Consider the following 144,179-nt stretch of genomic DNA (forward strand, 5'->3'; position numbering starts at 1 on the left):
TCCCTAATTCCCAAACCCTATACCCATACATCCCAAACCCTACAACACTCCCAAACCCTACTTACTCCCTACATCCATTTCCCATTCTTGTTCACCCTCACCTGCTTTCCTATTTAAAATCTCTTCATACTCATCTTACCGTCATTCACCAATCCACCACTCTTCAGTCACCACAAAGAGAAACAACAGTACAACAATGGAGATGGACAGTGACTATGAAATGGAGGAAGAAACCCATAGTGACAGTTCGAGGGAGAGAGACACTCAGGGCAGAAGGCCTCATAAGGGAGGAAAACATATCACAGAGGATCCCACCAGTTTGAGGGAGCTGCAAGCCTACCCATTTTCCCTTTCCTGTTTTAGACATTAGTCATGTTTCAGTTTTTGTGAAATGGTGGAAAGGGTAAAATCTCATCATGAATTAGCAAGGTTGTTTGTGACACACTTGGACAACAATGAGGTAAATCTTGCTGGGGTTACATTCACTTTGTCACCAGCTGTCATTTCAGAGGCTACAGGTATTCCAAACGTGGGTGAAAAGTGGAACAAAGATTAGTACAATGACAGGGAGTACTATGAGCCTTACATTAAGGATAAATATCATAACAAACTCAGCAGAGTATTCCCCTTTAAATTCTTGGAGGACAGGTTTGCTCCATTGATGAAGATCATCATCAAGTACTTTACTTATGAAGGTAGGTTCTCCAGACTGTATACCTACCACATTAGATTTTTGATGCATTTCACTAGGGTGAGAATGATGAATATCCCCTACTTCATATTCAGAAACATTGAGAAGATGGAATTCATTGTAAAGAAGAAATCATACCCCCAGTAGCTAACTAGCATCTACCACTTCTTTGTGATTAAAATCATTGTTTTACATTAGCTAAACCTACATAACATACCATGGGAGACCTTCATTTCTCATGAAATTTTCAAGAGCCCTCAAGTCTTATCATCAGTGCCTCAAGAAGAAGGTGGACCTTTAGGACAGCAAAGGGTCCAAGAGACTGAAACTGTGGTAGTGCCAGTGTTTGTGACATATGAGAGGGGCACTAGGAAACTTTTTTCAACTTCCAGGCGAGTATTATCTCCACAAGGTGTGGAAGGGGTCTCGCCTTCATCTTCAGGCCAAAGGAAAATGCTATCTCCATAAAGAGTGGAAGGGGCTTTGCCTTCTTCTTCAGCTAAACAGGTACAGGTTGGGCAAAAATAGCAAGGGCAAAGGTAAAGGCAAGAAAATGATGCATGAGAAGGATCTTAGTGATGGGAAAGAGAGAGATTTTCACCTTGTTGATCATGAGGAGACACCAGGAGTTGATGTCATTGATTTGGAAACTCAAGGTACAAAGATTACTAAAGACGTGATCATCAAGGAGAAAGAGGGTCAGATACAAGCCTTGTCAGTCAATTTAGAGTGGGCAAAGTAGATAGTCAATTATCTAGAGCAAGAAAACAAATGATTGATCGATAAGCAAGTCCTCATGGAGTTACAAATGATAAAGGAAGGTAGGCAAAAGATCGAGGAGGCCAATGTTCCATTAACCCCTATTGAACAAGAAATTAAGAATGATAGGGAAACATGGCTTGAGAGGGTCAATATACACCTTGAGGGGCTGCTTGAGAAGGCCAATGGAGACAAGAAGATGCTTCGCCACATGGCCTATCACTATATGACCCGGAACAAAATATGCAATATAAGGATAAGGAAACTTAAGGCAAGGTTGAGGAAGGCCTTGAGGAGAAAAAAGGAGCATGACAAGCTAAAAATCTTGGCTGAGGCCTCACTAGCCCATCAAAGCAGTTAATGGGAGTGCCTTGTGTCAAATCTGGGTAAGTTTTGGTGAGTTTTTGTCATTTTGAAAATTTGAAATTTTCCAACACAAAAAATTGCATTAGGTGTGTAGCGCCATCGACACTACGCTTTTGACTGGAGGAATTTTTGGAGAAATGGTTTGCATATTTGGATTTATCATGATGAGAATATCAATCCCTAGAAGTTTCAGCAATTTTGAAGCAAATATTGGTCACCTAAAGGTCAAAAAACCATAAAAAAAATGCCCTCTCTGCCTCTTTTTGGACACACAGGAAACAACCTTGGGAGATTCCACTTTTGAGGGGGGAAATGACCTCCAAATGCAAAAATTCAAGATGTTCTAGAAACTAGATAGGAATACCTTTCCAATGAGCTATCTTGGGCTCAATTTGGCTAAGGGGAAGGCCTCCACAATCAGTTGAGAAGTGGCGCTACGCATAGAACGAGTTTGCTAAAAAATCCAAATTTCACCTAGTTTTTCTAAAAGTCGACTTTTTCTCTCGTCTTGGATGAATTTATGATTGTAAATGATGCTATTCTATGTAAATGTAATTTTAAAATTACCTTAAAGGGTAGATTCATCATTTTGATGTGGTTTGGGGGTGAATGAATCAGTTTCCATGGTGTTAGAGGCAAGTTGTTCCACTGCCTATATTCCTGTTCCTAGTTTAGATATGGTTGAAACAGTCCCTTATCTCTTGGATTCGATCCCTAATGGCTAGCATAGGTGGTTTTCATGTCTATATTATGTATTTTATTCCTCATTTGTAAAGGTTGGACTCTTGTGGATGCTTTGAGCTACATTGTACATCTCTACAGCTGTTTGGCAAGGAAATAAACTAGGATTTGCAGCTATTTTTGTGGGATTCTTGTGGTAATGTGTTTTTGCAATTGTTTCTCCTTCTACCATTAGTTTTTATCATGTGTTATATGTGCCAAAATCTATTTCATTCTTCTTAACTAAATGAAATCAAGATAGATAGGTAGAATACATTGGTAACAATGCTCTGCCTTGGGAATACATTTAGTTTTTGATGTTTTCAGCTGTCTGAAGAGGACTCATGACCCTTGCATGCCCTCCTCAGCTCCTCACCGGTCTTAGACCTACCATCTCACTCAATTCCAAGTGCCAAAACACCTACTTACCTCACCCCACAGAACACCCCGCAATTCTGACTTGATTTCTCAGACCCAAAGCTGCCTGCTCCATTTGATCCACATCAAAACCTTCAAAATCAACCAAAAGCCCTAGAGCTACTATACCTAGCCTAAAATCCATATTTGATTCAGTCATCGCAACTTAGATTGGCAAAGAGAGAGCCCTCTTCCAACCTATAGGGCTAGCTACTAGGTTAAGCTTGGTTTGTGGTTATCCTAAGATTTCCTCCCTTTAGCTTGAGGTCGATCTAGGCTCTAACATAGTGGAGACCATACTAGGGAAGAAAGACAAATCACCTTAGTACAATTGAGAAGTTCTGAAATTTTGGATGATAAAGTTTAGAATTTAGTAGGCTGAAAAGTGGAAAGTTGTAAAGAAATATCAAACTTTTGAGAACTTTGAACACACTAGCTTCAAGAAGATACACCAGGTCCAATCCTGATCCTGATCCTCCTCCCGTATTTGAAAATCCTAATCTTATCCCTCGGATACTCAGACAAGAAAGTGTATCAAGTCCTAGACCAGTTTTCAGATCTCATTCATGCCCGATAGAGTGGTTGTTCCTTGAAGATATTCCTTTTGACGAATACTTTGGTCTCTCCCTGTTTAGAACCACATCTGATAGTGAATTGCTGGACATAGTCACAGACCTAGAATTCACCAGAGAGATTGAAATCCAACGAGCCAACTTGATAAGTAACTGAAATCTTCAAAACTCTCCTCAGTCATCCATCACCATTGATTGAATTCCTAAGCTTTCTGATTCGGCTTCAACATCTTTTGCTTCATCATCAATTCCCCATATTCTGGTGAATCATTCGACATCTTCATTTATACCTTCCCTCCCTCATCAGCCTATCATTGCCCCTCAAATTCCCATTACTTCTGCTACATCAACAACTCTTGTTGTCATAAATCCTCCTCTTTGTCCAAGACCAATTTCAAAGCCGCCTTGATTGATGGCTACCAGATATGAACCTCTCGTTCTGCCTCAAAATTTGGATGATATGCCCACTGATTACCAAATTAAAATACCTTTGTTTGATGCCACTCAAAGTATCACAGCGCAACAGCATGGTGATAGGATGAATGACTTCTTTGATCTTCATGAGGTAGATTCCGAAAATGTGTCCATGAGGTTATTTGTGCAGAGTTTTGGAGGTGAGGTCTAAAAGTGGTTCAGAGAATTACCAGCGGGATCTATCAATACTTTGCCAATTCTTCATAGACAATTCCTGGACCGATGGGAGGTAAAGAAAAATCCTCTCCAAATTCTATGTGAGTATGAAAACATTAAAATAAATGTAGGTGAAAGTGTCCAAGATTACTGCGTAAGGTTCAATACAGTTTATAATGTTATTCTAGCTGACATTAAGCCACTGATGCTGTTAGCATTGATCAAATTTCTCCACGGATTCGATGTTGATATGGCATATCAGTTGAGAGAATGAGATCCTACCACACTTGAGGATATGCAGAAGAACGCAGTGAGTGTAGAGGAAAATTTACTAGCCAAAAGAGCAAGGATGGAAACTAAAAAGAAAGTGACTATAAAGGAAGAAGCATCTTCCTCCGATGTTAAGGCAGATCATATACTCCAGAAAATTGAGAAGATGTTCGATCGGTTAACAATTGCAGACAAGCCTGAAACCACAATCATAAATCCAAACTTTAGAGGATAGCAACAACCTCAACTCAGGATTAAACAAAGGGAGCAGAAGGCACAAGATCAATCATCACAGCAGCAAGTCAAAACTCCTTTGCAACAAAACTGTGTACATGGAATGGAGAGTAAAGATGATGATGATCTGGTGGTTGAGGCAAACCATTTCTTTATTGCTGATTGTTTTCCTATCTATCTCACAGAGGATGAAGAATATTCAGATATCCCTGATGTGCAAAAGGATGAAGATTATATATTGGAAAATGAAGCAGTTTTGGAGGATGAGTCAGATGATTATCAGCGTGGATATATGAATGCATTGACAGCATAGAAGAAAAAATATTCATTGAGAAGCAGAGATGTACCAATCAGCCTGGTTCAAAAGAGAAAGGAAGCGCAACCTAAGAATGACTCCTTGAACATCCAGAAGAAGGGGAAGGAGCCTGCTGATCCAACTTCTAACAAAGTATCATTTTCAAATGAGAAGACCAATCAGCAAAGTGTAGCAAAGGAAAAGCTCGAAAAGAAGGACCCTCCTGTCAAAGAGGTAGATAAAGTTTTAGCTTTTAGTTTAGAGAATGAGATTGCTAAGTTAAAAGTTTCAATTCCTTTGACCGAATTGATGAAGAACAACAGTTATAAACATCAAGTGTCCAAAATTTTGAACTTAGATCCTTTACCTGATATGGTCAATGTAGAAGATGATCACCCTGAGCTCATATTTGACCCTGATTTAGAAGGTCAGTCCGAGGATAGTGAAGTTCCTCCATTCTATATAAGCCTTAGATTGCATGAGTATGTCCTCCACAATGCCATGTTCGATTCCGGAGCTTCCCATAATTTGATGCCAAAAGCCATTATGGAGAAACTGGGCCTTAACATTACTCGAAAGTATCATGACCTGTATTCTTTTGATTCTGGTAGAGTTCGTTGTATTGGTCTTATCAAAGACTTGGTGGTGTCTCTAGATCAAATTCTGGCAAAGAATGTTCTCATGGATGTGGTTGTTACAGACATTCCGCCACGGTTTGGTATGCTTTTGTCCAGATTGTGGGGTGCAAAGCTTAAAGGGACTTTACAACTAGATTTCTCCTATGCTACTATTCTCGTGTTTGGCCAATTGAGAAAATTTTATAGGGAGAAGAATATGAAGTACATGATCACAAGCAAGGAGAAACCACTTAATCATCCAATTAATGTTGTACATACAGATTTAGAGTCATTTGTATTATATTATGATAGTGGTTTGAATGATATTGATAGTTAGTTAGTTGAAGTAGAAGATGTGCCAGAGATTTCAGAAAATTTCAGAGCAGTCCTTGATCAAGAAAGACAAAAAATTGCAAGTACCTCTAAGCAGTCCACATTCCGTCAGCAACAGAAAGGTAATGAACAACAGCAAAGTGAAGAGATCAGTCAAAGTAAGAAAGAGGATGAAATAGAATTTTAGCTCTTAGAAGAAGAAGCAGGCCTATGAAGCATGGATTTTGACAGAGCCGTGGGTAACGATGGTGCCGGCATAGGGATTTGGATTCGCAACCCTGTTTTCCAACCAAATAAATTCCCTAGTAATGTTAGAATTTGTTCGTATAAATTGGCCTTTGAATGTTCTAACAATGAAGCTGAATATGAAGCGCTGATTGTAGGTTTGAAAATTCTCAAAAGTTGAATGCAAAAAGGATATCAGTCTATGGAGATTCGGGGCTGATAATCAAGAAAGTTAAGGGTGAATATCAAGCCAAACATTCGCAAATGAGGGCTTAGCGTAATGAAGTTTTAGATATCTTAAGGATGTTTCCAGATTATACTTTGACAGTCGTACCTCGTGCTCAAAATGTTATTGTAGATTCACTTGCTACTGCTGCAAGTAATTTGAAATCCCGATGAATTCCAATAACAAATTTGAGATCCATGTCAAGCACCGCCAAACTGTTCTGGACAATTTAAGGTATTAGAAAGTGTTTTGGGATGATAAGGAGATTAATGATTTCTTATAGAATGAAGGGAATTACAAGGATGCTTCCATAGATTGTGATCATGATGATGATGAACTAGAAATTGAGGTGAATTAGATGGAAATATTGCAGCTGAAGGACAATATCATTCCTAAAGGTCTCATACCTTTAGAAGAACTTTTTGATCAAGATGATGTGGCTAGGAAGCTGAGGTTGGTGCCTACAGACAAAGGTGTTGAGGATGTGAATCTTGGAACAGCCGAGAAGCCCAATTTTGTGAAATTATCAAAGACATTGTCTCTTGAGGTAAAGTCTAAATATGTTAGATTGTTATTTGAATTCGCTGATGTGTTTGCTTGGGATTATTCAGATCTAAAGGTGTATAACAAAGATATAATTCAGCACACTATTCCCATCAATCCAAATCAGAAGCCGTTCCGACAGAAGCTGAGAAGAATCAATCCCAAGTTGCTACCGTCCATTGAAAAAGAGGTAAATAGATTATAGAAGGCTGGTATAATTGTCCCAATCAGATTTTCTAATTGGATTTCTAATCTTGTTCCTATGAGAAGGAAGACCAGAGAGATCAAATTGTGTATTGATTTCCAGAATTTGAATAAAGTGTCATTGAAGGATAATTACCCGCTGCTGAAGAGGGATCATATCCTCCAGAGAGTGGTTTGAGCATTGCGCATGTCACTGCTCGATGGATATTCCAGGTATAATAAAATTTTAGTGCATGAAGATGACAGAGATAAGACTACATTCACCACCCCTTGGGGAACATTTCATTATGCTAAAATGCCATTTGGTTTGAAAAATGTTGGAGCCACATTTCAGCATGCAATGGATATCGCTTTTGCCAATGAAATGGATGTATTTTTGGTTGTGTATTTAGATGATTTGACAATGTTTTCAAATTCAAATGATGACCATCTTCACCATTTGAGAATTGTGTTTCAGCGATGTAAGAAATTTGGGATATCTATCAATCCAAAGAAAAGTCTCTTTTCCATGGATGAGGGGAAGCTTCTTGGCCATATAATCTCAAAGGAAGGAATATGCATTGATCCTTCAAGGGTAGAATCAATTCAGCAGATAGATTTTCCCAGGAACAAGAAAGAGATAAAAGCTTTTAACGGTAAGATGAATTTCCTACGAAGATTTGTACCCAATCTAGTAGAGCATTTGAGAGAAATTACTAATATGTTAAAGAAGGAAAACGTGGTAAAATGGATGGAGGATGCTATGAAATCATTTAATTTGGTAAATTATGCTTTATCTACAGCCCCGGTTTTGAGTGGTCCCGATTATACACAAGATTTCATTTTATTCTCCTTTGCATCTGAGCATACCATGGCAGCAATTTTAATGCAAAAGAGAGATCAGCTAGAAAATCCCATTGCATTCTTCAGCAGAACCATTAGAGATGCAGCTTTGAGGTACAACATAATTGAGAAACAAGCTCTTGCTCTTGTCAAAGCTTTGAAGGATTTTCGAGTGTATATTCTGCACTCCCACATCATAGCATACGTTCCTAACGCAGTAGTTAAAGATGTGCTGGTACAAACTGATCTGGAAGGAAGGTGGGGAAAATGGATTGCAGCAATGTTAGAGTACGATTTGGAGATCAAGCCTACAAAGCTAATCAAAGGACAAGGCTTGGCGAGGTTGATGGCGGAATCAAATTTGCATGCTTTAGATATAAATCTAATTGCAGTTATGTCTGAAGATGAAGAAGAAAGCTCCCTGATTCAAGTGTCTGAAATGTTCCTTTAGTCACCGTGGTATTCAAATATTGTGTATGTACTTCAGCACCTCTCACCACCTCCGGAAATGTCAAAAAATAAAGGTATAACTCTCAAACTTAAAGCTGCTAAATTATGCATTTTGAATAATGCCCTTTATTGGAAGGATCCAGGAGGTGTTTTGCTGAACTGTTTAATTGAAGATGAAGCCCAACAGGTGATGAGTGACTTTCACAAGGGTGATTGTGGTGGTCACTTGTTCTGGAAGACAAAAACAAACAAAATATTGAGAGCAGGTTATTACTAGCCAACCTTATTTTCAGATGTCTATAAAATAGTCATGAGCTGTCATAAATGTCAGGTCTTTTAGGGGAAAAGAAATTTGTTGCCTCTTCCTCTAAAACCGGTTGAAGTCAATGCAACATTTCAGCAGTGGGGACTCAATTTTATTGGGGAGATCCATCCAACATCATCGGCTTAGCACAAATGGATCCTAACAGCAACCGACTATTTTACCAAGTGGATTGAAGCAATCCTGACCAGACATGCAACAAATGCAGTAATCATTCAATTTTTGGAATCAAACATTTTATCTCATTTTGGTTGTCCTAGTAAAATCATCACAGATAACGCAGTTGCATTCAAATCCAAGAAGATGATCAACTTTTGCAGCAAGTATAAGATTACCTTGGGTCACTCCACAACATATTATCCGCAAGGTAATGGTTTGGCCGAATCCTCCAATAAGTCATTGGTGAACATCATCAAGAAACTGCTGGAAACAAATAAGAAAGGTTGGCATAAAAAGTTAGTTAATGCTTTGTGGGCAGACAGGGTGAGCCAAAAGAAGTCTATAGGTATATCTCCATTTGAAATAGTATATGGCATTGTGTTGTTCTATACAACAACCCCACATTTCATAAAATTTTCTTTTAAAATCATAATATGAAATGGGTCCCTTTTAAACATAGATGTGTGAATAAATTGGTATTAAATTATTATTAGAAAAAAACCCTCATCAAAAGGTCCGACTAGAATATGACATCCCTTTTAAACAATGATAAAATAGGTCTTTTAAACAAATCATAAAGCTTTTTATTATTACGATAAAGCGATCGCAAGACCGCATATCGCAATAATAAGAGAAACATAAATAAAGGCCCATTGAATTACTTCGATCCGAAAAGGGAAATCGCTATTGGATATTGGGAAAAGGCAAAGCGCATCGTATATAAGGCACCCCCCCATTCCTCCGATGCGATAAAAGGTATCGCTATCGGCAATCAGCTGTGGCAATCAATTCATTAATTGTGACACCTTCAAATCCCCCGATGCGATAAGGTGTATCGCCATCAGCGATCGGCGATTTCGCAATAGCGTAAGTAAAGTGACCCGAGCCTTGTCCCGATTGCGATACATTAAATCAAGGTGCATGTTTCTAAGCATATCAAAGGTTGGCATGCATTATACCACCTTTGGTGATTGAACGATATTTTGGACTATCATTAAAACCCTCCCTTTCATGTCACCAATCATCGAATGTGATTAGCCGCCAAAAATCTAAGCCACGCTTGAATCAATTATTCACCATATAGACATTATGATGGATATTTAAAAGCTCCCTTATCATGATTGACAGGTGAAGCGGCTAATTAATGAAGCGGTTATGCCGAGATTTGCACTTAGATTCTATTTGCGGCAATTTCACTATGATCTTTGTTTACTCGCTAATAGATATAACTCTTTCATATTGGCTCATGTTATCTATTTCTCTGTACCACGCTGGTTTTCTTCCTTGTGCAGAATTCCGTCGAAGTATCAAGTTTTAAACAAATGGGAAAGAAATCCAAGAGATCCGCTGCAGCAACGGCCCCTGCAGTAACAATCCAGCCCACCAGTGACCTAGGACCAAGCAAAAAGGGACTAATTTCAGACACTACATGTCTCAGCCTTGGAAATACAAGCTGGAAAAGCATCTATAATTTAATTGAGGCAGAAGAACCGGAGGAAGTGTCGAAAGAAGCTACTACAGGCTCAACCAATAAATCAGACGCCTCCCTGAAAGATTTGGCCGACTCATTTTTACACAGGATAACAGCTCGGGAGAAAATTCTTCCTTACACTGATGTGGTCAGATGGGTGGTCGAACAAATTCCTATTTCTAATAGGACGTTTTGCACAGTTGATGGAAGAGTTTTCGATTCATTTCAGCCTGACGACTTGAAGAAAATGTATCATTTGCCCGAACCTAAAAAGAAATATAACAAAGCCTTTCTGGAGAAATTCGCAGAGGAGAATGAGACGGAATCAACCCCGATTAGACAATGGAGATAGAATCCTGCAAAGCACAAACATGAATCATCGGGTAAGTACTCCATGGATTCCTTAGCATCTCCTTACTATTACGCTGGGGCAATGATGTGTAGGATATGGGGAATGCATGATTCAGAAAAATTTACTATCGAAATGGTTCCTTTAATGGAAGCAATTGTTAGTAGTTATGTCATGGATTTGGCGAATATATTGTCTGATAAATTAGCCTCTGCAATTCTTGATTTTAGATTCAATTCATGCAAAACCACCAGGACTATTCCCCCCTTCTATTACAGTGCTTATGTTATGGATATGCTTTACTTTAATTCTGAATACCCAATCCTTGGGTTGAGGTGGACACCACAGGACCCTAAGCCAATCCACATCTATCCTCAGATGTTAAGGAAGTCACATTATAAAGACCACTTGTATGAAATCTGTAATGGTTTCATGTTGCCTATCTATTATGCCATTTTTGATAAGCCTGCTCCAAGGATTTCCGAGGAGGTAGAAGTTGACTTGACTGCTGTGGGAAATTGGTTTGGGGAAGATAATTTCACATATATAAGGGTGTTTGGTAGCGCCACAAGACCCCATGTCCTCCCATTTGTATGTACCTGATAAACTATTGGCACGAGAGTTAGCTTACCAAATCACAACCGCTGGAACATCCAAAACTCTTAGGACTATTCCCCCCTTCTATTGCAGCAGCGGCCACTGCAGTAATAGTCCAGCCCACCAGTGACCCAGGACCAAGCAAAAAGGACCTAATTTCAGGCACTACATGTCTCGGCCTTGGAAATACAAGCTGGCAAAGCATCTATAATTTAATTGAGGCAGAAGAACCGGAGGAAGTTTCGGAAGAAGCTATTGCAGGCTCAACCAATAAATCAGATGCCTCCCTGAAAGATTTGGCCAACTCATTTTTACACAAGATAGCAGCTCGGGAGAAAATTCTTCCTTACACCGATGTGGTCAGATGGGTGGTAGAACAAATTCCTATTTCTAATAGGATGTTTTGCACAGTTGATGGAAGATTTTTCGGTTCATTTCAGCCTGACGACTTGAGGAAAATGTATCATTTGCCTGAACCTGAAAAGAAATATAACAAAGCCTTTCTGGAGAAATTCGCAGAGGAGAATGAGACGGAATCAGCCCCGATTAGACAATGGAGATAGAATCCCGCAAAGCACAAACATGAATCATCGGGTAAGTACTCCATGGATTCCTTAGCATCTCCTTACTGTTAAGCTGGGGCAACGATGTGTAGGATATGGGGAATGCATGATTCAGCAAAATTTACTATCGAAATGGTTCCTTTAATGGAAGAAACTGTTAGTAGTTATGTCATGGATTGGGCGAATATATTGTTTGATAAATTAGCCTCTGAAATTCTTGATTTTAGATTCAATTCATGCAAAACCACCAGGACTATTCCCCCCTTCTATTACAGTGCTTATGTTATGGATATGCTTTACTTTAATTCTGAATACCCAATCCTTGGGTTGAGGTGGACACCACAGGACCCTAAGCCAATCCACATCTATCCTCAGATGTTATGGAAGTCACATTATAAAGACCACTTGTATGAAATCTGTAATGGTTTCATGTTGCCTATCTATTATGCCATTTTTGATAAGCCTGCTCCAAGGATTTCCGAGGAGGTAGAAGTTGACTTGACTGCTGTGGGAAATTGGTTTGGGGAAGATAATTTCACATATATAAGGGTGTTTGGTAGCGCCACAAGACCCCATGTCCTCCCATTTGTATGTACCTGATAAACTATTGGCACGAGAGTTAGCTTACCAAATCACAACCGCTGGAACATCCAAAACTCTTAGGACTTCCAAAAAGCAGTTATGGCCCATATTCCCTTTGAGATGTGGTGTTTATACCATACTTGATTACAAACATACTGAGAAGGAGACAGGAAAAATAAATATGCTCAATCTTGCGACCATCCCTAACAGGCAATTCGATCCCCGGAAGGTTGCATATAATGTGCTTGAACAGGCCAAACTTACTAAGTTCGATCATGAAAAAGATGAATCTGATGATCTATTTTCTTCAGCAGAAACATTGTCTCAGGTTAAAACATTGGCCAAGAAGAAATATAATGATGAAGGACTGGTAGAATTCAATAGGCTCAGAGAACAGAGGTTGCAAACTCTGCCTCTGGATTTATTGGCTACTACACCAAAAACTAAGTCAAGCAAGCCTGAACAGAAGAGTATTGATGAGCCTCCTGCTACAGAGAAAATTCCCGAAAAGGGAAAAGAATCAGAAAAAGGAAAAGAGAAGGAAATAGAGCAGGAGAAAGAAAAGAAGTAGGACAGTGAAGTTATTGATTTAGAGACTCAAATTGATCCCCAACTCATCAAAGAGTGGCAGCAATTTGACTCTATTATAAACAATCCCGAGACTTCACAAGGATTCGGCACACCCCAAGTGACAGTCAGTCAAGAAACAACCACGACTACGGTTCCAAGTGAAGGGACCAGCGGCCTACCCAGTAGCAGAGATGCGGAAATAATTTCCAAAGATCCATCCGATCAAATTGTTTTACAGATAGAAGACATACCACCATTATATGTCTTTTACAGTCCTAAACATAGGGATGTAGTGAAAAGACAGAGGAAAAGGAGGAGATTTGATCAATCTTCCCTTTTGCCAGATCAAACAGAGATGGCTAATGTGGTGTGGAAGGAGGAATTGAACCCTTCCAATGACCTTACGAAACTCTCCCAGTATGCCGAAGCATATTTGTCAGCCACCATGGATAAAGCCTCAGAAGTAAGCAGTCTCCTTAAGGAAAAAGATCAAATGATTGGTTCATTGCAGTCGCAAGTGTCTGAAGCACAGCGGAAAATAGAACAATTGGAACAACAACTATCAACACAGCGGCAGACAAACAACCAATTAAATGAGCAATTTCTCAAAGAGAAACAGAGGATAGATTCGAGTGCAGTACAGAAACAGAAAGAATTGTCCAAAGCATTGGCCAGATTAAAGGCAATGAATGAACAAATGAGCAAGACTAAGGATGAGCAAATCGCTCAACTGTCACAAGAAGTAGAAAAGTTCAGGAGCCTTCCTCAAGTAGCAGAGTTCAGAACAGAAGCTCTACAAATCAATAAGGCATTGATTACACAGCGAAAACTGTTATGCCATAACATTTCTCTGGCTGAACCTCTTTGTGAGATTACTACATCAATAGTTGATAAATCAGTTGAAGCTAGGCAGGATTTAGAACAGGCCGATGAGACCTTAACCAGCTTTCTTGCTTGGCAAGACTCCAGTGAAGGACAGGCTTCGGATCTGCCCAAAATTCTAGAGTCACACAAAGACATCCTGTTCCTAGAATGGCAGTCGCAACTAATGAAGGCAGAAAGAGAAACCTCAAGATGTCGGTTATCTACTAGCAATTTAATTGAATTTGTCAATGACACTCTTTATCTGTCTAATATGATTTCACAGTGTAATCCAGGTAAATTGACATCGGCCAAAGCCTTGGAACAAACATGCAAGTAGGAATTGGAAAAGAATGGAAGACTAATCGCTGGCGTCCAAAGTTTAACTTGGGATGCCTTTTGGTTTTTCTTAATCAAGCCATACAGTCATAGGTCCGCACTCAAATGTTTAACTGATGCCATCAGTTGCATGATCCTCGAGATCCAAGATGCCACATATTCAGCTTAACTGAATTCTCTCCTAAGTCGCCCTCCAGAGTTGCAACCGATGCTAGATATGTGCCAGCTCAAGCCGAAGGGAAATCATCTGAAACAATGAATCATGCTGTCGACTGAGGACAAGCCGATTTTGAGGAGATATTCATAACATAGTTGTACCAATTAAATAGCACTTTTATTTTGTAATTAGTTAGCTTAATTAGTATTTATAGGCCCTTTCATGCATTTGGAAAGGGTCCTCAGTTTTTGTATAAACTCAAATCAGTAAGTCACACTATTGTGCTTCTGATCTATTTTTTTATGAAGACTGGGCCAATATTCTGAATTTTGATGAAGAAAACTTTGATGACATGTGCACTATTGCCTTTTGTGGAAGTGTTTCTAAGTTAAAAGAAGGAATTTGAATGCGGTTGATATCGGGAGTGACTCAAATAACATATGGTACTATTATCTATGCTCTTTTGTCATTTTTATGTGAATCGACATTCGTTTAAATTTTGGTATCGTTGAATATATGTATGTTTTTTAACAGCAATCATTGTACTTTTCACTATTGAATGTCTAAGGACTATTATTCTTTCAATCATATCTATGTCTATGATATATATGAGGAATAGTGTAATAATGTTTGCTTGATTGCTTTGGTCAACTATTTGGGCTTAGTAATTATCATATGAATAAATATCTTTGTTTACCAACAAGAGTCATCTATATGCCTGTTTGTGGATGAAGACCATCAAAAGTTACGCTAAAAGCAGCAATTTCCCGGGATAGGATAGTTGTTTATAATTTTATTTTTAGATTAAATCATTCATCCATTATCATTAGATGTTAGAGAATCAATCATTTATCTATCTTATTTACCAATCATTGGGAAACTGGTCCCATTATATCCAGTCGGAGCCACCACAGCAAACGGAAAAGGAGTTGCCTTTAAGGTCCGGACCGGGTGGTTATCCCCGATGTCGATGCAGCGATTTTCAAGACATCAACATTTTTGGTGCTAGAAGGAGGGCATGAACTGTGAATGGCGAGCAAACCTGAACCTATAACCCATTATGAGAGTAAATCTCCCTCCACCTCACCTCGTACCTCCCGTTTTCATGCTGGAACTCCAGTATTCAAGCGAGAAGAAGAGGAATCAACTACCACTGCTCAAACCCACCATACTTTAGAACGATTAAGTCTTGAGTCCCCTGAAGTTCAGTCTCTCATCCATAAACTTCAAGGCTTTTCAATATCACCACAGAAATCTGAGGTATCTCAAGGCAGTGAGGCTTCGTAATTCAATCTACCTCACCCTCTCACTAGACTTCACAGCGGAAAGCTCGGTATCAAACCTACTGAGTTGCCTTTACCTAAAAGTAAAAGGGAAAAAAAGAATACTGAAGGATCTGATAGTGAAACTTTCTCATCATCATCTTCCATCTCATCTTCCCCAACGCGAAGTCAGCCATCCACTCCTCCATTACATATTGTTGTTCAACAAGGATCAGGAACTTCAACATCCCAACCTATTCAATCCTCAATATCAACTCCTTCCCAAACATCTGGAATATCATCGGCAATATCATCCACTATTGGTTTTTCAATGGCTCAGAATCCATGGAATAGTCCTGGTGCGGTCACCATGCCTGCACCATTACACCCATTGCCTGATTTTCCTGAAAAATGGTTACCCAAGTTTAATCCAGATGCTGGAACACAAGCCGAAGAACATATTAATAATTTCATGTTATTAGTTAACTTGAAAGGAGTGACAGAGGAAGATGTTGTTGTTAGGATTTTCCCTTATACTTTGCAAGGATCAGCTGGGTCTTGGTATTTTTCCCAGCCCTCTGGATCCATTACTAGTTGGAACATTTTCCAAGAACAATTTCTTACTAAGTATGGCGATGATTGATATTTAGCCACATTAATCAATGATCTCTCCAATCTTAGGATAGAGCCCAAAGAACCTATTAAGGAATTCAACTCACGATTTAATAAACTCTTGAATAAGATTCCAACCGCCTCTAAACCAAGTGAGCAAATGAGAAGCGAATGGTATATAACTGCCCTACCCTCAAATATAGCTATTTTTGTAGACAGGGCTGCAAAACCAACTTTAGCTGAAAATATGAAAGAGGCGCTTGTGGTAGAGAAAAGTATTATTGCTTTAGAAAAGAAAGTTTCTCTTGAAGATAGAAAATCCAAAAAAGTTTCTCTCAAGGATGATTCAAAGAAGAAAACCCCTAAATATCCATATGATATAGAAGGTTTACAAAAAGTCCTCAAGACTATGTCAAATGAAATGGTCGAAATCAAGAAGCAAGTAGCTGAAACCTCAACAAAAAGGCCATTTAGAAATTTTAAGAAACCTGAATCAAAACCACCAAATGTTATATCCAACGCAGATTCAGATCCTGAAGAAGAAGAAGAAGATGAAACAGTCTTTCCATCCAAGGAACCCGAAGAAGAGGAGACTGTCGAATGTCATGAGATGTGGGATTTTATTTTACCCACCTCCGATACAGAAAATGAACAAAAAGCTTTCCTTGTGACTACCAGGAGTAAAGGTACTCCTGAACCTGTCCAGACAACTTCGAAGAAAAGGAATGCAAGTTCCACTACTACCAAAGAAAAGATTCCTACAAAGAAAGCTTCAACGATACCATCCCAAAATCAACCATCATCTTCAAATCTACCTTCAACATCCAAGACATTGGTAGTATCAGATTCTATGGACTACAATATTATCGAAGATATGAAGAAGACTAAGGCGAATATTACTATGTTTGAACTTAGCAAACTCAAACATCAGCAGAAATTACTCCTTAAAGAGTTAAATGTTGTTCCTTCTTCACCTCTTCCTAATGCTGTATTGTCCAAAACTGCTAATGATTCAGGCCAACCACCTTCTGGTAGAGTGGAAGCTACTAATGCGGTCTTAATTGGGGATATATCAAATTCTCAGACTCCTCCTTTCCTATTAACCTATGAGATCTATAATAGAAATCTACACAACTGTTTGATTGACTCAGGGGCTTCCTCTAACATAATGCCAGCTTTAGTTTGTTCGAAAATGAACATCGAACCCCAAAAATCTGCAATTCATATTGTACAGTTGGATATAACTAAGGTCCAGGTTTTAGGGGAAATCAACTCAGTAACTATCAGGTTATCAGCTGATCCGAGAGTGGTTCAAAGAATTGATATTTTGATCGCCGATATACCTGAATTCTATGGGTTGATTTTAAGTAGAGATTGGTCTGAAAAACTCCATGGTTATATTTCCACCGATTGGTCTCATATGTGGTTACCTTATAAAGGAAAACCAAATCATATCAAGATTGATTGGGAGAAACACATGACCCATACAGTTACCGAGTTTGAACAAGAAAACCAACCAATAGAATTCAATAACAATATTTTGGGGAATTATTCATCTGAATCATTCTTTGGAAATTTCACTGCCCAACCATCTCCTTTCCCAGTTAATAATTTCACATCTCAGATCGAAAACTTTTCACAAATGGATAGCTCAAGATGTGTTAATGTTGCTGAGGAAACTGTAAATAAAATTGTTGATAATTTTTTATTTTGGTCACTATATTTTGACGGGTCTAAGTCTAGTGAAGGTTCAGGAGCAGGATGTATTTTAGTTAGTCCTCAGGGAGAAAAAACTATGTTATCATGCAGATTGGAATTTGAATGCACAAACAACACAGCTGAATATGAGGCCTTAGTTCAAGGACTCTACAAAGCAATTGGCCTCAAGGTTCAATATCTGAAAGTGTTTGGTGATTCAAAAATTGTTATTAAACAGGTTAGAAATTCAATTCATTTCCTTTCTGGTCATCTCAAACACTATCAGTCTCTGGTACAGGAACTCATCTCTCAATTTTTAGCATTCAATATTTCTCCCATCCCTAGGTCCCAGAATGCAACATCAGACCTGCTAGCTAATGTTGCTTCCAGACTCCTACCATCTGAAGATTACAGCCCGGATAGATTTTCAGTAGAGTTAATTGTTAGACCATTAATTCCCGATAATGCCACCAATTGGAGAGTGTTCAATCATGATGAAGACATTTTAAACTTCTTGACTTCTGACAAGTCCTACGATGACCAAATCATTGATGAAAGTGATCATGACCTTCAGATGAAAGAAAAGCAAGAAGAAAACTCAATACCAAAACCAGTGGTCAAGCTTGAAGATCTTTATGATATTAAAGATAGGTTTAAACGGGTGACCAATTCAAAACTCCAGAGTTCCACTTTAAGATTTGAATTGATAAACCTAGGTACTGAGGAGAACCCTCAAAAAATCAATTTGGGACTAGGACTTTCTTTAGAAGAAAGAACAACATTCATTAGGCTGTTAACAAAAAACAAATATGTCTTCACTTGGAAATATGATGATTTGAAAACATACGATGCATCAGTCATTCAACATACTATTCCAATGCTTTTTGAACAAAAACCAGCGCAATAGAAGTTAATAAAGATTCATCCTAACCTAGAGAGTCAAATTAAGGCTGAATTAAATAAACTCTTGAAGGCTAAGATAATTTTTCCTGTGAGACATTCAAACTGGGTTTCCAACATGGTGCATGTTAGAAAGAAAAATGGCAATATCAGGATTTGCATTGATTTCAGAAATCTTAATAAGGCAAGCCAAAAGGATAACTTCCCTTTACCTACTATGGAGTAGACATTACATTCGGTAGCTGGTTCAGAACTAATGTCCTTTTTAGACAGTTTTTCAGGATATAACCAAATTCTGGTTCATCCTGATGACAGGCTTAAAACTACCTTCAGAACTAAGTGGGGAACTTATGCCTACCAAAAAATGCCTTTTGGACTCTGTTAGCCTCCTGCTGCAGCAGGTTAATCATCTTTCATGATCAACATTTTTACATGCCAAATATGTCATACTTTGCTTGCTGAAATGCTCCATATTTGCTACAGATGGCCAGAGAAGTATCCATGAGAGTGTGCTAGTCTAAATGCCACTGTTGTGTATCATTTTTGATGAGTTGATCCATTTTGATGAGTTTTCAGCTAAGGGAGGTCCAAACAGCTTAATCTTGGTCTCCCTAGGTTTCAATTTCCTGTTGTAGAATATAGAGAATGAACATCTGTCCAAACAGCTTAATCTTGGCAGATCTATAAATAGGTAGAGAAACAAGGGTGCTCAACAGCCTAATCTGAGCCCCTGGATGCAATAGGTGTAGATTTAGATAGGAGGACAACAAGAAGAAAAGAACAAAAAGCTGGGTATGCTAGTTCAAGTGCACCCAAACCAAAAAGAAGAGAAAATGCTAGGTGAATAGGCCGGGTAGGTAGCTTTGTGGTTGCCGAATCATGTCTTGTGATCCATTTCATATTGTCAAGTGTTATGTCTATCATATCACAAGTTGAAGGTGATTTTTCAGTTGGAGGACTTCAAGAAATGCATGTCTAACTTCCCCCTTCTCCCTCTTTCCCAAATCACTCACTAACTTCCCCTAAAGAGGTCAAGATCTGCTTGATACCTCTTAGATTCATCATTCTCCATATCATCTGCCTTGGTGAAGATATGCTTCACTAAAGGAATGTTCACACTTCTTCTATTAGTCATTTTCCCCCATTGATAGCCTAAGACTTCATTCTTAGCGCTTTTTCTCATCATTATCATATTAACTACTAACTTTATTATGTAACTCCCTATCTCTTTTCCCTTCCCCTACTAAAACTATCTCTATAACTCCCCTATATACTTATCCCCTCCCCTTGGTTGAAAAATAACCATATACATCCTTGGGAATTGCTAAGTTTATCTGAAACTCAACAAGAACCCTCATTGACCCCTCTGATCATCTTCCAAATGCATAAGGACTCATTCCTTTGCATAGTTTCCCTTCATATGTATAAAAATCATCTCTTTGGCCTTGGTTTGCCTTTATAAGGCATGAAATCCTCTTTGGTCACTAAACCCCTCTCAAAACCATATCACTTTCCCCCTAAATGCCTTTGGACTCCTTCCGAGGCATAAGAATACAAAAACCATGCAAAAACCATGAAAAACCTTCAAAAAAGGATAAAATCCTCCTTTTTTTGGCTATCGGACCCCTTCCGATGCCTTAGAATCCATGCCAAACTATAAAGGAACCCTTCCGATTTCCCAAAAGGCTTGGCAGTTCACAAAAACATGGGTTCGATATAATAAAGTTTCATTTGGACCCCCTCCGATGCGATATCGCTATCGGGAGGGGGCAGTGGAATATATAAGCGAAAATGGCTAAGTCTCAAGGCATGGGGCATAGCGCCGATGGGCCGGACCTGAAAACATATAAAGTGGACCGGTAATAGTATATCGGGTCCGCGCAGTTCGATGATCACATATATGTCAACCCTCTGCCCCGCCGATTGCCGAAGTCCCGATATAATCGCAGCCATCCATTTTTGGGCCCCAGATCTGACGGTCCAGATCTTGTCGCGCGGCCCCCCACTTCGCATCGCCCCATATACTGCTCCGATTTGGCAGAGCTGATGAGTTATCAAATGCAGTGTTAAGGGTTTTCGGGTCTGCGGACCCATTCCACTGTTAAAACCGTTGATTTGGGTCCCGCCGATGGGTCGGACCCGAAATAAAATAAAGAGGGCCTGTATAACATATCGGGTCCGATGGGTTTCGGCGTTTTTATGTGGCAACCCTCTACCCCGCCGATAGCGAATTTCCGAGTTAATCTCAGCCGCCCATTCAGGCCCAGAGATCAACGGCCCATATTTAATCGCATCACTCCTATATGGCTCCGATCAGCGGAGTCGAAAAGTAATAAAGCGCGGCATAAAGGCATATTGGGTCCGAAAGGGTCCGCACTGTGTGCTCCTATATCCCAGAGCCGAAAAATATTAAAGGGCAGTTTTAAAGGATTTCGGGTCCGCATATTGATTTTGTTAAAAACCACCGATATGAAATCGCCGATGGGCCGGACCCGATCTCCATAAAGAAAGGGCATATAAGCATTTCGGGTCCGCGGCATTTCGGAGGTTTTATGTGTTGGGGCCAATGGTCCGCCCCGATGCGAGTTAGCGCCAGCCGTTGGATCTGCCTTCGCGCGATCCCACGGCCAGGATTTAATCTCTGCTACAGTGCCGCTCCCGCCTATGTTTTTCATGAATTTTACATAGAAATTGGTCTTTTTCTGTGTAAAAGAAAAGGCGGCATTTGTTCATATTTTCACATATATGCCCACGCCCGACTCCCGATAAAGGAATTCATGCATCCCTAAGCTTTCTGAGATTGCTCCAAGGCCCATTTTTTCTTCAGATAACCAGTTTCGGCCTCGGCACAGTCAGCAACACTTTTTCCTCCTGTTTGCACCATTTTTCAAAGTTTAAAGCTAGTTTTGATCGGCCAGAGCGCCGATAGCATTCCAATGGCCACGGAGGACATTAGCAGCAGTTATTTTTGCATTAAAAGGCAGAAGGGGGTGATGGGACAGTTTAAAGAGTATTAGCGGTGAGAAAAGGCCCAGATTCAGTGCCAAAATGTATCAGGATGCGGCAAAGAGTATCAGTCCAGTTTTTCAAAGCAGATGAAAGCAAAGCAAGCCCAGCAAAGTCAACAAAGCATCATTCAGCCATTAAGGCTCACCAACACTTCTTTTGTTGCCTTAAAACCACCTAAAGGCATAGATGAAGGCTTTCAAGGCAGAGTTATTGCAGAGACATTGTTCCCAGTCATATTTTTGGAGCAGCGCTGCTTCCTTAATTGCGCAGTTATCACACAGAGGACAGCACGTGGCTCAAGGAACTCTTTTCAGTCCATTTTTGAAGCTGCAAGACCCTGTGCAGCCCTAAAGAGCCATTTTGATGAGGCTGCTCCCTCATGTACAATTGTTTTAGATATTTTATTGCATTTATTTCCAGCACAACTTAGCATTAGAAGCAATTATTGCACAGATCTCTTTTGAATCTGTTTTGATAGATATTTTGAGATATTTTCTCCCTTGACACCTGTTCAAGGGATGTTTGTAAATATTTTCTATTTAAACCACCCTCTGCACTGTTTTAAGGGTTGGTTGGTCGATAACTTCCTCTCTAGACTTGCACTGTATTTTCTGAGAGTCTCTATAATCAAATATCGCTGGAATGTTTGGGAGATGAACTGGCTGTTGTGTTTTAATGACTAAAGAGTGACTATGGAATCCTAACGCTTCTACATAGCCCAGTAAGTGTTTCTTATCTCTGTTTACAGTTTTTATGTTTTATGCCATCATTGTTTCACTATCTAAATAGCAGAAAGAAAGAATAGTTCAGAGCTCACTTAGTTGTATTCTATTCTCAATTTCTGTGATTTATCTATGTTTTCCTCTGAATTAGTCCTGAATATGAATACTGATTGGCTCATATTTACACTAGTTCCTTCATATATGAATGTTGTTTAGGAATCCTTGATTGCTCCTATATAAATGTTCATTCACCTTCCCTCTGTTAGCATAATGAGAGCTACTTAGTTGCCTTTCATTCACTGACCTTCATTCCATCCTTATTCCAGCTTGATATTGTTTTATGTGTAGCTATCCTGCTCTGTATTCCTCTTGTGACCAAGAAAACGCAACAACAAGCCTAATCCATGACTCCATGCCCAATGGTTTGAACTTCTCACACTATGCATCCCAACTCTGTTTGAAAGAATCCCCCATCCCACCAAACATAAACAAAACCCCCTTGAACTCATTAGCTAGCCTAATATCATCTTCAACAAAGCTAAATTATAAAGAGAGAGCCCTCTCTGATTGCAGGTAGGCTAGGACCTGCAGTCCAAAGATTGGTTTGTGGTTACCTCGGTCGTATCCTTTAAGGAGCTTTAAGGACAACCTGAGTGATAACATAATGGCGACTCCACTAGGGAACATCCTCAGATAATTTCACAAATCAAGGTTGAAAGCTCCACTGGGAAGGAACCAGACCTTCAAAAGTTTCTTTCTAACCCTTATATTCTTAGAAAAATCCCCAAAAAACAAGCTAGAAGCTGGCTCCCAAAAAGAATTCACGTTATACAAGGTCAAATCCAGACCCAAATCCCCCAGCAGCTTTTGAAAATCCCAATATAATCCCAAGGAACCTCGGGAAGCTAGAGCGAAGAGAGGATTTTGCTGATAATAGTCCTGAAGCAGTTCACCCACGCTGTGGCCCAACCCCTGTCAAAGTTTTATTTCTTTCAACCCCTAGTTCCCCTTGTTCTTCATCCACCTCTCAAAGCACTCCTTCCACACCTCCATTCACTGCACATACTACCACTACTACTCCTATTATCCCAGTTGTTCCTATTGTCCCTCTTATCCCTGCGAATATGGCTAACAGATATGCACCTTTGAAATTGCCTGCAAATCTCGGGGCTATGCCTCAGGATTACCAGACCAAAATAACTTATTTTGATGGCACAAGTGCTTGCACAGCCCTTCAGCATACAAAGAAAATGCAGGATTACTTTGAAAGCTATGAGATTGACGATGATGGTGTGAGAATGAAGATTTTTGTCCAAAGCTTGTCAGGTGATGTCAGGACTTGGTTTAGAGCACTTCCAGCCAATTCCATAGCAGACCCAGAAGCCTTATACCAGTCATTTATCAACAGATGGGAGAAAAAGAAAGACCCTTTGCACATACTAGCTGAATATGATACAATCAAAAGAGGTCCACAAGAAACAGTCTTGGACTATTGTGCAAGGTTCAATAGCGTTTATAATGCTATCCCACAAAACTTAAGGCCCCCACCTGACCTTGCCTTATATAAATTCCCTGATGGATTCGACCCAGATATGGCCTACCAATTAAAAGAAAGAGCCCCTAACAGCCTTGCAGACATGCAAAATGTGGCTGTCACTGTGGAGGCAAATTTAAGTACCAAAAGGAATAGAGCTTGAACTGAGAGAAGAACCACCTTCAAGGAAGAGCCCTCAGCCTTGGATCAAAAGCTAGATGCTATTATCAATGGCATGCACAGGCTGGGAGACAGAGTAGAGAGTGTTGAGAGGAAATCATCATGGGAAGGACAACAACCCAATACCATAAGGAACCCAAATTTCAGGAACACTCAGAACTCAAACGCTGGTAGATCTAGCCCAGACCGTGATATAAGGCCTCCTTTCCAAGAAAATTATACAGAAGCATCCACATCTAGTGATGCCATAGAGGACACTCACATGAACTTGGTGGATTTGAAGGGTGAGCAACAAATTTTCCTAACCCAAGAAGACCAAGATGAGCATGAGCTAAATCAATTTCAAACTAAGTCTGGTGAGTCTTTTGACTTTAAACAAGGTTATGATTCAGCTGTTTATGAAGTCCACAAACAGTATAAGCTGAGGACTAGAACAATTGATGTAACTGAGCCCATTAAACAGAAGGAAACAAAACAGCCCAACCAGATTAAAGGCAAGGCCATTATAACAAAAACAGCTGATATAACTGTCCCAAACCCGCACCAAGTAACTGTAGAGGATATAATAGACATACAACCTTCTGTTGATCAGCCTCTGCCACCTTCTCCCTCGAAAGAGAACTTGAACAACACTCCTAAAAGCCTTCCCAAAATAGAAATACCGCAAGGTATCACTCACCATAACACTGATAATCAAGAGGAAAACGCAGAAAATACACTTAAAAAGGGGAAATCTGTTATTGCCAACACAAAGACTCCATTGGAGAAACCATTCAACTTAGAAGCAGAAATAAGCAAACTTAAGATTTCCATCCCCTTATCTGAACTTGCAAAGCATGATGTGTATAGGCAACAAATCCAAAGATCACTGCAAATGCCAGAGAATAGGGATGATGTGAATGTTTTAGATGATACACCTGAATTGCTTTTTGGTCCAGAAGTTGATGGCAAATCAGCACATGGAGTTGTTCTCCCCTTTTATGTCAGTCTGCACATACATGATAAAGTTTTACATAATGCAATGTTTGACTCAGGTGCCTCACACAATCTTATGCCCAAAGCTGTAATGGAGAAACTAAACCTTGATGTCACAAGAACCTACAAAGATCTATTCTCCTTTGACTCAAGTCAAGTCAAATGTTTAGGCCTCATCAAAGACTTGTGTGTCTCCTTAGTCCAATACCCAAACAAGACAATCCTCATGGATGTGGTGGTTGCTGACATACCACCAAAGTATGGCATGTTGTTGTCAAGATCTTGGGGGGCAAAACTCCAAGGGTCTCTCCAATTAGACCTCTCCTATGCCACTATTTCAGTCTTTGGGCAACCAAAGAGACTGTATAGAGAAACACTGATGAAGTATGTGGTAAGTAGTGAGGAAAAGCCCCAGAATTTCCCTATCTATTCAATCCATTCCGATATGGATTCTTTTATTTTGTTTAATGATGAAACAAGTCCTTCAACTGATGATAAGCCTATGGATTTAGTACAACAACCACACATCGATGAAGAATCGGTTGCACATACCCATGAGACTGTCACAACAGCCAATGTAACCAGTACACAAGAAAAACCTCCCAAAACACAAGACTCGGGTCTGCCCAATCCTAAAATGACTGAAACTCTTAATACTAACCACAAGCAAGAAATCACATGGTATTTAGAGTTTGATGGCTCTGTTAACAAGTTAGGAGCAGGGGCAGGAATATGGATTCACAATACACATAACAACCATGCAGAGGGTCATGCTTATAGACTGAATTTCAGATGCACCAACAACATGGCAGAGTATGAAGCTCTCCTTTTAGGCCTTAAGCTGCTCAAAGCTTTAGGAGCTGCCAAAGTTTCCATTCTAGGTGACTCAGACCTAGTAATCCAACAAATGAAAGGCAACTTTGTTACCAATGATAGAAGGCTAAGAGCTTATAGGACTACTGCCACTGCAATACTTGATACCTTCAATGAATCCAAGCTTGCCAAGATTTCAAGAAATCATAACATTCATGCTCACAGCCTAGCCACTTTCGCTAGTACATGCAAGCTTCCTTTTGAGCCCAATCACCACTTTACTGCTGAGATAAAGCATAGGCTTGCTGTCCCTAACAATGTTAAAGATTGGCAAGTGTTTGAGGATGATGCTCAAATCAACAATTTTCTTACCTTACAGCATGAGTTTTCAGGCCTAAACATTGATATGGATGCCATGGATGATCCACTGCAAGCAATAAACCAAATCCAGCAAACTGTAACAGCTGAAACAGCTAGAAAATTGCTACAACCAACCATCTTTGATGAAGAAAACATAGAAGAGCTGAAACAGATGCATTTGGAGGAAATAGCCAAAACAGAGGCCGAAATCATTGATTTAAAGGATAACTTTCTGCCTGCTGGCCTCACTCCACTAGAAGACATGTTTGATGCAAATGATGTGCCCAAAAAGCCAAAAATGCAGCCTATAAACACTGCCATAGAAGAATACAACATTGGAACAGCAGAGAAGCCCAAAATGATCAAACTGTCTAAATCTTTTCCTCCTGATCAAAAGCCCAAATATGTTGATTTGTTCAAAGAATTCCAAGATGTATTTGCTTGGAGTTATGAGGACTTGAAGTCCTATGACACCTCAATTATTCAACATACCATTCCCTTAAAGCCAAATCAAAAGCCCTTCAAAAGGAAACTGAGGAGAATCAATCTTGTGCTTCTCCCTTTGATTGAGACAGAAGTGCAAAGAATGTTTGAAGCAGGTATCATAGCACCCATTAGATTTTCTGAATGGGTATCCAATCTTGTTCCCACAAGAAAGAAAACAGGTGAGATTAGGCTTTGTGTAGATTTGAGAAACCTAAACCAAGTCTCCCTTAAAGACCACTACCCATTGCCCAAAATGGACCACATCCTACAAAGAGTAGTAGGGTCATCTAGAATCTCTTTGCTAGATGGCTTTTCAGGTTTTAATCAAATACTGGTTCACCCAGATGATCAAGATAAGACAACCTTTACAACACCGTGGGGAACATTTAAATATGTGAAAATGCCTTTCTTCCTAAAGAACGCAGGTGCCACCTTTCAAAGGGCCATGGACATTGCATTTGCCAAGGAAATCCATGATTTCTTGGTTGTCTATCTTGATGATCTTACCCCTTTCTCTAAATCTGATCAAGAGCACCTAAGACATTTGAGACAAGTGTTCCTGACATGTAGGAAATATGGCATTTCCTTGAACCCCAAGAAGTCTTTATTTGGCCTTGAAGAAGGCAAATTACTTGGACATATCATTTCAAAAGACGGGATTAGAATTGATCCGGAAAGGATCCAAGCCATATTGCAAATCCCATATCCAAGAAACATAAAAGAGCTGCAAGCATTCCTAGGAAAGATCAATTTCCTAAGGAGATTTATCCCAAATCTAGCTGAGCTGATAAGACTGTTGAGCAACATGTTAAAGAAGGATGCCAAGGTAAAATGGTCTCTTGAAACCAAGCAAGCATTTGAGAGTATCAAAGTTTCCTTAACTCAAGCCCCAGTCCTCACAAGTCCTCAATTTGATAGGGACTTTATCATATTTTCATTTGCATCTGATAATACCATAGCTGCTGTCCTATTGCAAAAGGATGACCAAGGAAATGAAAAGCCAATTGCTTTTTTTAGCCGAGCCTTAAGAGATGCACCCCTGAAGTACCAAATCATGGAGAAGCAGGCCTATGCCCTTGTTAAAGCAATCAAAGACTTCAGAATTTAGATTTTATATTCACACGTGATTGCCTATGTCCCAAATGCTGTTGTAAAAGACATATTAACTCAAGAAGGGTTAGAAGGCAAAAGAGGCAAGTGGATTGCTAACATTCTTGAGTATGACATAGAAATAAAACCAACCAAGCTAATAAAGGGACAAGGTTTAGCCAAACTGATGTCCGAAACAAACTTCCAAGCCTTAGACATCAACCAACTGGACAATGAACAGGAGCTGGCGACTCCACAGATCAGTGACACCTTTCTGCAATCCCCATGGTATGCTGATATGTGCTTTATATTGTTAAACCTGTTTGCTCCCCCAGGATTGTCCAGGACCAAGAAGAGATTTTTAAGAATGAAGGCTTTGAAATTTTGTGTCTTAGATGGTGCTTTATTTTGGAAGAATCATGAAGGCATATTGCTTAATTGTTTGACCATGAATGAAACTAATAATGTCATGAAAGAATTCCATGCAGGGGACTGTGGAGGACATCTATATTGGAAGTCCACTGCTGATAAAATTTTAAGGGCTGGTTTCTATTGGCCCTCTTTGTTTGCAGATGTAAAGAAGTTTGCTATTTCATGTCACAAATGCCAAATCTTTGAGGGCAAAAGAAAGCTGTTGCCCTTGCCTCTTAAGCCCATCTCAACCGAAAAGCCTTTTCAACAATGGGGTCTTGACTTCATTGGAGAAATCCATCCCTCTTCCTCAGGCCAGCATAAGTGGATTCTAGCTGCCACTGACTATTTCACCAAGTGGATTGAAGCCATTCCATGCAGGCAAGCTAATGACACCACCATTATCCAATTCCTTGAGTGCAATATCCTGTCTAGATTTGGCTGCCCTGAGAAGATCATCACTGACAATGCCGCTGCTTTCAAATCCAAAAAGATGATCAATTTTTGCCATAAATTCCATATCACTTTAGGCCATTCCACAGCCTATTACCCTCAAGGTAATGGCTTAGCCGAGTCATCTAATAAGAGCCTGATCAGTATCATTAAGAAGACCTTGGAAGAAAGCAAGAAGAACTGGCATAGAAAGCTCACAAATGCCCTATGGGCAGACAGATTATCAACCAAGAAATCCATTGGGATGAGCCCTTATGAGCTAGTATATGGCATGGAGGCCAGATTTCCTTCATCATTGGGCATTTCCATTATCAAGCTGCTGCAAGAGATTCAAGCTGAGCCAAATGATATACAAAGGAGGATAAACCAAACAATTCATTTGCAGCAGACAAGAGAGCAGGTCTATGACAGAGCTCAAATTATGCAAGAGAAGCTCAAAAGGATATTTGATAAGAGGACTAAGGCTGAGAATTTCTGTGTTGGCAACAAAGTTCTAAGGTGGGACTCACGAAGAGAAGACAAGGGAAAACATGCAAAATTTGATTTCCTTTGGAGAGGGCCATTTGTTATTTCTGCTGTTCAGGGAAATAAGACATATTTCCTCAAATCTGTAGAGGGAAGCATTGCTGAAGAAGGCCCTATAAATGGCCGTATGCTGAAGCATTATCATGATCCCTTTTGTTGAACATAACCCAGCTTTGTATATATCTCTTTGTACATTGATATTTGTATATATCAGCACTTTTGTTTTTATTTTTATAAACAGTCTGATTGTTAGGGGAGCAGCAACAAAGTTTGTGAAGACACAACCAATGCAAGTCCTCTATTTTTAAGCTCTGTCTCTGCAGCAATCTCAGCAAAACAACAAGAGCAGCGCTGTCATATCACAGTGATTTATGTTAAAGAGAAACCGTTTGCAGCTTGTAGTCTTCAAGTCAACAATATCAAAAAGAAAGGAGGATTTTCAGTCTACTTCAGCACCCTTTCAAAGACAAGAAAAGAAGAGCTCCAGTTTTATTCCCTTTTTGTGTTTATTTCACAAGGCAGTGCTCAAGCAAAAGTGTATGCAATATCAAGCATGCAGAAGAAAGCAGGCGATGCTTTATTTTTCACAGTGTTTCAGTTAAGGAGGAGTGCTGCATTCAGAAGTTAAAGTTCTAGTCATTCAGCAATTAGCACAGAAGAAATTTTCAATTAACAGCAACTACAGAGGATCAAGGCATTCTGACCTGCTTTTCTTGGCTTGTCACAAGGAAAAGCCATCCCCAAGTGGAGCCACTGTTAACCTCCTGCTGCAGCAGGTTAATCATCTTTCATGATCGACATTTTTACATGCCAAATATGTCATACTTTGCTTGCTGCAATGCTCCATATTTGCTACAGATGGCCAGAGAAGTATCCATGAGAGTGTGCTAGTCTAAATACCACTGTTGTGTATCATTTTTGATGAGTTGATCCATTTTGATGAGTTTTCAGCTAAGGGAGGTCCAAACAGCTTAATCTTGGTCTCCCTAGGTTTCAATTTCCTGTTGTAGAATATAGAGAATGAACATCTGTCCAAACAGCTTAATCTTGGCAGATCTGTAAATAGGTAGAGAAACAAGGGTGCTCAACAACTTAATCTGAGCCCCTGGATGCAATAGGTGTAGATTTAGATACGAGGACAGCAAGAAGAAAAGAACAAAAAGCTGGGTATGCTAGTTCAAGTGCACCCAAACCAAAAAGAAGAGAAAATGCTAGGTGAATAGGCCGGGTAGGTAGCTTTGTGGTTGCAGAATCATGTCTTGTGATCCATTTCATATTGTCAAGTGTTATATCTATCATATCACAAGTTGAAGGTGATTTTTCAGTTGGAGGACTTCAAGAAATGCATGTCTAACTTCCCCCTTCTCCCTCTTTCCCAAATCACTCACTAACTTCCCCTAAAGAGGTCAAGATCTGCTTGATACCTCTTAGATTCATCATTCTCCATATCATCTGCCTTGGTGAAGATCTGCTTCACTAAAGGAATGTTCACACTTCTTCTATCAGTCATTTTCCCCCATTGATAGCCTAAGACTTCATTCTTAGCGCTTTTTCTCATCATTATCATATTAACTACTAACTTTATTATGTAACTCCCTATCTCTTTTCCCTTCCCCTACTAAAACTATCTCTATAACTCCCCTATATACTTATCCCCTCCCCTTGGTTGAAAAATAACCATATACATCCTTGGGAATTGCTAAGTTTATCTGAAACTCAGCAAGAACCCTCATTGACCCCTCTGACCATCTTCCAAATGCATAAGGACTCATTCCTTTGCATAGTTTCCCTTCATATGTATAAAAATCTTCTCTTTGGCCTTGGTTTGCCTTTATAAGGCATGAAACCCTCTTTGGTCACTAAACCCCTCTCAAAACCATATCACTTTCCACCTAAATGCCTTTGGACTCCTTCCAAGGCATAAGAATACAAAAACCATGCAAAAACCATGAAAAACCTTCAAAAAAGGATAAAATCCTCCTTTTTTTGGCTATCGGACCCCTTCCGATGCCTTAGAATCCATGCCAAACTATAAAGGAACCCTTCCGATTTCCCAAAAGGCTTGGCAGTTCACAAAAACATGGGTCCGATATAATAAAGTTTCATTTGGACCCCCTCCGATGCGATATCGCTATCGGGAGGGGGCAGTGGCATATATAAGCGAAAATGGCTAAGTCTCAAGGCATGGGGCATAGCGCCGATGGGCCGGACCTGAAAACATATAAAGTGGACCGGTAATAGTATATCGGGTCCGCGCAGTTCGGCGATCACATATATGTCAACCCTCTGCCTCGCCGATTGCCGAAGTCCCGATATAATCGCAGCCATCCATTTTTGGGCCCCAGATCTGACGGTCCAGATCTTGTCGCGCGACCCCCCACTTCGCATTGCCCCATATACTGCTCCGATTTGGCGGAGCCGATGAGTTATCAAATGCAGTGTTAAGGGTTTTCGGGTCCGCGGACCCATTCCATTGTTAAAACCGCCGATTTGGGTCTCGCCGATGGGTCGGACCCAAAATAAAATAAAGAGGGCCTGTATAACTTATCGAGTTCGATGGGTTTCGGCATTTTTATGTGGCAACCCTCTGCCCCACCGATAGCGAATTTCCGAGTTAATCTCAGCCGCCCATTCAGGCCCAGAGATCAACAACCCATATTTAATGGCATCACTCCTATATGGCTCCGACCAGCGGAGCCGAAAAGTAATAAAGCGCGGCATAAAGGCATATCGGGTCTGAAAGGGTCTGCTCTGTGTGCTCCTATATCCCAGAGCCGAAAAATATTAAAGGGCAGTTTTAAAGGATTTCGGGTCCGCATATTGATTTTGTTAAAAACCACCGATATGAAATCGCCGATGGGCCGGACCCGATCTCCATAAAGAAAGGGCATATAAGCATTTCGGGTCTGCGACATTTCGGAGGTTTTATGTGTTGGGGCCAATGGTCCGCCTTGATGCGAGTTAGCGCCAGCCGTTGGATCTGCCTTCGCGCGATCCCACAACCAGGATTTAATCTCTGCTACAGTGCCGCTCCCGCCTATGTTTTTCACGAATTTTACATAGAAATTGGTCTTTTTCTGTGTAAAAGAAAAGGTGGCATTTGTTCATATTTTCACATATATGCCCGCGCCCGGCTCCCGATAAGGGAATTCATGCATCCGTAAGCTTTCTGAGATCGCTCCAAGGCCCAGTTTTGCTTCAGATAGCCAGTTTCGGCCTCGGCACAGTCGGCAACACTTTTTCCTCCTGTTTGCACCATTTTTTAAAGTTTAAAGCTAGTTTTGATCGGCTAGAGCGCCGATAGCATTCCAATGGCCACGGAGGACATTAGAAACAATTATTTTTGCATTAAAAGGCAGAAGGGGGTGATGGGACAGTTTAAAGAGTATCAGCGGTGAGAAAAGGCCCAGATTCAGTGCCAAAATGTATCAGGATGCTGCAAAGAGTATCAATCCAGTTTTTCAAAGCAGATGAAAGCAAAGCAAGCCCAGCAAAGTCAACAAAGCATCATTCAGCCATTAAGGCTCACCAACACTTCTTTTGTTGCCTTAAAGCCACCTAAAGGCATAGATGAAGGCTTTCAAGGCAGAGTTATTGCAGAGACATTGTTCCCAGTCATATTTTTGGAGCAGCGCTGCTTCCTTAATTGCGCAGTTATCACACAGAGGACAGCGCGTGGCTCAAGGAACTCTTTTCAGTCCATTTTTGAAACTGCAGGACCCTGTGTAGCCCTAAAGAGCCATTTTGATGAGGTTGCTCCCTCATGTACAATGTTTTAGATATTTTATTGCATTTATTTCCAGCACAACTTAGCATTAGAAGCAATTATTGCACAGATCTCTTTTGAATCTATTTTGATAGATATTTTGAGATGTTTTCTCCCTTGACACCTGTTCAAGGGATGTTTGTAAATATTTTCTATTTAAACCACCCTCTGCACTGTTTTAAGGGTTGGTTGGTTGATAACTTCCTCTCTAGACTTGCACTGTATTTTCTGAGAGTCTCTATAATCAAAGATCACTGGAATGTTTGGGAGATGAACTGGCTGTTGTGTTTTAATGACTAAAGAGTGACTATGGAATCCTAACGCTTCTACATAGCCCAATAAGTGTTTCTTATCTCTGTTTACAGTTTATATGTTTTATGCCATCATTTTTTCACTATCTAAATAGCAGAAAGAAAGAATAGTTCAGAGCTCACTTAGTTGTATTCTGTTCTCAATTTCTGTGATTTATCTATGTTTTCCTCTGAATTAGTCCTGAATATGAATACTGATTGGCTCATATTTACACTAGTTCCTTCATATATGAATGTTGTTTAGGAATCCTTGATTGCTCCTATATAAATGTTCATTCCCTTCCCTCTGTTAGCATAATGAGAGCTACTTAGTTGCCTTTCATTCACTGACCTTCATTCCATCCTTATTCCAACTTGATATTGTTTTATGTGTAGCTATCCTGCTCTGTATTCCTCTTGTGACCAAGAAAACGCAACAACAAGCCTAATCCACGACTCCATGCCCAATGGTTTGAACTTCTCACACTATGCATCCAAACTCTGTTTGAAAGAATCCCCCATCCCACCAAACATAAACAAAACCCCCTTGAACTCATTAGCTAGCCTAATATCATCTTCAACAAAGCTAAATTATAAAGAGAGAGCCCTCTCTGATTGCAGGTAGGCTAGGAGCTGCAGTCCAAAGATTGGTTTGTGGTTACCTCGGCCGTATCCTTTAAGGAGCTTTAAGGACAACCTGAGTGATAAGAGACTCATCAATGCAGGAGCTACATTTCAGAGAGCCATGGACATAGCGTTCAAAGGATTGCTCAATAAATCAGTAGTTGTCTATCTAGATGATATTACTATATTTTTCAAGAAAAGGTCTAATCATTTACATGATTTAAAACAAATCTTTGAACGTTGTAGAAAGTATGGTATCTCTCTTAATCCAAAGAAGTCATGTTTTTCCCTTAACCAAGGAAAAATTTTATACTTCATTTTTTCAAAAGATGGTATCTATATTGATCCAGACAGAATTAAAGAGATTTTTGAAATTCCATTCCCTCATAATGAAAAATCCATGCAGTCATTTTTGGGTCAAATTAACTTTTTTAAAAGGTTCGTTCCAGATTTTTCCCAGATTATTTTACCATTGCAAATGTTGATTAAGAAAAATTCGGTGTTTAAATGGGGATCTGCAGAAAAGGAGGCATTTGATTCCATTAAATAATCAATAATTAATGCCCTTGCTTTAAGCACTCCCAAATTTTCTAATCATTTCGTACTATATACCCTCACATCCGCTTCGTCATATGCAGCAGTATTGACTCAAATTAATGATCAAAACTTGGAAGCACCAATTTCGTTTTACAGCTCAAATCTTCAAGGTGTTGAACTAAATTATTCAGAAGTTGAAAAACAAGCCTTTGCTGTGTACAAAGCCATAAAACACTACAAGCCCTTCCTCTTAAAATCTCACACAAAAGTTATAGTTCCTTTTTCAGCAGTAAGACAATTACTAGTTCAAAGAGAATTAGGAGAAAAGAGAGCGAATTGGGTCACAGCATTACAAGAATATGACTTGGAAATAAAGCCAGCAAAGATTGTCAAAGGCCAAGGTTTTTGCAGGTTGTTAGCAGGAGCATCCAACATTCAAGAACCTGAAAGTACAGAGGATACTCAAGAAATCAATCAGATAAGTACCACAGGTCCTGATTCACAATATACAGATCTGATTTTCTATTTAAAAAAATGGGTACGCTCCTTCCAATCTCTCCTATAAAAACAAGCGTGCCATTAGATTGAAAGCAAAAAACTTCACAATTATAGATGATGTATTGTTTAGGCAAAATTATGATTCAATTTTATTAAGATGCTTAGAAAAACCTGAAGCACAAAAAGTTTTGCAAGAACTTTATGATGGACTAGCAGTAGGACATTTTGGAGCTGACACCACAGCTCACAAAATCATTCATGCTAGATATTATTGGCCCACCTTGTTCAGAGATACTCATGAATATGTAAGGAAATGTGAAAGTTGTCAAACATCCAGTGGAAGACAAAGAAAGCTAGCTTTCCCTTTGCAACCAGTCAACATTGAGCAACCGTTTGAGCAATGGGGGTTGGACATCATTGGAGAAATCACTCCACATTCACCCAAACAACATAAGTATATCCTTACTACCACTGATTACTTTACTAAGTGGGTTGAAGCAATTCCTTTAAAGACAACAAACTTTGAGGCAATTACGGAATTCATAGACCAATTCATTATTACCAGGTTTGGTGTCCCAAACACTCTTGTTTTCGATAATGCATCTTATTTCTCTGGAAATTCTATGTTTGAGTTTGCTATCAAAAGGGGATTTAAATTGAGGTATTCTACAAATTACTACCCTCAGGGCAATGGTTTGGCAGAATCCACCAATAAAAACCTTATTAGAATTTTAAGCGAACTATTGAACAGAATCACAAAAACTGGCATAAATCTTTGATATTTGCACTATGGGCTGATAGAATAACTCAAAAAGCCTCTATAGGCACTTCTCCATTCAATCTAGTGTATGGAAAGGAAGCTGTAGTGCTTCCATCCTTAGCTTTCGTGCAGTTTATTGAAGAAAGTCCCTCATCTTTTATTCAGTTAAGACACGATCAAATTTTGAAACTAGAAGAAGAAAGGGAAAAAGCCAGAATTATACATGCAAAACATCATCAAATTATCAAGTCATCTTTTGATACAACTTCAACCAGTTCAAAACAATTACAAGTTGGTGATCTAGTTTTGAAATGGGACAAAGCCCATGAGGATAAAGGAAAACATACAATGTTCCAGAAAATGTGGCTCGGACCAATTCAAATCAATGAGAACATAGGCCCTTCTACTTTCATACTGCAAGATCTATCAGGAAAGAGAGACTCTCTTCCTGTTAACGGCCTTATCTTGAAAAAATTCTTCAATTGAGGAGGTAACCCCTTCTCCCTTTGTAAATATTCAATTTTCAGCTAAATTTTTGTACATAGTTTAGATTTTTAGGATTGTAGAAAAATAAAGTTAGCCTTCCATTGGTCTTTACTATATTGAAAAAGTTCCTCAAAAGAAACAGTTATGATATTTGCTTTTAAAATGGAAGCCTTAATTGAAAGGAATATTTCTAGGAAATTAGGTATATTTAGATTCTGAAACCCCATTTTATTTTTGTGAACTCTTCTCAAGGATTAGAAGTACTGTAAACCATTTTAATGTTTTTAAGAAGCCTAAAAACGGTTATCAATACAAAACAGATACTGATTCAATCTTAGCATCTTCAACTCTTATCCTGTCATCCATCTTCTCTTAAGGAGAAAATTGTTCATCCCATTCATCAAGGGTTATAATTACTCAGAGTGTAATTCTAAAATATATTTGAGGTAAAAGATAAGAGGTCTTATTACAAGCCTGCTTACCATGATCATAGGGAAATAGTTCAACTGACATTACCAATACTGCATATCAAAACAGGGTAATGGCTTATAATTATAAGACAAGGGGTCTCATCACGAGCCAGCTTGTTCAGTTAAATTATCACCAGTGAATGGCATTGTCAAATAGCTGGCTACCAAACCAGGACAATGGCTTTTTATCTTACAAAATAAAGAAAAAAAATGATACAAAAATATGAAAACATATTTCTGGATTCATTCTTTTTAATTATACTCTGAAATGGATGGGATAATGAATGATCAAATGGTTAAAAGGTATCCCTGTCGAGACTATAGACGTTTGCTGGCAGCAGAGGCTCTACCTATGACAAAGGAGTCATTATAAAGCTAAGTTGGAAATGTTTTTGTTTTATCATTAGCAACCAAGTAAGGCTAATTTGAAACAGAGAATATATTTAATTGTAACATGAGAAGAGGATAGCAGAAATAATTATCATTACATTCATAATTTATGCTTGCCTAGTTATATTAGAATTTTATGCTCGGATAAGATTTTCAGATTAAAAAGTTTAATTATTTTAACTTTTCCCAGAGATAACTGTTTCTCCCAGTGAATCGCCAATTGTTGTGCTATATAACAACCCCCCATTTCATAAAATTTTTCTTTTAAAATCATAATATGAAATGGGTCCCTTTTAAACATAGATGTGTGAATAAATTGGTATTAACTTATTATTAGAAAAAACCCTCATCAAAAGGTCCGAATGAAATATGACATCCCTTTTAAACAATGATAAAATAGGTCTTTTAAACAAATCATAAAGCTTTTTATTATTACGATAAAGCGATCGCAAGATCGCATATCGCAATAATAAGAGAAACATAAATAAAGGCCCATTGAATTACTCTGATCCGAAAAGGGAAATCGCTATCGGATATTGGGAAAAGGCAAAGCGCATCGTATATAAGGCACCCTCCCATTCCTCTGATGCGATAAAAGGTATCGCTATCGGCAATCGGCTGTGGCAATCAATTCATTAACTGTGACACCTTCAAATCCCCGATGTGATAAGGCGTATCACCATCGACGATCTGTGATTTCACAATAGCATAAGTAAAGTGACCCGAGCCCTGTCCCGATTGCGATACATTAAATCAAGGCGCGTGTTTCTAAGCATATCAAATATCAGCATGCATTATACCACCTTTGGTGATTGAACAATATTTTTGACTATCATTAAAACCCTCCCTTTCACGTCACCAATCATCAAATGCGATTAACTGCCAAAAATTTAAGCCACACTTGAATCAATTATTCACCATATAGACGTTATGATGGATATTTAAAAGCTCCCTTATCATTATTGACAGGTGAAGCAACCAATTAATGAAGTAGTTATGCCGAGATTTTCACTTAGATTCTATCTGCGGCAATTTCACTATGATCTTTGTTTACTCGCTAATAGATATAACTCTTTCATATTGGCTCATGTTATCTATTTCTTTGTATCACGCTGGTTTCCTTCCTTGTGAATAAATCCGTCGAAGTATCAAGTTTTAAACAAATGGGAAAGAAATCCAAGAGATCCGCTGCAGCAACGGCCCCTGCAGTAACAATCCAGCCCACCAATGACCTAGGACCAAGCAAAAAGGGACTAATTTCAGACACTACATGTCTCAGCCTTGGAAATACAAGCTGGAAAAGCATCTATAATTTAATTGAGGCAGAAGAACCGGAGGAAGTGTCGAAAGAAGCTACTACAAGCTCAACCAATAAATCAGACGCCTCCCTGAAAGATTTGGCCGACTCATTTTTACACAGGATAACAACTCGGGAGAAAATTCTTCCTTACACTGATGTGGTCAGATGGGTGGTCGAACAAATTCCTATTTCTAATAGGACGTTTTGCATAGTTGATGGAAGAGTTTTCGATTCATTTCAGCCCGACGACTTGAAGAAAATGTATCATTTGCCCGAACCTGAAAAGAAATATAACAAAGCCTTTCTGGAGAAATTCGCAGAGGAGAATGAGACAGAATCAGCCCCGATTAGACAATGGAGATAGAATCCTGCAAAGCACAAACATGAATCATCGGGTAAGTACTCCGTGGATTCCTTAGCATCTCCTTACTGTTACGCTGGGGCAATGATGTGTAGGATATGGGGAATGCATGATTCAGAAAAATTTACTATCGAAATGGTTCCTTTAATGGAAGCAACTGTTAGTAGTTATGTCATGGATTTGGCGAATATATTGTCTGATAAATTAGCCTCTGCAATTCTTGATTTTAGATTCAATTCATGCAAAACCACCAGGACTATTCCCCCCTTCTATTACAGTGCTTATGTTATGGATATGCTTTGCTTTAATTCCGAATACCCAATACTTGGGTGGAGGTGGACACCACAAGACCCTAAGCCAATCCACATCTATCATCAGATGTTATGGAAGGCACATTATAAACACCACTTGTATCAAATCTGTAATGGTTTCATGTTGCCTATCTATTATGCCATTTTTGATAAGCATGCTCCAAGGATTTCCGAGGAGGCAGAAGTTGACTTGACTGCTGTGGGAAATTGGTTCGGGGAAGATAAGTTCACATATATAAGGGTGTTTGGTAGCGCCACAAGACTCCATGTCCTCCCATTGTATGTACCTGATAAACTGTTGGCACGAGAGTTAGCTTACCAAATCACAACCGCTGGAACATCCAAAACTCTTAGGACTTCCAAAAAGCAGTTATGGCCCATATTCCCTTTGAGATACGGTGTTTATACCATACTTGATTACAAACATGCTGAGAAGGAGACAGGAAAAATAAATATGCTCAATCTTGCGACCATCCCTAACAGGCAATTCGATCCCCGGAAGGTTGCATATAATGTGCTTGAACAGGCCAAACTTACTAAGTTCGACCATGCAAAAGATGAGTTTGATGATCTATTTTCTTCAGAAGAATCATTGTCTCAGGTTAAAACATTGGCCAAGATGAAATATAATGATGAAGGACTGCTAGAATTCAATAGGCTCAGAGAACAAAGGTTGCAAACTCTGCCTCTGGATTTATTGGCTACTACACCAACAACTAAGTCAAGCGAGCCTGAACAGAAGAGTATTGAAGAGCCTCCTGCTACAGAGAAAATTCCTGAAAAGGGAAAAGAATTAGCAAAAGGAAGAGAGAAAGAAATAGAGCAGGAGAAAGAAAAGAAGCAGGACATTGAAGTTATTGATTTAGAGACTCAAATTGATCCCAAACTCCTAAAGAGTGGCAACAATTTGACTCTATTATAAACAATCCCGAGACTTCACAAGGATTCGGCACACCCCAAGTGACAGTCAGTTAAGAAACAACCACGACTACGGTTCCAAGTGAAGGGACCAGCGGCCTACCCAGTAGCAGAGATGCGGAAATAATTCCCAAATATCCATCCGATCAAATTGTTTTACAGATAGAATACATACCACCATTATATGTCTTTTACAGTCCTAAACATAGGAATGTGGTGAAAAGACAGAGGAAAAGGAGGAGACTTGATCAATCTTCCCTTTTGCCAGATCAAACAGAGATGGCTAATGTGGTGTGGAAGGAGGAATTGAACCCTTCCGATGACCTTACGAAACTCTCCTAGTATGCTGGAGCATATTCGGTAGCCACCATGGAAAAAGCCTCGGAAGTAAGCAGTCTCCTTAAGGAAAAAGATCAAATGATTGGTTCATTGCAGTTGCAAGTGTCTGAAGCACAGCGGAAAATAGAACAATTGGAACAACAACTATCAACACTGCGGTAGACAAACATCCAATTAAATGGGCAATTGCTCAAAGAGAAACATAGGATAGATTCGAGTGCAGTACATAAACAAAAGGAATTGTCCGAAGCATTGGCCAGATTAAAGTCAATGAATGAACAAATGAGCAAGACTAAGGATGAGCAAATCGCTCAACTGTCACAAGAAGTAGAAAAGTTCAGGAGCCTTCCTCAAGTAGCAGAGTTCAAAACAGAAGCTCTACAAATCAATAAGGCATTGATTACACAGCTAAAACTGCTATGCCATAACATTTCTCTGGCTGAACCTCTTTGTGAGATTACTACATCAATAGTTGATAAATCAGTTGAAGCTAGGAAGGATTTAGAACAGGTCGATGAGACCTTAACAAGCTTTCTTGATTGGCAAGACTGCAGTGAAGGACAGGCTTCGGATCTGCCCAAAATTCTAGAGTCACACAAAGACATCCTGTTCCTAGAATGGCAGTCGCAACTAATGAAGGCAGAAAGAGAAACCTCAAGATGTCAGTTATCTACTAGCAATTTAATTAAATTTGTCAATGACACTCTTTATCTGTCTAATATTATTTCACAGTGTAATCCAGGTAAATGGACATCGGCCAAAGCCTTGGAACAAACATGCAAGCAGGAATTGGAAAAGAATGGAAGACTAATCGCTAGCGTCCAAAGTTTAACTTGGGATGCCTTTTGGTTTTTCTTAATCAAGCCATATAGTCAGAGGGTCAAACTCAAATGTTTAACTGATGCCATCAGTTGCATGATCCTCGAGATCCAAGATGCCACATATTCAGCTCAACTGAATTCTTGCCTAAGTCGCCCTCCAGAGTTGCAACCGATGCTAGATATCTGCCAGCTCAAGCCGAAGGGAGATCATCCGAAACAATGAATCACGCTGCCGACTGAGGACAAGCTGATTTTGAGGAGATATTCATAACATAGCTTTACCAATTAAATAACACTTTTATTTTGTAATTAGTTAGCTTAATTAGTATTTATAGGCCCTTTCATGCATTTGGAAAGGGTCCTCAGTTTTTGTATAAACTCAAATCCGTAAGTCACACTATTGTGCTTCTGATCTATATTTTTATGAACACTGGGCCAGTATTCTAAATTTTGATGAAGAAAGCTTTGATGACATGTGCACTAGTGCCTTTTGTGGAAGTGTTTCTAAGTTAAAAGAAGGAATTTGAATGCGGTTGATATCGGGAGTGACTCAAATAACATATGGTACTATTATATATGCTCTTGTGTCATTTTTATGTGAATCGACATTTGTTTAAATTTTGCTATCATTGAATATATGTATGTGTTTTAACATCAATCCTTGTACTTTTCACTATTGAATGTCTAAGGATTGTTATTCTTTCAATCATATATATGTCTATGATATATATGAGGAATAGTGTAATAATGTTTGCTTGATTGCTTTGTTCAACTATTTGGGCTTAGTAATTATCATATGAATAAATATCTTTGTTTACCAACAAGTGTCATCTATATGCTTGTTTGTGGATGAAGACCATCAAAAGTTACGCTAAAAGCAGCAATTTCCCGGGATAGGATAGTTGTTTATAATTTTATTTTTAGATTAAATCATTCATCCATTATCATTAGATGTTAGAGAATCAATCATTTATCCATCTTATTTACCAATCATTGGGAAACTGGTCCTATTATATCCAGTCGGAGCCACCACACCAAACGGAAAAGGAGCTTCCTTTAAGGTCCGGATCAGGTGGTTATCCCCGATGTCGATGCAGCAATTTTCGAGGCATCAACACATTGACACAGTCTTTCTGACATTCCTTGCAGTTTTGGTTGTTAAACTTTTACAGGAGGCTGGCAGTGAGGAAGATGATTTTCAATGAAGAATCAATCAGATGATCCATTTACAACAGACAAGGGAGGAAGTCTTCCAAAATACTTTCAGATTGTAGGAGAAGATAAAAAATATCTATGATAAAAAAACTAAAGCAGATAAATTCTAGCTTGAAGATGTGGTGTTACGGTGGGATGCTAGGAATGAAGATAAAGGCAAGCATGGAAAGTTTGAAAACTTATGGAAGGGACCTTATAAGATTGCTGCATACAAAGGACAAAATGCATTCCTGCTCAAAGAGATGGATGGACAAGATTGTTCAGGAGGACTAGTCAATGGTAGGCTCCTGAAGCGCTACTTCTTCTAAGGTGATTTATGAAATCATGAAGTGATCATTGTATATACCGTTTTCCTTTCATTGCAAGTGTTCAAAAGTTATAATTCATTTCAGCTTGGGGCCCGAGGTGAAGGCTATAAAGTTGAGTGATTTGTATCAGTCTTTGAGTCTTGAGTCAGTCTTTGAGTCTTGAGTCAGTTTGAGTCTTGAGTCCATTTTCATAGTGTCAGTTTCAGTCTTTGAAGTAAATTGACCGTATTGCCCAAAGGATGAGGCACTAGTCTACTTATCCCAGAGATCTATGGTTCTTGGCACCTTCAAGGAGCTATCATCCCCATTGGACCCAATGTTAGTGTCAGTGCCTTCACACTGCCATCAGTGATCAAAATTCCCTCTTTTGCATTCATATTAGTAGTCCAATTCTCAATGAGTTGCATTCCTTTAGGTCATGGATCAGTTGATGGTAAGATACATTCCAGTTTTTTCCCTCATGACACATATCTGTTGACTTCTTTTCATGTGTGATTCAATCAATGGTTCAGGTTCAGGTTCATTTTTAGTTTATTTCATTAAATAGGTCTTCGGTCTTAGGGTTATAGTCTCATTAGGTATTAGGGTTTCACCATGTCAAATTTTCAGTAACCATTGATTAATAATGGTCAACAGACACATGAGGAAGACAATAATCATCAGGAAACTTTTAATTTCATAATTTGTAAATTTAATAAGTTTTTCACCTCAAAACCAGTTTGAGGTGAAAACAAAGCATTGGTTTTTTATTTGTAATTTCATGTAATTTTATCATTTCTCATATGTAATTAATGGTCTCATGCTGCTCCTGGTCACCTGCTGATATTTCCAAATACATGCCACTGCAAAAGCAAAAGATCATCAAGCATCAATTTACCTATTTCCAACAAAAAGTCAAGCATCCAAAAAACAGAGTATTTGAAAAAGCCAAGAGACATTATAAAGTGGGTTTTGAAAAATGAAAAATCAAAAGTGCCCAAGCCATATAAAGGTCATTTCTTTCTCAAGTTAATTCATTATTTGAGTTGAAGTTTATGAGAAAAATCGTGATTTTAAGGGGTTATTGAGCAAAGGGAGGAAATTGTTGTGTTTTTGGAGGAAACTGCCCGGCGCTACGCACCAAAACTTGGCGTTACGCATAGGATCAGCGCTACACACCTTGGCTTTTTCTCCTGTGTTATTTTGAACTGGCGCTACGCACAGGAGTTGTGATACACACCTAACATTTGAGCTACAAATTGCTACAAATTACATCAAATCGCATCAAAACTCCCAAATTTCTCCATTTGCAAGTAAGTAACATCACTTTTCTTGCAGACAAGAATTGTTGCATAAGTTTTTGGGTTGTGTTGTCTCTCAAAACATCAAACCCTAATTGTCACTAAATTATCTCATATGTTGTAAAATACACTCATTGCTGCTGTCCCATATCATTTTTACTGTTTCCCTAGATCCCATCCTCCCATCCATAATTCCGTAGACATCATTCCCTAAAAACCTCTCCCTAATTCCCAAACCCTACAATACTCCCAAACCCTACATCATTCACTAACCCTACTTACTCCCTACATCCCTTTCCCATTCTTGTTCACCCTCACCTACTTTCCTATTTAAAATCTCTTCATACTCATCTTACCTTCATTCACCAATCCACCACTCTTCAGTCACCACAAAGAGAAACAACAGTACAACAATGGAGATGGACAATGAGTATTAAATGGAGGAAGAAACCCATAGTGACAGTTCGAGGGAGAGAGACACTCAGGGCAGAAGGCCTCATAAGGGAGGAAAACATATCAGAGAGGAGCCCACCAGTTTGAGGGAGCTGCAAGCCTACCCATTTTGCCCTTTCCTGTTTCAGACATCAGTGATGTTTCAGTTTTTGTGAAATGGTGGAAAGGGTAAAATCTCATCATGAATTAGCAAGGTTGTTTGTGACACATTTGGACAACAATGAGGTAAACCTTGTTGGGGTTACATTCACTTTGTCACCAGTTGTCATTTCAGAGGCTACAAGTATTCCAAATGTGGGTGAAAAGTGGAACAAAGGTCAATACATTGATAGGGAGTACTATGAGCCTTACATTAAGGATAAATATCATAAAAAACTCAACAGAGTATTCCCCTTTAGATTCTTGGAGGACAGGTTTACTCCATTGATGAAGATCATCATCAAGTACTTTACTTGTGAAGGTAGGTTCTCCAGACTGTATACCTACCACATTAGATTGTTGATGCATTTCACTAGGGTGAGAATGATGAATATCCCCTACTTCATATTCATAAACATTGAGAAGATGGCATTCATTGTAAAGAAGAAATCATACCCCCAGCAGCTAACCAGCATCTACCACTTCTCTGTGATTAAAATCATTGTTTTACATCAGCTGAACCTACTTAACATACCATGGGAGACCTTCATTTATCATGAAATGTTCAAAAGCCCTCAAGTCTTATCATCAGTTCCTCAAGAAGAAGGTGGACCTTCACGACAGCAAAATGTCCAAGAGACTGAAACTATGGGAGTGCCAGTGTTTGTGACATATGAGAGGGGCACTAGGTAACTTTTTGCAACTGCCAGGCGAGTATTATCTCAACAAGGTATGGAAGGGGCTTTGCCTTCTTCTTAAGCTAAACAGGTAGTTTGGGCAGCAACACCAAGGGCAAAGGTAAAGGCAAGAAAAATATGCATGAGAAGGATCTTAGTGATGGGCAAGAGAGAGATTTTCACCTTGTTGATCATGAGGAGACACAAGGAGTTGATGTCATTGATTTGGAAACTCAAGGTACAAAGATTACTAAAGACATGATCATCAAGGAGAAAGAGGGTCAGATACAAGCCTTGTCAGTCAATTTAGAGAGGGCAAAGTGGATCATCAATTATCTAGAGCAAGAAAACAAGCAATTGATCGACAAGCAAGTCCTCATGGAGTTACAAATGATAAAGGAAGGCAGGCAAAAGATCAAGGAGGCCAATGTTCCATTAACCCCTATTGAACAAGAAATTGAGAATGATAGGGAAACATGGCTTGAGAGGGTCAATATACACCTTGAGGGGCTGCTTGAGAAGGCCAATAGAGACAAGAATATGCTTCGCCACATGGCCTATCACTATATGACCCGGAACAAAATATGCAATATAAGGATAAGGAAACTTAAGGCAAGGCTGAGGAAAGCCTTGAGGAGAAAAAATGAGAATGACAAGCTAAAAATCTTGGCTGAGGCCTCACTAGCCCATCAAAGAAATTAATGAGAGTGCCTTGTGCCAAATCTGGGCAAGTTTTGGTGAGTTTTTGTCATTTTGAAATTTTGAAATTTTCCAACATAGAAAATTGCATTAGGTGCGTAGCGCCACCGGTGCTACGCTTTTGACTGGAGGACTTTTTGGAGAAATGGTTTGCATATTTAGATTCATCATGATGAGAATATCAATCCCTGAAAGTTTCAGCAATTTTGGAGCAAATCTTGGTCACCTAAAGGTCAAAAAACCATATAAAAATGCCCCCTCTGCCTCTTTTTGGACACACAGGAAGCAGCCTTGGGAGATTCCACTTTTGAGAGTGCAAATGACCTCCAAATGCAACAATTCAAGATGTTCTAAAAACTAGACAGGAAGACCTTTCCAATGAGATATCTTGGGCGCAATTTGGATAAGGGTAAGGCCTCCAAAATCAGCTTAGAAGTGGCACTACGCCCCTGGCAGGTGGCGCTACGCATAGAACCGGTTTGCTAAAAAATCCAAATTTCACCTAGTTATTCTACAAGTTGACTTTTTCTCTCATCTTGGATGAATTTATGATTTTAAATGATGCTATGCTATGAAAATGTAATTGTGAAATGACCTTAAAGGGTAGATTCATCATTTTGAGGTGGTTTGGGGGCAAGGATAATTTTAGGGGTGAATGTTCGCCCTTTGGCGAAATTAAGGGGTTTTAAATTTTTAGTGGGCGAATATTTTGTATCATAGTACATTTTTACAAATCACCTCAAATAGCCCACCTTATTTTAAGGGAGAGGGTAAAAAAGGTAAATTTAGCCCTTGAAATTAGGACTTACAACCTTCCATTCGCCCATTTTCAAGAATAGGTTTTATTTAAGTGAATCCATTCGCCCATTTTCAAGAATAGGTTTTATTTAAGTGAATCCTATGTGCCAAATGCCATATTTATAAAAAAGGTATGGTAAATTAATAAATAAATAAATAAATGAGAGGTATGGTAAATAAATAAAAAAAAATTATATTTACTCCATAAGTCACCTTATATACATGTAAGGGTGTAAACAAATAAAAATATAAGTAAAGTGGAGGTATGGTAAATAAATAAAACGTATTTTTATAGTTACTCAAAAAGTATGGTAAATAAATAAAAATATAAATAAATTAGACGTATCGTAAATAAATAAAACCTCTTTTTATATTTAGTCCATAACCCTCGTTCTATTTATGAAGGCTCAAGAAAGAGGTTTTATTTAAGTGAATCCTATGGGCCAAATACCATATTTGTAAAAGAGGTATGGTAAATTAATAAAAAATATAAATAAACGAGAGGTATGGTAAACAAATAAAACATTTTTTTATATTTACTCCATAAGTCACCTTATATTTACAAACACTCAAAAAATGGGTTATATTTAGGTGAAACCTATGGCCAAAATACTATGGGACAAATACTATGGACTAGATTGTTATTAATACCATGCAAAAAACCATTATTAACCCTAATATTAGAATTAATAAAAATAAAAATGGCACATGGTATTGACCCATGGTATTCACCAAAATGGAACATGGTTTGACCCATGGTATTCACCTGGAATGTAGCCTATTTAAATGGGGGAATTAAACCAACATGTAGCCTATGCTAAGATTCACTAGGACTTTACAAAGTTTTATTATTTAGTGAAAGACTCGCCAAGATCTTACAAGATTTTATAATTGAGTAAAATATTCTAATAAAAATAAAAATGGCACATGGTATTGACCCATGGTATTCACCAGAATGGCTCATGGTATTGACCCATGGTATTCACCTGGAATGTAACCTATTTAAATGGGGGAATTAAACCAGCATGTAGCCTATGCTAAGATTCACTAGGACTTTACAAAGTTTTATTATTTAGTGAAAGACTCGCCAAGATCTTACAAGATTTTATAATTGAGTAAAATATTCGCCATGCTTGGTGAGAGATTCGCCAAAAAATTATATATACATATTATATTATTGATAAAATCGCCTTCCATTTTTCCTATATACCATGGAGATTCGCCCATTTATTATATTTATAAATTTAGGGGGGGTTCTTAAAATTTTCCCTGTTTGGGGGTGAATGAATAAGTTTCCATGGTTTTAGAGGCAAGCTGTTCCACTGCCTATATTCTTGTTCCTAGTTTAGATATGGTTGAAACAATCCCTTATCTCTTGGATTCGACCCCTAATGGCTAGCATAGGTGGTTTTCATGTCTATATTATGTATTTTCTTCCTCATTTGTAAAGGTTGGACTCTTGTGGATGCTTTGAGCTACATTGTACATCTCTACAACAATTTGGCAAGGAAATAAACTAGGATTTGTAGCTCTTTTTGTGGGATTCTTGTGGTAATGTGTTTTTTCATTGTTTCTACTTCTGTCATTAGTTTTTCTCATGTGTTATATGTGCCAAAATCTATTTCATTCTTCTTAACTAAATGAAATCAAGATAGATAGATAGAATACATTGTTAACAGTGCTCTGCCTTGGGAATACATTTAGTTTTTGATGTGTTCAGCTGTCTGAAGAGGACTCATGACCCTTGCATGCCCTCCTCAGCTCCTCACCAATATTATACCTACCATCTCACTCAATTCCAAGTGTCAAACACCTACCTACCTCGCCCCACAGAACACCCTGCAATTCTGACTTGATTTCCCAAACACAAAGTTGCCTACTCCATTTGATCCAGCATCAAAACCTTCAAAATCAACCAAAAACCCTAGAGCTACTATACCTAACCTAAAATCCTTATTTGATTCAGTCGTCTCAACTAAGATTAGCGAGGAGAGAGCCCTCTCCCGACCTAGTATGGCTAGCTACCAAGTTAAGCTTGGTTTTTGGTTATCTTAAGATTGCCTCCCTTTAGCCTGAGGTCGATCTAGGCTCTAACAATTTCCGTGGTTGAAGTTGTCATAGTTGTCATGGTGGAAGTTACCATAGTTTTCGTGGTCGAAGCTGCCATAGTTGTCGTGGTTGAAGCTGTTGTGGTTGAAGTTGTCCTAGTTATCGTGGTTGAAGTGTTAATTTATTGGGATTGGACAAATAGAGCTTGTTGAAGCCTTCTCTTAAGAATAGAATAGGGAAGAGTTGAAGAACTTTGTGAAGCAACATATTGAAGATTTGTGGAGATCCTTGAAGAGCATGATGTATTGAATCCATCATGAGGTGACGTTGAATAAGTTTTGTTTAGGTAACATGAAGTGTTGTGGAGACACCTTCTGAGAAGACAAAGTTGTCATTGATGAGCTAAGTGCTTTGGAGATCAAGGGCATTGTTGAAGCAAAATATTGACACAACTCATTGAAGAAGACATTTCGAGTCATGAATTATAACCAAATATATCTTAACAAAGTAAAACAAGGGTTGGATCCCAAGAGGTTGGAGCCTCAAAAAGACAAGGTTGGTGCCTTGGAAGATAGGGTTGGAGCCTTAGAGGACCAGAGTCCTTAGGAAACCAGGTCAGATCCTGAACCAGATATAGGGTTGGATCCCTTGAGGTTGGTGCCTCTAAATTGACAAGGTTGGAGCCTTGGAAGTCCAAGTTGGTGCTTGGAAAAATACAAGTTGGAGCCTGGGAGATTGAAGATCAATGTCTTCATCTAGGGTTGGAGCTCTACATATGTTATTTATTTTTTGTTCTAAATATAAGTGATCTAACTGGTAAAAATAACAATTGAAAAGAAATACGGATTCACCCCCCTCTCAGTATTTCCAACAATTAGTGTTAGAGCCAGTACCTTCACTCAAAGCCTAGTAGCTTGAAGGTTGATCCTTAGAACACAAATGGTAAAGCCAGGGAAGAAATCCTCCAATCCTCCTAAATATGTCTCTTCCTCAACCATGAAAACTGAAGACAATCAAATTGAGAAAGTTCTAGTGTTCAATGGAAAATTTGATGTATGGAAGGTAAGAATGAGAAATTTCTTAATGGATCAAGAAGCTGGAGTATGGGAATCAGTGATTACTGATAGCATGATGGACAGTGAATCCAAGGAATACAATACAAGAGAAATGAAGACAATTTTGAATGGGATACCAAATTCTATAAAATCCAATTTGAAAAATGTTCGTCATCAAAATATATATGGGACAAATTTCATGACCTTCACTCAAAAGGAGCATTGACCATGACCTCTAGGCAAGAAGATGATGGAAAGCAAGAAAGAAATCCAGAACTGATCAAGGAAGCTGAAAGTAAGAATGATGACATCAAGGCCAAAGAAGACCTAGAAGAAGAAGAAAGAAAAGAAGACTTTGAAGAAGATCTCATGACTAAAATTATAGCTACCATGGAAGAGATTAATAGTTTGAAAAAGGAAAATGAGGAACTTAATAAGAAAGCACAAGATGGTGACCAAGACAGGACAAGGAAGGAAGTTGAACTTTTAAAGCTTCAATTACAAGAGAGAGATGAGGAGCTCACCAAAATTAAGGAGGAATTTCATCAAAACAAAGGAAAATAACATGAAGAAGTCATATCCATGACAAATAAATTAAATAAGGTAAAGAAAATGGAAGAAAATTTGTCAAGCCACCTTGAACAAAGACTCAATAGCTTGAAAAAACTGGAAGCAGAGATTGGTCAATACAAGGAAGAGGTCTCCTCCCTTAGATCTAAACTAGAAGAAGCAAGGAAACAAGCACAAGGAGCTGAGAAGGTGATGGAAGATTTGGAATTCATAGAAGGACAAATTGATGAAGCAGAAAAGGAGAGAAACGCCATGACATGCCGACTAGAAGAAAAGAATGATGACATCACCAAGTGAAGATTAGAAATCACTCCTCTTTAGGCCCAATCATGTGAAGCAACCAAGATGAAGGAAGAAATGGATATCATTCTATAAAAGAAGGATGAAGAATGCAAGGAAATAAAGGAAGAAATTATCTTTCTTAAAAAGGAAGTTGACTTGCTGAATAAGAGCTTGAAAAGTTCTCAAACCCTAGATGACATCCTAACCCTTCATAAATCAAGTCTTGGCTATGTAGGTGAATCCTCAAGCAAGAATGATAATGCTTCAAACATCAAGGATATGAGGAAGCCCAGAAGAAATTTTGATGCTCCCAGTTCCGGCAAAGGCAAGGAGAAGAATCAAGACAACATTAGAAGAAATCCTACTCCAAGAATACTTGGAGATGGTGTCAAGAATACAAAATGAAATGAATATAATCAAATAATCCCAAGGAAAAAAGGCTTTATAAGTACATCATAGAAATCTTCATCTCCTAGGTACCAAAGTATATTTCTTGGTTATTTCTATTCTTGTACAAATTTTGGGCACATGGCAAAAGATTGTAGGGCATATCACAAAGACAAATATAATGGTCTCGGTCAATATCCTAGAAGCAATTTTGAAAGAAGAAGTCATGATTACTCATTCGTGAACAAGATGGAGTGGTTCAATTTCCATAACATTGGACATATGGCACGTGATTGTAACTTGACTTGGGTCCCTACATAAGCTAGAACCATGACAACCAAGCCAAAAAAGAAAGTTACGCAAGTATGGAGAAAGAAGCAAATTGGATCCGAAATTCTCTTGGACACTCCAGCCAACAACACATGTTTTTTATTTGATGAAGACATCCTTGATATTCCAAGTATTTGATGAAGCTATCCATGAATGGGCTCTATGAAATCCTTGATGAGTCACACATGGACAATCATTTTTTTTGATAGACCATCTCTCGAAAGAAACTCCATTCAAGAACATTATCCCTTACTCATTCGATGGGCTATTGTTGAGGATATCTTCCATTTGATCACTAAGCAAGTAATCTTTCTTGAGGTAGAGGAGTTCATGTACATAGGAGGAGTTGGTTCATCACATGAAGAAATGTAGACACATCTATCATGGACCACATTTCCATAAGGAAGAGCACCATGATAGGGGAGTCACATACATATGAAGAACTACTATTAATGAAGAAAAGAAGCAGCTTGAATGGGGGAGTACTTAGGCACCTTGTTTGCCATTGATGTCAAAGGGGGCGAGAATGTTGGAAGGGAAATAATATTGCCATCAATGACAAAGGGGGATATTGTTAATCAAGGTTGTCATTGATGTCAATATGACATTGACTAAGATGGAAAATATTCTTGAGATGCCTAATGAATATCATGAAACCCTAGAATGAGATGATAAGGTTGAATAAAATGGATGCCTAGTTCTAGATGATGATGTCATAACTCTTGTTTGATAAGAATGTCATCAATTAATATGTCAATCCACTAATGAAGAAGTCTTAAGAAGTGCCATGTGCCAAGTGTCAATCATATGCCTTGATTGATGATCTAGAAACCCTTAATGACATATGGAGGACTACACTTGATGATGTCATACACTTGATGAATTACCACACTTGATAATGGTACTTGATGAGGTCTTGATAGCATGGTTGAAGATCATTTGATGGTTGGAAGACTGTTTTGGAGTTCTCCTAATGATGTTTTACTATGACATATCATTGCACCATTATATGATGGCACGGGATGATACACTCATGATGAAATAAATTCAGCACTCATACATGATGACACACTCATACATTGATAAAAATGAAGAAGCCATGTTGTCCCAAACATTCCTCATGTTGTCCTCACCTTTTTTATGCATAAAATTTAAGGTCAGTTATAATGAAAAATAAATTTTCCACCATAGAGACATCTTTTCTCAATGGGACCTAGACCATCTTAAATAGGATTTTTTCCTCTTTCTAATGAGCCTTTACTTGCCCCGAAACTCCAAATGGTTGATGAGAAACTGAATTTTTAAGTTGAGAAATATATATTTTATTGCAAGCCAACCTACACTTAGTCATACAAGTCAGCCTCACTTCAAATAGATGTGTCCCTTCAATTATAAATGAAATATCTATAAATAGATGTCTAAACACTTCATTTTGATCAATAATTTGGGCAGGAATTCAGAGATAAGAAGTATAGAATAAGACATAAGGCCAAGGAGAACAAGGAGATTGTTGTTTAGGACGAAAAAATGGATAATTATGTTTGGGCATAAAATCTTGGTCAAAGTTGTTGTAGTGGTCGTGGTCGAAGCTATCGTAGTTGTCATGGTCGAAGTTGTTGTAGTTTCCATGGTCAAAGTTGTCGTAGTCGAAGTTGTTGTAGTTTCTGTGGTTGAATTTTTCATGGTCGAAGTTGTCCTAGTTGTCATGGTCGAAGTGTTGATTTATTGGGATTGGACAAATAGAGCTTGTTGAAGTCCTCTTTTGAGAACAGAATAGGGTAGAGTTGGAGAACTTTGTGAAGTCGCATATTGAAGATTTGTGGAGATCATTGAAGACCATGATGCATTGAAGCCATCATGAGGTGACCTTGAAGAAGTTTTGATTGGGTAACATGAAGAATTATGGAGACACCTTCTGAGAAGACAAAGTTGTCATTGATGAGCTAAGTGCATTGGAGATCAAGGGTATTGTTGAAGCTTAATATTGGCAGGGCTCTTTGAAGAAGACATTTGGAGCCGTGAAGTATAACCAAATATATATTAACAAAGTAAAACAAGGGTTGGAGCCCAAGAGTTTGGAGCCTCGAAAAGACAAGTTTGGTGCCTTGGAAGATAGGGTTGGAGCCCTAGAGGATCAGAGTCCTCAAGAAACCAGGTCGGAGCCTAAAATAGATATAGGGTTGGAGCCCTTGAGGTTGATGCCTCTAAATTGACAAGGTTGGAGCCTTGGAAGTCCAAGTCAGTGCTTGGAAAAATACATGTTGGAGCCTGGGAGATTGAAGATCGATGTCTTCATCTTGGGTTGGAGCCCTACATATATTGTACTTGATTCATTAAAGAGACTAATAAAAGAATTTATTTTTATTGTTCATTTTGTGTTCTAAATATAAGTGATCTAACTGGTAAAAATAACAATTGAAAATAAATACTAATTCACCCCCCCTCTCAGTATTTCCAACACTTCGTTCCTAGAATTTGATTATAACTCTATGTTAGTGACTAAGATGCCAACATAGGTCTTCCTTTCCAATTTACCATTACATTTTTGGTATTTGTAAGTGCTTGAGGATAATATGAATACTTTGGCTATTTATATAGAACCCGATCTTAAGAGAATTGTAATGAGATTGTGCACATATGCCTCTATCTATGTTTGATATTAGCTTAGTAATCTTGTTCCAAATAAAATGATTCTCAAATAGAAAAAAAATTAAATGCACACAAGTCTTTAATTATGAGTTGCAACATATGCCAACTTTGAGGGTATCTGCAAGACTACTTGTCCCCATGGTTAAGCTAATCCTCCCAAGAAAAAGGGACCAAATCAAAATAAAAGAGATGACATTTTATAGAGGAATGATGTTGGATGATGGCATTGATCATAATAAGGTAAATTAGTGACCACAAGTTTCAATTGGAAAATCCACTCTTACTTGGGGGGAATGGAGTAAAATATATGATATAAGGATTTCCTCTAAAGAAAAATAGTTCTACCTAAGGGCATCTAAGTGGAATAAAGAGATGTCACAAAATTGATACCTTTGATTTCGACAAGGTATTGGTTTCGTTATGAATCTTGATCTCCCACATTTTGAGTTGAAGTTAGTATTTATGACTCCTTCTTCAGAGGGTTGACCAAAAGTTCAAAATAAGAAAGAGAAAGAAATTAGAATTGGAGATTATTTCTTAAAGAATTAAAATTGATATGTGCATTAATCATGTGATTGTAATTTTTTAATTGGAATTTATACATGTACTCTTTTTTTTTTTTTACAATGTCGGCTACTCATATATTAGAAAAACTTTCTGAAGAAAGATCTAGTACATGGCGAGGAAAAGAGTAAGAACTGAGGTACAAAACCGGGTACGCAGACCCATAGTCCTCAAAGTTTCTTTTGATTGAACACAAAACGGTAGACAAACGGCAATACTGCCTTACATAAGAACCACCTAACCAGGCAAATTTGTAATGCATAAGATCAAGGATAATGAGCAGTGACCGAGTCTTCCTTTCGAACGCTGGCTCTAGTCGAGTTTTCTGCATGTTGGCTCTCAGTGAGAGTGCGCAGATGATCAATAACCGCCTCCATGTGGATGCAGCGGTCTTTAAGATCTTCAATTTCCCTTTTTCTTTTTTCCAATTTCTTTCTTTTGGAGTTTCTATCAGCATGATAGTCTTCTGTTAGTTCTTTAACCTGAGCTATAAGGTTGTTAATCATCACAGTATGTGCCTTACACATATTACATTCTTTGTTGTTGAAGATGTTCCTCATTGGGTCTTTGGTCTGGGCCTGGTTGGAGGTCTGGCCTTGCTGACCCGCCATTGGAGTAACCTGAGGGAAGAGAAGGGAGAGCGTGCTTTTGAAGAGGGAATCAGAGTCCGCCTTGAAGAGCGCGGGACCGCAGAGGAGCTGCGAATTTGAGAGGAGGCGAAGGGGCCTTTCGGTCTTCTGGCAATCTCTGCTTGGGGAGCAAGAGCGACTGTTAGAAAAAAACGAATTCACATATAACTGAAAGTTTCTTACCACAGGCTCAGGACCGGTGAGGATCCTTGAGGAGAAGTGTGCTACCCAAGTGCACCAGGAACTTGCTGTAGAAGATCGATCGCTGACAGAGGAAATGTTATGGAGCTGCCCACTGTTTATAGGTGACGGAAGGTTCTGCGCGCTGATGGATCGGATCTGAGAGTGCTCAAAAATAGAGTGAAAACGATCAGTTTCCATGATTACCATTTTGACATACTGATTGCAAGAGGTATGGACTTTGCTGTATACGCCCAGAGAGCCGGCCTTGGAAGGACAAGGAGTCACGTGGGCAGTTCGGACGCTGAGGGGTTTAGATGCCCGAGGTTGAGATGCTCCATCATTGCGCCGGAAAATGCAGAGGGATGCGACAAGGTGGCTCTGATGTCTGAGTTGACTACTCCCTTGGTATGGAACGACGGCTGGCTTGTGCTCACGGGATTTCCTTGGCATAGAATGAATTGTTTTCTCTGACCTGGCCGATCCTCCTTCTGACCGCTTGGTTAGCTTGCTGGTCAGCCTCCTTGTTGAAATTCCTGAGAATATGTTTAAAATTGACTTCTCCTAACACTCTAACGTTCTCCATGATTCGATTCTTAATGTTGTTAAGGGCCAATTGTTTGAAGTCTCTACCTGAATTCATGGCAGCTATTATAATAGCTGAATCTCCTAAGATGAGCAGATTCTGAAGGCCTTTGCTCTTTGCAATGAGAGAGCCCAGAAGGAGGCTATAGGCCTCGGCTTTGTTGTTAGACATTTGGCCTAAGCCCCATTCAAAGGAGACCATAGTGTTCCCCTGCTCATCCTTAATGATCCCACCAGCCCCAGCTTGGCCTGGGTTCTTTTTTGAGGCTCCATCAAAATACAGGGTAGGCCTTTTTTGTTTCCTGATCCAGGTACTAATTTCTTCTTCGGTGCCGCGGAGCTTCCAATTCTGATTGCCATTCCTCTCTCTGTTGCCTACAAAAGGTCTTGGAGTAAGGTTGAATTTTCCCAGCCAGTCCTTGAGCCTTTCATCCTCGACCTCCAGGTCTTTCTCAGAAACCCCTGATGCTTCGAAAGACTCAGCAATGAGGGCAATGGATTTAGCCACGATACCTGTAATGGAAGGCTTTTGGTTGTTGAAGATGCATTTGTTACGTGCAATCCATATTTGCCAACTCAGATTTGCAGGGATGCTGTTCCAGATCCTATGCACTATGTGGTTACCTTTTTTGGGTTGATAGAGTCTTTTGTCCCAGTTTTTGTGGAGGGTCGAGATCTGAGGAGGGAGGGCTTCTGAAGAGATAGCGCCAGAGAGAAGGTACCAACAAGCTTTAGATGTCGGGCACTCAACAAAGAGATGAGTTATGGATTCTTCTGCTGACCTGCAAAGACAACACATAGATGGCCCCTGGATACCTCGCTTCCTGAGGTTCTCAGCAGTTAGAATTTTGCCGTGGAGAAGGGTCCAATTGAATAATTTGACCTTTGGGGGGCATTCAGGGCGCCATGCAGCTTTGTACAGGGGCCAATTGTTTACCACAGAGATGTCTTGGAGAGCTTTGTATCCTTCTTTAACTGAGTAATTGCCCCCATTTGGGTCCCAAACGAACTTGTCTTCATCCCTTCTGCTGGTGGGTGCTGAACCACTGAGGGAGCTTTTGAGCTCATCCCAGAGCTTGACTAAATTTAGAGGGAGATTGGGGAGGAACCAGCCAGCCCAGCTATCATGATCCCATAGAGAGATATCAGAGAGAGAGTTGAAATTCGAATCAGCCATCCATCTTTGAAGGGGGACCATGTGATGGAGGATTTCTCTGGCCTGAGACCCCATTATTCTATCTTTCCAGATGCTTATTTCTTTGCCATTCCCCGGAGCTCTAGAGATGAACGGCTTGCAAAGGGGGATCGTTTTCTTGATAAGGTTCCAAGTTGGAGTGCCTTGCCTTTCTATGATGTTTTCTGTTAGGATATTGCTGTTTGGGCCATTTAGGTATTTTTTCTTCATTATGGAAGTCCACCAAGCCCCTTTTTCATTTAAAATCCTCCAGATCAACTTGAAGCCCAATGCTAGATTTGCTAACCTAGGAACCCTTATTCCTAGCCCACCCTTTTCCACCGGAAGGATCACCTTATCCCACTTTACCAAACTGAACTTCTTGGTATTCTGCTTACCACCTTGCCACAGAAAACTCCGAATTATCAACTCCATATGATTGTGAATGCTTGCCGGGGCAAGAGTGATAGCGAACTGATATATGGGAAGAGAGGCGAGGACTGACTTGATCAAAATCGATCTGCCTGCTAAATTCAACCAGTGCACTCCCCAACTTTGCAATTTGCCTCTGAGCTTTTCAATAATCTTGACCCAAATCCCTGAATTGATTTTCTCTTTAGCCAGTGGGAGCCCCAGATACATGAAATGGTTCCAATTCAGCTGCGCTGGAATTTCCATGATGAGGGATATGCGCTGTAAGATATGGTTAGGGATGTTCCAGGCATACAACATGCATTTGTTATTGTTGAGTTTGCCTCCTGAGGCAAGAAGAAAGAGATCCAAGACTTTTTTAAATCTCCTCGCCATTATGCTAGATGCACCTCCTATGAGAAGGGTGTCATCCGCAAACAGAGAATGATTGATACCTTACATGTACTCTTATAAGTACAATTTGCACCTATATTTATTTTTTTGTATTGTACTTTAACCTGATTTCTTTACACAATGCAATCTAAAGTGTACTTTTTTTTCTTTATACATAATCTACAATGAAAATTTTCCGTAGTGTACAATTTGTAGCTAATTCATTCTTCCTCAATCGGGGTGCAAGGCCGCTGGAGACCCATATGGGGATCATCAAAATGATTGAGGGATTAAATGCTTGGGATGATGAGCCGTCTCTTCCATGGCCTCACATGCTCTCTCGTCTTGATGTTTTGATAGGTTGTAGATCTCTGTGGATCCACGACATGAGTTAGGCAGACCACTGCATTTACAGGTGGTGAGAGTGGAGGTTTATTTAAGAACATATGTCTAACCATTGTATTGGTTTCATCGGTATCTAAGGGAGCCTAAGGTTTCCGTCTGTTGGTTCGTGGAACTTGGAACGTGGGGGGAACACTTAGTCGCAGTATGTCTCTAATCGAGGTTGGTGCATAAAGTCTGGTATGTTTTCATTCTTATCCTATATTCTGGGTTGGGGGTTGTAATTTGTGTTTCACCTCATGTTTGGAGGGAAAAAGGAACAATGGTTAATTAGCAGTTTTTGTGACTAAAATATATGACTTTATCGACTATGTTATGTCGATATCCATCTTTTTTGGAAATATTCTATCCCGTATGGGCATGATTACTGGTTTCTGAGTCCTTTTCATAATGTTTCTTCTACATGTCGATAACAGGATTCTCCATTCTAAGCCAAAAATGCACTAGAACTCCGTGTGGAGAGTAAGGGTTCAGATTTTTTTATTAGGGTTGAGTCTACAGACTCTGGTCTCAGGGGTGCATGGGGGTCCTTGTTCTTATTCAAATGGTGTCTCACACTCTGGGAGGGTTCTTTTTTATCTCTACATATTGGCTTGGGTGATGGATTTCTAGTGTGGTGTAGTGTCGTCTGGAGCTACCTCTGTTCTTATGCCCTTCCATTAAGTATATATTTTATTTTCAGGCAGTTCTCTATATTGATTTTATGTCCACCAAAGTCACTTCTCCCTCCATCCTTTGTTTAGAGGGTTGGCTCTCGAGCGTGGGGAGGTGAGAGAAGGTTGACGAAGGGTGGTTTGGTTCTGCTCATTATGGTGAAGAATCCTCGCGGTGGTGTCTCTAGCCATGGAGGTCGTGGCTGCAGGAACCATGGTTGGAAGGGAAAGGAAATAGGTTCAACTTCTGATAAGACTCTGCGACAACGAAGTAGGAAAAGGCATAATGAGGTCTTGCATAATATGGTCCAAGCCTATTGCGAAGGGACTTTGACCTAGGTGAAGCAGCTGATTTCGACCTAAGAGACAGAATTAAACTTGAAGTTGATATCGAGCTTCCGGAAGAGGATTTGAGTGATCTAATCCTGGACCCTGGTTATACCCGCAACCACCTCACTTTGTATAAACAATTTTTTCATCTCTTTTGGCGTATGAAACATATTGTGGCTAAAGAAATGGTTTCTTCTCTCAATATAGCTACAAATGTGGATTCAGATCAAGGTCTCAGATGCATTCAGAAAGCGATCCAACTAATTCAACTTCAACTGCAAAACAATAATGCTCACCTTGGCCACATAGAGCACCATATTCCATGTCTGCCCCAATCTGAATTGTCAGGTTCAAGTGCAAAAGATCCTGTTCGGTGGAATCGTCAAATGACTAGTTGTTAGAAGTCATGTTTGATAATTTTTGGCTTATATTTTGATGTATATGTTGGGTATCATTTATGTTTATATTTTTATGCTTACTAGATGCTTTACATACTATAAGTCTTATAAGGCTTGGTTGGACAGACTCAGACTATTTATGTTTTGGATGGCTTATAATGTGGTTTGGTGGCCAACAGACATGGTTTCCCATTGGGCCCGTTGAGGCCATCAAATGATTTATATGATTGTAACATGCCTAATTATTGAAATGAATGAATGGAAAGGTACTACCAAACTTACAAAAAAAAAATCCCTAATGTACAATATAATCTAAATTATAGTTTTTTTTCTTGGAATATCTACATCCAAAAACAAATGCAACTTCCTATTCAATGAATAAACAACTCACAATATATAGTTGCTCATAACATAATAAAATTAATGAGTATAGGTGTCGACATCATGGAGGATTAAACGTACACCTCTAATATACATATCACTATTTATAATTTAAAAATCAATGATCAATTCTTTCATTTTTCTACTCCTTTTTAACATCTTGCCACCCATTAAAACATGGATTCATTCAAGGTGACTTAATGTAAAATTTAGGATGTAGAGTTGCATGATTCATAGAGGTAATTTTTATTTTTTCTTTTTCTTTTTATTTATTTATTTATTTTTTTAATCTAAATATCATATAGAGGTAACAACTTCTTTAACTATAGAATTATTATGATTAGCTTTTTTTAGCTAAATTATTTAGGATTGTTTTGGAAAAGAAAATCAATATATGATTAAAAGGTCATGAAAATAGCTAAAATCTAGGTTGGATTTAGGATGTATCATTCAACTATGGACCACTTTGTTATACTTGGGATCATTGCAAAAAAATTGCCACAATAATTTAAATCGATCTCATGTGTTGTTTTATTGACTTTAGAAAAGATTTTGACATGATACCCATGACATATCTTTGGAATAGGTTAGAAGAGATTAAAGTTCCTCTCAGTTTGAGCATTGCTACGATAAGGTTGCACAATAATGCTATTCCCAAGTTTAGGAAAACTAAGGGTTGATAGAAAGAAATTAATTGTAATATAAGAGTTAAAGGTTGTTCTTTACTCCCTACCATTTTTGGCATATACATTGAGAAGTTAGAGGGTTGTTTGGAAGAAGTAGGTTGCGTTGGCTTGACTCTTGCTCACATAGTCATCCTCCTTATGCTTTACTCCAATGATATTGTTCTTATGGATAAGAGTCCCTATGATCTCGAAAAACAACTAAAAATCCTCAAGGATTTCACCTCTAGTATGGGTATGACTATTAACACTAACAAAATGAAGGTTATGATAATTAAATTCAAAATATCACTTATGCTAATTTTTTGTACAATAATAATAACTTGGAGAAAATGATTTCATACAAATATGTCACAATCGATCTTCATCATGAACTTAACTAGAACTATAACATTGAACAAATGATAAATGTAGGATGCAAAGCTTATTATGGAATTAAAAATAATTGTTTGTCAGTGAACGTTTAGTTATGGGATAAGAAGAAACCCCTATTTAAAAATCTTGTCACTCCTATTATTTTATATGGTTGTGAAGTTTTGGGATGCAACATCTCTAGAGAATCATAAAGAAATATAGTGTTATCCAAAATCGCTTTATAACTTAAAATCTCAAAATTAAAAGCAATATATTGTATCATATCCTCATCATAAAAGAGATCAATCCACGCTATTGAGAGCACAATTATGTCTAGGTACTTAATGTACAAGAACAAGATAAACAACATGGAAGGCAAGAAACTTCCTAAGATTATTTGGAACTCCAATCAAAACCACTTGCAGGTCAAGTAGGGGTGGCATAAAGATATAGAGTCTTGGCTAATAATTAAGGAATAAAGTAATCTGTTACTATATGAAATAATGATAATATTACAAGTATTATTGCATCTAAATTTAAACAAAAAGTATGATGTCATACAGGATTAGAAGAAAAATGAAAATTAAGATACTATAAAGAGGTAATAAAACCCTAAACTAGAGGGTCAAAAATATCTCTATGTTTTGACTAGGGTAGAGAAGAAAATCAAAATAAGTTGCAATGAAATTACGATTATGAAGTCTTTTAAATTGCAATGAAATTATGATATTTTTTCTAAGGATATCTAAGGAAAAATGTTTTGACTACAGTAGAGAATAAAATCAACATTGCTAAAATAAAAAGAAAGGTGTTGGACTGTAAATGTTGTGGGTTGAAAGAATTCCATTTTTGGACATTAAGCATGTTGTGGGTTGAAAGAATTGTCATCTTTAGACATTAAGCAAGTTGAAAATGAAAAATACTCTCTCTTAGTATGTCCTACTTACACCCACATAAAATAAAAATTTCAATTTTTTTGTTACAATATTGATCTTCTTAATCTTTTAACTCATAAGAACTATAGTAATTTAATAACATTCTCTTAAAATTTGTTACATATAAAAATAAAATTATAAAACTAACCAAATAATTAATTAAGTTTAATAAATCAAATTTAAATTTTAAAATATTAATGATTTAATTTTCATATATTTCAAATTATGGCCAAATATGATTTTCATTTAAATTGAAATAAAAATAATTGTAATTTTCTAATAACATGCTTTGGTAAATAAACATATTTCATTTTTTTTTTCACAATTTCACCCGTGAAAGCTCTTTTTTGGGAAATTTCTCCCAATTGAATTATTTTAAATCTCATAAAACTCTTTTAATGATTTTTTTTGGGTTAATACTTTGAGTAGTTAGGAGTATAGTTTATTCTTTTATTTATTTGGGTTCAATTCTAAGAGACATGTTTCACCATTTTTGATAAGGCTTGACGAGTAGGCTTCTGTGAAGTTGTCTTGACTCTTACTAAATCAAATTTTCTTTAACACTTATGTGATCCATATTATTATAACAATATCTTTTGGTAAAAATCACATAGATTTTTGTGATCTATATTAATTATAACAACATCTTTTGGTAAAAATCACATAGGAGATAATTACGTGGAAGTGTTTGGAACCAACAAGTGTGGTTCATCTTTAGGATAGATGAAGAGAGCAACTAACTAGCGGTTAGAAAATAATAGCTAATTAGACTAAAAAATTGAAGTTAATAATTAAGAATTTGCCCCAAAAAACCATTTTTTTAATTATTAATTAATATTTTAAAATTAAATTAAAATTTTAACATAACAAATAAAATCAGTTTAAGTTATAATATTATATGAAATAAGAATTAGAATTCTAATAAACTATTAAAAGAAATAATAATAATAATATTATAAATATTGTTGAAAAAAAAAACTTTGAAAATAGAGAGCAAGAATCTCAATTTAAATATTAATTATTATAATATTCTTAGATTAAAGTCTATTAGTATTACAATAAAAATCAATTTTATAGAAATTATTAAACTAAAAAATATTATTATGTGTAATACTATTAATAAGGGTTAGTATTCTAATAAATAATTATAAACAATGTTGTTAAGATGGTATTAACAAATATTTATTCATCCAAATAATTATAAATACTATTACTAAGAAATAGTAATAAAAATAAGAAAAATATTATAAATATTATTGCTAAATTAAAAACTAAATTTAATATATATATATAAGAGTAGGGATCCAACACATGCTCATACTCCCACCATCGTAAGTTATTAGTATATATGGATTTTTTTTTTTTCTTTCTTTCTTTCTTTTTTTTCACTACTGGTTCACGGATACCCATGGTCAGTGGGTCCGCTACGTCCAAAATCGAACAACTCTAGGGTGGACCGCACCCGAAGGGGGTCACACCCCTCTGCCTATTTACTGACCTGACCCTAAGAGCTTTCGGGTTTCAACCTGTGACCTCCCATTGGCGAGGCACTTGATTGACCAATTGAACTAACTCTTGAGACTTAGTATATATAAATCTTAAATTTAATCTTCTCGCAATTAAATTTTCTTGAAATTCATATGAGTCATTACAATAAAATTCATAACCAAAATTTCTATGAAATTTAGGTGTCACTTCAAACAAAATTGTGATTTAATATACCAAAAGAAAATACACAACCATAAATAATGTACAATGTTGTATTTATTGCTAAGTAATAATGGAGGTGGTCTAAATATTATGGAGTTGTCTATAATGCGACTTTTTGAGATTCCGGTGACGGAATCCGGCGGAAGAAATTGACATGAAATCATGATTTGTTGCAGTTAAAATGGTTTTTTAACTGCATATTCGGATTCAGCACCCTGAAAAACCCCTGGGACGGTTTCATTGTGCAGAAATTAGCTATCAAACTTGGATTCCAATAAATTACTGCCGGATTTTCACCGGAAAAAATCGCCGGAAAGTCTTTCAAAAAGTCGCGTTAAAGACTACTCCAAATATTATAAGTTTTTCAACTTTTGATTTGAATCTAGCTAATTTTATTTTTGTAACCTTGATGGTTTAAAATCGATTTTTCATTATAGATTTAACAACTTGAAAAACTCATAAACGCTCCAATCATAAAAAAAAAATTCGCAACTTAGACTTTCTCTACTGAACTCTAGACAAATTAGACCAAAAAAAATTAACAAAAAACCCACCAAAACTTTTATATTCTAAGGCGTTGGGAAGTACCATAGAGGCATCCGTGACGGCCCATCCGTGACCATCTTTGTCGGTCTAGTTTTCTACCACCGACATACTTTTCGCAAGTTGGTGCGGTCACGTACCGACACGAGGTGGGCCAAATTGCCGTGTCGGCGTGGGCGCGGTGGGCCCGACGTATGCATGAATATGCTCGTGAGTCGTGACTCGTTAACGTAAGGCGGAGAAACGCTGACGCACCTGGAAGTCTGACGTGTACGTCACAATTATTGTAAAATTTAGGGTTTTCTTCATACCGTGTGCGGCAGGCTATATACTCAATACCTAGAATGTGACAATCACATTTTGTTATTTGGTAAAAGGGGCAACTTCACTTTTAATACTTTGGAGTATGCTGATTTTACACAGTAATGTTAGAGTTGGCTATATAATATGATACGTTGATTTTGACCTAGTAAATATTATAGTGACTGCTACTAAATATTATAGTGATTAGCTATATAATATGATACGTTGATTTTGACCTACTAAATATTATAGTGACTGCAGCTTACTTTCATGCCGTGAACCTTTTTTTATTATTTGAAAGTAGGCTGCCATGCCCCCAGAAGTCAAACGGCTCGTTGGGGTTATCTTATATTTTATATTTTAGAGATTAGGTGGCCAACCATTGTTAATAAAGTTCAATCAATTCACACATGTGGTGGAAGATGAAAACAAATAAAGGGGCACCTCATAAGTCAATGGTAAAAGACATAAGAAGCAATATGACAAAATATAACGTTAGGATATGTTTCTCAAGGTCTCTATTGTGGGACCTTAGGGAGCAACAAATTTTTTGGGCAATTAAATATATTTGTAAAATATTATTTTATCATAATGTAGTTAGACGAATATTTTGAAAAACATAGTTCTATTATAATAATGTTGGTAATAATGATGTTGGTTAATGCGTTAAAAGTTCATCTTCCTCAAATATAATTAAACAAGTTAAGGACTTTAAATTCAGATATATATGTTTTAAGTGGAAGTTTCTTTCATAAGGATATAATTAAGTTTTGTTTATATATGATGATATTATATTATATGGATGGATAATTTTATTTAAATTTAAGTGGAAATAATAATAATAATAATAATATATTTTTAAAGTTATGGTTAAGTTAGATATTAAATTGGTATATGAGATCTTTATTTGTGGGACAAGAGACTTATTTTTATATAGCGATTTGATTGTTAATTAATGACTTTAAATTCAGATACATATGTTTCAAGTGGAAGTCTCTTTCGTAAGGATACAATTAAGTTTTGTTTATATATAATGATGTAATTTTAGGGTTTTGATATTAAATTATTAGATGAATAATTTTAATTAAATTTACGTTGAAGTAATATTAATAATAGTAGTAGTAATAATAATTTATTTTTAAGTTCATGGTTAAGTTAGATACTAACTTGATATATGAGATCTTTTTGTTTGTGGGACAAGAGACCTATTTCTGTATAGCGATTTGATTGCTAAGTCTACGAAGGTATACAAACTCTACTTCCTTTGGTTTTTGAATCTGTGACCTCTTAGGAGGAAACACATGCTCTTAACTATTATCCCCCTCAAGATAATTTTCTCACATATGAAATAAATATAGTGCTTTAGGATATTTTAAAAGTGTTTCTCAATAATTATTAAGGTAAATTGTGAAATTGTAAATTTCACATGAGTTTATATATTTAAAAATAAAAAATAAGACATTAAATATATGAAAATTTGTAATTTTATCAAAATTATATTATCAAATTTTAATAAAAATAATTAAAAATAAAATGTTTTATTTAACATTTCTATTTAAAATATGTTGAATTTTTTCTGTTAATAAACATATTTATTTACCATTATATTCAAAAGTATATAATTAATATAGATTCATTAAAATTTGGATATACTAATTGTTGATAAGAATCAAATCTCTTAAGGTGCAAACTCTTTTTTGAGTGCAAAATTTGAGGTAAAATTTGAGGAAAGGTTTGCACCTTGAGAGAATTGATCTCTTGGTAAATTGAGAGTTAAAATGAGTCTATGTTGATTCTTAATAATATTAATTATGTTTGACACAGAATCTTTCGGTAAAAATCACATAGGAGAAAATCCCATCGATGTGTTTCAAACCAACTAGTATGGTTCATCTTCAGGACAAGATGAGGAAGCCGACCTAGGCAACGAAAAGCCAACTAGCCATTAGATTCTAACGATTAGTTTGACTCAAGAATTTTTTATTAATATTAATCAAAATTGTTATATAGAAGAAATAATTTATTCAAAATTAATTAGTTATAAATAATAATACTTATTTATAATATTTATAAATTTATATAAAAAAATTTGTAAGTCAACATTCTATTCATTCAGAAAAAAAAAAGATATACATCTGATACTTCAAAAAACATGTGGTCTCACCCCGACCGGGTTTGTTGACCAAAGTCTGCAGAAGGTGGAAAAAATACAAAAGAGATGCCAATAACAATGTCCACAAACAAGAGGACCATAGGCTCTAATAGACAAACAAAACATAAAGAAAACCAGAGGACATACTAATCGTCTGAGGTGATAGAAGTTGGGTTATCTGGAGCAGTTCCTAGAGGAGGCGGAGGACGGAAGTTGCACTAAACGTGCCCTTCAAAGTGTGCCATCCAATTCTCTAGCTTTCCACTTTCTCCACTAGATGGTTTTGTCCCTGCCACACTACCACCACTTTCTCCCTAACCTCGTACTAGAAGTAATGGCGATCCAATGTTGCCATCAACTTGTCGTGCTTTTCTTGATTGATTTGTTCTGCTACATCTACCTGGTCCACCAAGGATTGGATTAGGCCTCGACAATTTTCCAAGCAGCACTGCTACAATCCTTGTGGGTCTGGGGCACCACAACAACCATCATTTTGAGCTACAAGAGCTCTCCAGCAACACCACCCCTCAGAGAGCCAAGAGCCCAAGTACTGCTACCAATGCGATATGTCTTCATGTCGTTGTTGTCGCCACACTGAGTCAACTTCCCCCGACTCTTGCTACCTCCTCAGGAGGTCAGTCATTGACCACAATGAAGTCCGCCACCTCACCCTTTGCGCGCTCTAGTCCCTGCACCCTAATCCCTGCCCACCGATTTTCTCCCACTTCCATCCACCATGGTTGCCAATGTAAGGGCCTTCTCCCTCTCCGTCCCTGGCTTCGCCAAGAGGATAGACCACCCACGTTGAGGATTAGGGCACACCTATCGCCACCCAAGCATGCCCAATTCGACCAAGGGTGTTGCCCCATCTGCTGAAGGGTTTCAATGTTGTGAATTAGGTTAGCCATGCAAGGGATTGAGGTTGTAACAGAAGATTGTTTAATTAATTGAATGCAAGTTATTTTGTTGTTCTCTTTATAAGCTGTGAGTCCATCGCAGCCTTGATCAGAGAGTTAGGCCCACTCTTCTGATCAGGTGTTGCGTTATTTCTATGTGTTGTTATTTTGTTTATGTTGGTTTATTTCAATTGCTGTTACAGTACCTTACTTAATTGATGTGAATGCTTTTATAATTCTACAAATTATTCTTATTTACTGTCACAATATTTATTTAATTAATTCAGTTATTGAATCTGGGATTGATGATTGGATTGTGTCATTGCTACCTACATATATCTTGCGCGTTATCTTGAAATAATATATGCACCTGGATTGGTAAATTAAATGTGGAAAAGGGTTGAATAGTTATTCACACTCGGACACCAACATTTTGGCATCGTTGCCAGGGGGCTAACAAGGCGCAAGAACACAGTCCACATTGATCTACAGATCAATCTCTCGTTTTAGGGAGGGGATTTGTTACACTACTCTATGTCCTGAATGTAGCGTTCTATTTTCTTTTCTTTTGATTGCTTTCTATTTTGCTAATTTCTTAGAAACCAATCTCTCGTTCCGAGGAGGGAATTGTTACCCTGCTCCAAATCCTGAGCCCTAGCTTTTTTTCTATGGTTTTTTTTTCTCGTTTTCTTTTCTTTTCGTTTTATTTATTTATTTATTTATTTTATGTAGGGGCCACTCTCTCGTCCTGGGGAGGTAAAGAGCCTTCTCACCCTCCTCTAGGTCCTGAGCTTTAGTTTTCTTTCTGTGGGTTTATTATTTTCGAATCATCCTCGGGAGGGAAACGAGTTTTTCGCCCTGCTCTAGGTCTTGAGCTGTGAATGTAGCGTTCTATTTTCTTTTCTTTTGATTGCTTTCTATTTTGCTAATTTCTTAGAAACTAATCTCTCATTTTGAGGAGGGAATTGGTACCCTACTCCAGATCCTGAGCCCTAGTTGTTTTTCTTTGGTTTTTTTTTCTCGTTTTTATTTTTATTTTTATTTTTTATTTTTTATTTTTATTTTTTTATTTTTTATCTTTATTTTTATGTAGGGGCCACTCTCTCGTCCTGGGGAGGGAAAGAGCCTTCTCACCCTCCTCTAGGTCCTGAGCTTTAGTTTTCTTTCTGTGGGTTTATTGTTTTTGAATCATCCTCTCATCTTGGGGAGGGAAAAGAGTTTTTCGCCCTGCTCTAGGTCTTGAGCTGTGAAATTTTTAATGTTTTATTTCCAATAAATGTATGAACAAGGGTTCAAATAAAAGGGGTAGAGGACGACCCCAAAGGCAAGGAAGGAAGGGTTTTGGTAGGAATACCTATATCCAGGAAATTATCACAAAAGATGCATCAGAAGCCTATTTGCGAGCTACTGCTAGGGTGAATGTTCACACAAAATCCGAAGGGCATTCTGTGGAACAACCTATACAACCTCCAGGGGTGGAAGTATCCCTTTCAACAGTTATAGGAGAAGCAGGAAGTAGGGCACCAGAGGAATCAGAAACACCTCCTTTGGTATCAGACAGAGAGGAAGTGGCCAACAGAGGGTCAGGAGAAGGAATCCACTCAAGGAATAAAGAAGGAAACCTCAGAGGATTTTCTTCACTTCATGATCAAGGGAGCGTTGTTAAACTTCCACAACCATCAGTTGCTACACAGTAGGAACCTATTGAAGTCCCAAGCGAGTATTGGAAGATACTTATGGCACCTGCAACGTCTTCAATTGAATTCCCAATTGGGGAAATCATGGGTGATGCACCAATGAAGCCTATTCCACTGACCGCACTGCCAAACTTCCATGGGCTTTCCACGGAGGATCCATACAATTTCCTATTCGAGTTTGATATTGTTTGCAGAGGGTATGACTATGTCAATGATGCTAAAAAGCTGAAAATTTTTCATACTATGTTAAAAGAGACAACATTGTGATGGTTTATAGGTCTAGGAGGAAAATCCATCTCTACTTGGGATGACATGAAGAAGGTTTTCCTGGAAAAATATCGGATTACTGTAAATCCCGGGATATTAAGGAAGAAATTTTTTAAATTTGTGCAGAAAGAGGATGAAAATATGGAGGACTGTGTAGAGCATTTAAGTATACTCTCCAGAGGTCTCGCCATAATGACCTAGATAAGGATATCCTTAAAAAAAAATTTCTTCGGGCCCTGAGGGAAGAATCTCTGGAGCTGTTAAATATCGTAGGTAAGGGGGATATATCTAAAGAAGATTTTGACACCATCTATGAACTCTGTATTCAATGTTCAAGGGGTGCTATAAGGAATCCAAACTTTCAAAGCATCAAGCGGGGGAATCACAAAATTAGAAATTGGGAACTTGCTGGATAATTTGAAAACTAATATCCTAAGTACGCTATCCTCCCAAATGGACACATTACAGGCGAAACAAAAGCAGATGGAGTTGGAAATAACTATGGCTATTTTTTGCCCCCGATGAAGAAAGAAGCGTCTACTAAAGGAGTGTCCACTAGACGCTATAGAGACATGTGCTATTTGTGAACAAAGTCACTCCACTAGTGTGTATCCATCTCTCCCAGCACTAGAGGTAGTATTTCAAGGGATGAATGAAGAACTAGATCATCTATGCTTTATGGGGTCTAAGAAACCATGGCAACCACGATCATCAGGCTTAAATTCAGGCACATCTCAGGATCCTTTTCAATATTTAATATCAATCCTCAGTCAATTCCTTTTTGGTCTCAATATTATCAGTACCCACCTTGGCAACCATGGTGTCCTCAACCTAACTCAAGTTCTTCATGGTCTCAAATCTAGCATAGCCCTGTTCCCCCTGCTGCTCAATTCCCTCAGCCTACACAGTAGCAACAATTAAAACTGCCATCTAACTTTCCCTCCAATAATCCTCCTCTCTAACCTCAACTTCCTATTAAGCCAAACCCAAATCCAAACAAGAAGGGCGCTCAACATGCAAATACCCTCAACCTTCCTTCATACAAAATTTCTACTGCAGGGTTTAATGAGATAAATCTGTGATTTGGCGGGGTAGTAAATGCTCCTACATCGCCCGTTATTGTTGAACATATTGATGATGAGAATCCATAACCTCAATTAGTCAGGGATGGGACAACCCAACTATCTGTGGAACATTCTCCTTCGCACTTGACTATTACTCAGGCTTGTCAAACCAATCCTCCTTATCTAGAACGATTAGCCTTGAGTAAACGAGTTCCTCAATTGGAATTTGATCTTTTAGGAGAATTGAAAAATTTGTTGTAAAATCCCCCTGCTTTAGGCCATGAAAGATGTACCTATTTACGCTAAAACTATTAGAGAATATTGTTCAAGAGACCTGGGAAGAAAACAAAAGATCCACTCACGATTCATGTTATGAGGAGATTATCTGACATTATGCTAGGAAAGGATATGCATGTAAAATATGGGGACCCTGGGAACCCAATTCTAACAGTTCAGATCAATGGAGTAGATATTCCAAATGTACTAGTAGACTTGGGTATTGTAATCAATGTAATTACTCATGAAACCATGCTTACACTGGGATTGCGTGATCTTAAGCCGATCCCTACAGCCTTAGAATAGCGATAGATCTACAATCAGACCAATAGGGAAATTGGAAGAAATAACGATTTTGGTGGATTCTTGGCACTATCTCGTTGATCTCCTAGTCTTGCATATGTAGTCCCCAGCTGGTGGCCATCCCCTTACTTTAGGACGACCTTGGATTGCAACCTCTGATGCCTATATTGGATGCCGGTCAACAAACATGATAATTTCTAATGGGGAAAATATGAAAAATCTCATTCTGTATCCCCCTGCAGAACCAAGCTCATAGAAAAAGTCAAAACATAACTCTTTGTCTTTGGATGGGATCGAAACTCAACAACAGGAACTCCAGCCAGTGCTTACCATGGGGTAAGCCCTCTTCTTTAAAAATGAGATAGATGATGACACTATCAACACTTTTATTAGCATCCCTCATGCTGTTCTAGATCCAACTCGCCAGTTTTTGGAATCTATTATGAGCTGTGAAACACAGGAAACTATCGGATCAAAAACCTGAAATGAAGACATTCCTGTAAGAGCATTTTCGAACAGCATACTGGTGGAGATTGAGCTAGGGAAGATGTTGAATATCAACCCGAATCTTTCACCGACCCAGACTGAGCAACTCCTGAAGATCCTTCAAGAACAAAAAGAAGCTTTCGCCTGGGATTATACTGATATGAAAGGTATCCCTACCAATTTGTGTACTCATCATATTTACATAAAAGAAGATTGTCGACTCGTGAGGCAACCTTAAAGAAGGATGAACCTTGCCTTGAAAAACATTGTCAGAGAGGAGCTCCAAAAGTTATTGGATGTAGGATTTATTTACCCAATCTCAGACAGCCAGTGGGTATCCCCGCTGGTCATCGTTCCTAAAAATAATAGTAAATGATGGATTTGTGTAGACTATAGGGAGCTTAACAAAGCAACCTTGAAAGTTCATTTTCCTCTGCCATTTATCGACCAAGTCCTTGATACCCTGGCCAGGAAAAAGCTTTACTCTTTCTTGGACGGGTTTAGCGGGTATAACCAAATCCAAATAACTCCTGAGGATCAAGACAAAATTACCTTTACATTCCCTTGGGGAACATTCGCTTACCGAGTCCTTCCTTTTGGTCTTTGTAACGCACCTGCTACCTTTCAAAGGGAAATATTGGGGATTTTTTGTGATTTACTCGATGACAGTGTTGAAATCTATATGGATGATTTCACGCCATATGGAGGGTCATTCAAACAAGGGTTGGAAAACTTGGAGAAAGTCCTTAAAAGGTGTAAACAGATGCATGTTTCTTTGAGTACAATAAAATGTCATATGATGAGAGAAGAAGGAGTAGCGCTGGGACATTTGCTTTCGGCTGCTAGAATACAAGTTGATCCTACCAAGGTAAAGGTAATTATGAATTTTCCTGTACCCAAGACACCAACTCAAGTACGTAGTTTCATTGGTTGCGCTGGTTACTATAGGCGTTTTATAGAAAATTTTTCCAAGATAGCATTCCCACTTTTTCAATTGTTAACTAAAGATGCAAAATTTTTATGGACAGATGATTGTGAAGTAGATTTTGAGAAAATCAAGGAACTGATCTATCAAGCTCCAATCTTACGTGGTCCCAACTGGGAACTTCCGTTTCATATCCACACAGATGCCTCTCAAATGGCTATAGGGGTGGTGTTGGGACAACAAGAAGATAAGAAGTCGTATGTGGTCTATTATGTCAACAAGAATTTCACATCCGTTGAGCTAAACTATACAATAATGGAGAAGGAGTTCTTGGTTGTTATTTATGTTGTTAATAAATTTCGGCATTATATTACTAGGTATCATACTTTTGTACACACTGACCATGCAACAATAACATATTTTATGAATAAGCCTGTAACTCCTAGGTGTATAACAAGGTGGTTGTTATTACTTCAAGAATTTGATATCACCATTATAGATAAACTAGACAAGGATAATGTGGTTGTTGATTTTCTGTCTAGATTAAATGCCGATAATGAAGGAGAAAATGTACAAGATAGCTTTCCGGATGAACATTTGTTTGCAATTTCTACAAATACCCCTTGTATGCAAACATTGCTAACTATTTGGCTATAGGAAAAGTATCACATTTGTCATATAGGCAACAATGGAGGATCATTTACCATAGTGCGCATTACTCATGGATAACAGGGTATCTCTTTTATACATAAGGTGATCAATAGATCTGTCGTTGTGTAGCAGAAAGTGACATCTATGAGATTTTGAAAGCTTCTCATGATGGCCCTTGTGGGGGGCATTTTGTGGATAAACAAGCTGATCACAAGGTGTTATAGATGGGGTATTATTGGTCCTCCATCTTCAGCGATGCACGAAACTATGTTCGAAGATGTGATAGCTACCAATGGATGGGCCAGCCTGGTTGTCTAGATGAAATGTCATTACATCCACAAGTAGTTCTTAAGCCTTTCGAGAGATGGGCCATTGATTTTGTAGGTCAATTTAACCCACCTTCACATCAGAAAGTCCATATTTTAGTCTACACAAATTATGTAATGAAGTGGGTCAAAGCCAAGGCTGTAGCGAGAGAAACAGATCATGTTGTCTTGAACCTTTTATTTGAAGAAATTTTTGCTAGATATGGTACTCCTAGAGAGATAGTTTCAGATGGAGGAGCGAAGTTCACATCACACATTATAGCAAAGCTTATGGAAAAATATGGGATCAAGCAAAGGATAACAACCCCATATCATCCTTAGGTGAACAGTCAAGTGGAGAGTACAAACAAAGTATTGAAAAACATCCTCATCAAGACTATGGCAAATCATCACTGGGATTGGGCTCAAAAACTTCCTAAAGCTCTTTGGGCGTATAGAACAACATGGTAGAACACGACAAGATTTTCGCCATTTGTACTTGTCTATGGAAAATACCCATTATTCCCAGTAGAATTTGAAATTAGTACACTGATAATGGCTCTGGAAGTAGGATTGGACCTTTCAGAAGCCCAGAAACATCGACTGGAACAACTAAATGAGCTTGATGAAATTCGTTTAATGGTTGTCCAAAGAACTACTGCCATACAACAGCAAAGAGAAAAATGGCACGATAAATTTATTAAAAATAATGTGTTTCATAGAGGGGATTGGGCATTACTGTATGATTCCCATTTTAAGGATTTTAAAGGAAATCTTCACTCGCGATGGTTGGGACCGTATGAGGTTGATGCGGTGTTTGACAATGGGACTCTCAGATTGGTCACAATTTATGATTACCATGTTTCTTTCATTGTAAATGGACATCGACTTAGGCTCTACCACCTCCCAACCTCCAGAGAAGCCTTCATCAAGCATCTCTCTGAAAAATTTGGATTGAAGGTTTTTTGTGCAAAAGATACCTCCTTTGCACCCTTGAATTACAAAACACACACACACACACACACACATATATAAAATGTTGTTACTACTCACTTGTTTTTCTTTTTGCAGGAGCTAATATTGAGGTGACTAATTGTGGAGCTGAAAAAATTCTTGAGTAATTGGGATAGTGACTCCACTAATACTAATCCTCTTGAAAAAATTTCTAAGTAATGCTTTTTGTTACTTCCAAAATTTTTCTAAGCATCAGATGTTGTTACTCCTAGGGGTGTTGTTACTTCGCTGTTGCTGTTACTCTTGAAAAAATTTCGAAGTATCGGATGTTTTTACTCCTGGGGTGTTGTTACTCCACGAATGTTGTTACTCCTTAGATGTTGTTACTCCTCGGATGTTGTTATTCCTTGGATGTTGTTACTCCTCAGATGTTGTTACTCTTCGGATGCTGTTACTCCTCGGATGTTGTTACTCCTTGGATGATGTTACTCCTCAGATGTTGTTACTCCTTAGATGTTGCTACTACTTGGGTGCTGTTAGTCCACCGATGCTATTACTCCTTGGATGTTGTTACTCTACCAATGTTGTTACTTCTGAAAATTTTCTAAGTGTTGGATGTTGCTACTCTTTGGATGATGTTACTCCGTCGTTACTCTACTAACTGTCACTCCCCTCAGGTAGGTCGCTAGGTACGTCTCCGTTGACTCTTACATATTTAATTAAATATTCTGTGGACAAGACAATTGACATGCCATGGATGGTTATTTATAAGTTTGGGGGGGGGGGGGGTGCCATCATAATTAAACGATGGCATAATTAAAATGCACTAATGATTAATTCTTCACCATCATTAAACATTGTGCCGATGGTACGCTCCATGATATTCATCATTATTTTTCATAATCATTGGCATGCGTTGGGATTTGAAACATGTACGAATTATTCCCTTCTAATTAATGCATAATAATTACCACACCATTCACCGTACTCACCATAACTTGTCATGATTTTCTTCATTTCCCAAGAAATCACCTACAATTTTACCGTCGTTCCATCTCATTCAATTTTTTACCATGTTGTTACTACAAAGAAGTTGGTTGTTGTCACTCCTCCCAATGGTCTGCTATGTCCGAAGCGTTGTTACAGTCTCTACAGGATGGGCAGACTGGATGTGCGTCATGAACCCAAGGATATAACCCTAGACTGTAGCAATGTAGATGTATGGCAGGTCTTCGTAGAAGCAGGATGGGACACTTATTTCAAGACACTGCAGGGGTTCAATGAGGGGATCGCTATAGAATTTGCGATGAATCTGGACGAGAATTGTTCACGAGTTAAAGGATTAGAAATTCCCGTCACAGAGGAGGCCATTGCAGAATTTAGTGGGTTAACACAGCAGGGACAAAAGTGGTTCTCATGGAAGGCTCTGCTGCCAGAGTTTCCAGAATTATTTTTGCAGGATGGAGAAAGCGTTGTCCTGAAGGGAAGGGGGTATGACCGTAAGTCCTTGTCGTATCCATGGAATGAGGTAGCAGGCTTTGTCATGAAATATATAACCTGTGAAGGGCAGTTTACCACCTTGTTCAAATATCATTTCAAAATTCTAGCCCATCTTCGGTTCCCGTAGGCACAAGTTCATTCCTTGAGCATGCCTTTCTTCTTGATGAAGAGCCTCCAACTTATGGCATGGTCTACTCGGTGCTCAAGCCAAGTGCTAGAAGTCCTCACAAATCACGGATTGGTTCGACTGTTGGTCATGCATGCATTGACCCAATTACAAGTTCCTTGGGACAATTTCCTTGAGATGACGAAAGAGGAAGTAGTAGCTAGAGAAGAAGAGCCCGAGGAATTGGAAGAAGAAAGACCATCATCTCCTGCTGGTACAGCAGGAGAGGAAGAAGAACCAACATCTCCTGCTAGTATAATGGGAGAAGAAGAAGAGCTCGAGGAAATGGAGAAAGAAGAAGAGGATCTGAAAGAAATGGAAGTGGAAGTGGAAGAAACAGTTGGTGACATAGTCAAGGCTGCCACACAAGAACCAACCCCACCTGTGGAACCTATTAATGCAGAAATGGAAGTGTAGGAAGCAATTGGCAACATAGTCGAGGCTACCACACAAGAACCAACCCCATATATGGAGCCTAGCAATGAAGAAATGGAAGTGGATAAGACGATTGGTGATATAGTCGAGGTTGTCACACAAGAACCAACCTCGCCTGTGGAACCTATTGATGAAGAAATGAAGATAATGGATGAATTTGATACTGTTCTACAGGAACCAACTTTCATTAATGAAGCACAAGGAGAAGAAATTTCAGTCAAGGAGTTGGCGAGTGATGCTATTACATAAGAACCAACATTACTTGTCCAAACAGATAAGGATGTTGAAATGAGTAGGGGTGTCACACAAGAACCACTACCAACTTAGTCAAGGCAGGAAAATGTGGAAGAAATGAACCCTAAGGTTTATGCTTCCCCATAATAACTAGCGTCGACCGCAGGACAAGAGGCAATGCATGAAGAAGGCTCGACCCAATTGAGAAATGAAGGCGATGGAGAAACAGAACTAGAGGTAGAAGACGAGGCCGATATAGACCAGGTGGAGGACATCCCCCACTCTCCTTTTTAGGCCACAATGCCAAGAGGAGTGAGAAGGATCCATTCCCCCCATTGTCTAATTGAAGAAACTGTTATTCCTCCCATATTGAAGTTCATTGGCTCGAAGGAGGGCGCAACCATTATTGGCTCATCACTTGCAGATTCCTAGCAAGGGATTTCGGAAGGTCAGGATGAAAAAGAAATTGTTGCAGAAGGATTGGAGCAGAGGATGGTTGACGAAGTCACTGTTCGGGCGACAGATGTCCCTGAATTAATAAGAGTTGAGGAAGAGAGTGATCCTGAAGACATAAAACCAAGTAAGGAAGACCTAGTAAGGGAGTCACTTGATGCCTTAAATGGAAATCCACCACTTTTTGAACCAGCTGTGGGGCCGGGAAACAAATTTACTGTTAAAAAAGAGTGGGTATAACAGTGTGAGAAGAGGAAACCACCTCTCAACGAAAGGTACCAACTTCAGTTTGGAGAAACCATGCAGCTAAAGATGGAGGTTCGAAAGCTGAGAAAGTGGGTATCCCGACTAAAGAAGAAGACAAGGAAGTATAAACAGGAGGATGTAAAGCCCAAGGTGGAGGTCTCCTCAGTAGTTGTCCAGATAGAAGATGTTCCCACAACTTCATCTGCTACATCGACTGGTCTTGTGGAACAGTCGTTCGATGCCCGAGATTTCTTCATAGTTGCTGAAATTTAGAAATGACAATCTTCCATGAATGAACAAAAGAAGGAGACGAAGAGGGTTCGAGAACAGGCTACTGAGATCATTACTGGGTATGTAGACTAGCTAGACAAAGCAAGGTAGAGGCAAGAGAAATAGTATAAAAGATAAAGGATTTAGAAGGCAGGTGCAGGTGTTAAAGGTAGATAGGGAACAAATTTTCACCCTAGCACAACAGGTAATGGCCTGTCGACCTCCTGCCCATAATTATGCCTTATTTATTCAAGAACAATTAATTTTCTTCTACCTGGAAAGAATTTACAAAGAGATCAGCAATGAGATTGAGGATCCGATACAGTTCCTTTGTATCATCAGAATCCATGATATCGTGAGTTAGCACTTGATGTGCAAACTCTACATACATGGTTATTTCTTGAGGGATGACAAGACCTTTAATATGGCTTTGTTCATGGGAGACGTTCACCTGAGAGCCTTCACCTCCTACACTATTAACCAAATTAAATGGAGGAAGGCTTGTGATACTTTTGAAGGAAATCAAGCTATAAAGCCACTAATGATAAGGAGGGAGAATGGTCAGTCAGTGACTATTTATAACAAGCACTCCACCTTTCTAAAGATTGAGGGATGTAAGGAATGAATGTTGGCAACACATAAATGGTGTACTAACCTCTGTGTCAGACAGATAGTCACGTTTTAGGACGAAGCCCTTGATAGTTGCCAAAGAAGATGGATGATGTCGTCATCAGTTGTCAGAAATTGGGATCCTTTTGGAGCACCCAATTTTGCTCGAGCATTAGAAAGAGTGCCATGTTTTTTTTCATGCAGTCAGACCTGTGGGGTCTGATGGATGGGGATAAGGTTTCAGTTTCCCCTCATTTGGTTGCCAGAAGAGCATTACACTCCAGCATATAATGTGAGCAATGATTGGTGGAAGGATGTCCTTATAAAAAAAGGATATAAACCTCCGGGGATAGAGATGGTTGAAGAATATGACCTTGCCAAGCTTCATGCTGACCATAGTCGGTCCAACCCAAATCTGAAGAGATGGAGAGCTGCATGAGGACATGCAGAAAGACTAGTTGGGGGGGATGTTGGGTACCAAATAAGAATTCTTTTTCCCTCCAATTTTACTCTCTCTCTCTCACTCCTTTGTATCCTTTATATTCACTAATCACTCTAAATGCACAAGGTAAAGCCTCTTCGATTGTCTTCCTGGAATGTTTAATTAATGAAGTAATAGTTACAGAGATTTTACCTATGCGGGTTACTAATTTTGTCATTTCCTCATATTCGGTGGTCAAAGGTCACATATGCGAATCATAGAAGTAACTCCAAGCTTCCAACATCATTTCGGCAACGCTGTAACAACATAATAGCTTTTAGGCCATTCCATACCTTTATTTTTCTCTTTCTCTCTCTCGACAACTAGTTGGTCGTTCCAACAACTGTATATTTGTAGACATTAGCTACCAGATTCGAAGAATGGTTTTCTCTGAATATTTGTATAAGAAGGGTTTCAATGCTATGAATTGGGTTAGCCATGCAAGGGACTGAGATTGTAATAGAACACTGTTTAATTAATTGAATGCAAGTTATTTTGTTGTTCTCTCTATAAGTTGTGAGTCCATCACAACCCTGATTAGAGAGTTGGGCCCACTCTTCTGATTAGGTGTTGTGTTATTTTTGTGTGTTGTTATTTTGTTTATGTTGGTTTATTTCGATTGTTGTTACAATACCTTACTTAATTGTTGTGAATGCTTTTATAATTCTGCAATTTATTCTTATTTACTGTCACAATATTTCTTTAATTAATTTAGTTATTGAATCTGGGATTGGTGATTGGATTGTGTCATTGCTACCTGCATATATTTTGCGCGTTACCTTGAAATAATATACACACCCAAATTGATAAATTAAATATGGAAAAGGGTTGAATAGTTATTCACACTGGGACACCAACATAAGGCTCGAGAAAAAAAAGGAATTGGACTCCGTTGTACGCATCAAACCACAATTCCTTGAAGAAAATCAAGAAACCACCAATTCTATCGCACCTATGACACCTCTTTCATCATCGAGCAGGAGGCCAAGTATAGTTCCACCACCAAACATGAGCACTGAATGAAATCTAGACACCTTCCTCATCTTGCCTATCAACTCGTTATCGCTCCCCTTTCCCAATGCGACATAAATACTCACACGCCTGAAATCTAAGGCTTTTGTATGCCATTCCCTCCTTCGTATAGGAAGAGGGGACCGGGAGGTATGACCCTCCCCAGTGACCCATTTGTCACTCTTCATGGGGCCCGACAACCATGTTAGTCTCAACTCTCACCCCCATCGAGGAATTTATATAAATTAATAATCACTAATGTTATTAAAAACAATTGGTAATATTATTAATAAAGATAATTATAGTAATAATATTACCAAAGATTATAACAACTAGTTTGATTAAAGAGTCATTATTAATAATATAAAAAAAATTATTCTAAAGGAAGAAATATTTATTCAAAGTAAATTTATTATAAATATCTTTTTTATAATATTTATAATATTTATAAATCTATAGAAAGAAATTTCTCAAAATAACTTTACTGAGTACTATTTCTTTAGGCACTCCACACTGAGTACATATTTATTTAGATAGAAAATATGCAATAGCACGATTAGTTTCTCTAGTAAGTGTTCTAACTTCCAACCACTTGGTTGCATAATCTATATAGACAATGATGTAAACCTTTTGCTGAGATAGAGGACTAATTGATCCCACAAAATGCAATGCCCATGTCTTAAAAGGCTCCAGCACTAGTTGGGGCTATGAAAACCTCTCATCTGATTGTATTGGTCAACCCATCCATTGATAACTTTCACAACCCTGAACATACCTTCTTGCATCTCGGAATATTGTGGGAAAAAAATAGCCTGTATGCAACACCGTATGACTTTCCCTCCTATCTAGAAAATTCTCTCCACAAGGTCCATCATGACAGGTCTTGAGGATCTCATGGATCTCATCCTTCCTCACACATCTCCTAATTTTCTAATCAAAACCTATGTGAAAGAGATTTCCATCCATCAAAAAATATCTAGCACTTTGTTGTATACTTTTCTTCTTTTATCTAGGAGAAAGGTGATAAGGTAGCTTCCTTGTAGCAAGATAGTTATCAATATCTGCATAGCAAGGTGAATAAGTGGATACCACAAATAGATATTCATCAATAAGATAATCCTCAAGAGGTATATCATTAGTAGCATTAGTTAAACTAGAAAGAATATCGTCAACAACATTATCTTTTCCAGAATTATCTATAATAGTAATATTAGATTCTTGGAGTAACAACAGCCACCTAATAACCTTAGCATTTGTAATAGGTTTTTTCATTAAGAACCTGATACCTGAATGGTTTGTATGAACAAAAGTTTGGTAATTAGTGATATAGTACCAAAAATTATTAATAATGTGTACAATTGCAAGAAATTCTTTCTCCGTAACAATATAATTTACCTCTGCAGGAGCTAAATTATTAGTGATCTAATAGATGTAATATAGTTTGTTTCCTTCCTGTTGATCAAACACAACAACAATGATTGTATCAGAGGCATCAGTAGAAATGTGGGATAATAGGTTCTAGTCCAATCCTCTCAAAATTGGAGTTGTTGTTACACATTTCATCAATTGTGCAAAAGCATTCTTACACTTATCAATCCACTCAAAATCTTTGTCTTTATCTAGCAGGGACAATAATGGCAATGCAATTTTAGCAAATTTTTCTATAAATCGTCTATAATACCCTACTTTTCCTAGGAAACTACGTACCTATTTTTGTGTTTTAGGAGTGGGAACTCTTAATATTACCTCTATCTTTATTGGATCAACTTGAATACCTATAGTAGAAAGGTAATATCCTAGAATAATAACCTTGGTCATCATCATATGGCATTTTTTAGTGCTGAGACAGAGGTGGGTCTGAATGCAATGCTAAAGTACTTTTTCAAGGCTTTATCAAAATCACTCCCATAAGGTGTGAAATCATCCATAAAATTTTCCAGACAATCATTAACCATGTCAGCAAAAATTTCCAATACCACCCTCTGAAAGGTTGTTGGTGCATTACATAATCCAAAAGGTAAAACATTGTAAGCATAAGTACCCCAAGGGAAAGTAAAGGTAGTTTTATCTTGGTCTTCAGGGGCAATTTGAATCTAATTGTAACCACTTAACCCATCAAGAAAAGAAATATTGTTTTACTAGATAAGGTATATAGGACCTGATCAATAGAAGGTAATAGAAAATGTTCCTTTTGAGTGGCTTTATTCAACTCCCTATAATCTACACAAATTCTCCACTTCCCATTTTTCTTATGTACCACAACTATTGGAGATACCCATTGACTGTCTGAAATAGGATAGATGAAACTTGCATCTAAACTTTTTTTGAGTTATTCTTTCACAATGCCATTCAAAGTTGGGTTTATTATTCATTGAAGTTTCCTTATAGGTTAGGATCCTTCCTTTCAATATTTATGATTTTCTCATAATGTAGGATGAATTCCCTTCATGTCTTTATAACCCCATGCAAAGGCTTCCTTATATTTCCTGAGTGATAGCACTAATTTTTCTTTCTATTCAACAAATAAATTAGTATTCATGTTAAGGGTTTTTCTAGGCTCGATTTCTACTGGTACACTTTCAAGGCCGGAGGTAGTAGGTATATCATGTGTAATAATTTCATCAAGAGGCTCCTTCTTGTCAGATTCATCTATTCCATCATTTAATAATTGGGATGTACAAGGTGTAACAATGAATAGGTCACTAATGAGATTATTGATGACATCATCCTCCATTTCACTTTGAAATTGTGAAGCTTTATTGATAGTGAGTATTGGATGAGCATCCATTTCTTCCAATTCAAATTATGTGTCCAAATGGTTTTTAGTTTTAACACTTGGTTTAGCAAGAGGATATAGGACAAGATTCTTGGTGGTATATCCATATGAAATAGTCATACACCCAGATCTACATCCTATATAAGCATCAACATTTTCCAACCATGGTCTCCCTAATATCAAGGGGTGTCCACCCAAGCATGTTTTAAGCTGAAGCACCATGATGACAAGTGGGTATTTCCAAGATTCAACAACAATAATGACACCTTATAATATCCCTTCCAGTCGGATCTTAGACCTATCAACGAATTCTAAAATAGTAGGCATTGTGATTTAGGTGGATATTGGTGGCAACCCACATATTCCACATATACCTCTAGTTAGTTTCATTAGTTTCCTTGATTATAGCAGCATGTACTATTTTTAGAAGTTTTTGGGTCCTGAACTTCCAAAGTTGTTTTGAGCCCCTAAATGACATTTTTTGAGCTATGAAGTAGACCCATAGCCATAGTACTCAGATAGATATTTCCAAATGTGCACCAAACAAAGATCATATGACCAAGTTACGACCCTAGGAACTTGGCTTCCCAACTAACCCCAATGGGGCCCACAAACTCTTGGCATTCCATCTCTTGGTTTTAGGGTTTTAGTTGTTTAGGGTATCCCTTTTTTGTTCAATAATAAAAAGGACCTTGAGCTTCATTGTAACATAGTTTAGAGGAATTTAGCTGCCACATCTCTTCTCAAAGATAAGCTACCATCATTGGAGCTAGTTTATTTCCATTCCGTATGTAAGCATATTTATGTTCTTTTATATTAATGAAATAAAGTTTTATTTCTTCTGCATATCTATGTTTATGTTTATATCTATATTTTGTTTCATTCCTATATAAGTTCAGATCACTAGTATCAGAGCAGGCTACTCTTCCTTTGTTTTTATTTTCATGTCCCCAACAAGGTCAAGGAATAAGTATTTAGGGCTCAAACTAGTTGACCCTTTGAAGGACCAGCTTCGCAAACCTTGACAACCTCCCATGGCGAAAGAAAAGATAGATGAGGGAGTAGGAGATCCTTTCAAAATATTGCTTGAAGAATCCTTTGAGCGAAAAAGGAATGCAATGATGGATAACTTTGCCCAGACCCTTTGGCGGCTACCCACAGGTGACACATATTCATCTAACAACCACTTTGGAGGCGCCACTCCCTTTAAGGTACAAGTAAACTTTGACATCCCCGTATTTTAAGGCCAGATAGATGTAGATGCCATAGATAAATGGTTAAATAGGTTAGGAGAATAATTTTTGGTTCATGGTTTTTCCAATTGGGAAAAGATTATTTTTTCACTCCTCAAAGCTACCCCCCATGTCAAGGACCCTAAACCACACCCGCAACCATACATCATTAGGTTGCTTCACCAAGGATGTGATATTTGCATCAGCCAACAATGTCACCTTCCCTATAGCATAAATCCCTTCACATATGAGGTATTGTGTGATGTTTCTCCTATTAAATTTTGTGATGTATTATTAGGCTAATCATACTTGTGGAAGCACCATGTTGTGTATGAGTCTAGGCCTCTCATTGCTATTATTACTTTGGGTAATAAGCTATACAAGATATTGGAGGTAGCACTGTCTACCACCATCTCTTTGATATCTTCAAAGCAATACAGTAAGATAATTTACCATACTGATAATTTTTTATTCCTTATGATTCGCCCTCGGGGCAAGAAGAAGATTGTGGCCACCTCCATGGCCTCTAGATAAGGCTCCTTCACATGGCAGTAGAAAATTGATAAGGTCATGGAGTAGTACAAGGATATCTTCACCTCACCCACAGGGGTACCCCTACACTTTCAAGTAAAGCACTTCGTCAATCTGACCCAAGGCACATCGCTACCCAATGGACCAATCTACCAATTCTTTGTTCTGGAGAACAATGAGATCAGGAGGCATATTTAGGAGCTATTGTAGTAAGGGCACATTAGACCAAGTTCATCACCCTGTGGGAGTTCGATTGTGTTGGCACATAAGAAATATGGAACCTGGAGCCTTTGTATTGACTATTGGGCACTGAATAAGATCATTGTCTGGAACAAGTATCCAATCCCATGGATTGATGACCTTATGGACTAGATCAAGGTTACCAAATATTTTAGCAAGATTGAATTAAAGTTGGTTATCATCGGGTACCAATTGAACCCTTTGATGTGTGGAAGACCACCTTCAAATCGAAGGAGGGCCTTTTTGAATGGTTGTTCATGCATTTCGGGTTGACAAATGCACTCATAACCTCCATGAGGCTAATGGATGACATATTGTGGCCCTTAACCAACTCATTTGTGGTAGTGTACCTGGACAACATCCTGATATTTAGCTGGATTTGGGAAGAGCACATACACCATATTCGAAAGGTCCTCCAAATCCATGTGACAACACAAATTGTGTACAGATTTGGAGAAATGCACTTTTGGTATGACCCATGTTCAATATCTGGGATACATCATTGGTGAGTAGGGTGTGCATGTGGACCCATCCAAGAAGCAATTTATTCAGGATTAGTGAGCTCTAACCAATCTAACAGAGCTCTGCAACTTTCTGGGTCTTTCCAATTTCTACCGTAGGTTTGTGTTGGGATTCTCTCATATCACTTGGCCTTTGAGTCAAGTCACCAAGGGTGGAGCAAAAGAAAAGTTATTTTTGTCTAAATCACAACAAAGGGTGTTTGATGAGTTGAAGAATCACATCTGATCTTCACTAGTGCTCACGTTACCAAACCTGCAACAACCACTTGAAATTGAGACAGGTGCCTCCTACTATGCTATTGGCATAGTTCCTACCCAACAGGTGCATCCAAAGACATATCACAGTGATACACTTTCAGATACAGTCTGAAAGTATCCCACTTATGAAAAAGAGATGTATTTCATTGTGTAGGCCTACCAACAATGAAAGCATTACATTATGGGGAAGGAAAAGGTCATCCACATAAACCACCGACCCCTGAAGTTCATACATACACAAGGAAAGTTGTAGAATGATCGATATCAAAAAATGTCCACATATCTGTGATAGTTCCATTTGAACATAAAGTGAAAGAAGGGAAACACCAATAATGTTACAGATTGTATCATCCAACCACCAGTCATGGTGTTGAGCATTGTTCTTGACTCTTGTAGACATGAGACGTGTGGTGGCCGCATCTTTACAAGAGTGATCTAGAATTCAGCAACATTTTCCATATGCTCTTGGAAGGCAAGAAAGTTCCATATTTTCACCTCCAGGGTGCACAATTATGCCACATTTTTGTTCCTTCAAGAGAGAATGCCAAGATGATTTGGGAGGTGCACTATAGTCGGGTCACTGGAGATTTTAGAGAAGAGAAAACAGTGGAAGTGTTTCACAATTATTTTTATTATCCTAACCTTTGACAAGATTTTGGGAAGTGTTGTCACTTCCAGAGACAACCTCGGATTGCTTACAAGACCAGTGCTTGGAATGTCTAGATTTTGTGTGTCTCATATGGTTCTCAGTAAGCTGGAGACATCACCTGTATTTTTGTACATATATGCTCATATATATATGATAAACAGTGTGGGTTGGTTCATTTATCTAAAGGAATATGCCATGTATTCCTGACACTTCTTCAAATAAACAACTCATATAAATATATGTATAAACTAGTGGAAGCCGAGTAGTTCAAGGACCTACAGTTTAATAAGATTTGGCAGATCAATGAGAGAAGATAAGGAGATAGAATAACTCGTCACATAGAGCTTGATGCGTCAAGAATTCTACACTCATCACATAGATCTTGAAGCATCAAGAAATCTACACTTATCTAAGTTAAAGGTAGACATAATAGATGAAAGAGGATTGGGTGTGATGATTTGTGGAGCGCAATTTCAAAGATAGAATCTCAAACATAGATACAGGCACATGCATTAACGAGTCAATAGAAATGAATCTGTAAGAAAATATGAAACATTTCTAGTAGCTATGATCACCTGAAATCAAAGAGGAGACACGAGCATAATGGAATTTAAACATAGGGATAACATATTGTGGTACTCGAAGGGGGAATCACCACCATTTCCTTAGTATTCTAAAAGATGCATATCATAAAGTCATATAGTCTCGAAAGTAACATGTAGTTCTTTCTTTAGGATTCTGAACCACTGTGAAGTGTTTCTTCCCACTATTTATCTAGAGAGAGGAGCATTGAAAAGTAATTACACCAAAAGATCTCAGTCAAGCCTCAATTATCGGATCGACTAGCTGTCTCGGCCTGGAATTGATCTGTGGCCCAAAAATGACTACAAAAGATTAATTACTTCATTAAATGATAACACATTACAGGATAACAAAACAAGTCAACAATCAGATGAAAATTCCAACAAAATATCTCCAAACCCATCCCTGGGATCGCCTTTGTTCAGGTTGTTTCTCACCCATGGTCTGGCCTCCTGTGCCACCAAGCTGATTCTCGTTGCTTCTGCCTTTACTGCTCGAATCATTCATTCTCCAAAACTGGGAGTGTTCAACTATCAGTTTAATGCCATAGAACAAAAGAAGAGATAAAGGCCCCTTATGACTTGAAACCTGGGTCGACACTAACAGCATAAATGAAGATATGGAAGCTCGGGAGGATTTGATGATCCAACATGTTTCTCCATGCAGAGGGAAGACGAAGTACTGCCCAGGTGACCTATGATTTTGTACTATGGCATTAAACTAATATTTTACTCCTCCCAATTTTGGAGAACGAATGATTCGAGCAGTAAAGGTAGAAGCGATGGGAATCAGCTAGGTGGCGCAGGAGGCTAGATCGTGGGCAAGAAACAACCTGAACAAAGGTGATCCTAGGGATGGGCATGGAGATATTTTATTGGTGTTTTCATCTGATCGTTGACTTGTTTTTTTATCATGTAATGTGTTTCCATTTAATGAAGTAATTAATCTTTTGTAGTCATTTTTGGACCACAGAACCATCCCAGGCCGACACAGCTAGTCGATTTGACAGTTGAGGCTAGGCCGAGATATTTTTTTGTAATCACTGTCCAATTCTCCCCTCTCCAGATAAATAGTGGGAAGCAACACTTCACAATGGTTCAACAGAATATTAAGGAAATGGTGGTGATTCCCCCTTCGCGTACTACAGTATGTTATCCCTCTGTTTAAATTCCATTATGTTCATGTCTCTTCTATGATTTTAGGTAATTGTAGCAGTTAGAATTGTTTCATATGTTCTTACAGATTCATTTGTATTGACTCGTTAATGCATGTGCACGTATGGATCTTTGAGATTATATCTTCAAAATTGCACTCCACGAATCATCGCACCCAATCCTCTTTCATCCATTATGTCTACCTTTACCTGAGATAAGTGTAGGATTCTTGATGCTTCAAGCTTTATGTGATGAGTGTAGAATTCTTGATACTTAAATCTTTATGTGACGAGTTATTCTATCTCCTTATCTTCTCTCATTGCTCTGTCAAAGCTTATTAAACTGTAGGTCCTTGAACTACTCAGCCTCCACTAGTTTATACATATATTTCTGTAGGTTGTGTTTGTGAAGAAGTATGAGGAATACAAGGTGTATGCTTTTAGATGAATGAACCAACCCATAGTATTTATCATATATATATGAAAATATATGTACAAAAATATAGGTGATGTCTCCAGTTTACTAAGAATCATATGAGACACACAAAATCTAGATGTTCCAAGCACTGTTCTTGTAAGAAATCTGAGGTTGTCTCTGGAAGCGACAACATCTTTTGGCGACATTGTCAGGGAACGTATTGAAGGATTTTCTCATGGGATACAACAAGTTAAGCACTCTTTGTGTAGGTGAGAAAAGGCATTTTGATTGCATCCTCATCACCTTGGGGACTCCACAAATCCGATTATCATTTATCATCCTAGATTTTAGAAAGCATCATACTCGCTTAGATACCTCTCAGCAAGAAACCCATCTGTATCTGACCCAAAGAAATTAATTTTTAGGAGAGTCTGGAAGGAGAAAAATCCTACTACCTATGATACTATCTCATCATTCTTTGAAGCATCCTCATACATCTCCCAACATGTTGTCATTCACTACTCAGACTTTATTCCTAAGATCCTTACATACCTTACCCTTAGTCTAGACACTCCAACCACTGTGGTTTTGGCCCAAGTTCCTCAAGAAAATCTAAATCCCCCTCCATTAATTTAGATGGTTGTTCTATTTTTCTTACTGAATAAATATGACCCTCTTGATTTACCTCAACCCCTAAGTGCTATGCCTCTGGACTACCTAAATCTCTTGCCTAGGTTCAATGGGGAGGATGAAAACACTGCACAAAGACACATTGAAACCTTTTGTTCTTTTGTTAAGAATCTAAATGTAGAACAATTGGATGTGGTCCTGAGACTCTTTGTACAATCCCTTGATGGAGAAGCCAAAAAATGGTTTAAATCCCTACCTAATTCCTCCATCAGTACCTGGGAGGAACTTGAAAACTCTTTCACACAAAAGTGGGGTGAAAAGAGAAATCTTGAGCATGTCCTCACAGAGTTCAATAGTATAAGGAAGAAGCCAAAAGAGGATATTTCAGAATTCATAAAAAGGTTCAATAAGCAGTATGATAACCTGCTTGGTGAGATAAAGCCTCCTCAAGCTACTTCTTGCATAGTTTTTGTGGGAGCCTTTGAATCCTACCTTGGTTTTACCCTAAGAGAAATGAAGTCTCGCACTTTGGATGAACTCCAAGTTGATGATATTGAGGTAGAAGCAAATTTCAGCTCAGCTGGGAAGTCAAGAGGTAAGGATGAACCTACTAAGAAGAAAAGGGGGAAAGAAGAACATCCTCCTCTGATCAAGCTAAAGAATCACCAAATCTAAAGTGGGAAGAAATGGATAAACTCATTATGTTTTTATCGCAAAAGGTTGTGAAACTTGAGCTAGAGAACAAGAGTCTCCCAAAACATAATGCTCAAGGTAACAAACGAGGTTATAAACCACAGTACAGAAGGCCACCATTGAAGATATTTCAAAGGGAAAGAAAAGATCTATTATCACCTGGATTGAACCTCAGGCTGAAGGAAGGCAACGCTAGGGTAACCACAAACCACGCTTAGCCAAGTAGTTAGCCCTACTAGGCCAGGATAGGGCTCTCTCCGTAAGGATCTCAACCAAGATGACTGTATCAAGAAAATGATATTAGGCTAGGTATAGTTGCACAAAGTTTGATTTGATTTTGAGGGTTTTGTTGGATCAGGAGGAGCCAAATAGTTAGGGCTAGGAAATTAGGTCAAAATTGCAGGGTGTTCGATGGGGCAAGGTAGGCACAAGGCTCAACACTCTAGGGTTTGATGGGTGAGGTGATTCAAGATAGGTGGGGTGATAGGAAGAGCATGTGATCATAATGGGTCCTTCCTAAACTGAAAAAAATAAACTGTGAATATTTTCCCAAAGCAGAGCATTAATGTTATGGGTTCTACCTATCAACTTGAAAACATCCACTTAAAAGTAATGAAATTATTAATGAAGTAAAAAAACATTTTAACATATGATCACAAGAGAGGAAACTGAAATAAACATCATACCACATGGATCCCAAAGAAATAGCTGTAATTTTTTATTAATCTCCTGCTAAATTGATACAAAATGATGTCCAATCAAGGCATAAGAATCCAACTAAGTCCAACCCTTTACAATGAGAAAGAAGAAGAAGATATAGACATTAATTCAACCTCCTCCCATCCTCAGGGGTCAAATCCTTAAGATAAGGAACTAATCTAACCAAAATTGAACAAGAAACTAGAACCTAGGCATCCTAACAACTTGCCTCTAAAAGTGCGGAAACTGATTCATTTGTGCTCAAAATGACTTTTAATCTAATGAATCTACCTTCTAATACTTATTATCCATCATATTTATAAGCCTAGCCATCATTTACATTATTAAAACACCCTCCATGAGAGAAAATCCAAAATTACAGTCAAATCAAAGTCAAATGGCAATTCAGTGCAATTTTTGTCCTATGCGCAGTGCCACTGGACCTATTGATCCAGACTTAAATAGGAATGCAAAAAATTACCGAGATAACCATATACACAAAGATGTAGTGGAAATTATACTTCATTTCATTAATGGAAAATACTGAAATATGCTTACAACCAGAAATGGAGATAAACCAGCTAAGGCGATGATAGCTTATCTCTAAGGAGAGATGTGTGGCTACATGCCTCTGAACTGTGTTACAATGAGGCTCGAAGGCCTATTTATTGTTGAGAAACAATGGAAAACCCTTCACATTCCAAAACCTAACCCTAGAAGATGAAACGCCAAATTGTGGGCCCCGTTTTTGGGTAAGTTGGTACATCAACTTCCCGGGGTCGCGAATTGGTCGTACTATCTCCGTTTGACGCGCATGATAGCCCGTTGGAAAGATATCTCCAAGGACTACGACTCAAAAGATGATTTTTAGACAAAAAAATTTCTGACAATAGATTTCCCAAAAAACGTCGTTTAGGGCCTCAAAACGGCTCCGGAAGTTTAGGACCCGAAAAACTGCTAAAAATAGTAAATTGTGCTATAATTAAGGAAACTGAACAAACTGAAAGAAGCATTAGAGGGGATCCAAGTGGAATTAGCATGTGGCCACCAATATCCACCTGGATCACCTATGTGCAACACTTTTTGCAGGTCCATTTTGGAGGCCTTCCCTATATCCAAATTGAGCTCATGGTAGCTCATTGGAAATATATTCAACTAATCTTTCCAAAAAATCTTTCATTTCTTTATTTGAAGCTGATTTGACCCCTTAAAAGATGATTCTCCCAAGACTGCTTCTGTGTGTCCAAAAAGGGGCAGAAAGGTCATTTTTGGAGTGTTTTTTGACCTTTGGTAGAGTAGTTCTGCTCCACAAGCTTAGAAAATGCACAGGTTACATGTAATCATTGCTCTAAATCAGAAATTGCAAACCATTTTTCCAATGGGTGTGCCTAGGAAAAGCGCAGCGCCAGTGGCACTGCACATAGAGCCATATTTCCTGTGTCAAAATTGCCAAAATTTGTTAAAGGAAAAAATTCCTCCAAATTTGATCAAAATTTGTGGCCAATACCACCATCAAGCATCTTGATGAGCCAAGGAAGCTTCAACAAGAAACCTAAGCCTATCCTCCTCCTTTTTGCCTTTGAGTGCCCATCTCAGCCTTACTTTCATTTGCTTGACCCTTATATTACAAATTTTTTTCTGGGTCTTGTAGTGGTAGCCCATATGCTTGGTGATTTGGTTGTCCCTGTTGGCCCTTTGTAGCAGCTTCTCTAAGTGAAAATTGACCCTTTCAAGCCAAATTTCTCTATCCCCCTCAATTTCCTTCTCAATTGTAGTCAAGGTGACTGGTGTTTCTTCTTTTTACATTGCTGATCTTCCCTTGTCACTTTGTCTCTTCACCTTGAGAAGTTCCAACTCCATGAGGACCTACTTATCACTCAGCTGCTTGTTCTCTTATTTAAGATATGTAATGAAATACTTAGCTCTCGCCAAGCTGTCCATCAATGATTGGATCTGTGCCTCTTTCTCCTGTATGGTTATGTTTTCCTTTGTTGCCTCATCTTGTCAAGCCTCCAAGTCAATTGTCTCTATGCCATGATGAATATGAGGTTTTTCTGGTTCATCATGTTCCATCAAATAAAAATCCCTCTCCTCCTCATCATCAAAACTTTCCACCAATATCTTTTCCTTCCCTTTATGAAGCTACTGCACCTGTACCCGTTGTGTTGATGAAGAAGGCAAAGCCCCTTCCACACCCTGTGGAGCAAGCATTTGCCTATGAGTTGATGAAGAAGGCAAGGCCCCTTCCACATCAAGTGGAGTAAACACTTTCCTATCTGCAGCAAACAACTTTCTAGCCCCTCTCTAATAATTTTTCCTCCCTTATGTGGTTTTCTCTGATGTTGAGTTTCATCTCCCAAACTATCATTGCCACTGTTTTCCTCCTCCTCATAATCTCTGTCTTCTTTGTCCATGTTTTCCAAGTTTTGAAGCCGTGTACCCCTAGAGAAGGTATGGAAGGAGTGAGTATTGATGATTAGGGATAAGGGAAGGGGAAATGAACTTATGTGGTATTGGTGGACTATATAAATTATGAAAATGAAAGGGAGGGTCTAAACTATGGAAATGAGAGAGAGGCACTAGGGTTTTAGGATGTTTCTTTGGGTATGAGGGAATAAGGGATATGGAGGGATATATAGGAGGGGTTAGGGTTTTAGGAATATGTGAAGGGATGTATAAGAGGAATTAGGGTTTTAAGAATAGGTGAAGGGATGTATAGGAGGAATTAGGGTTTTAGGGAATAAGTGGAGGGATTCTATGGTTTCAGTTTTGCCATAGCAAATCAACCTCAAACAAAATAATTGAATGACAAGAGAATAGTTTAGGGGTTATACTTACTTTTCTATGGGTTAAAGAAGGCAAACACAATGTTTTAGGTGGAATGTGGAGTGTTTTGGCACTTGTTGGCCCTATGCGTAGCGCCACCTATAGGTGCACAACACTCCACCTCTATGCACAATGCCATTTAAATTTGTACTGGAAAAATTTCCCTATGCGCAATGCTCTAGCTCTATGTGCAGTGCTCCCTCCTCTATGCGCAACGCCTCCTGCTCTATGTGCAATGCCTTTTGCAGGCCACTTTTTGATCCTTTCCTGGTATCCAAATTGAGCACATGATAGCTCGGTGGAAATATCTTCCTGTATAATTTCCATAACATCTTGAAATTTTCAATTTGGAGCTCATTTTCCCTATCAAAAGCTCAATCTCCCTAGACTAGTAAAAATGTGTAGAATGAGGCTGCCAAAATGTAGAGTGTTGTTTCAGTCAACGTTTGGATGTTTTCCTCAACTACAAATTGATCTCATGATAGCTCATTGGAAAGCTATCTGTGTCTAGTTATCATTTGATTCATCAAGAAAGTCTTTTGGACATTCCATCTAAGAGAAAAATTGCTTTTCCCAAGGTCATTTTAGAAGTGCATCAACTCTCCTAAGACAAATGATGTTTTGGACATTTCTCCCGGACCATGATACCTGTGTAAAAACTAAAGGAGGTGTTTATTCTTTGGTCTATGATAGAAAATGACCTCTCTCACTTTTGTCAAATTCATATTTTCTTGTTCAGAAACATCATTTGAATAAAAACTATCTCGGTATGTGGAACAGGGGATTTGTACAAATGAAGGGAAATGAAGAGGATGAGGGGCTTCTAAATTCTTGAGAAAATTTCGGGAAGTATGGAGGGATGTTAGGAAGTAGGGAAAAGTGGAATTTCAAGGATTGAGTGAGGGGAAGGGGTCCAAAAGGGCAAAACACAGGCCCACCTAGAAAAGTGTCAAATTATAGCAATAGGTTAGGGTTTGTGGGAAAATGATGAATTTGAGGGATATCAGTGATGGGAAGTGTTTAGGAAGGTATATTAAGGATAGGGGAAGGTGTATGAGCATCAGGATACAAGTTTTGTTGATTATTTGACCATCTAAGAAAAATTACCTTCAAGACCCTAGGAGAGGGAAATGAGCCTTACCTAAGCACAACTAAAGCACAAACAAGGTGTAAATTGACCTAGTGGAACCTGAATTAATGATGAAAAATCTTTGAATGATGGTACACTCAGCAAAATGGTGACATGGACCAATACAAGGATAATTTTAGGGGCGAATGTTCGCCCTTTGGGAAATTAAGGGGTTTTAAATTTTTAGTGGGCGAATATTTTGTATCATAGTACATTTTTACAAATCACCTTAAATAGCCCACCTTATTTTAAGGGAGAGGGTAAAAAAGGTAAATTTAACCCTTGAAATTAGGACTTACAACCTTCCATTCGCCCATTTTCAAGAATAGGTTTTATTTAAGTGAATCCATTCGCCCATTTTCAAGAATAGGTTTTATTTAAGTGAATCCTATGGGCCAAATACCATATTTATAAAAGAGGTATGGTAAATTAATAAAAATATAAATAAATGAGAGGTATGGTAAATAAATAAAACATTTTTATATTTACTCCATAAGTCACCTTATCTACATGTAAGGGTGTAAACAAATAAAAATATAAGTAAAGTGGAGGTATGGTAAATAAATAAAACGTCTTTTTATACTTACTCAAAAGGTATGGTAAATAAATAAAAATATAAATAAACTAGACGTATCTTAAATAAATAAAACCTCTTTTTATATTTAGTCCATAACCCTCGTTCTATTTATGAAGGCTCAAGAAAGAGGTTTTATTTAAGTGAATCCTATGGGCCAAATACCATATGTAAAAGAGGTATGGTAAATTAATAAAAATATAAATAAACGAGAGGTATGGTAAACAAATAATTTTTTTTTTTTTATATTTACTCCATAAGTCACCTTATATTTACGAACACTCAAAAAATGGGTTATATTTAGGTGAAACCTATGGCCAAAATACTATGGGACAAATACCATGGACTAGATTGTTATTAATACCATGCAAAAAACCATTATTAACCCTAATATTAGAATTAATAAAAATAAAAATGGCACATGGTATTGACCCATGGTATTCACCTGGAATGTAGCCTATTTAAATGGGGGAATTAAACCAGCATGTAGCCTATGCTAAGATTCACTAGTACTTTACAAAGTTTTATTATTTAGTGAAAGACTCGTGAAGATCTTACAAGATTTTATAATTGAGTAAAATATTCGCCATGCCTGGTGAGAGATTCGCCAAAAAATTATATATACATATTATATTATTGATAAAATCGCCTTCCATTTTTCCTATATACCATGGAGATTCGCCCATTTATTATATTTATAAATTTAGGGGGGGTTCTTAAAATTTTCCCTGGACCAATACTTGGAAAACTTTGGAAGGAGTGAAAACAATCCTAGACCTAATACCTAGTGACCAAATTTTACTTGAAGCCTCACTGAAATGACAAAAATTTAACTTTGACACCCCAAGACCACTTTATAAGAGCATATTTGATCACTGGTGGAAGGCTGCAAAGACTGAAACTAACATTGGCCTTATTGGGGATGGAAGCTCCTTGGAGGTGTTAAGAACACCATAGACCAAGTGCCTAACCATGTGGGCCAATACGGTAAAAAAACCAAACTGAAATGCATGACTGAAGACTGACGACTTGATGACACAAAATGACTCTAAAACTGACTGAACCATGCTCACTTCTATGAGCTTATTAATCAAACCCTACTCTAAGTGATCCATTCCTCACCTAATCAAGTGAAATGAAACAACCAGTGCAACCAAGTAAGCATTCTGGCTGTTGTTTGAATTCTCCGCAAGTGCTTGCTTATGAGCAACAAGAGAGAACTACTAAAATGAAACTCCCATGAAAATTTGTAAACAGATCCAAATTTTCCCAGATTGAATAATATGGATTCTCTATCTGACTAAAAAAATATTGCATAAGGATCTTGAAATTCATGTGCAATGGGACTTATCTCATCCAATGGATTACTTTTCTTCTCCTCATACCATGAATGCAAACTTTCATCTAAGCTTTGTGATGAGACTCCTGTTGAAAATGACAAAGAAACCAGATGCCAGATCAAGTTTGTATGAATACTTTTTTCAAGCTCACAGTTATCTAATGGAGAATGACTTTGACTGTAGATATCATCCAACACATCAACTATTAGATTGTGAAAAACTTGAAAATACTGTTGCAACCCATTTTCTATTGGTTCCAATGAGATTGCATGATTTTCTATAGGATGCTCATACTTTATTGAAGATATACTATGTAAATTTCCCTTCAAAAACTAAAATGATTCAAAAAATAATGGTACAACATGATCTTGCATCATTTAATCATATGTTCCAGCTTCCAAGTCTTCATCTGCAACCTGACATTCAATAGCATTCGGGGGCAGCAAATCTAGATATGAGAAGTCTTGAACAAGGATTTCATTGCCCTCTAGATGGTCAAGATCAAAACTTATCGACGTTGATTTCTAATTGCACGAAAGTTGTCTCTGATGAACTGAAACAAAGTAAAACAAAGAGGTAAAGATCCTTCACTTACTTTAAAATTTTCTGCACTTTCCTCCTCACTTCCATAGCTGATATGCATCGGCTGATCACTGTATTCGAGCTGCTGAAAGTGAACTTCCTCCTTCCACAAACCAGCTATTGATTTGTCTGCAATACTAGCTTCTGTTTGGATAACATAATCATCATCATACTGATCAAGCTTAGGCAAATCATCATCATAAAACACATCATTAAGCATATCAACATATCTCTCTTCTCCAAGCTGATGTATAAAACAATCATTATTAAATCTATGACAATTGGGATAAGAAAGAAAATGTTTTGGATCAGCCACTTGTTTTTCTTCAATCAGTGAGCCATGGTCTTGAACATCATACTCATTCCTTATGGTGATCTTTTGCGTCATCTCTTCCACTGCACTTATCAAAATGTCGAGCTTTACCTCTAAAGATGTCGATTCCTTTGGATATATGTTCTTCATATCTTCTTCCTTCAAATTTGCCCTTCTCATCAACAGATTAGCCTCTACATCTACTAAACTATTATGCATCTATTCAAGTGTTGCAAGGTTCCTTTCCCTCAGCTGAAACTCCATTTCTGGATAAAAGGAATCTGGGTAGTGCAAGAGAGCGGATCCAAGAGGAGGCCTTATATTAGTAGTTATCGAAAAATAGACTTGGTTAAAACTGGCAGAAGATTATTGTACTGTATTCCCTGGCAGTCTTTTCAACTGGTTATACTCTTCTAGAATCAAGAAAGGGTTTTGTTTGACCACTCACTTGTCAAGGAAAATTTTGATGAACTGCTATAAATCTGAGATGCTCACATCAGGCAGGGTTTTGAACCAACTCATGACTTTTCCTTGCAAAGAAAGAGAAAAAAGCTTAATATTGACATCCTCTTCATCAACTTCAAAAAGGTCAAGAAAAGACTCAAAATTCAGTACATGTCTCTTAGCAGTGACGTTGTCACATTCACCATCAAATCTTGGTAGATATAGGTAATGATTTTTAGGGAAAGCATGGGATATAGGAGGTAAAATCAGAGGCTTGTATCTATCTGGAATTTTACAAGGTATAGGAATATATATAGAAGCTATAGAATTATTCTTGATCTCTTGAGGCTCATCAGTTTGAAGATGGTCATCATAAGATTCAGAATAAGGGTCTTGATCAAGATCAAAGGTGTACGAAGAATTTGTTTTCACAATATTTAAAGGGAAGGAATCACATGTAGGTCTAGGATATTTTCTCAAATAAAATATACTTTGTAAATCCTTCTTGACATTCTCAGGAAAAGAGAAGAAATAATTTATAACAAAGAACATAATGTCTTGGATGAAATTCCAACTTGAATACCTGATCTTTCCATATTGTCCTTTCATGTTTCTACTGGTTGGGTTCATCCTCCAGTGGTGTCCTTGGATCTGATCTCGAAACTGATTTAGAGTCTCTGGGTGAATGATTTCAGCCTTCCGATCTCTGATTGTTTTCCACCATCAACAATCAGATATAAACTTGATACATTTTGTTGAGGAACATAAAACTACATTTCCCAGTATGGTCGCCACTATGTTATCACCTGGATTGAACCTCAGGCTAAAGGAAGGCAATGTCAGGGTAACCATAAACCACGCTTAGCCAAGTAGCTAGCCCTACTAGGCTAGGAGAGGGCTTTCTCTGTAAGGATCTCAACCAATATGACTGGATCAAGAAAATGATATTAGGCTAGGTATAGTAGCACAAGGTTTGATTTGATTTTGAAGGGTTTTGTTGGATTAGGAGGAGCCAAACAGTCAGGGCAAGGAAATTAGGTCAAAATCGCAGGGTGTTCGATGGGGCAAGGTAGGCACAAGGATCAACACTCTAGGGTTTGATGGGAGAGGTGATTCAAGACAGGTGAGGAGCTAGGAAGAGCATGTGATCACTATGGATCCTTCCTAAACTGAAGAAAACATAAACTGTGAATATTTTCCCAAAGTAGAGCATTAATGTTATGGGTTCTGCCTATCAACTTGAAAACATCCGCTTAGAAGAAATGAAATGATTAATGAAGTACACAAAATTTTAAGAGAGGAAACTTAACTAAACATCATACCACATGGATCCCAAAGAAATAGCCGCAATTTTTTTATTAATCTCTTGCTAAACTGATATAAAATGATGTCCAATCAAAACATAAGCATCCAGCTGATTCCAACCATTTGCAATGAGAAATAAGAAGAAGATATATAGATTGATTCGACCTCCTCCCATCCTCAGGGGTCGAATCCCTAATATGAGGAGCTAATCTAGCCAAAACTAAACAAGAAGCTGGAATCTAGGCATCCTAACAACTTGCCTCTAAAAGTGAGGAAACTGATTCATTTGTGCTCAAAATGACATTTAATCTAATCAATCTACCTTCTAATAATTATTATCCATCATATTTACAAGCCTAGCCATCATTTACATTAGTAAAACACCCTCCATGAGAGAAAATCCAAAATTACAGTCAAAGCACAGTGAAATGGCAATTCAGTGCAATTTTTGTCCTATGCGTAGCACTTTTTATAGGTCCATGTTGGAGGCCTTCTCGGTATCCAAATTGCGCTCATGATAGCTCAATGGAAATCTATTCATGTCTTATTTCCAAAACATCTTGAATTTCGTCATTTGAAGCTCATTTGACCCCTCAAAAGCTGATTCTCCCAAGATTTCTTTTGTGTGTCCAAAAAGGGGCGGAAAGGTCATTTTTGGAGTGTTTTTTGACCTTTTGGTAGACTAGTTCCGCTCCAAAATATTAGCAAATGCATAGGGTGCATGTACTCATTTCTATGAATCCCAAAAATGAAAACCATTTTTCCATTGGGTGTCCCTAGGAAAAGCGAAGCACCAGTGGCGTCGCGTATAGATCCAGAGTTCCTGTGTCAAAATTGCCAAGATTTGTCAAAGGAAAAAATTCCTCCAAATTTGATCAAAATTTGTGGCCAATACCACCATAAAGCATCTTGATGAGCCAAGGAAGCTTCAGCAAGAAAACTAAGCCAATCCTCCTCCTTTTTTCCTTTAAGTGCCCGTCTCAGCCTTGCTTTCATTTGCTTGACCCTTATATTACAAATTTTGTTCCAGGTCCTGTAGTGGTAGGCCATATGCCTGATGATTTGGTTGTCCCTGCTAGCCCTTTGTAGCAGCTTCTCTAAGTGAAAATTGACCCTTTCAAGCCAAGTTTCTCTATCCCCTCAATTTCCTTCTCAATTGTAGTCAAGGTGACTGGTCTTTCTTTGTTTTGCATTGTTGATTTTCCCTTGTCACTTTGTCTCTTCACCTTGAGAAGTTCCAGCTCCATGAGGACCTGCTTATCAATCAGCTACTTGTTCTCTTGTTTAATATATGTAATGAAATACTTAGCTCTCACCAAGTTGTCCATCAATGATTGGATATGTGCCTCCTTCTCCTATATGATTATGTTTTCCTTTGTTGCCTCATCTAGAGCCTCCAAGTCAACTGTCTCTATGCCATTATGAATATGAGGTTGTTCTGGTTCATCATGTTCCATCAAATCAAAATTCCTCTCCTCCTCATCATCAAAACTTTCCTCCATCATCTTTTCCTTCCCTTTATGCAGCTGCTACACCTGTACCTGTTGTGTTGATGAAGAAGGAAAATCCCCTTCCACACCCTGTGGAGCAAGCATTTGCCTATGAGTTGATGAAGACGGCAAGTCCCCTTCCACATCAAGTGGAGTAAACACTTGCCTATCTGCAGCAAACAACTTTCTAGCCCCTCTCTAATAATTTTTCCTCCGTTATGTGGTTTTCTCTGATGTTGAGTTTCATCTCCCAAACTATCACTGCCACTGTTTTCCTCCTCCTCATAATCTCTGTCTTCTTTGTCCATGTTTTCCAAGTTTTGAAGTTGTGTACCCATAGAGAAGGTATGGAAGGAGTGAGTATTGGTGATTAGGGATAAGGGAAGGGGAAATGAACTTATGTGGTATTGGTGGACTATATAAACTATGAAAATGAGAGGGAGGGTATAAACTATGAAAATGAGAGAGAGGGACTAGGGTTTTAGGATGTTGCTTTGGGGATGAGGGAATAAGGGATATGGAGGGATATATAGGAGGGGTTAGGGTTTTAGGAATAGGTGAAGGGATGTATAGGAGGAATTAGGGTTTTAAGAATAGGTGAAGGGATGTATAGGAGGAATTAGGTTTTAAGGAATAAGTGGAGGGATTCTAGGGTTTCAGTTTTGTCATAGCAAATCAACCTCAAACAAATGAATTGAATGCCAAGAGAATAGTTTAGGGGTTATACTTACTTGTCTATGGGCTAAAGAAGGCAAACACAATGTTTTGGGTGGAATGCGATGTGTTTTGGCACTTGCTGGCCCTATGCGCAGTGCCACCTACAGGTGTGCAATGCTCCCTCTATGAACAACACAATTCAAATTTCCACTAGAAAAATTTCCCTATGCACAACACTCCAGCTCTATGCACATCGCTCCTTCCTCTATGCGCAGCGCCTCCTGCTCTATGTGTAGTGCCTTTTTACAGACCACTTTTGGAGGCTTTCCCTATGTCCAAATTTAGCCCATGATAACGCGTTGGAAATATCTTCCTGTCTACTTTCCATAACGTCATGCATTTTTCAATTTGGAGCTCATTTTCCTTGTCAAAAGCGCAATCTCCCAAGACTAGTCAAAATGTGTAGAATGAGGCTGCCAAAATGTAGAGTGTTGTTTTAGTTAACGTTTGGAGGTCTTCCTCAACTCCAAATTGAGCTCACGATAGCTCATTGGAAAGCTCTATGTGTCCATTTATCATTTGATGCATCAAGAAAGTCTTTGGACATTCCATATAGGAGAAAAATTTCTTTTCTCAAGGTCATTGGAGAAGTGCATCAACTCTCCTAAGGCAAATGATGTTTTGGACATTTCTCCCAAACCAAGAGACCTGTGTAAAAACTGAAGGAGGTGTTTCTTCTTTGGTCTATGATAGACAACAACCTCTCTCATGTTTGTCAAATTCAAATTTTCTTGGTCAGAAACATCATTTGAATAAAAACTATCCCGATATGTGGAATAGGATATTTGTAGAAATGAAGGAAAATGAAGGGGATGAGGGGCTTCTAAATTCTTGAGAAAATTTTGGGAAGTAGGGAGGGATGTTAGGAAGCAGGGAAAAGTGGAATTTCAAGGATTGAGTGAGGGGAAGGGGTCCAAAAGGGAAAAACACAGGCCTAACTTAGAAAAGTGTCAAATTGTAGCAATAGGTTAGGGTTTGTGGGAAAATGATGAATTTAAGGGATATCAATGATGGGAAGTGTTTAAGAAGGTATATTAAGGATAGGAGAAGGTGTATGAGCACCAAGGTACAAGTTTTGTTGATGATTTGACCATCCAAGAAAAATTACCTTTAGAACCCTAGGAGAGGGAAATGCGCCTTACCTAAGCACAACTGAAACACAAACAAGGTGTAAAATGGCCCATTGGAACCTAAAATAATTATGAAACTCTTTGAATGATGGTACACTCAGCCGAATGGTGACATGGACCAATACTTGGAAAACTTTGGAAGGAGTGAAAAGAATCCTAGACCTAATACCTAGTGACCAAATTTTACTTGAAGACTCACTGAAATGACAAAAATTTGACTTTGACACCCCAAGACCACTTTATAAGAGCATACTTGATCACTGGTGGAAGGCCACAAAGATTGACACTAACAAGATCAACTTGATCAAATCCCTCCTCCTCTATATTTAGAAGATGATCCCGATGAACAACCATCAAATACACATGAGATGTAGGGAAACTTGTATTCCTCTTTCTTTGAAGAAGAACATGAAAACATGGCTCACCAAGAGACAAGTCAGGATAGAGAAGCAACAAAAAATGGGGAGGACATAGGTGATTATCGTAAATAGTTTACAGATTTCATGCAAGCATAGCTACACCAAAGGTGTGATTTAAGATCTTCAAGAAAGAGGTCGAGGGAACCGAAACAACTAGAGGGAACTGCTCCCCAAGATATTCACCCAATGCCAAATAAAGGGAAAGGTAAGTTGAATCCTAACTCATCCAAGGTAAAATTATCCTCAAATAAGGAATGCAATATCTCTAAGGTACACATAGAAGAGGAGGAACCTGTTTTGATAAAAGCTAACAGTGATAAGGAAAGAGAAGCAGAGCTAGGAGGTGTATAAAAAGGCCAACATGCATTCAATCTATAGAAGGAACTCGAAAAAGTAAATATTTTTGTTCCTCCAATTGAATTTCTAAAGCTTCCATCCACCTCAGTACCAACCCATGACTGTTTAAACCTTCAAGAAGAAAGACCAATAGTTGTGTTTAGGCCTCATTTTGAAGAACTTGATCCTTGCACTACACCTTTCTATGTGACCCTGGTAATTCATGACCTCTTATTGCATAACCACATGTTGGTCTCTAGAGCCTCGCATAACCTTATGCCCTTAGCCATGATGGAACAACTTGTCTTGCAGATCACTAGGCCCTACAAGGACCTATACTCCTCTGACTCTAAGAGGGTCAAATTCTTGGGAATGATGAAATATCTAGTGGTAAGCCTAGCTCAGATCCCTGTGAAGAGCATAGTGATGTACATAGTAGTGGCAGATGTCCCCCCTCAATTCGACATGCTCCTATCTAGGTTTTGGGGATCCAAGGTGGGGAGCTCTATCAAATTAGATCTAACTTATGCCACTATTCCCACTTTTGAAGGTGAAGAAAGGAGGTTGTACAGAGAGTCTAGATTTTTAAAAACTGTGACCCCAGCTGAAGGTTCTAAATTTTTCTAATGTATGGAAAAGAAAAAGACCTCTCCTAGTTGTTCCTAGAAGGAGATGAGACCATCTTAGAAGAAAACCCATCACACCTAACGATGCAGTTAGAACACTAGTATACAAATGAAAACAAAGTGTGAAAATTATACTTTGATGGAGCAAATTCCAAAGAGGGAAATGGAGCAGGAGTATTGTTGGTATCTCCTGAGGGTAGCCTGATACCCCTCTCATTCAAGCTGGAGTTTGAGGCAACCAACAACGTGGCATAATATGAAGCATTTGTCCGTGGGCTACAAACAACAAGGAATATGAATATTGAATGCTTAATTGTTCATGGAGACTCCAAGCTCACTGTAAAGCAGATCAAAATTCAGTGCCAGGCTAAACACCCCTAGATTGAGGACTTACCAGAATGAAGTATGGGATTTAATTGATAACTTCTTCCTGGCCTTTAATATCCAATTCCTGCCTAGAGAAGGAAACAAAATGGCTGATTTCCTTGCTGTAGTAGCAAGAAATTTCAAACCTCCTCAAAATCATCTTCTCAAGTACAAGGTGGACGTTAGATACAGACCCTCTATACCTGATAATGTCAAGCATTGGCATGTATCAAGGACGATGAGTAGATCAAACAATTTATAGAGGTAGTTAGGGAGTTCTCCAACTCAACCATTATTCTAGGAGAGGAAAAAGAGGCAGATCAAGAACCAACTTAGTGGGAAGACATAATGGTTGAACATAAAATTCTACAACTGAAAGGGAATACCATTCCTCGTGGGTTAGTCGCACTGGAAATATTATTTAACAAGGATGATGTAGCCTCCAAACCAATGGCTCCGAAGATGAACAAACATGTAGAATATTGCAATATGGGCTCAGAGGATGAACCCCAGATGGTCAGACTATCAAAAGGAATCCCCTCACAATATAAACAAAGGTATTTAAATCTCTTCAAAATCTATAAGGATGTTTTCACTTGGTATTATGAGGACTTAAAAACATTTGATACTAACATCATACAACATAAGATTCCTTTAAAGGGTTGAATAAAACCATGCAATCAGAATCTCAGGAAGATTAATCCACTCTTACTCCCCTCCATTGAAAAAGAAGTGAGGAAACTTCTACAGGCTAAAATCATAGTGCCTTTAAGGTACTCAAAGTGGGTGGCCAACTTAGTCCTAGTTCGAAAAAGGAATGGAGAAATAAGGCTATCTGTAGATTTTCGGAACCTTAATAAAGCGTCATTGAAAGACAACTACCCGCTGCCTAAGATGGATTTCATATTGTAAAAGGTGGTTGCGTTAGTCAGAATGCCCATGATGGATGGGTTCTCTAGTTACAACCAAGTGGTAGTCCACCCTGATGATCAAAAGAAGACCGCCTTCACCACCCTGTGGGGAACTTTCATGTATGCTCGCATGCCTTTCGGTCTTATTAATGTAGGGGCCACGTTTCAAAGAGCTATGAATATAGATTTTGTAGAGGAGAAAGACAAGTTCGTAGTGGTATATTTGGACGATATCACAATATTCTCTAAGACTGATGAAGAACACCTCATCCACTTGAATCTCACCTTCGATAAATATTAGTTTTCCCTGAGCGAGGGGAAGCTACTAGGGCACATAGTAGCGCAAGAAGGGATGAAAATTGATCCTAAGAAAGTCGAAGCTATCAGTCACATTCCACTACCTAGAAATAAGAATGAGGTCCAAGCCTTTTTTAGGAGAATCAATTTCTTGAGAAGGTTCATACCCAACTATGCAGAAATAGTGAAGGGTATTGCTAAAAAATGAAAATTAATTCAAGTGGAGCCCTAGCCATGAGATTATTTTACTAGAATTAAAGAAGCTTTCGTTGAAGCACCGGTACTAGCCAGCCTTGACTACTCAACGCCTTTCTATATCTTTTCTTTTTCTTATCTGAATACTATTGCCACAGTTCTACTACATAACACTAAAGATGGTTATGAACAACCCATTGCCTTCTTCAGCCAAGTCTTGATGGATGCTAAGCTAAAATATAACATCTTGGAGAAACAAGCTTATGCACTATTCAAAGATTTGAAGGAATTTCAAGTGTATGTTCTATAATTAGAAATCATAGCATTTGTCCCAACAACAACGGTCAAGGACATCCTTGTGCAAGGAGACAGTGAAGGAAAGAGGGGTAGGTGGATAGCAAAGATACAAGAATATGAGTTAAACATAAAACCTACTAAGCTCATAAAAGGTTAGGGGTTGGCCAAGGTTTTATCAGAATCTAATTACTAATCCTTGGGGATAAACCTAATAAAAGAGAAAGGAAGAATAAAATTTCAACAGAATGGGATTAAAACATCAGAGAAAAAGATCTATGCTAAATATGAGGGATCACCTTGGTATAATAATATCATCCATTATCTCATATTCCTGAGGTGCCCACTAGGTCTGAATAAATCCAAATACAAAACTCTGAGACTGCAAGCTCAAAAGTATATCATATCCAATGGTCAACTCTTCTGGAAAGACCCGGTGGAAGTTTTTCAATATGTTTGGTAGAAGATGAAACTCATAAAGTTTTTGAGGAATTTCATGGAGGAGTTTGTGGAGGTCATTATAGCTGGAAGACTACAACTCAAAAAATCATCAAGGCAGGATTCTACTGGCCTTCACTGTTTGGAAATGTTTATTTCCAAGTTAGGTCATGTCAGAAGTGCCAAGTCTTTGCTGAGAGACAAAAATTTTTTCCTCTCCTCCTGATTCTAGTGCATGTTGAAGAACCCTTCAGACAGTGGGGACTAGACTTCATAGAAGAAATAATCCCACCTTCAAGTGGCCAACATAAGTGGAAATTAACAGCCACAGATTATTTCACCAAGTGAGTGGAGGCCATCTTGGACATAAGTGCTACTGACTCAGCTGTAATTAAGTTTATGGAGGAAAAAATGTTATCGCGTTTTGGTTGGCCCCTATTAAATTCATCATTGACAATGCTCAAGTCTTCAAATCTACAAAATTCATCAGCTTATTCTAGAAATTCAATATCATCATCGAGCGCTCCAATACCAACTATCTCAAGGTAACAAATTGTTTGCATTATGATACAAGTGTTGTCCTTGATGGCAACTCACTCACTGGTCAGTTCATATTTGATAAAAGGGAACTCACATTGTAATAGGTCAATTCAGAGGTAACAGGGAATTGGTACAGAAGAACAAGAAGTTGGAACAAAGGTCTACTGATCATAATCAAGAAGTTGAAGGAAAAGAACATTGTAATACAGTTTAAGCTATATATGCAGGTTCACTTTGACAAAGCAATGTATACATGTGGGTTAACAAAACAAAACGAGCGTATACATATGCACACACTTTCACAAGAGGAAAAGCATGTATTGGTTGGAAAATAAAGGAAATTCAAGATTAAAGAATACCAAGGGTCGATACCATGGTATTAGCCCAAAATATTGAGTGGAGTAATGACTATTTGATCTCGTCCAAGAATACCATAGGTTCTAAGTGTTGTTTTGGTCTGAGGTATTGAGAAAGACCAAAAACTATATAAGGAGGAGAAGATCAAAGGGCCAAGTGTTCAAGTGAAAGGGTTTCTCAGGAATACTTCTATATGAAGTAGATTTTATGTTGCAGGGGATATGATTATGATATAATCTGAAATATTTTGTGCACCTTTAATTCATTGTTGGATCAGGCTCATGAGACCTGAAATGATTTATCATTGAATGATCTGATATTGGTTGGTCTAGATCTGATTAATTACACATGTTTTATTCTTTAAATGTCATGATCTAGGTATGTCTGAAATCTGGAATAGCAGCGAAGTTGTAAGTTAGTATTTTCAGATATATACGTTGGTTCACCTTGGTGAAGGTGCATATACACACTAGTTCTAAGATTCCGAGTAGTGTATACAAAAGAAAATCCTATTATTTAGAAATAACCGATCTCTCTGATTAGTGCTACTAGTTTACTGTTGTCTTTTAATGATGTCTTCTTAGATATGAAAGTAGAACTGAATGCATAAGGAGATTGAGTTTGATTTATTCATTGATTAAGTGAGAAGGGTAATCTTTGCTGCTGATTTTCTAGATCTCTATAATTTGACATTAGATGCTCAGAATATTACTAGTTGATACAGATTTGATTCAAAAGTTTTATGTTTCATTAATTTTGGAGGTATACGCAGTTTTTGTTAAAGGAAGTATCATATACACACAGGTTGGGTTCATTAAAGTAGCGTATGCATTACGATGTATGATTCTTGAGGTTGCAACTGGTTCTAAATGATGATGTAGGTTTCTAGGTTTAGCACAGTGTTCTAATGACAGTGATTTTACTGTTCAGATTGATTGATTGTTAGTTGATGTAGTTATTATTATAGAGTTTGATTTTCAAACTTTGTGTTATTGTGAACTAGGAGCATCCATTCTGAATATTTATGAAACATGGTCCCTAGAGGAAGAAAGAAGGTCGTAGCCTTCTGTAGGCATGCACCTATGTACTAGTAAGCAAATTGGCTAGTACAAGAGCTAGGGTGTTGTAGCTCCCTTCCAGCAGAAGTTGGAGAACGAGAGAAGGTTGTAGCCTTTCACAGGTGGATGCCTATGTACTGGTACGAGTCTGCACCAGTACAAGATTGTAAATAGAATTTCTTTATATCAAAAAGAAGACAGAGATGACAACAGTAGGTCGTTTTTCTCCCGCATTGGGTTTCCACCTTAAATCTTGGTGTTCATGTGTGTTGCTTATGTGTGATGGTTTATTATGTTATTATTACATATAGTTACTGTATAATAAGATACTAATGCACTCATTAAAGATCAACACATGATAAATTAACTAAATCATAAGTCCATGCACTGATTAAAGATCGACACATGATAAATGAACTAAATCATAGGTTCTCTAGGTATACAATGGTTTCTTTAATCAGAGTAGCGTGCACACACAAGTTCACTTCATTGAAGTAGGTATATAAATATGATTGGGAAAATAAATAAGATTATTGAATTGTAAATACTGATTCACCCCCCCTCTCAGTATTATTTCCAATAATTAATTAGAGCAGGTCCTTCAGAAGAATCTTGATCACTTGAAGGGAGATCTTTCAAGATGAAAAATCACGAAGGCATGGGATCTATCAGACCACCAATCTTCAATGGGAACAACTTGGTATATTGGAAAATAAGAACCAGAGTCTATCTTCCATTACTTGGAGCCGATGTTTGGGAAATTGTGAAGGAGGATACCAATTTCTAGCAGTAATACCTACAGATACAGCAGGTAAGAAGTTATACGAAACAAATACCAAATCAGTCAATACTTTATTGGGAAGTCTGTTAGAATGAGATTTCATCAAAGGCATGCAACTCAAGACAACCAGAGAGATATGGGACAAAATCATTCAGAGCTACGAAGGAGGCTCCCAAGTAAAATGTGCTAAGCTCTAAACTCTTGGAATTCAGTATGAAACCCTTAATATGCATAGTGATGGAAGTATTGCTAGTTACTTTTTGCATGTAGATGATATTGTTAATTGTATGAAGAATTTGGGTGAACAGATAAAGGAGGCTACTTTAGTAGAGAAAATGTTGAGATCTTCGTCTTCTAAATTTGATTCAAAAGTATTTGCCATAGAAGAAAAGTAGGATCTTCAATCTATTACTGTGGTTCGACTTCATGGAATTATAACTGCCTTTGAAATGAGGAAAGGAGGTCCATTAGATATGAGAGAATCCTCTTTCAAAGCTTCAGTAAAGGGAAAATAAAAGGAAGAGCACAATGAACTAGGATATATTTCAAAAGAAGAAGATGAGGTAAACTTTTTCAAGAAGCTTCAATGGGGTTCTGAAATATTCAGAGGTAAGCTACCATTCAAATGATTTTCTTGTGGTAGAGTTGGCCGTTATGCTGCAAAATGTCCTCTTAAAGATAATCATGAAAAATGAAATGAATCTGCAAAAGGAAATAGAAAATAGGTTGTTAATAGAAGAAGTTACTATACTCATGAAGGTAGTGATGGATTATCTAATAGTGATGAAGATGAAACTGAACAAGATTATGAACTACTCACGGCTTATGACAATGATGATTTTTTGGATGCCTTAGAAGAGGAAGACTTTCTTGAAGAAATCACTAAACTCAAAATGTTTTTGGAAGAAAAGAATATGATCGTAGACACGTTGACACATCAACTCACTAAAAGAGAAAAGCACAATGAAAAACTAGAATGTGAAGTTGTGGGTCTAAAAAAAGAACTTGAGAAGACAAAATCTCTTAGCCTTAGATTTTCTAAAGGATTGGAAACTTTAAATGAATGATCAAGGCTCAACGTTCTCCTCTTATAAAGACAGGTCTTGGATATGCTGAAGAATCATCCCAATCACAAAAGCTATCAGCCTCCACCAGAAGCTATCTTGATGTAGCAAAGACCAGTGAACAATATGTCAATCATTAGTAAAATCCTAAAAGTACTCATCAGGTAAATCATGCTTAATTTACTCTAAGGATGAACATCAATATAAGCATCAACCAAAAGATAAACAATATCAAAAGATTCTATGATCACATAAACTTCTTTAATGGAAAATGTTTTTCATGCCATAACTTTGGGCATAAGGTTGCTCAATGTGTTGCTTACAAAACTATCATGACTAGAGAAGCACAAAACCGAAGGAGCATAACGAGAATCAAGAAATTTTCTTATAATAACTTTTCTCCTCTTGAATATGAAATTTAATGTTCGTTTGGTAATAACTTTGGTCATGAGGAATCTGAATGTAGGAGAAAATTTCAGGCAACACTTCAAAAGGAGAAAACATCATCAAATTCCAAGGTATGGAGAAAGAAGGAATTTCAATAAGAAAGATGTGGCATAGCCCTGTTTGCAAAAGGAAAAGAAAATTAGTGGTACATTGACAGCGGATGCTCTAAACACATGACAGGTGATAAAGAGAAACTTCATTCATATAATGCTTTAGAAAAAGAAAAGAATGTCTCCTTTGGAAATGACACACCAATGGTCATTAAAGGTAACGGTTCTATTTATTTGAAAGTGTTATGAAACCAGCTCACAAAAAGATAGAAAAGATAGATCAATGCCTTAGAATTCAGCCTCTTCGAGGGGGAAACCTCGTTTAAATTACACAAATGAACAATTCTTGGATGACTCAAATGAAGAAACCTCCTTTCTATATATAGGAGTCTAAGGGGTCACAATATAACCAAGCCGACCTAACAATAATAATATAAAGGCACAAAAATAACAATAGAGGGATTCTACGGGGCACAATAATAACAATATGGGGACAATGGGGGCACAACAATAATAATAAGGGATACAACTAAAACAGTAATGGGGGAATCACTAGTATTATAGGGACCTAACATGCCCCTCTCCTTCAAAAATGTGTTGTCCTCAACGCTTGAGTAGTTCTGGATTCTTCTGTATAAAATTCTCATCCTCCCATGTGGAATCTTCAATGGGTAAGTTATTCCACTTGATGAGATACTCTGAAATAGATCGATTTCATAACTGTCGAGTTCTTGTTTCCTTGACTGCTTCAGGTTCCAATATGATTTTTCCTTCCTCATCAAGTTCTGGCAATATTGTTTGAACTGGGAGCTTATCACCTATAATCTTCTTTAAGCATGAAACATGGAAAACTGGGTGCACTCGGAAGCTATAGGAAGCTCCAATTTGTATGCCATAGTACCTATGTTTTGCAACACCTTGTACGGACCATAATACTTTGGTGATAATTTATTATCTTTCTTAGCTTGCTTGAGGGAAATTTTTTTATATGGTTGTATCCATAGGAATACCCAATCACCTACATCAAAACTTTTTTCGCTGTGATGTTGATATGCCTGCTATTTCATTCTATTCTATGCCAAGGTGAGGTTATCCTTTAAGAGTTGGAGAACTTGTTGCTGATGCTCGATGTGATCTTCCACTTCTTGAACCTTAGAATTTTCTCTTAAATATGATGTGATGGATGGTGGATGATATCCATAAAGTGCCATAAATGGGGTCATTTTTTGTGCAATATGGAAGGAAGTTTTATACCACCATTCAGCCAGAGGCAACCATTTGACCCATTGTGTCTGTTTACCAGATACAAAGCAACTAATATATCCTTCTAAACATTTGTTTACTAACTCATTTTCCCATCAGATTGAGGATGATAAGATGAGCTATGAGCTAATTGAGTACCAAGGCAAGAAAATAATTCTGTCCAAAAATTTTTGGTGAAAAGGGGATCTCTGTCACTTACAATAATTTTTGGGTTTCCATGTAGCTTTTGAATTGTTTCCATAAATGCAATAGAAACTGTACTCACTTTAAATGGATGAGATAATGCACAAAGTGTGCATACTTGGTAAGTCTGTCAACTATCACCATGATAACACTCTTTCCTTTGGAATTGGGTAAACCTGTGATAAAATCCATTGAAACCTCCTCCCAACATTGGCTTGGAATGGATAAAGGTTGTAATAGTCCTGGGGTCTTAATTGTTTCAACTTTATTTTGTTGGCAAACCAAAAATTCTGCCACGAACTTTTGAATATTCGATTTAATGCCATCCAAAAAAAATCCTTCTTAACCCTGTGGTAGGTTTTTAGAAATCTTGAGTACCCTCTTAAGGGAGAGGTATGCAATTCCCTAAGAATATTTTGTTTGAGTTGGGAATTCTTACATAGGTATAACCGATCCTTGTACCATAACAAATCATTTTTCCAGCTAAATGTATCAGAAGTACTGTGATCTTGTTATATCTTTTAAATGAGTGCCCACACTTCCTGGTCATTCTTCCATTCATCCATTGCTTTGTTTATCCAATCTGGTTGGATAATAGAAATGGTGCAAAGAAATTCTTCCACATCCTCATCCTTTCTTGAGAGTGCATCTGCTACAACATTTTGCTTCCCTTTTTTGTAGATGATTCCAAAGTCATAACCCAACATCTTTGTGACCCATTTTTGCTACTCTTCTGAAGATAATATTTGTTCTAAAAAGTACTTAAGACTATCATGATCTGTTTTTACCTTGAAGTGTCTTCCCATTAGGTAGGATCACCATTTTTGAAGTGCATGTATTATTGCCAACATTTCCTTCTCATAAATAACTTTTTGTAAATACTTTCCTTCGATTGGACAACTTTCGAAAGCAATGGGTCTTTCTTCTTGCATTAAAACATCACCAATTCCATTTCCTGAGGCATCACATTTCACAATAAAGGTTTTTGTGATGTCCAGTGTAGCTAAGACTGGTGCTTGGCACATTGTCTCTTTAAGATGTTCAAAGGCCTTTGTTGCTTCTGGAGTCCATGAAAATGCATCTTTCTTCAATAATGTTGTTAGAGGTGCTGCTTATCTCCCATAATTCTTAACAAACTTGCTATAATACCCTGTCAACCCGAGAAATCCTCGTAGATGCTTTATGGATGTGGGGGTTTTCCATTCCTTAATGGTTTTAAGTTTTCTAGGGTCTACCTTAACACCTTCATGAGATACAATATGACCCAAATATTCCACCTCTTGTACTCCAAAAAAACATTTGGAGATTTTTTCATATAATTGTTTCTCCTCCAATAGTTTGAGCACCATCTCAACATGTTGGACATGATCCTTCCAAGACTTACTGTAGATTAGTATATAATAAAAAATACTAACACAAATTTTCTAAGGAAGGGTTTGAAAATGGAATTCATCAAACCTTGAAATGTAGAAGGTGCATTAGTAAGGCCAAAAGGCATGACCAAAAATTCATATTGGCCCTCATGAGTTCTAAATGTTGTTTTCGGAATGTCTTCAGTCTTCATTCTGATTTGATGATATCCTGAACGAAGATCCAACTTGGTGGAGTAAATTGATCCATGTAATTCATCAATGACAAGAATGGGAAATTTATCTTTAATAGTGAGCTTGTTGAGCTCCCTATAATCTAGACACATGCACCATGATCCATCCTTCTTGTGAACCAATACTACTGGAGTAGGGAAATAACTTTGACTAGGTTGAATTATACCAACCTCTAGCATTTATGCAACCATACGTTCAATTTCACTCTTTTGGACATAGGGATATCTATAAGACCTGATGTTTGGAGGAACACTTCTTGGAATCAAATTAATAGTGTGATCATGATCACGAATAGGTGGGAACCCTTTGGGAGTCTCAAATACCTTGGAATGATTGTCCAAGACTTTTTGGAGATATGGAGAAATGGACAATTTCGATGTGGGAACCTCTAGTGAACATAATTGTGCAATTATGCCTCGTTGTTCTTTCTTTAGAAGCTTTGTCATTCTGTTAGAGTTGATTACCTTTCCTAGTTTGCCTGTGATACCCCTTAATTCAACTTCCTTTCCTTCTGAAGAGAATTTCATGAAAATTTCTTGAAAATTAAAAGCTATTGTACCCAAGGATTGTAGTCATTAGACTCCTAGTACAACATCAGCACCACCCATTGGAATGGAAAGTATTGGGCTACTAAATACATATTTTCCCATGGATAGCTTGATATTATGGCACTTTCCTGAGCAATTTATGGTTCCTCCACTTGCAACCATCACTTGACACTCTAGTGCTGGATATAGGAAGCAATTCAATTCCTTGGCTATCTTACAATGAATAAAATTATGGGTACTTCCTGAATCAATCAACACTATTACCTTTTTCTTCTTGATAGTTTGAGGAGTGGTAATTACAACCAATGCATTACAAGATATGGTCGGATTCACTTCTTATTTTTCTAGGGTTTGTTCCTAGTGTATATCCTCTTCTTTTGGCATTTCCTGTTCCTTTTCTTCTTCCTCTTCACAATCTATGTAAAACAATTTCTTCACAGCACACTTATGAACTTTAGTGTATTTTCTAACACAACTATAACAAAGCCATTTTTCTCTTTTTTCTTCCAATTACTGTAGTGTCAACTTTGTAGGTTGTGGATGGCAAGGGGCAACAACACTTCCATCTTTATGATTGCGAGTGGTAGGCTTCCTTGTTGCCATAATTTTTCTTTCCATTTTTCTTGCCAACCTGAATGCCTTCTCCAATGAATCTAGTTCCAAAAGGTGAACCTCATGTTGGATGTTATCTTTTAAATTCCCTATGAACACATCAATCCTATGCTCCTTTGGAATATTTTTTACCCTTATATTCAATTTTTGGAAGTCCTCAATGTGCTCCATCCTTGAACCCTTTTGTTTGAGATTTATCAATTGGCTAAAAAAAGTGTTTCTTTTTGTATCCTCATGATGTGATATCATTTCATCTGTAAAAATAGCTTAAGTGACAATTTATTTACGAGATCAAAGCCATCGATACCATACAAACTGATTTGGTTCCAAATATAAAGTTGCAATGTGTACCTTTTGTGTGTTTTTCACATTATGGAGATCGAAAAATTGCTCCATCTGTAGTATCCATGTTCCGAGATCCTTGCCATCGAACTTCCTCATATCGATCTTTGGAACATGGTGGCTCTTCGATCCAATGTTAGAGTCTATGAAATCATGATTAACATTTATTTTGTTCTCATCATGAGTTTCCTTTACTACCCTTTCGCCATTAGTAAGAATTTCTTGTAAAAAAATTGTCAAATTTGTCTTCAAATCTTCCATACCTTTCTTTAAATCATCCATCTTAGCTTCCACGCCATTCATTTTAGCTTCCACGCCGTCCATCTTAACTTCCACCTCATACATCTTAGCTTCTACGCCTTTCTTTAAACCATCCGTCTTAGCTTCCACGCCTTTCTTTAAACCATCCATATTAGCTTCTACATCTTTCTTTAAACCACCCATCTTATTTTCTGTTACTTTTTGTGCGAGTGAAATTTGTTGCACTTGGTCATAATTTTGATATACCATGTTTCATTTCTTCCTCTTCTTCATGAGTCATGCTAGAGCTTTTAGGTTTCTTACTAGGTGTTTCCATTTTCTTTCTTCCGGGCATCAATTACTGATAATAATGCTTCATTGTGCCCTTTGAATTCCTTCAAACTAATTTTTCAAACCAAGCTTATGCAAATTTTTTTAAAAACTACACACATTTTTTCACTTTGTAGGAGCTTGATATTGAATTTGATGTTGTAAGTTTTAAACCCGTACAGAAATTACCTACATACGAATTATTAAACACAGAAAATAAATAATGCGAGAGAATACCACATAAAACACATATACACATAGACTTTCCCCTGGATCGCAAACCCGAGACTACTAGCTTGATTTTTCATTATGTTCCTTTTAATGTTATAATACATATTTATACATGCTGAAGCATCCAATACCATGGACCGAAAAACCATCGCGTCCAAAACCATGTGCGAAAATCATGCACAAAACCATAGGTAGGTCTGCCCAACCTAATATAGGGTCCAAAAAACAAAATTTTCCGGGTCAGCGCATAGAGGGGGGTTATCTACACCCCTCAAATCCCCTGTGACTACCCCGCTACGAAATCAACACAACTAAGGGGGGGATCCGCCCCCCCTATAACCCCCCAGTTAACTACGTGGGCTAATCGTGGAAAGAATATAACACGAACCAACATTCTCCTACTTGTTGTTATCTTTCCATAGGGGGCCACAAGAGAGTTTAGTCATTTATCCAGCCCTGCAAAGCCCATTGTTTATCTACACCAAGAGAATTTCTCAGAGCTCACATATTTTTTCAATGCATCTGCAGTATTCTTCAAAGTGTCCACCTTTACCAACAACACCTTTTTGTCTTCTATCATATCCCTCACAAAGTGATACTAAAAATAAATGTTCTTTGTATTTGAATGATATGCAGGGTTCTTTGCCAAGAAAATTGAACTTTGGTTGTCACAGTCTATCCTTATAACTCCTTGTACTAACCCCATACTTGAACACAATATTTGCAACCAAACTACTTCCTTGCTTGCATGAGTGGCTGTCATGTATTCTGCCTCTGTAGTTGATAGTGCCACTATAGATTGTTTCTTACTCATCCAACTGATTGCACCTCCAAATAGGTTAAACGCATACCCACTTATAGATCTTCTATGATCTATATCTCCAGCCTAGTCTACATCAACAAAGCTATGAATATCCAACACTCTGTCTAATCTTGGTCTTCCTTGGTAGCAGAAAACATAATCACTAGTGCCATGTAAATACCTAAAAGCCCGCTTCACTGTTGTCCAGTGCTCCTTCCCTTGTTTTTACATAAACTTGCTCAATACTCCCATTGCATGTGCAATGTATGGTCTAGTACAGACCATTTCATACATCAGGCTACCGACTGCACTTGCATATGGAACAGGGACATGTCCTCTTCCTCTTCTTGTGTCTTGGGACATTGTTCAGTAGATAACCTCACACCTACAAGAATAGGAACCTTCACTGGTTTACTATCCTGCATATTAAACCTCTGCAGTATTGTCTCAACATACTTCCTCTAGTTTAACCAAATCTTCCTCGTTTCTTGGTCTCTTTTAATTTCCATGCCCAAAATATAGTTTGTAGCACCAAGATATTTCATGTCAAATTTAGAGGACAATTGGGTCTTCAAATCTTGGATAATTTCTTTGTCATTTCCAACCAGCAACATATCATCCACATACAAGACCAAATAAAAAACACGGTCGCCAATTAATTTAAAATACACAAAGTGATTTTCTTTGCTTCCGGTGAAGCCAAGTCCCCGTATAAATGTATCAAATTTCTGATTCCACATACTTGGTGACTGTTTTAACCCATGCAAAGACTTCTTTAACTTGCATACCATTTCTTTCTTACCCTTCACCACAAAACCTTCAAGTTTCTTCATGTAGATCTCCTCTTCCAGATCCCCATGAATAAATGTTGTCTTCACATCCATCTGTTCTACCTCAAAATCAAAAGTAGCAGAAATAGATAAAAGTAATCTAATAGAAGCTACCTTGGCAATAGGAGAAAAAATATCACCAAAATCAATTCCTGGCACCTAGGAATAACCTTTTTCTACCAACCGGGCTTTGTATTTCTCCACCTTTCCTTCTACATTTGTCTTCTTCTTGAACACCCATTTCTGCCAATGGGTTTCCTTCTAGCTAGCAACTCCACTAGATCCCAAGCCTCATTTTTGTGCAAAGATGCCATTTCATCAACCATGGCCTCTTTCCAGAATTTTCCATCCTCTGAATCTGCTGCTTCATTCACAGTATTGGGATCATCATTAGTAACAAATTAAGAAAAATTTGAACAGAAAGAAGATGGTCTATACCTTTCTGACTGTCTTCTTTCTCAAACTAATCTTTTCACACCTGGAGTTTGTGGCTCTTCATATTCTAGTTCCTCCTCTTTTGTAGAGTCTGATTCTTCCTCCTTAAGCTCAAACTCTATCTTCTCAGGTTCCTTTGGTTGGAATTCATATTTAATAACATCTTTCACCTCTCTGAACACCACATATTGATTGTACACAACCTTCCTTGTTACTGGGTTCCAAAGCTTATAACCCTTTAAATCATCCTTATACCCAATAAAGATGCACTTTTCAGATTTACTATCCAACTTGGTTCTTTTCTCCTTTGGAACATGTACATATGCATGACATCCAAATACCCTCAGATGTGAAAGAGAGGATTTCTTACTAGTCCATACCTCTTGTGCAGTATTATCCTCCAATGCTGATGAAGGTGATCTGTTGGCCAGGTAACATGCTATCTCCACCGCCTCTACCCAGAATTCCTATCCTAAGCCAACACCACTGAGCATGCTTCTTTCCCTTTCCATCAACGTCTTTTTCATTCTTTCTGCAATTCCATTTTGATCAGCTGTGTATGGATTAGTCTTCTATCGTGCTATACCACACTTCTTACAAAATTCTTAAAGTTCCTTGTTACAAAACTCTCCACCTTTATCTATCCTCAACACCTTTATCTCCATCTTTGTCTGGTTTTCCACCAGAGCCTTAAATTCTTTAAACCTGTCAAAGACTTCAGATTTCTTCTTAAGGAAATATATCCATGTATTCCTTGAGAATTCATCTACAAATGATACATAGTACACAGACTTACCTATTGATGGAACCTTCACAGGTCCAAAGACATCATTGTGCACAATTTTTAATATATGTTTCACCCTATTACCACTAGAGGGGAAACTCACCTGATTTTTCTTCCCATATACAAAATTTTCACAGAAATCAAAATCCAGAGAGATATTAATCATACCTTCTACCATACCTTTACCTGAAGTATTCGAAGGCCCTTCTCTCCAATATGTCCAAGCCTTTGATGCCACAACATGGTTTTCTCTCCAGAGACCACTAGATTTTCTGCTCCACTTTCAGGAACCACATAACTGTTGCACCCATAAACAATAGTGCTACCTTGCAGCTTGTACCCAATTCGAACTACCTGCATCAATACTAGTGCCCCCCAAACCATCTTGCAGGTATCCTTCTCGAACACTGTTTTTACACCTGCATCATCCAACTTGCTTATAGAAATCAGATTTATGGCTAATGCATGAATATGCAGAACACCCGGAAGTGTTCTAACCCTTCCACCTTGCAACTTCAACTTTACCTTTCCGCGACCAACGATTCTAGCCTTTTTGTCATCCCCCAAGAAGACATCACCACCATCATATTTCTCATAGTCACAGAACCACTCTCTATGGGGAGTGAAGTGAAAGGATGCACCTAAGTCAATCAACCATGCCTCATGATCTACATGTGTATTTAAAGAAGCCAACTACACATCCCCACCTTCATCTGAAGTGGTTTTCGCCTCTGCAGAAGGAGCATCATCAGATCCCTTTCCTTTGTCAGGAGCTTTAGATTTACAGTCCCTTTTGTAGTGCCCTTCCTTTCCACATTTCCAACACACCACCTTTACAGGTTTTCATGGAGATTTAGATCTCCCTCTAGATTTAGATCTCCCACTCGATGAATTATTCTTGTTTCTATTCTGGGGCCGTCCTCGTACATACAAGGCATCACCATTTTGGCTCTCCATATTTTTCTGTCTCATCTCCTTCATCAGCAAGGATGAGACTATTTCATCAAACTGCAAGGCAGTCACATTGCTACCTATTGCAATAACCAGACTATCCCACGAATCTGGTAGAGAACACAAGAAACTGATGCACTTATCTTCATCTAAAATTTTAATATCAATAGATAATAACTGACTTACCACAATATTAAATGCATTCATATGTTTTGCCACCGAGTCTCCATCTTTCATCCTCAAGTTATACAACATTTTTTGTAGGAACAATTTATTCACCTAGAGACTTAGATTGGTACAAAGTCCCTAACTTGCCCCACAAAGCCTTCGCCATAGCTTCCCCTTATACATTCAGCAATACTAAATCTGAGACACACAATTGTATTGTGCTCTTAGCCTTTTGATCCAACTTCTTCCATTATTCATCGAACACTCCCATTGGTTTAGTACATGGATCTACCGCAATTCACTGATCTTTATCCACTGTCAGATACTCCATCTTGAGTTTCCATAACTCAAGACTTTGACCATTAAATTTCTCGATCTCTATCTTTCCACTGCTCGCCATCTTCTTTCACCACTAGAATAGATCTCGCAGATCTCCCACTGAACAGGGTCTACCACAGGCCCGAGCGAAACCCCTCAGTAAAAAAGGCATCCCCTTGAAGTTGAAATATCTCTATTACCAAATGTAGGTTTTAACACCATATAGAAATTACCTGCATACAAATTCTTAAACATAGAAAACAAACAATGCGAGAGCATAACACATAAAACACATATACACAAAGATTTTCCCCTGGATCCCAAAATCGGGACTACTAGCTTGATTTTTCATTATGTTCCTTTCAATGTTACAATACATATTTATAGATGCTGAAGCATCCAATACCATGGACTGAAAAACCATTGTGTCTAAAAGCATGTGCGAAAATCATGCACAAAACCATAGGTAGGTCTGCCCAACCTAATTAGGGTCTAAAAAACAAAATTTTCCTGGGTGCTACCCTGGACCCCATAGAGGGGGGTTACCTACACCCCTCAAACCCCTTGTGACCCCCCCGCTACACAATCGGCGCAACAAAGGGGGGGCTCCCCCCCCCCCCTCCTAACCCCTTGGTTAACTACATGGGCTAGTCGTGGAAAGAATATAACACAACCCAACATATGTATCTCTATAATTTTGGATCTCCTAGGTCTAAAATTTCTTCCTGCAGTAACCCTTTGAGTAATCTTTCTAACCTCACAATTCTGATCAAGATTGGATTCTCCAATGAAGAGTTATGCCAAATCTCCCACGATGACCTGAGTATACACTGGTTCAGTACAATGAACTTTTACGACGTGCCGCGGGTCACTTTTTCAACCTTAAGTTCTGAAAATGATACCCAAACAAACTAAAGTCCGTCCTCTTTTTGTAACTTCTTACGAAAATTCAATCTAATGCTCAATGTGAAAACTATGATGATTTTCCCAAAGTGACCTGTTTGTAATGTAATTCGGGGGTCTACAAAAATCATAACTTCCTCAGATTATATCTCCAAAAATATAGCTAGACAAGATCTGAATTTCGGAGCCAAGGCTCAAACTGCTTTCTTCTCAAATGAGTTTTGCTTTTAGCTTCTGAAACTTCATAGCGAAATAGTTATAGTGAAAATTCCACGATGACCTGTTTTATATGAAATTTTGGAGCTTGTAAAAACCCTAACTTCCTCAGATCATATCTCCAAAAATATAGCGAGACAAAATCTAAAATTCAGACCAAGGTTCAGTAAGATTTAGTCTCAAATGGGTTATTTTTTTAAACTTCTGAAACGTCGCAAAAAAAAATGTTATAGCGAAACTTCGACAATGACCTGTTTGGAGGAGTGAAACCCCAGAACCAAAGCTCTGATACCAAATGTTATGGAACCAGCTCACAAAAAGACAGAAAAGATAGATCAACGCCTTAGAATTTAGCCTCTTCAAGGGGTCAACCTCCTTTACATTACACAGATGAAAAATTCTTGGATGATTCAAATGAAGAAACCTCCTTTCTATATATAGGAGTCTAAGGGGTCACAATATAACCAAGCCGACCTAATAATAATAATGATATAAAGGCACAAAAATAACAATAGAGGGATTCTATGGGCACAATAATAACAATATGGGGACAATAGGGGCACAACAATAACAATAAGGGATACAACGACAATAGTAATGGGGGAATCACTAGTATTATAGGGACCTAACAAAAAGAAAAGGTTAAAGCTAGAAATGTCATGTATGTTGATGGTTTAAAACATAACTTGTTGAGTGTCATTCAAATGTGTGATCAAGGAAATGAAGTTGTGTTTTGATCAAACGGATGTGTGGTTTATGAGCTTGATACAGGAAAGACCTTAATCAAAGGTACAAGAACTCCAAGCAATTATACATACTAAAAGGAGGAAAAAAACAATGATCTAAGAAAAACAGATGAAAATTGGTTATGGCACAAAAGATTGGGGCATCTAAGCTTTTCTCAAATAATAAAAGCATGCAGGCTCAAGGCAGTTCGTGATCTTCCAGACATCAGAATCCCAGAAAATACCATATTCAAACCATGTCAAGTTGGTAAGCAAACCAAAATTCATTTCAGTGAAAAAGAAGGATTAACAAGTAAGCCTCTTGAACTCAAACATACTAATTTGTGTGGACCAACTAGGAAAAAGTCACCTCACGGAGAAGAATAATTTATTTTATTCATTGATGATTTTTCTAGAATGTGTTGGATAGGTCTACTAAAGCATAAATATGAAGAATTCGAAAAGTTCAAAGCCTTCAAAGCTTTAGTTGAAAATGAATTAGATCTAAAAATCAAATGTCTCAGATCTGATCGAGGGGGAGAATTCATATCAGATGATTTTTTTTATTTTTGTGAACAACATGTAATAAAAAGGAAGTTTTATGTTTCCAAAACTCCTCAAAAAAATGGCGTAGTGGAAAGAATGAACAGAACAATTCAATAAATGGCTCGAGCTATGCTTGATGAATCTGGAACTCTTGCGACTTTCTGGAGTGAAGCTGCATTTATTGTCGTGACTATTCTCAACAAAGCTAATGTTCAGGTAAATAGTGATCAAACTCCACATGAACTTTGGTATGGTAAGCTTCCTACTGTAGAACACTTTAGATTTTTTGGAAGAAAATGTTTTGTTATCTCAAAATCAGACCCTGGAAGGCTACAGTCCAGGAAGATTTCAAGTAAGTGTTTCAGACCAATCTTTTAGCTAAGGCTTAGCCTCCTTAGCTTGAGAGGGCTCTCTCAAAAGGTTTAAGATTCGTGGTTGTGATTGAGATGGCTAACTCTTTTATGAAACATATAGAAACGAGGCTGGTAAAATCTAAATTAGTAAGCATCCATTGGGCTCATGGAGTCATATATCATTTAGTATCAACAGTGAATTGGTTTTACAATGAAATCAAGGCATTCAGGCTTCAATATACATAAGGTACAGCAGACATAACAAGGACAGTATATGAGTACATGAAAGAAGTTAGAACACAGTATGTGATTTCCAAGTAATCAAGTTCTCATCAAACTGTAAATAACATAAAAGACAACAAGAGGAATGCATATATTGAAGTCACTATGATTCTTGAGCAGCAAAAACCATCAATGTATTACTAAAGGAACAGAGTGTTTACATAAGCTTCACAACAGGATTTTTTACATAAACTTCCAACCCTTATTACATTTCACATCCTTCTATATATATAGAGTTCTTCCTTCTACATTAAAGGAACTCGAGAACTACTTCTAATGACACCTATTTAGCTTTTAACTGCCTATTAAATATAACAAACTTCCACTAGACCTTATAGACATCTAAATCAAATAGGACTCTAATTCCATAATAGCCTTGGTCTACAATCATCCTCGTTCTCTAACATTTGGTTCCCTTCTGGTGGTGGCTGTGATGGACCTTCAAGGCTTCATGTTGTTCTTCAATGTCACATGTTTTCCAATGCCATGAAACATAGGAAACTACCCCTTATGTACCGGTCTTTAGTTTGCCTCAAGATGTTCGGATCCAACGAAGTACATCCTTTATCCTTTAACTACCCAAAATGGAGCTGACTACCATGTCCTTGATGTGATGTCCACCGTTTTCATGCGTGGAAGCCAAAATTCTTGCAAACTGTTCCAGATATCCTGAAGTGTGGTAAATATGCTCACTTTATGATAAAAATATAAAGTAAGATTCGTATGCATATTATATCCACCTGTCTTGACCTGGTTGAATCTTAATAGCTTCATCTGATACCTCGCATACCTTGTAGATATTCACCTTTCAAAATTCCCGCTCATATTCAAAACCGGTTAATTGAAATTGGACTGTTTAGCTTCAGCAGTTTCGTAGCGCGCTACGAAACTGCTGAGCTTTAATCATCGCTTTCAGCGGTTTCGTAGCGCGCTACGAAACTGCTGAGTTGCTTCAAAAATCACAGTTTCAACCAAAAAATTTACTTATTTGAGCACTTTGCTGTTAAAATCTTCCTTTAATTGTTTCAAGTTTTTTCAAAACTGAAAGGGATGTTTAGTTCTTCAAAAAGGATTATACCAAGAAAAATCATCAAAACTTTGAGATATAGCCTTACTTTTAATGAGACTTCTTCATGGAGATTCTTGTAGCTGGCTCAACTGTATCTTTAAGTCTTCAACTTGTTTCTTCATGACTTTGATCCTAGACCTAAGGTTTGTATTGACTTTTCTAATGAACTGAGCTTCCTTTATTGCAGGAGTAGTCCAGCTATGGAATTGAACACTAAAACCAACCACTTCAGGAATTTGAAAATTTTGATCCTCCCATCGAGCTTGCATCTGATTGAAATACGCTTCTTTAAGTGCAAATTTTCTAGTAGCCTTCTTTAATCTTGCGATTTCAAGGTTGGCCAATCCCAATTTCTTTTTCAAGTCTTCCATATTGTCTTCTTCTTGGGTGGCAACTGCTTTGCCTTTATCCTTTCTTTCACGAGGCTGAGTCTCTTCCCTTTCTTCCTCTTCCCTTGGCAGTACCTCTTGTACTTGCTTGAACTTCCTTGTTATGGGTCTCCTGGGCTTGAACACAAATTGTTCAACTTGCTCATCAAACTTGAGTTTCTTTGAGGCTTTAACTTTCTTTGTCTTCTCTTTTCCTGACTGCATCAAATCAGCTTGAACTAGTGGAGACTCTTCAATGTCAATTGCCTGCAATAAATCATTTAAATCTCCCTTCGAAGCAGGACTTTCTTCAATAGCTACTGACTTACCCTTTGCTTTAGCCACCTGGCTCCTCGTTCTTCTTCTTTGAACTTCTCCACCAGTGCTTGATTCATGTGTAGTCTCCCTGACCTGAGCTTTTTCTTTAATTGACTGCTGAGGTGTATCCTGAACGGTCAGTGGCTTTACAGACTCTCCAACTTGTTTCCTTGATTTTAACTTTGAAACCCCTTTGGCCTTTGTTTCTGCTTGAGGACTAGTTGTTGTTAAAGGTTCTTTTGCCACTAGAGGGCTGAGACCGGTCCTACTCTTGAAACCGGACATGAATATGAATGTGTCCCAGTCTCTACCTGCCCTCTGGAGTTCATGCAAAACCATTAACTTAAACAAGCCGTGATGGAAAAGTGAAGTCTCACAGGCTTCTTTTCTCAGTTGTACCTTATCACACATTTTACTTAAACTGCGGAACAAGTAAAAAGGTAGATCAATAGATGTTTTCCCTATGAAATGCAGCAACAGTTTAAAATGGTATGAGTACACTTTGTTATATCTCCCTTCACAGGTCAGATACTTCTGTATACAGGTGAGTAAATGGGCACAAGATTCTTTGACATAGCTTCTAGGAATGGATTTACTTAGATCTGAATTGACGAATTCCTGCTTTAGAAACTCTTTGCATGGGTTCATGTCAAATTTGAAATTTTTGAACCAATTTTCTTGCCCTCTTGGAATCTCTGTCACTGTGGATATAAGGTCTGGTGAGACCTGCAATTCCAACATGCCAACCTTTGAATTTAGCCCTGTGAAATTCAGTGCAAATTCTTTAGTCACCTGTGCATGACCTCCCTGGAGCTTCTTGCAAAAATTCCAACATCCAGCTTGTTTGAATGCCTGTTCGACCTCTTTATTCTTCAAGGTTATATCCAAGCCTACAGGCTCGTTTTTGAGACATTTACCTAATCGGTGGTCCTTCCTTTCTACCGATTCCTCCATGGAGATTCAGTGACCTGTAAGCTAGAAATGCTAGCATTACTCAAACTCCAAACTCTGCCTCGCTTGAATGGCTGGCTCGCTTGATGACGATGTTTTCAAATTGAAATCTAGTAGATTTGTTTCGAATGCAAGGCCTACAAACATCATTAAAACCGAGCATACTTGGCCTTTCTTGGAACTTGTATTTCGTGTGTATCAATGCCCCTATTGATTGCAATGATGGAGATAAGCGGTTGGAGATGATGTATGAGGTGCATAAACTGACAATGAGTGACGTAGACATAGGTTAATTTGACAGATTTGACAGTTGGGGAAAGATTCGCTGCGGAATGCACGAATCTCCGATTTCGTAGCGCGCTCAGTGTAAATTTTGAATAATGCGCTGCGAAATCACCTAAAACCTATCACACTGCACAATCACCTAAAGGACCTTTGCGCTGCAAAAACACTTAAAAGGCTTTTGCGCTGCGAAACTGTTAAAAGGATTAATGCGTTGCGCAAATTCTTCAGAGTGGTTACATGCGCTACGCAATCACCTAAAAAGGCTGTTTGGTACATAATGATTTTGAAATCAAACTGACACATGGCTATGAGATGGATGATGAATGAGGGTGACCAATGATAGATAAGAATGCATGTTTGACTCAAAACCTCCTAAACTGAGACTCTAAGGAAAAACAAAAAAAACAAGTTTAGACTAACACTGACCTTTATCGTCAATCTGATAGAGAAATTTTTTGGCATTAGAATTCTTAAGTGATAACATGTTTCATAAAAAAGAATGATGAAAAACTTGGTAATTTTGAACCCAGAGAAGACGAAGGAATTCTTCTTGGTTATTCATATAGAAGTAAAGGATATAAATGTTATAACAAGAGACTTCAGAAAATTGTTGAATGCATTGGTAGCAATGATGAAGCATGCAAAAATCCGGAACAAACAAAGGATAGTGACAATGAGGAAGACGGTGAATGCTTTCCTGTATCAAATCAAAATGATATAGACAAAGAAACCAATCAAGCATTAAAAGAAGATGCAACTAATAGGGAAAAGAATCCATCCAGGTATGTTCAAAAGAATCATCCAGAATCTCAAATTCTAGGAAAAAAGTGTCTGGAGTACAAACAAGAAGAACTCTTGCAGGAACTTCCTGTTATCTAGCATTACTATCCTCCATAGAACCACAAAATGTTAATCAAGCTAGCAAAGATGATTTTTGGGTTAAGGAAATGAATGAAGAACTTGACCAAATTGAAAAGAATGATACTTGGGAACTAGTTCCTAGACCTCTTGATAAAAATGTTATAGGAACAAAATGGATATTCAAGAATAAATTGAATGAAAATGGAGAAGTTATTAGAAACAAAGCAAGACTTGTCTGTAAAGGGTATGCTCAATAACAAGGTATAGACTTTGAAGAAACATTTGCACCTGTTGCCAGAATTGAAGCCATAAGAATGTTTCTTGCTCTTTCAAGTTTTTGGAAATTCAATGTGTATCAAATGGATGTAAAATTTGCATTTCTTAATGGAGAGTTAGAACAAGAAGTTTATATTGAACAACCAGAAGGATTCATTCTAGGAAATGATGCAAAGCTTGTATGCAAGCTCAAAAAGGATCTTTATGGACTGAAACAAGCTCCAAGGGTTTGGTATTATCACCTTGACAAATATCTACAACAACAAGGGTTCACAAAAGGATTTGCACACAACAACCTATACACCAAAATTGAGAATGATAAAATACTAATTATTGTTATTTATGTTGACGATATCATCTTTAGCAGCAATTAAGAATATATGAGTTAGAACTTTGCTTCAGTTATGCAGCAAGAATTCAAAATGTCCTTACTTGGTGAACTTACTTATTTTCTTGGTCTACAAGTACATCAAACAAAAGATGGTATTTTTCTTTCACAAACTAAATATCTCAAGAAAATTTTGAAGTACGGAATGGAAGATTCTAAACCAGTATGTAATCCAATGGTAATAGGATGCAATCTCAGTTCTAATGACGAATCACCTACAATTAATCAACCAACATACATATCTATGATTGGAAGTCTGCTTTATCTAGCAGGTACCAGACTTCATATCATGCATGCAGTAGGAATTGTTGGAAGGTTCCAAGAAAATCCAAAGGAATCATGTCTTCAGGTTGTAAAAAGAATATTCAAATATCTTCAAGGAACCCAAGACTTTGGTCTACGGTATCCTAAAGATACAGATCTTACTCTTCATGCATATACAGATGTAGATTGGACAGGAAATTTTGATGATTGAAAAAGCGCCAGTGGAGGTGCATTCTATATGGTATCATGGTTAGTATCTTGGTTTAGAAAGAAACAAAGTTCGATTGCCTTATCTACAGCTAAAGCGGAATATGTGGCTCTTGCATCTTGCTGCACACAACTACTCTAGATGATGCAAACATTGCTAGACATTCAAATCACATGTTCTCCACCCATCTCCATTTAATGTGATAATACAAGTGTCATCAGTATTTAGAAAAATCCAGTCATGCACTCTAAGACCAAGCACATACCCATTAAGTACCATTTTCTACGAGAACAAGTGCTTGAAAAAAAGGTTAAATTGGACTATGTTCCCTCCAAAGAACAGTTGTTGATATATTTACCAAACCGCTTCCCAGAGAAACATTTGAATATCTCAGACAAAAGCTGGGAGTAATTTCTGCATCATCCTGCTGTTAAATCTAGTTTCAGAAGAAGGTTCCTATAGACGGGTTTCATGAAGGATAGTTGCATATATACACGAGTTTCTATGGCTGCAGGAGCATATATGTTTTTCTGATAGAAAAATAGTAGGTTAGACTCTGTCATGGGTACTCAGTCTGAAATTGATGATTACATTCTGCTGATATGATTTATTCATTGATTTTTTTAGACTGATGAAGATGCCTTGATGAATGATTTGTTAACAATTCACAGGTAGAACAGGTTCAGGGGGAGCATTAGCCTTCACAATCATTCTTCATTTTTGGCATTATGGTTGTTTATTTCAGCTATGCTTTCATATATTCATATCAATTGTTGCATAGGTCATGTAAAAATATAGGGTGTAATATGTCTCCTTCTATCATTGTCTATTTTTGAATGAGTCCTATTGGACATATGATGTAATTTGTATGCCCACTATGTATGGGTAGGATGATGTAATAATTGTTATATTTCAGTCATGTATAAACAATTGGTATATCCCCACTTGGTTGGGTGATTGATGTATGTATGAGTCATTGGTGATAGGAAGGTTATACTCTCATAGTTGAGTTATAGATTCATGTTTATTCTTTATATATATATATATATATATATATATATATATATATATATATATATATATATATATATATATATATATATATATATATATATATATATATATATATATATATATATATATGTATATATATATATCTATATATATATATGTATATATATATATGTATATATATATATGTATATATGTATATATATATATATATATATATATATATATATATATATATATACATATATATACATATATATACATATATATATATATATATATATATATATATATATATATATATATATACACACACACACACACACACACACACACACACATATATATATATATGCAGACTCTGCATATACTTAGGGGGAGAGTATTTTGGTGTTGCTTGATAGCTCTAACAGGTTCAACACCCATATGGTTGAGATCAAGTCCAAATGGGGAGATTGTTGGCATTATGATACAAGTGTTGTCCTTGATGGAAACTCACTCAAAGGTCAGTTCAGATTTGATAAAAGGAAACTCACATTGCAACAGGTCAATTCAAAGGTAACAGGGCATTGGTACAGAAGAATAGGAAGTTGGAAAACAAGGTCTACTGATCAGAATCAAGAAGTTGAAGGAAAAGGGTGTTGTAAGGTAGTTTAAGCTATATACACAGGTTCACTTTGACAAAGTAGCATATACACATGGGTTAACAAAACAAAAGAGCGTATATGTATGCACACACTCTCACAAGAGGAAAAGTGCGTATGGGTTGGAAAATCAAGGAAATTTAAGATTAAAGAATACCAAGGGTCAATACCATGGTATTAGCCCACAATATTGGGTGGAGTAATGAATATTTGATCCCATCCAAGAATAACATAGGTTCCAAGTGTTATTTTGGTCCAAGGTATTGAGAAAGGAAAAAAGCTATACAAGGAGGAGAAGGTCAAAGGGCCAAGTGTGCAAGTGAAAGGGTTTCTCAGGAATACTTCAATTTGAAGTACATTTTATGTTGCAGGGGCTATGATTATGATATAATCTGAAATATTGTGTGCACCTTTAATTCAATGTTGGATCAGGATCATGAGACCTTAAATGACTTATCATTGAATGATCTGATATTGGTTGGTATAGATCTGATTTCTTACACATGTTTTATTCTTTAAATGTCATGATATAGGTATGTCTGAAATCTAGAATAGCAGTGAAGTTGTAAGTTAGTATTTTCAGATATATATGCTGGTTAACCTTGGTGAAGGCGCATATACATGCCGGTTCTAATCTTCCAAGTAGCGTATACAAAAGAAAAGCCTATTATTTAGAAATGAATGATCTATCTGATTAGTGAGGCTAGTTTACTAATGTCTGACAATGATGCTTCTTAAATCTAAAAGTAGAACTAAATGCATAAGGAGATTGAGTTTGATTAATTGATTGATTAAGTGATAAGGGTAATATTTACTGCTGACTGCCTAGATCTCTGTAAATTGACAATAGATGCTCAAAATATTACTGGTTGATACAAGTTTGATTCAGAAGTTTTATGTTTCAGTAATTTTGGAGGTATATGCAGTTTTGGTTAAAGGAAGTAGCGTATACATGCAGGTTGGGGTCATTCAAGTAGCATATGCATTATTGTGTATGATTCTTGAGGTTGCAGTTGGTTCTAAATGATGATGCAGGTTTCTGGGTTCAACAGAGTGTTCTGATGACAGTGATTTGATTGTTTAGATTGACTGATTGTTGGTTGATGCAGTTATTATTATAGAGTTTGAGTTTCAAAGTTTCTAATGGGTCCAGTGTAAAAATTTGATGAAACGAGGCCTTCATATTGTGTTATTGTAAAACAGGAGCATCTAGTTTGAAAACTTATGAAACGTGGTCCCTGGAGGAAGAAAGGAGGTTGCAGCCTTCTGTACATCGGGGCTTATGTACTAGTAAGCATATCAGCTAGTACAAGAGCTAGGGGGTTGTAACTCCCTTCCAGTAGAAGATGGAGAATGAGAGAAGGTTGTATCCTTTTGCAGGTGGGTGCTTGCATACTGGTATGAGTCTGCACCAGTACAATATTGTAAACATAATTTCTTTATATTAAAAAGAAGCCAGAGACAATAGTAGTAGGTGGTTTTTCTCCCACATTGGGTTTCCACCTTAAATCTTGGTGTTCATGTGTGTTGCTTATGTGTGATGGTTTATTATGTTATTACTACACATAGTTACTATATAATAAGATATTGATGCACTGATTAAATATCAACACATGATAAATTAACTAAATCATAAATTCTCTGGGTATACGCTAGTTTCTTTAATCATAGTAGCATGCACACGCAAGTTCTCTTCATTGAAGTAGCATATATAAATATGATTTGAAAATGAAAGATTATTGAATTGTAGATACTAACTCACACCCCCCTAGTAGTATTTCCAACACATCTTAGCTGAGTCCTCAAACAAAACTGTGGTGAGAGTGCTGAAGAATACCATCACCGAGAAACATAGGAACTAGGACACCCAATTGAAGTTTTCTTTCTAGGCTAACCGGGTGACTCCCAAACGATCCACTGGAAAATCGCCTTTTGAACTAGTGTATGGAAAGGGTACAATCTTCCCAATCCAATTGTCAATGCCTATGTTAAGGTTACTGCAAGAAGTTGAGGAAGAGCCAAGTGCTTTGACACAAAGGATAAACCAATTGGTTGAACTTCAAGAAAAAAGAGAACAGGTGGGGCTAAATTGGAAAATTACCAACAGAAGATGAAATCCCTGTTTGACAGGAAGGCCAAGGATCAACCTCCTCAACCAGGAGATTTAGTTCTCTAATGGGATGTCCGACAAGAAGGAAAATGAAAACATGGAAATTTTCGATCCACTTTGGTTCGACCCTTTCAAAATTCCAGAAGAGAAAGGAAATAATACGTACCTGCTCGAAAATCTAGACGGTGAATCGTTGGAGCTGCCAGTAAATGGTCAGTTCCTCAAACTCTATTTTCATAATTAATGGTACCTGTCTTGCACCCATTGTAAATACCGGTGTGTGTATTGTAATTATTATATGAAATTTCCAATTTTCTGTTGAGAATTCCACTTTCACAAAATTATCATTTGTTTAGAAAAGACTCCATGCCCAAAATATAAGTTCAAAGACTACAAGTTATCGATGCATTGCACTCCAATGCCCCATCCCCAGGTGGAGCCAATGTTGTCACCTTTTAAAAAGAGAGTTCGAATTGTGCAAAGAGGGGAAAAGAACAGAGATTTTTGGTGCTAGACTCCAAGCCATAGAAGCACTAAAAGCAAAATTGGACACCATCCAATGGAGATTGCTTAGAATTATCTTTCCAACTATATATGGAACTCCACAAATGGACTCCAGAATCAAAATTTAGAGTAGGTTTAAAGTTACCCCTGGAAACCAGAAAGCAAAGGAAAATTTTCAAGTTTAATCATGGATCTCGCAAATTGGAGTTTTCTAAACCAGTGGCAAGGGAGTGCATCGGAAATCCAAAACCAATAATCAATGATATCGGCTTATCAGCAATAAGAGGTTCGAGGCGCATCAGAAATAAGACATCAGGGTTCCTGTGTGGCACAACAGTGGGCTCACATATCAACGATCATACCTCACAGCCATGTGACATATCAGGGATTGCAACCGCCCAAACATATCGCAAATCAGCAATCGGTGATTTCAATTGATCACTCTTATGAAATCATAGGAGGAATATGTCTATAAGTGTAAATCGGCGGGAGAGGCCAAAAATGATTTGCACTGAAAATCAACGACAAACTAGGGGCAAGCGAACCTTTTCTCTCTCCTCCACGGAGCCATGTGGCAAAATACTATTGGCCCAAATAGAGCCATGTGGCAGCTGATGTCATCATGATGTGGCAGTACAGAGGACATGTGGCATGTTGATCTAACATTTTCAGGGGTATTATGGGGGTATATCTGAGTGACACGTGTCACCACTTGGGAAGCGACATGTGGTGATGATGATGTCATCAATCGACAATCAATGATCGGGGGTAGTAACACATTGTGCACCACAAGGAATTCGCCAATTACGAACCTCCAATTGGGGGGGCTCTGATGGGGAGGCTAGACAATGGTCATGGGGAAAAGCAAAGAACTGAGAGCTAAGAAGGGCAAGTGATCCCTCATATCGGTGATCATAAGTATCAAAGGGAGAAAACAAGGGCGATGTTATGGAATTGTTGATTGTGATATCTCGTGTGGGCCCAGTCGGCTATCGGCAGTTGCAAGCTATAGAGGGCACAGACTCTCCCTTATCCTTTTTCAAGTGGGCCATATTGTATCGTGCATCGGAGATCGCAATGTTTGGGAGGAGGCACTGAAGGCGAGTATTAGAAATCACTGATATGCAGGATTATATGTAATAAAGGAAAAAGGCCCCTAGAGGGGAGTCCAAATGCCCTAGTGCTCGAGTACTAAGTGCTTGGTCATAGCCCTCGATCACATGAAGCAAAAAGGGATAAAGTGGATCAGAATGCTCCATCTCGTAAGGACTTTTAATGGGTAATCCCGATGTGATAACTCCGCAACAAGGTAATGCAGAACTTTAAAAGTGTGGTGGATCAACAACTGAGGCATTTATGAGAGGAGATGGAGCATTTATAAATCGACCCTGTAAGGCCCCTTATGACATGGAACCAGGGTTGAAACTGACAGAGTAAATGAAGACAAGGAAGCTTGGGAGGACTTGATGATCCAGCATGGTGGTCCATCGAGAGGGAAGATGAAGTACTATGGAATTAAACTGATAGTTGACCTCTCCCAGTTTTGGAGTATGAATTATTCAAGCAGTAAAGGAAGAAGTGATGAGAATATGATGGGTGGCACATGAGGCCAAACCATGGGTAAGCAACAACCTGAACAAAGGCGATCCCAGGGATGGGCATGGGTATATTTTGTTGGCATCGTCATCTGATTATTGATTTGTTTTGTTATCCTATAATGCGTCACCAACCTACTTTCAATATTCAGAAGGAACTTGAAAAGGTAAATATTCATGTTCCTCTAATTGAACTTCTAAAGCAGCCCACTTATAAAGCCCAAGTCTCTCAGTTCATGCTTCCATCCAACTCAGTATCGACCCATGACTATTTAAACCTTCAAGGAGAATGACCAATGGTTGTTTTTGGGCCTCATGTTGAAGAACTTGATCCTTCCACTGCACCCTTCTATGTGACCTTGGTAATTCATGAACTCTTATTACATAATTTCATGTTGGCGATAACATGTCGCTTCTTGAGTGGTGACACATGTCACTCAGATATGCCCCCATAGGACCCCTAAAGTACTATGCTTTTGTACTATGGAATTAAGCTGATAGTTGACCGCTCCTAGTTTTGGAGAATGAATGATTCGTGGCGATGATGATGTCATCACCACCACGTGTTGCTTCCTAATTGGTGACATGTGTCACTTGGATATGCCCCCATAGGAACCCTAAAGTACTATGGCATTAAACTAATACTTGAGGCCAACCTACATTCAATCTTTAGAAGGAACTCGAAAAGATAAAAATTATTGATCCTCTAATTGAACTTCTAAAGAAGCCCACTTATAAAGCCCAAGTCTCTCAATTCATACTTCCATCCACCTTAGTACTGACCCATGATTGTTTAAACCTTCAAGAAGGAAGACCAATGGTTGTTTTTGGGCCTCATGTTGAAGAACTTGATCCTTCCACTACATGCTTCTATGTGACCCTGGTAATTCATGACCTCTTATTGCATAACTACATGTTGGGGACAACATGTCTTCCTAAGTGGTGACATGTGTCACTCGGATATGTCCCCATAAGACCCCTAAAGTACTATGCTTTTGTACTATGGCATTAAACTGATAGTTGACCACTCCCAGTTTTGGAGAATGAATGATTCATGGTGGTGGTGATGACATCACCGCCACATGTCACTTCTTGAGTGATGACACGTGTCACTCAGATATGCCCCCATAGGACCCTTGAAGTACTATGGCATTAAACTGATAGTTGACCGCTCCTAGTTTTGGAGAATGAATGATTTGTGGCGGTGAGGACATCATCATTGCCACGTGTCGCTTCCTGAGTGGTGAAACATGTCATTCAGATATGCCCCCATAGGACCCCTGAAGTACAATGATTTTGTACTATGGCATTAAACTGATAGTTGTTCGCTCCTAGTTTTAGAGAATGAATGATTCGAGTAGTAAAGGCATAAGCAACGGGAATCTTATTAAATTGTTTTTTTATCCTATAATGTGTCACCATTTAATGAAGAAATTAATATTTTGTAGTCATTTTTGGGCCATAGAGCCATCCGAGGCCGACACAGCTAGTCAATTTGATAGTTGAGGCTTGACTGAGATATTTTTTTGTAATTACTGTCCAATGCTCCCCTCTCCAGATAAATAGTGGGAAGCAACACTTCACATGGTTCAAAATCCTAAAGAAAGAAATACATGTTACTTTAGAGACCATATGACTTTACGATATGCATCTGCTAGAATATTAAGGAAATGGTGGTGATTCCCCATTCAAGTACTACAATATGTTATCCCTCTTTTCAAATTCCATTATTTTCATGTCTCCTCTTTGATTTCAGGTAATCGTAGTTGTATAAATGTTTCATATGTTCTTACACATTCATTTGTATTAACTCGTTAATGCATGTGAATGTATGGATAGTTGAGATTATATCTTTAAAATTGCGCTCCATGAATCATCACACCTAATCCTCTTTCACCCATTATGTCTACCTTTAACTCAGGTAAGTGTAGAATTCTTGATGCTTCAAGATCTATGTGATGAGTGTAGAATTCTTGACGCTTCAAGCTCTATGTAACAAGTTATTATATCTTTTTATCTTCTCTCATTGCTCTGCCAAATCTTATTAAACTCTAGGTCCTTGAACTACTCAGCCTTCACTAGTTTAGTTGTGTATGTGAAGAAGTACCAGGTGTATTCCTTTAGATGAATGAACCAACCCAAACTATTTATCATATATATATGAATGTATATGTACAAAAATACAGGTGATGTCTCCAGTTTACTGAGAATTGTATGAGACACACAAAATCTAAATGTTCCAGGCAGTGTTCTTGTAAGAAATCCGAGGTTGTATCTGGAAGCGACAACATCTTTTGGCACCGTTGTCGGGGAACGTATTGAAGGATTTTTCCCCTGGGATACAACAAGTTAAGCACTCTTTGTGTAGGTGAGAAAAGATGTTCTGATTGCATCCTCATCACCTTGGCGACTCCACAAATCCCATTATCATTTATCATCATGGATTTTAGAAAGCCTCACACTCGCTCAAATACCTCTCAGCAGAAAACCCATCTGTATCTGACCTAGCGAAATTAATTTTCAGGAGAGTTTGGAAGGAGAAAACTCCTACTACTTATGATACTGTATCATAATTCTTTGAGGCATCCTCATACAACTCCTAACACGTTGTCATTCACTTCTCAGACTTTACTCCTAAGATCCTTACATACCCTACCCTCAGTCTAGACACTCCAACCACTGTGGTTTTTTCCCAAGTTCCTCCAGAAAATCTAAATCCCCCTCCATTAATTCCGATGGTTGTTTTGGGTTTCTTACTGAATAAATATTCCCCTCTTGATTTACCTCAAAACCTAAGTGCAATGCCTCAGGACTACCTAATTATCTTGCCTACGTTCAATGGGCAGGAAGAAAACACTGTACAAAGACACATTGAAACCTTCTGTGCTTTTGCTGACAATCTAAATGTAGAACAACTGGATGTGGTCTTGAGACTCTTTGTACAATCCCTTGATGGAGAAGCCAGAAAATGGTTTAAAGACCTACCTAATGCCTCCATCACTACCTGGGAGGAACTCGAAAACTCTTTCACACAAAAGTGGGGTGAAAAGAGAAATCATGAGTATGTCCTCACAGAGTTCAATGCTATAAGGAAGAAGTCAGAAGAGGATATTTCAAAATTCATAAAAAGGTTCAATAAGGAGTATAATAACCTGCCTGGTGAGATAAATCCTCCTCAAGTTGTTTCTCGCATATTTTTGTGGGAGCCTTTGAATCTATCTTTGGTTTTACCCTAAGAGAAAGGAAGTCTCGCACTTTGGATCAACTCCAAGTTGATGCTCTTGAGGTAGAAGAAAATTTCACCTTGGTCAGGAAGTCAAGAGGTAAGGATGAACCTGCTGAGAAGAAAAGGGGGAAAGAAGAAACATCCTCCTCTGGTCAAGCTAAAGAATCACCAAATTTGAAGTGGGAAGAAATGGATAAACTCATTAGGTTTTTATTGCATAAGGTGGTGAAACTTGAGTTGGAAAACAAGAGTCTCCCGAAACATAATGCTCAAGGTAAAAATCGAGGTTATAACCTGTTAGTGTCAGTCTTTCCAGCCTTCCTCCAGTGATCAAATATGCTCTTACAAAGTGATTTTGAAGTGTCAAGGTCAAATTTTGTCATTTCAGTGAGTCTTCAAGCAAAATTTGGTCACTAGGCATTAGGTCTAGGGTTTGCTTTCACACTTTTCAAAGTTGTCCAAATGTCAGTCCATGTCATCATTCAGCTGAGCCTATCATCATTCAGAGGGTTTCTATCATCATATTAGGTTCCATTGGGTCATGTTACACCTTATTCATGCTTCAGTTGTGCCTAGGCAAGGTCATTTCCCTCTCCTAGGGTTTTGAAGGCAATTTCTCTTGGATGGTCAAATCACCGGCAAAACTTGTTTCCTGATGTTCATACACCTTCCCCTATCCTTAAAGTACCTTATCAAACACTTCCCATCCCTTAGGTCCGCCAAATTCCTCATTTTTGCACAAACCCTAGTTTCTAGCTACAACCTGGCAATTTTCTAGGTTGGGCCTGTGTTTTGCCCTTTTGGACCCCTTCCCCTCACTCAATCTCTAATATTCCACTTTCCCCTGCTTCCTAACATCCCTCCCTACTTCCAAAAATTTCCCCAAGAATTTAGAAGCCCCCTATTCCCTTCATTTCGCTCCATTTCGACAAAATTCCTTGTTTCACACATCGGGACAAGTCGCACTCAAATAATGTTCCAGAGCAATAAAAGATGAATTTTGGAAAAATGAGAGAGTTTTTTGTCTACAACATGCCAAGAAAGAAAAATATCCTTCACTTTTTGCACAGGTGTCATGGTTTTAAAGAAATGTCAAAAATACCGGCGAGAACGAAGGTGCTCCAAGGACGGTTGGCCAAAGCACAAAAACGAAGGAAAACGCCCGATCCACTCCAAATTTTGGCCAAAGCCTCTTTGACTGAGCATGGTACTTGATTGGGGACTCCCAGCCCAAATTTCAAGAAATTTGGAGAAAATTTTGTCATTTGTGAATTTTTTATGCCAAACACAGGTTTTCTCCATTAACGGGTCTCACCCCCCGCGCGACCCTTCATCATGGCAACTCCATTTTGCAAAAACTCAGCATTTCCAGATTTTTCATGCAAAGTTACACATGCTCATGGATGGACTTGAGATTTGGTGAAGTTTTCAGCCTCCAGAAAGTCAAAAAACTAGCAAAAAATGACTTTCTGCCACTTTTTTGAATTGCAGAAAGCAGTCTTGGGAGATTTGATTTTTGATAGGGCAAATGAACTCCAAATTCAAAAATTCCAGTTGGGTTGGAAATTAGACTCACAGAAATTTCCAACAAGCCTACTTTTTCTCAATTTGGACACCGGGAAGTGCCCCAAATGTGGTCCCAAAGGCGCGCGACCCGTCAGGCAGAGGCGCGCGACCCGTCAGGCAAACTTCTCCAGATTTCAGTGTACAGCTCAGAAAAACGCAGTTTGACCCTGTTTGACTTTTTGGGGTGGATTATTAGGCTCTTTGATGTAATTATTGTACTTTTATGACACTTTTACTCTTATGTACCCCTTCTAGAAGATTCATTCATGAAAAGGGTAAATATTAAATGAATGAATTGGTTTCCTAGCTTATAGAGGCAAGTTGTTTTGACTGCCTAGTTTGTAGTGCTTAGTTTAGAAGTGGTTGAAACATCTCCTAGGATAGTGAGCTCGACCCATGGAGGTAGGGAAAGAGGTTAGATCATCTATATTATGTACTTTCTTGCTCATTTTCATGGTTGGACTCTTGAGGGAGAAGCTATCATTGTATTATTCACTGTATCTCTGCAATTTTTGGCTAAGGAAGACCAGGGTTTTGCAGTCCTTTTTGGGATTCTTGTGGTTACATGTATTGTTCCTCTATGTACCTGTAAGTGTGTTATGTGAATCATTTCCTTTCTTTTCCTTCTGCACATTAAACAAACGAAGTGTTAAAGTAAGAATTCATGACTGTCATGCTCTGCTTTTAAGTTTGTTTAATTTCAATGTTTTCTACTGTTTAAGGGGAATTCAAAGTTATTGTTTGCTCTCCTTAGCTCCTCACCTATCATTCTGGACCATTCACCTCTATCAAAGGCATCAATACTGTCTCCTACCTCGCCCCAAAGAACCCCCTGCAGAAACTGTGTCCAATCCTCGCACCCAAAATTGCCCTCTCCTCAATTTGCCACCAAAAACCCAAAAAACCCCAAATCAAACTCTTTGATCAGTTTACTAGCCTAATATCAGTGTTACCTTATTGGTCATCTCATCTATTGAAGATTTTACCGAGATAGACCGGAGAGAGCCTTCTCCTGCCCTGTAGGGCTAGCTACGAGGCTAAATGGTTTGATGTTGCCTTGAGGTTTACCTTTCTCAGCCTGAGGTGAAATTTAAAGCGCTAACATAACCCATAGTACATAAGGCCACCATTGTAGACACTTCAAAGGGAAAGAAAATATCAACTCGGTCAAATCCCTCCTCCTCTATATTTAGAAGATGATCCTCATGAACAACCATCAGATACACATGAGATGTAGGGAAACTTGTATTCCTCTTTCTCTAAAGAAGAACATGAAAACATGGCTCACCAAGAGATAAGTTAGGATAGAGAAGAAAAAGAAAATGAGGACATAGGTGATTATTGTAAACAGTTTGCAGATTTCATGCAAGCATAGCTACACTGAAGGTATGATCTAAGATCTTCAAGAAAGAGGTTGAGGTAACTGGAACAACTAGAGTGAAATTCTCTCCAAGATATTCCCCCAATGCCAAATAAAGGGAAAGGTAAGTTGAATCCTAACTCATCCAAGGTAAAAGTATCCTCAAATAAGGAATGCAATTGCTTTGAGGTACACACAGAAGAGAAGGCACCTATTTTGATAAAAAATACCAGTGATAAGGAAAGAGAAGTAGAGCTAGGAGGTGTAGAAAAAGGCCAACCTACATTCACTCTTCAGAAAGAACTTGAAAAGGTAAACATTCTCATTCCTCTAGTTGAAATTATAAAGTAGCCCACTTATAAAGCCCAAGTCTCTTATTTCATGCTTCCATCCACCACAGTACCGACCCATGATTGTTTAAACCTTCAAGAAGAAAGACCAATGGTTGTTTTTGGGCCTCATGTTGAAGAACTTGATCCTTCCACTGCACCCTTCTATGTGACCTTGGTAATTCATGACCTCTTATGGCATAATTGCATGTTGGGGATAACAAATTGTAGTACTCGAATGGGGAATCACCACCGTTTCGTTAATATTCTGAAAGATGCATATCATAAAGTAATATAGTCTCAAAAATAATAGGTAGTTCTTTCTTTAGGATTTTGAACCTCTATGAAGTGTTGCTTCTTACTGTTTATCTAGAGATGGAAGCATTGAATAATAATTAAAATAAAATATCTCATTCAAGCCTCAGCTATTAGATCGACTAGCTGTCTCGGCCTGGGATGGATTTGTGGCCCAAAAATGGCTACAAAAGATTGATTGCTTCATTAAATGGTGACACATTATAGGATAAAAAAACAAGTCAACAATCAGATGAAAATGCCAACAAAATATCTCCATGCCCATCCCTCGGATCACCTTTGCTTCAGGTTGTTTCTTGCCCACGGTCTGGGCTCCTTTGACACTCAGCTAATTCCTGTCGCTTCTGAATTTACTGCTTGAATAATTCATTCTCCAAACCTAGGAGCGGTCAACTATCAGTTTCATGCCATAGTACAGAAGTAGAGGTCACTTGAGGCAATACTTCATCTTCCCTCTGCATGGAGCACCATGTTGTTTCAACAAGTCCTCCCAAGCTTCCATGTATTCATTTACTCTATCAGTGTGGACCCCAGTTTCATGTCACAAGGGGCCTTACAGGGTCAGCCCATGCTAATTTTTTAATGCTCCATCTCCTCTCTTAAATGCCTTAGCTTTCGACCCACCATGCCTTTAAATTTCTACATTACCTCGTCGCAGAGTTATCTCATCAGGATTTCCCATTGAAATTTCTTATGGGATCGGGCAATCCAATCCACTTTAGCCCCTTTTGCTTCATGTGACTGGGTCTATAACTAGGTGCTTAGTCCTCAAGCACTAGGGCCTTTCGACTCCCCTCTAGGGGTACTTTTCCTTTGTTACATATAATCTCGCATATCGGTGATTTCTAATGCTCGCCTTTGGTGCCTCCTCCCCAACACTGTGATCTTTGATGCGAGATGTGGTTTGACCCACTTGAAAAGGATAAGGGAGAGTTTGCGCCCTCTATATCTTGCGACTATAGATAGCCGATTGGGCTCACCTGTGATATCGCAATCGACCATTTCATAACATCGTCCTTTTTTCTCCCTTTGATACTTGTGATTGCTGATATGAGGGATCTCTTGTCTTGCTTAGCTTTCGGTTCTTTTCTTTTCCCCGTGACCATTAGCTAGCCTCCTCATCAGATCCCCCCCAATCAGAGGTTCACAATCAATAAATTCCTTGTGATGCACAATGCACTACTACCCCCGATCATCGATTGTTGATTGATGATGTCATCACTGTCATGTGTCACTTCCTGAGTGGTGACACATGTCACTCTGATATGCCCCCATAGGACCCATGAAAATGTCAGATCAACATGCCATGTGTCCTCCATATTTCAACATCATGATGACAGCAGCCACCGTGTGGCCCTATTTGGGCCAATAGTATTCTGCCACATGGCCCCCTAGAAGAGAGAGAAAAGGTCAGTTTGCCCTGGTTTTTCGTTGATTTCCTTTGCAAATCATTTTAGGCCTCTCTAGGAAATTTACACTTATCGACATATTCCTCCCACGATTTCATAAGAGTGATTAGTTTAAATCACCGATTACCGATTTGGGATACATTTGGGCAATTTCGATTGCAAATATGTCGCATGGTTATGAGCTGCAATCACCAATATGTGAGCCCGCCAATGCACCACATAGGACCCCTAATTTCTGATTGTCAATGCGCCTCGGACCTTAGATTGTCAATAAGTTGATATAGATGATCGCTGATTTCTAATTTCTGATGTGCTCCCCTACCTCTACTTTAGAAAAATCTGATTTGCGAGATGCAGGATTAAACTTGAACATTTTCGTTTGCTTTCTGGTTTTTAGGGGTAACTTTCAACCTACTCCAACTTTTGATTCTGGAGTCCATTTGGGGAGTTCCATATACCATTGGAAATCTAATTCCGAGCACTATCCATTGGATGGTATCTGATTTGGCTTTGAGTGATTCTATGGCTTGGAGGCTAGTTGCAAACATCTTTGTTCTTTTTCCCTATTTGCATAACTGGAACTCTCTTTTTAGAAGGTGACAACAAGAAGTACATCAGATCCTGCACCGCTTGCATCATTTCCAAACTGACAATCAAGAATAAAGGCCTATATACTCCTCTTCCTACTCCTAATAAGCCTTAGGAATCCATATCCATGGATTACATGTCGGGCCTTCCTTCTCCTAAGAATGGCAACGACTACGTTTTCATGGTCATTGAGAGATTCTATAAGATGGTCATTCTAGAAGCATGCAAGAAGAGTATCACAGAAGAAGCCACTACTAAGCTCTTCTTTGAAGTAGTGTGGGTACACTTTTGGATCCCACATTCCATCATCTCAAATCGGGACAATAGGTTCCTAAGTACATTTTGGACAAGTCACCTCTAGTCAATGTTGGATACTAAGCTCACTAAGTCGACGACCTTCCACCCCCAAACTGATGGCCAAACAAAGGTCATCAACAGGATGACTGTGCACACTCTACACATGTAAAACTTGAAGCATCCATGCACATGCAATAAAATCCTCCCCTATGTCCAACACAACTACAATAGATCTTTACATAGCTCAACTGGCCACATCCCCATTCATGTGGGGTTGGGATTCTAGCCATTATGCCCCATTGATGTGGCCATACCATTTGGAACTACTTAGGAAGATTCAGCTCATGTCCAGTCTAAAGCTGACAAGGCTAATAACTTCATTGAGCACATTCAACACATCCACCAACAATTCCATGACATATTGTATAAATCCAATTCTAAGTACAAGCAACGTCGTGATTAGCATCGGGTGCCACACAAGTTCCAAGTGGGAGACAAAGTTTGGTTACATTTGTAGAAGGAGCACCTCTCTGGACCCCACCGTAGGCTTCACCCTCTCCGATATGGATCGTACACCATCACCAAGGATGTAGGGGAAATTTTCTTCAAGATCAAAATTCCACCATTCCTTGGTCTGCACCCAATATTCAATGTGGACCGATTGCGACCAAACTTTCCCCCATTATTGGACACACCTAACATTGTTGAGCAGCTAACACTAACAGAGCTCAATGTAAGTTAAATCAAATAGGCCACAACTAACAGGATCATGGACACATAGATTATGAACACTCACCAATAGAGGATCCAACTAGATCAAGTTGTCAAAGAACCCCATTCCTTCACTAGGGCAAGTGTTTCACCAGGGACCAAGTTCAAAAAAAAAAATCCTCACCTCATGGAGGCTTTGCACACAATGCAAACCATTTCTTCTTGAGGGGGTGTTGTAGCCGCTACAACCACCCTCCAATTTTTTTCCTTTGCTTCGTTTTGGAGCCTCCCTCCTCAAAATCATCA

The sequence above is a fragment of the Pinus tabuliformis genome, chromosome 2_1 (genome assembly GCF_031772625.1).
Source record: "Pinus tabuliformis cultivar Carrire ecotype Pingquan chromosome 2_1, CPIR1, whole genome shotgun sequence".
Lineage (NCBI taxonomy): Eukaryota > Viridiplantae > Streptophyta > Pinopsida > Pinales > Pinaceae > Pinus > Pinus tabuliformis.